The following is a 122,614-nucleotide window of genomic DNA, read 5'->3' as shown; positions in this document are numbered from 1 at the left end:
AAATTGAGGCTCCTGTAAAAAGCAGTTGGTAGATAACATGTCTTAGCCATAGGAGTTTATTTTTTCTTTTTCTTTCTTTCTTTTTTTTTAATGTAGGCTCCATGCACAGTGTGGAGCCCAACTAAGGGCTCGAACTCATGACCCTGAAATCAAGACCTGAGCCAAAATCAAGACAGATGCATGACTGACTAGGCCACCCAGGTGCCCCACTCTCTCCCATCCCTAGTCCTTCATTCTGCCTTTAAGACACCCCACCACCTCTACACAGATTGGAATGGAGCTCAGCTCTTTCCCTTACGGTCAGTAGTGTCTGAATAAAATCTGATTTCACCCCTTTAACTATGCTCAGTTATGTCTACCATTGATAATATGCTGCTCCAAGTAACCTGGGTTTCCTCACAGTATGGTGGCTGGGCTCAAAGGGTCACTGAAGAGAGAAGGAAGCGACCCCATGGCAATCAGCAGTACGTTACTGGTTCCTCAAATGCAAAAACGCCTAATACTATACCCACTTATAAATCAAAGAGCATTGTTATTAAAGTGATTCAAGTCTGAAAGAGAAAGCAACGTAAAAATAAAGGAATAAAGTTAAGACAGCTGAGGATAGTATAAACGTATCACTTAGAGTGAAGATAAATTTGCCCTTTGGGAAATAAAAGAATTACTGCTTTTAAAAAAATCCAGTGTTTATTTGAAAGGCTCACATAAAATTAAAACATAGGAAATAACGAGAAATTAGGAGCGATGTTGAAATTAGAACTTAGGCAGACAGGCCCTTGTTTGCTATTGTTCTTATTTTAGAGATAAGGACACCCAGATAATGAGTATTAATTTTGGAGATACATTGGATACTAAACCATCACAAAATGTTTTTTGGATGTGTTCTCTTCAAGACAGCTCTGCCGAATGGTTCCACCACGGGGACGTACTTAAAAACTAGCAAAGCCGCTTTTATTTTAGCTCAAGAAACTTGATTTTTTAAATATGATTTTTGACCCCCGTGGGCTTCCGGCTCGGACTACATTTCCCAGCAGGCCACGCTCGGAACTACGGGTGCCTACAAGAGGTTTCTCCACTTTGGTGGCGGCGCAGTCGCCGTGCGGACGGCGGACGGGCGGGCGCTTCGCGGTTTGAATGGCTGCGGGCTCTGGCCCTCAGCTCACCTGAGGACCGGCCGCCCAGGGGTGCGCTATGCCGTCGGGAGGCGACCAGTCGCCGCCGCCCCCGCCTCCTCCTCCGGCGGCCGCAGCCTCGGATGAGGAGGAGGAAGACGATGGGGAGGCGGAGGACGCCGCGCAGCCGGCCCGGTCGCCGGCGCCTCAGACCCAGCAGCGGTTCGAGGAGCTGTGCAGCCGCCTAAACATGGACGAGGCGGCGCGGGCCGAGGCCTGGGAGAGCTACCGCAACATGAGCGAGAGCTACACTCTGGAGGTGCGCCCGGGGGAAGAGAGGTGGGGCTTTCCGGGCCTAGTTGTCGCGCCCCACCGCGGGAATGGGGCCCCACCCCTCCGGGTCTGGCGCCCTGCAGGGACCCTCCGGGAGACCCCCGGTCTCCGGTCCCCAGCCTGCAGAGCCGTGGGACTCCTCCCTGGATACCTCGGTCCTGGAGACCTGGCTTTCGGGAAGCTTATAGCGGCCCTGCAACTGACCCTCGTCTCGCAGCTGTTCCCTTTCGAGTTCCGAGTGGGGAACACCTCTTGCCCTAAAGTGGCAGCGCGAGGCTGAGGTCGTGCTGGGGTCATGATTGCAGAAGTACAACCACCTTGTTGGCGGAATGAACAGGTGCAGTTGTTGAGGCCGTAAGGAGAAGGGGAGGGGGCTTGGCTGTGCTCCCACGGAGATCAGCCCGATTTTAGCGCCTCGGTTGCTAGGCTGCTCCTTCAGTTCTTTTCCTGCTGTGCCAAATTGCCTTTGTCCCGGCGTTGCATCCGTGGAGTAAGCGCGTCAAGTTTCGGGCTGCGTTTGTGTGTACACCGAGGCGAATCTTCCTGCGGGCAAATGAAACGGGCTTCCTGCCTTTCTGCATCTAGATACACGCCCCCCATTTGCCCCTAGGAAGTCCGGACTGGGACGACCTTGAGGACCTTTTGGTCACCCCAGACGTTACCCGGGACTCTATAGCCGCTGTGATTTCGGCCTGTCATGTCCCTTTCTTCGGACGGGGCTTGCCGAAGAGAAAACTGGCCCTTCTAGCCAGTGAGGCTCAACTCTGTAGGCACCTCCCCTTTATGGACCAATGGGAAGTGACACGGAAGTGTGGATTGTTTACCAGCTGTTTGCCTGTGTGTGGCATTAAACAGGAGGCCGTGAGATTTTCTGAAGTTGTTTTACAATTTGTGGAAAGAGCGGGGCCAATAGAATGAGGAGGCCTAAGCAAGGTATTGTTTAATTATAATAATAGGATGTTTTGTTTGCCTGTGTGTGACTCACTAGGGTTACTTTCTGTTTATTCTTGCAATAATAGAATCTTATTTCAATTCCTTCTCCCTGTAGTTACATCTACAGCGTGGAAGGAGGGGGGAAGGCTAGTAATATAGTGGCTTTAGAACTTGACAGACGTAGGTGACTTTGGACAGTTTGTTTCACCACTCCAAAACTCAATTTTGTGATATGTAAATCTGAGATATTTGTGCCTACATCAGAGTTCTGAAAGTTTATTAAGGTCATGTGTAGTTTCTGGCACAAAAGGTGGTCATGGACCCTGCTTCTGCTTGAGAGTTACAGAGCTCCTTCCTCTGCTTAGGTGATGTGGTTGTGGCTGAATAGGTCATATTCCTATTTATTTCTCAGTGGTTCTGTGGTCAGTGGTTTCAATGGCTCTTTGGTGATGGGCGTGGTGCTTCCAAATAAGCTCTTATTTTATCCTCACGGTCTTCTCTTAAATTGCATAGAACAAGTAATTATCACCGTACAGCTGAGGTATTTCACCTCAGAGGGGTTAAGTTGTATGAAGCCCGGTGTTATATGAGCAAGTGACAATTGATGGTTAGTAAATTATTTCTAAAAACACGTGTGTGATTACTCAATTTTTAAAAGACTTGGACTTCAGATTCTTAGCTCAGTTTACCCAATGAATGAACAAATAGGCATTTATCAAATATTTATCACCTCTTCTTCTTCTTTTTTTTAAAGATTTTTATTTATTTGACATACACAGAGAAGCACAAGCAGGTGGAACGCCAGGCAGAGAGAGAGGGAGAAGCAGACTTCCCACTGAGCAGGGAGCCTGATGCGGGGCTAGGGATGATGACCTTAGCGGAAGGCAGAGGCTTGACCAACTGAGCCACCCAGGTGCCCCTATCACCTCTTCTTTGCCAGATACTGTTGTAGATGGTGGGTACAGAGCAGCATACAAAACTTAAATCTCCACTGTTGTGGAGCTCGTAGTTGGGTATGCTCTAAGATAACGTAGGTTGTCAGTCTCATGGAAGTGTACGATGGAAAATAAGACTCATGAAATTTTTTAAAAATATTTTATTTGAGAGAGAGAGAGAGAGACAGAGACAGCAACAGAGATAGGGAGAGAGGGAAGGAGCCTGGAGGAGAGGGAGAAGCGGACTCCCCACTGAGCAGTGAGCCTGATGCAGGGCTCTATCCCAGGACCCTGAGATCACGACCCAAGTGGAAGCAGACACTTAACTGACTGAGCCACCCAGACTCCCCTCAATATGATGTTGAATACAGAGTATTGGTTATAGAATTTTATCTTTTGATTTCTTGTATTTTCTGGGCTTTATACTTGTAACTCATTTCATTCTCACAGCCCTGGGATAAGAAAATTGAGTCTCTGTGACTTAATTTGTCCCAGAGTGGGACACCCAGGGCATGTATGCTGAGAGAGTGAGTCAGGTAGAATTATTGCCCTTTCTGATCTTGCAAGGTACATAGCATCATTTTCACCTGTGCTATTAGTTGAGACAGTTGAAAATGAGGGAATGGAACACAGATTCCTATCTCCCAGTGTGAAAATGTTAATGTCCCAGTATAAGGAGCACATGGGATAGATAGAGCCATCATTGAAAATACAGTTTCCTGCAAACATAAAAACAGTGCCTTCCATTTAATCTAGAAAGGTTATTATATTGAAATGTTTATATAGCTCATTAGCTAAAACTCAGTTTTCTTTTATTTTTTACAGGGAAATGATCTTCACTGGTTAGCATGTGCCTTATATGTGGCTTGCAGAAAATCTGTGCCAACTGTAAGCAAAGGGACAGTTGAAGGAAACTATGTATCTTTAACTAGAATCCTGCGATGTTCAGAGCAGAGGTAACTATGTCAGAGTTTGAAAGGTAGAGTGTGACAAATATGAAAGCTCAAAAATCGTAGTGATATTAAGAATCCTCTCATCATTTCCCAGGCATTTGTACCTATAGAGTGCTGAATTTAGAAATTAGGTCGTGGTTTTCCTTTACTACATATAAGTATTTATTATATTTTTACTCTTTAGTGAAAAATATTGAAATTTTAATGTATTAGGCATTTATATGAAGAGTTTACTATTAAAGGTTATGGCTTATTGTACAGTATTGGGAGAATTCTAAATAAGGATATTGAGAAACTTTAGGATATACTCTAAATTGTAGAGGTAAATAAAATATGATATTAAACTTAAAACTACATGTACAGGATTTATATTTTAATATATGGAGTGTGTAAAGACTTCTCCGTTTCCTGTATTGGGGGATAAGCAACACTCTTACAATCAGTTCCTGAAAGGGCCAAATAATGGTTTAAAGAAGAGGCAGAAATTGCTTTTTCTATCTGTTGTATAATTGAATTGATTACATTTATCATTTGTGCCATTTGGGTGAATTTTCTTTTATGACTTACTAAAGATTGGCGGGAAAAGATTATTTGGCACTTTGTGGTGGGAGAATGCCACAGGCAAAATTTATGTACCTAATGGTTTAAAAAATCACTTACTATTAAAATAAGAAGAAATGTAATATTTAAGCTGTAGTCTATTAACCTTGAACTCCATCCCAAATTATATTTAGGCCTAAGAACAAGAGGCAGTGCATAAAGAGTTGAACCCCTGAACTGTATACCTGCATAAGTGGACTTAAATAAGGTGCAAAAGTATAATCATTACGGAGAAGAAAAGGGGAGGCAGGGCAATCCAGTTAGGATTGGAACTTTAGAAGCAAAGGTCAGATTATGGAATCATCATCATAAACCGTAGTAAATTGGCTTATCCAACATTTTAGTGCAAGTAATACAGTCCTAGGCTTTAGGTGTAGTTCCATTTCAGAAACTCAGTTTCGATCTTTAAATTTTTACCTTTGAGTTCAGATTATTTATTTTTCGCCATAATGGACTAAAATGGGTTAAAAACAAAGTATGTCAGGAGAAGGTATTTCCAATGTGTATAACTGACAGAAGATCAGCATCCAGATTTATATAAAGAGCTACTAACAAATGGTTGCATGTTTGACAAACAGCCACTAAACAAGGGGTAAAGAATGTGGTTTCCCAAAGGTCAAAACTCACATAGCTAATCGATGTATGTAAAGATGTTCAATTTCACTAGTAACCAAGGAAGTTCAAATTAAAAACAAGGTATCTGTTACTCTCATCAGATTGGGGAAATTTGAAGTCTGATAAAGCCAGCTTTGGTCATTATGTAGGGAAATGGGAACTCTGTATTGCTGGTGTACGTTGGTGAGAGTATAAATTGGCATGGCCCCTCGAATGGGAAATTTGACCAAATCTAGTGAAGTTGAAGATGCACAGTCTCCGATTCAGCAATTCTACTTCTTGGTGTCCTGAAAGAAGCTCTTACATACATGTACAAGAATGTGTCGATTACAGCATTTTGGGGTCATAATGTAAAAATAGAACTCAATTTCCATTGGTTGGGGAATGAATGCAGAAAGTCATGGTAGTTCATAGGAAGGAATATTTTTAACAGTTAAAATCAATGAGATCTACGTCTAACAGTGTTAATCTCAGAAACATTGAATGAAAAAGCAAGTTGCAGAATTCTACTTACAATATGATACTATTTATCTAAAATCTTAATGCCACACATACAAAAGATACCACTTACTGTTTATGGATACATTTAGATGCATATAGTACCTATACTAAGTAGTAAGTATAGTCACGGGGATGGGAAGGATTCAGACTAACTTTAGAATGGTGGTTATCTTTGGGCCGGCAGTGAGGGGCATGGGTTTAGGGAATAGTACAGATGGGAATTTGGCTGTTTTGGTAGATCTGATGCAAACATGGCAAAATTTCTTCAATATGTTAATGTTTGTTAAATTTGGCAGTTGAATACGTAAGTGTTGGTTACATTACTCTATTTACTATTTTTATTTCATAATTAAAAAATAAAGCCTTCTGATAATTTCAGAAAAATAGATTTAGGAAAATCAGAGAAATAAACCAATCTGTAAGAAATTAAGCTAGTCAGAGGCATGAGGTGTGATTTTATCACCGTCTTAAAGTAATATAATTTAATGAGTTAAATTTTTGATTATATTTGTGTACCCCACCTTTGTGTTAATTTTGAAAATATCTCCATTTTTTATTTTTAATATCAGCTTAATTGAATTTTTTAACAAGATGAAGAAGTGGGAAGACATGGCAAATCTACCCCCACATTTCAGAGAACGTACTGAGAGATTAGAAAGAAACTTCACTGTTTCAGCGGTAATTTTTAAGAAATACGAACCCATTTTTCAGGACATTTTTAAATATCCTCAAGAGGAGCAGCCTCGTCAACAGAGAGGAAGAAAACAGCGGTATGTTTTTATATTCGTTAGTCAGGAATATACTTTTTTTTTGATCTGTGCTTCAGTTCTGATCCCTCAGTTGGTGTCCCTCAATTTATTTTGTTAGGTTTTTGTTTTGTTTTGTTTTTGTGTTTTTGAGAGAGAGAGAGAGAGAGACAGAATGCTTGCACTGGGTGTGTGGGGAGGGGCAGAGAGGCTCTTCAGCAGGCTCCAGGCCCCGGGAGGAGGCCATCACGGGGCTCAGTCTCACAGACCATGAGACCATGAGCTAAGCGGAAATCAAGATTTGGTCGCTTAACCCACTGAGCCACCCAGACGCCCCTATTTTGCTGGTCTTAACAAAAAACAAAAAAACCCCAAATGTGATTTCATAAATAATCTTTCTTTCCAATAGTTCTCTTTTAATAATAATTTCTTGCTTCTTGATTCATGTTAGCCATGAAGAATTTGGCTTCCTTCATATTGCGAAATGCATGGAATTATTATTTCTGTAAACTTAACCTTTTCATTTAAGCACCCCAAAATGCAAAAGTCAGATCTTAGATATTTTTGCCAATTGGCCGCCTTGGATATAGAATTTGACTCCTCGATTTTCTGTTATTGGCTGTGTTGACTATTTGTATTATTTGACTTTTATGTCCAGCTTAGTGACAGATAATCCCCTCTGAACTGGCTTCTGTGTGTATTTTGAAGTTTACAGTCAATGAAGAGTAGAGAAATTAGATGGGGAAGAGTAGGGGACCTAAAATGATCATGAATTTGTGCTTTCTTTCTTTCTTTTTTTAATTTTTTTTTGGAAATTAAAAAAATGTTTTTTGAATTTGTGCTTTCTGATCATGTCTGCAAAATCTATAAGCTTACTCTGGCTCAGTGTTTTCCATCTTTCCCGATAAAGGCAATCTTGGGAAGTAAATTCTCTACCTTTATCATGAATACTTTTTCATAAAGTAGAATCGGAAATTTTTTTTAAGATTATTTATTTATTTGAGAGCGAGAAATAGTGAGCACAAGCAGGCAGAGCAGCAGGCAGAGGGAGAGAGAGAAGCAGACTCTCCGCTGAGCAGAGAACCCGATGTGGGACTCGATCCCAGGACCCTGGGATCATGACCTGAGCTGAAGGCAGCCACTTAACCGACTGAGCCACCCAGGCGCCCCTGGAAATTGTTTTTAAACTAAACTAGAAGAATGTTGACAAGACAAGTCAGGGAAAAGGAGTTGTTATACTTGAATGAATAATGTCTGCCTCTCTTTCTTTCGCTCACTCGCTCGCTCTCTCTCTTTTTTTTTTTTTTTGCTTCTCTTTCAATATAAGTTTTTTTTCCCAAATTATGAAAGGTGTTTACATAAGTAAGTGAGTAGCTTTTTTTAAAAAAAAAAAATTATTTATTTGAGAGAGAGAGGAAACAAGAGGGAGAGAAATGGAGCAGGGGCAGAGGCAGAGGGTGAGGGAGAAGCAGATTCCTTGCTGAGTGGGGAGCCCGACATGGGGCTCGATCCCCGGACCCTGAGATCATGACCTGAGCTGAAGGCAGATGCTTAACTGACTGAGCCACCCAGGTGCCCCAAGTGAATAGCTTTTAAAAATAAAAGAAACTCTGTACTTTCTTAGTTGACCCCACTGCTAAGGAAGCAGCTGGTGTAGTTTGCTTGTAGTTTTAGAGAACTATTTCCAAAGTTTAGTGCTTTGTTCTAAATCTGAGTGAGGCTGATTTCATCATTTACAGAAAGAGAGATAATATCTTCTCTCTTTGGAGTGTTGTAGAAAATGATTTTAGATTGTACTTGCTTTGATATTTAGTAGGGTATCTGTATTACCTAATTACAGTTAAGAAAATTGTAAAATAACTTAATTTTAAAAGTTTTACATTTAGATCACTCTGTAATTAGTACTTTTGGCTAATAGTAGTAACATACACCATTTACTGAGCGTTTATTATGGGGACTGTTCTAAGATTTAAATCTGTATTCAGGGGGCACCTGGGTGGCTCAGTTGGTTAAGTGACTGCCTTTAGCTCAGATCATGATCCCGGAGTGCCGGGATTGTCCCACATCGAGCTCCCAGCTCCATGGGAAGTCTGCTTCTCCCTCTGACCTTCTCCTCTCTCATGCTGTCTCTCACTCAAATAAATAAATAAAATCTTAAAAAAAAAAAAAGAAATATTAAATAAAATAAATCTGTATTCAGTGAATCCATATGACAGCCATATGAGGTTGATGTTGTTACAGGTAGAGAAACATAAGCCATTGAGAGGTTAAGTAATTTGGTCAGGGTCACACAGTAAGTATGGAGCTATTACTGAAATTAGTGGTCTGCTTGTAGAACCCATGTGCTTCATCACGACTCTGTACTACATCTCACACACACTTTGAAAATTTGTCACTGGGTATTTGTTGAGAACTTAGTGTGAAGTATGTTGTTAGATATTATATAGGACACAAGTATTTATTTATTTATTTTTGAGAGAGTGAGAGTAAGAGGGAAAGAGAATCTTAAGCAGGCTTCATGCTCAGCACAGAGCCCAGTACGGGGCTCAGTCCCATGACTCTGAGATCGTGACCTGAGCCAAAATCAAGAGTTGAATCCCTAACCAACTAAGCCACCCAGATGCCCCAGGACACAAGTCTTAAAAAAAAAAACAAACCAAAACCCTACAGCCACTGTCTTTTGAGAGCTTATAGTATAGTTGTGGAGAGGAGGCATGTAGAAATGTGAAAGACAATAGAAACGTACAACTTCTGAGCCAGAATTAAAGCACTGTACATGAGCCAGTCAGCTAAGGATCCATGGAGTAAGGAATGATGGGTAGGATTTCGATGGGTGAATTTGGAAATGTAGGTAGAGCCTTCATTGTAGGCTCCAAAGAAGGAATGCACCAAAGTGGCAAAATAAGAGGCAGTTTGGTCTAGTAGGTTGAATTCTAGGGTTCTCAAGTTAAAGATTCAGTTTTTAGAGTGGCTTGAGTTTTAAGCTAAAAAAAGTTTGGCTTTTATCTTGGTAGACATTAAAACTGAATAGTTCTCATGTGCCTGTGGTACGGAGCCACTTTTATTTTGTATTTTTTAATTTTTTAAAAGATTTTGCTTATCTTAGAACATGCACGAAAATGGGGAGGAGCAGAGTGAGAGAGAGAATCTCAAGCAGACTCTGCGCTGAGTGTGGAGCGCAATGAGGGGTTCGGTCTCCAGACCCTGAGGTCATGACCTGAGCGGAAATCAAGGGTCAGACGCTTAACAGTTGAGCCACCCAGGTGCCCCAGAGGCCACTTTTAAAAAGCAGGGCACTGAAATTTAATGTCGCTGTGGACTGGTGACTTAAGTACAGAACTCTGCCCAAGTAGAATGATTGTTCAGCAGATGACGAGACTGAGACATATGGACAGCAAGTGTGCTTTGTGAAGGACAGTGGGAGAACTAAACCCCAGTGTCCTGATTCTTCTTATTAGAGCTCCTGGTTGGAATGTGGAGACCATAGATGTTTTATCTAAACATTGCCGGGGGTTCTGACCAGGGTTAAGACGAGAACTTAAAACAGGTCCCGGGGTTCTGACCAGGGTTAAGACGAAAACTTAAAACAGGTCCGAAACTCCCTTCAACAGACAGCATTGACAAAATAGAATGGATCGTCTTAACGATAAAGAATAAAAAATTCTAGGAAGCCCAGAAGTTACATTAAATAGTCCTTTTGTGACTTAATGTAATCTGCAATGTCTTTAGGGAGGGAGGGATGGGTTTACAGTTTATCAGCTGTGATAAAGGGGGAAAAAATGGGGAAATAATCAGCATACACAGGTCCCAAAGCAGCATCAGCCTTGCTGATGTCATTAGAAGAACTGTTGTCACTCATTTTCCACCTTACCTGTCTTGACCTTGAAAACCATTCTTTTTTCTGGGATGAACTCTCCTTGGCTTTGTCCTTACCAGGATTTGGTTGGAGCAGAACTTTTGCGTGTTTTCTGTGTGAAGTGAATCTGCTCATTCCCTTTAACTGTGGGTTTCGTGTCTCACCTACTTTATAGTCACTTGTGGTGTCTTTCTCGCATGCTTCTGTTATCTCATGGCTTTTTTTTCTCCCCCAAAGGCGACAGCCCTGTACCGTGTCCGAGGTTTTCCATTTTTGTTGGGTGCTCTTTATATATGCAAAAGGTAAGACAGAGCAATATTTATCTAGATGTTAGCTTATTTAAATGTTCACATAGTACTTTTGTCAACCTGTAATGTGTATCAGGGAAAGATGCACAATGAAAAATTTCTTAAGGGTTTTAGTCTCAGATTCATTTTTGAGTATTGCTTTTTCATAAGAGATTTAAATTTCTTTATAATGTCCAAAACTTCTTTTATTAAAAGTGGAAAATCCTTTAATTTTGTTCTTATGTAACATCTTTTCTGGTCAAAACTATTCTTCTTCTGAGTTATGGACTGAAAACACATTAATGGTCTGTACTGGTATCTTCAGCTGTATTTTTCATGAGCCACATCTTATTTCTTTGAGTGTGACTGCTCATCTCAGTATGTGTAGTTCAGATTACTTTTTGCATCTTGTTCAAATAAAGACACTTGCTCAAATGCCTTTGGATACAATTTATTTCCTCCCCCTTCTCATCCCCCTTAACTTACCCAAGGTCTATATTCAGTGAAATATGTTTTTATTTTTTATTTTTTTGGTTCTCTCCATATTTCCATGTAGAAATGATTCTTAGTAATCTCAAGAAGAAAATAAGTTACATTAATTACATAGACTATGTAGAATGCCTTTGCTGTTAAGAAAACCCAATAAAATACAAAGTTATAACCAAAGAATCAGAGCTGGAAGGAATTTCATAAATGTAAGTGATTCTCATTATTAGATCAAGTAGCCCAAATAATTTACTTTTAAGGTTAGGTAACTGAGGCCCAAAAACTAGTTGCTAGGAGCAGAGCTAGGATTTGAACCCAGATCTAGCTCTTGGTTTCTTGCCAGAGGTAAAGGCCCTCAAGCAAGGATGCGTCACTCCATTGGTCTTGGGTTTGATGTGTCTGATTATAGCTGATTAAATGAGTTTTAACTAGCTAGTTAAATGAGAGCTCAGCCTTCCTCCTTGAGCTTTATGGTTGATTGAAGGTATTACCTAAGTGAAATGTCAGTCAGATAAAGACAATTATCATATGGTTTCACTCATATGTGGAATATAGGAGATAGTGTAGAGGATCATAAGGGAAGGGAGGGAAAACTGAATGGGAGGAGGTCAGAGAGGGAGAAAAACCACGAGAGATTCTTGACTCTGGGAAACAAAAGGAGGGTTGTGGAGGGATGGGTAGGTGGGAGGATGGGGCAACTGGGTGACGGGCCCTGGGGAAGGCAAGTGATGTGATGAGCACTGGGGGTTATATGCGATTGATGAATTATTGAACACAACATCTGTAACTAATGATGTTACTGTATGTTGGCTGATTGAATTTAAATAAAAGAAAAATCTTCTGCCAAAATAAGCTGCTAGTTATTCTCCTTTCCATCACATTGGCATATTTCTTTAGTGGAGATAAATGTGATAGGGTAAGTGGCACAAAATAAAGGCGTAGGAGAATATAAACTGTTCTCATAGTGGCAGTCACCCTTGCTGTCACTTTTAGTTTGCCGTGGCTGGTATTATATGTGGTATTAATATTGTCATTCGATTGTGGGCAGGTATATGTTGACTTCTGGGATTTTTATCTGTTTATGTCTCTTATGGTGCATGTGTACCTGGGAGTGAATGTGTTTGGTACTTTATAAACTATTTACAAACAATTTATTGTCCTTATTTACATTTTGGTCTCACTTGATTACCTGGGGTGGCATGTGTTTTTGTCTCTACAGTTAATTCAGTGTTTGTGTTTTATTATTAGTTCCATCTGTAATTACTTAATCTGAAGAGTCTTTGTCTCCTCACCGTCTGACACTACAATCTTTTATGATTCACCAGGAACTTTTCTAATAGAGTTGTTGAATTCGTTTTATTCAGTTCTTGATTTAGTTGTTTGGAGAGAGTTGTACTCTTCTGTAGCCACCTTTCTCTGACTTCCCTGTAGCATATGGGCAATCCCAGATGATCTCATTCCTCATACGGAAGCCAACTTTCTGCCTCTTACCTTCGTTGACTTCCTGTGGCAAGTATACACCAGTGACAAGTTTGGGCTTGTCATCATGAAGGGCTTTGTGGCTTGAAGACCAGTCGGTGCCACTTCCTGTTTTACACTCTCCAATCTCCTCATTCCTGATAAATAAGCCAACTTTGGAGTTTAAACAAGTTATCTTTATTTGAAAGATAACTTATCTTAACCAAGTGAGATCTGTGTCTAAGGTCAGGATTTGTATGTCATGTGGGACAGTCTTGGGAATTTAAGATTTTGATCTTCAGGGGCCTTTCTGTTTTTGTGTTAGAAGTTACAGTGCTGCTGGTTTGTGGTGTTTTGTTTTTTTTTTTTTTTTTTCTTTATGGCAAGTACAAACCAGTAACAAGTTTAGGCTTGTCAATGTGATGGGCTTTGTAGCTTGAAACCAGTAGGTTCCACTTCCTCTTTTACATTTGAGAAAATGAGTACACTTTAGTATGAAACATCTTTATAGTGGAACCAAGCAGGTTAGTTTGGTTTTATCAGTGCAAAACTTAACCTATTAATTATCATTTGTCTTTATGACAACAGAAAAAAAATTTTCTCTTTAATTCATTTAAGTTGATTTGTTGAATGTTTTCATCTTTACAAAAAGAGAGTTATCCTGATATGTAGAGGTAAGTGGCAATTTTCTTTGGAGGAAAGGAGAGGGAAAAAAAAGCCTGAAACAAAGCAGTGTGTGTGTGTACGTGCGTGCATGTATTTGGGCAGGCATTACATGTGAAAATGTTGAGGTTTAGAAATAATCCCTCAGATGTATGTTAGCTATTAAACTTGAATTTATGTGATATTATAAGAATGTAAAATCAGTAGGAAGCATGTGTATGCAGTGTTGAATGAGAAAAGGGATATGCTCGAAGTTATAAAAGAAGTCTGGAAAGATTTCTTAATTTCTAAGAATAAAACTGTTTACCTGACTGTAAAAACTGATTTCAGTGTTAGACTTAAGCTAGCATTACAGAAATGACATGTTTCTATAGGTTTGAGTTTTGGTTTCTTTTTTTTTTTTTTTTTTTTTGTTACCATGTATCTACATCACTCCTGAGATATTAGCTCTAGACTTCCATTGTGATCTGGTTGCATTAATTTGTACGAGTTTGTATTATTGTGTAGAAAGTATCTAAAATATTACTACTAGGACTCTGATTATAGGTTCTGGTCTTTTTTAAGTATATACATGAAAAAGTCATTTTTCAGCTGTTCCTATCTTAAGTGTTTCTACTAATCTTTTTTTTTTTTAATGAGTTTTCCTATTAGAACTGGTTTTTTCATCCCAGAAATGTTGGACCATTGTTCGTCTCCATGTATTTTTATTTTTTTTTTACTTTTTTGTTTTTGATTAGTTAAGTTTTAAATGTTACTTCCAGTATAGTTACCATATAGTGTTAATTAGGTGTACAATATCTACTAATTTTCTGGACAGAAGAGTATTTTCACACAAAGAATTTCCTACAGTTTGAGATAATTTATGAAGTTGTTTAGAATTTTCAAGAAAGAAAATGATAAAATTTGGATCAGCTACTAGGAATTTAATGCTTATTTAATGAATAGAGTGAATGAATGTTGTTTTTAGTGAACTTTTAGTTTTTATTACGCTCTTAGAAATTTATTAGACTTTAAGAGTCATATTTCAAAATGTAAATTTGCCAGAACACTTCATATAGCTCATGAGTCAACTTTGGTACAGTGTTGTATAATGTCATTTTAATTAAAGGAAGAAATTACTTTTAAAATATTATAAAGTTGATGCAAATATACTCGATAACTGTTTACATTCCTGTAGGTAATTTCCCCATGATTAGTGATGATTTGGTCAATTCTTACCATCTTCTGCTGTGTGCTTTGGACTTGGTCTATGGAAATGCCCTTCAGTGTTCCAATCGTAAAGAACTGGTGAACCCTAATTTTAAAGGTAAGATTATAAATCAGAGGTTATTGGACAACTCACATTTCTATGTTGTGTTTACTCTTGGGAGTTGTACACATATCACAGGTTTCCAGCATCAGAGAACAGAAGTGCTTTGAAAAACTCCATCATCATGGTTCTCCAGAGCACTTATAACTACTTATCACTAGGAATTGAGCTCTCTGTAAAAATATCTGTGGAAAAAGCAACTGCAAATATTACAAAGTGTAAAGTCTCACGTAACAACCTGAGAAGTTTCTGCAAAATGTACTCAACAGGAGGAAGGAATTTAAAACCCAGGGTAGCAAAGTTACATTAAAACTGATGTTGTTTTTCTACATTGCTAGGCTTTATGCCTGATACACAGTAGGAGCTTAAAATGGATTTATTGAAATACTGTTCATTTCAAATTTTTTCCTATGGAGGAGAAGTAGTAATGGTTGTAAATAAGTAAAATAAATTTTTAACTCTTAAACTAAAAGATGAATAGAAATTATTATTTTGGCAATGGAGTTAACAGGTTTTAAGACATGTATTTTCTACGAATGATTTACCATAAGAGACCAAATCATAAGTTACAGTTAATATTATAACTATTAAACAGTATTTATAGAGCTAGTATGTAATGCGTTGCTCTTTGAATAATACCATGGTAGGATTCTGAGTGATTTTCAATTTTGGGGTGGTTATAATTAGAATTTTAGGTTGTCCAACTTGCAAGGTAGATTTTTAAAGTTAATGGAGTTAGTTACCTAGTTGCTCCTGCTTTGGTACATGTAATGTTTTTCATTTAATGTTTTTTTCTCTCATTTCCTTCCTGAGTCTAGGGCAAGAATAAGTTGTAAATCAGTATATTAAATGCATCCCAGTGTAATGGAATGAAAGCATATAAACTATATATACTTTGATTAGTAATGTTTTCCAAAGTTGTATTTTTTATTTGAGTGTCAGACTTACTTGCAAAGTTATATTTTATTTTTATGTTTTTTAGATCTTACAGCAGTATACTAAAATTGTTTCTTTAGTTTTTTTTTCTTTAAGTGTCTCCAGATAAATAATTGAATAACAAATCTTTTGAGTAGTGATACACTTTACTTCTATTTCCTATTTATTTATTCTTATTTAAGTATAATTAACATACAATGTCACATCAGTTTCAAGTGTACAACATAGTGATTCGCCAATTCTATACATGACGCAGCACTCACCACGGTAAGTGTAGTCACCATCAGTCACCATACAGTGTTATTACAAACATTACTGACTGTATTCTTTATGTTGCACGTTTCATCTCCATAACTATTTATTTACTTAAGCTGCTTGATGAATAAGTTTATTATTGTCTTTATCCGAAAAATTTTCATAGAAATTGTGGTTTGGTTTATTAGCGCTCAGCAGCCTGCTCCTGAGCTCTAAGGAATCTTGCCTTCTTCTGATCTGCCTGGTCTTTCTTCTGGGCAAAAGACAGTTTGGGATGGTTCCACCTCTTCCTTCTAACTTCTTTCTTAGGCTTCTTCTATAGACTGGATTCTGTCATGTAGCAGCGAGAGCTTTCTTATACCTCTCCTCCAGCATTATCTAGAGGTTCTTTGTTCTTTTTGTATTAACAGAATTGTTCCTTGTAAGCATCTTCACCTTCTTCCGTTAGGTAACACATCTAATCTGCAGTATTCTGACCCATGACATGCTTCCGATGTACTTCTGCGTTGAATTCCTTGCTTTCCGTATCATAACCAAGGAATCATTTGGTACTGTGAGCAACAGACAAGCTTTCATCCACAGCTCCCTTGAGGGTCCCCAAAACTTTATTTCCAGTAGTAGTTCTGGCCAGCCCTGTATCCAGATAGCAAGTGAAGGCACCAGGTTGATCATCCATGCTTTCCACATTGCATTGGTTTTTAATCACTTGCGCTTGGCCTTCATAGATCTTGTCTCTGCCAAACCTGTTGAGAAGACTACAGACCAGCAGCGGGTCCATACAATCTGCGGCAGCTTACTTGTCAGGCCAGCCGTCACCATATTTTGGGAGTTCATGAGCATGAGAGCTGCACAAGCTATCATATTACCTTCTGTCTGAGCACGAGCAGTCTGATAAATGATCTCTCTGTTGGTTACATGGACTATCATTCTGTATTTATGTGTTATACTTATTTTTATTCTGAATTACCAAGCATTTCTGAGCACAGTTACCAGTTTTACCCTCTCACCTTCTAAATTTCACTTGGTATCTCTCGATGCAAGCCTTATTCTTGACAACTTTAATAAACATCATCCTACAGAACAGAGACTGGCGTCTGCAGCTCACCACAGACCAGCAGGCTCAGCAGCACTCCATGGGGGGACGACTTATTTATCTCTGAAAGTTTTTGTTTGTTTGTTTTTGTTTTTTAAAGATTTTATTTATTTATTTGACAGAGATCACAAGTAGGCAGAGAGGCAGACAGAGAGAGAGGAAAGGAAGTAGGCTCTCTGCTGGGCAGAGAGCCCGATGTGGGACTCGATTCCAGGGCCCTGGGATCATGACCTGAGCCGAAGGCAGAGGCTTTAACCCACTGAGCCACCCAGGTGCCCCTGTCTCTGGAAGTTTGTACCTCTAAATCTCTTTTATCTGTTTTGTCCATTCCCACATCCACCTCTCTTCTGGCAACCCGCAGTTTGTTTTCTGTACTTGAGAGTCTGTTTTTTGTATCTTTGTTTTGCTTTATAGATTGCACACATAAGTGTGTGTGTATGTACGTGTTTGTGTGTGTGTGAGAGAGAGAGAGAGAGAGAGAGAGAAAGGGATAGAGAGAGAGAGAATGAGATTCATCTATCAATGGACACTTGAGTAGCTTTCATACTTGGCTCTTGTAAATAATGCTGCAGTAAACGTGGGAGTCCATGCCTTTCCGAATTAGTGTTTTCATTTTCTTTGGGTAAATACCCAGTGGAATTTCTGGATCTTAGGTGTTTGTATTTCAAAATTTTGGAGGAAATTTATACTGCTTTCCCCAGTGTCTGTACCAATTTATAATCCCACCAGAAGCAGCATATCCTCACCGACACTTGTTCTTTCTCGCCTTTTTGATACCAGCCGTTCTGACTGGTATGAGGTCATTTCTCACGGTGGTTTTGGTTTGCATTTCCCTGATGATGAGTGGTATTGAGCATCTTTTCACGTGTCTGTTAGCTGTCTGGATCTCTTCTTTGGAAAAATGTTTATCGCGGTCCTCTGCCCATTTTTTAATCGGATGATTTGGCTTTTTGGTGTTGAGTTGTAGGACTTTATATATTTTAGGTATTAACCTCTTATTGGATAAATCATTTGCAGATTTCTTCTCCCATTAGCTAGGTTGACTTTTTGTTTTGTTGATGTTTCCTTTGTTGTGCAGAAGCTTTTTATTTTGGTGTTACCTTGATCCTCGATTTTTGTTTTTGTTTTTATTTCCCTTACGTAAGGAGACATATCCATAGATACATTGCCAAGGATGGTGTCGAAGAGATTACTGCCTATGTTTTCTTTTGTCTGTTTGCTACTTTTGAGGTATATTTAGAGTCAAATTAGGCCCTTATACATGGTTTCCTGTATACTTACATGCTGAGTCACATGCTGATTAGACTATGTACTTTTGTTTATTATGATTTGACTTATTGAATGCTACCTGATCTCTCTGTTCTGTGAATTTATTCATTGTAGGCCTGTCTGAAGATTTTCATGCTAAGGATTCTAAACCTTCCTCTGATCCACCTTGTGTCATTGAGAAACTCTGTTCCTTACATGATGGCCTAGTTTTGGAAGCAAAGGGAATAAAAGAACACTTCTGGAAACCCTACATTAGGAAACTTTATGAAAAAAAGGTTTGTAAGTAGTAAAGAAATAACTTGAAGATAATTTCTGGGGAAGATTTGTTTTAATATGATGACTTGAGGATCTTTTCTTTCATCATAGCTCCTTAAGGGAAAAGAAGAAAATCTTACGGGGTTTTTAGAACCTGGGAATTTTGGAGAGAGTTTGTGAGTACTTCTGTTATCACACTGTTTTAATATTTTAAATTGCATACTTAGAAAACCTCAGAGTTTACTGTTTTTATTGTTTGTACCCTGGAAATTTAGAATATGTTTTGTGGGAGAACATAGCAAATTACATCAACTGTTACTCTAAGCACATGGTTTTAAATTTATTGAAAATTGTGTGGCTGTTCTTTAAAGCTTTAATAGTTAAGCTTTTGGATCATAATTTTTGAGAGAAGTTATTTCAGAAGTATATAGGTTAAAAACCATGACATGGAAGTAGTGAGATCTTCACAGATGCTTAGAGCAGCTAGGAAGGATAACTCAGCATGTAACCAGAAACTGCACCTCCCAGGCCGACTGGCACGGGGCACCCACCCTGAAACACTGTCCACAGAATGCAGCTGCTGTACGGAGGACCGACGTGGTGTAGCAAGCTTGTGTTTCATACACCTAGGGTTTTATAATTAGCAGTAATCTGCAGTTTAGTGTTCACAAAATTAGTAGAACTTCTTAGTAAATAAAAAGAGTGTAAAAATTAAGTGGCCTAAAACGTGAACTGAAATGGCAGTTCTGTGAGTGTGTATGTTGTCTGTTTTGTTTTGTTTTTCCCCCTGTAGTAAAGCCATCAATAAGGCCTATGAGGAGTATGTTTTATCTGTTGGGAATTTAGATGAAAGGATATTTCTTGGAGAGGATGCTGAAGAGGAAATTGGGACTCTCTCCAGGTGTCTGAATTCTGGTTCAGGAACAGAGACTGCTGAAAGGGTGCAGATGAAAAACATTTTGCAGCAGCACTTCGACAAGGTGAGCTGGCCGGGACCAGGACAGCGGAAATGCAGGCGCAAACGTGCCAGATGGTCTGTTTTACGTGGGTAGTCGTGTGTGCGCGTGCGCACATGCATTGTACGTCTTCCAGTATGAAAAAGAAAATGTTTGTCATACTTACATGTAAAAGTTGTCTCTGTGTTTACTGATTAGATCTGAGAGAAAGAGCGTTAGATATAAACTTAAATGAATGTATCATGCTGATAGCTGTGGGTTTTGAAAAAATGGACCAGAAATATTAAGTCTTTACTTACTGAACACAGTAGAAATAGAAAATGTCAATTGACCTGAGTGCTGCCTTCATCTAGATGGTAGAGAAACTGAGAATCTGTTGTCTTTAGGAAAATTCTGTTAAACTGAGTTTCAGGATCATGGTGTTATTTCTTGCATCCACTTAGGGTAATGGAGACTTCAGAGTTTTCCTTCAGTTCTATGATGTTCACAGAAAATGTACGGCTTCTGACAAGTGCCTGCAGAGGTGGTGTGGGTAACTCCTAGGGGTAACCCACCTGTAAGATCAGACTTAAGACTGGTTTGCTAATCATTCAACAAGTATTCTGAAGGTATTCTACATGCCAGATAGTGTCCTGGCACTGGGGATACATCAGTGAACAAAACAGCCATGAATACCCTGTTTTATATTCTAATATGGAGAGATAGATAACCAAACAAGTAAATATATAGGACATCAGATAATGATACATGAAGAAAAGTAAAATAGAGTAGTAGTACAGCATATTGGGGAGAAGGGAGAACGGGTGGGCCTTGGGCTGCTAGAGCTAGGCCGGAAGGGAAAGACATCTCTGAGGAAGTAACGTCAATAGGGGTGTGAAGTAAGTGTAGAAGCAAGTCCTGTGAGGAGCTGGGAAGTTTGGGGAAGTTTTGGAAGCCTGGAGAACAGCAAGTGCCAAGCCTTGCAGTGGCAGCACGGTTGGCTTTTTGGAGAAACTGAAAATGGTGTGTGGTAGGTATAAAGTAAGTGAGTGCGTGGGAGTGATTAAGAAGTGAGGGGCAGGTGGACACAAGGGACAGGAGGGCTTTGGATGCTGTAGTAAGGATTTTTGTCTTTGCTCTGACTGGGAGTAAAGCCATTAGGAACGTGTTATGGAAAAGGTGACTGAATCAGTCTGACTGACATTTGTAAAGGTCTCCTGAGGAGGTGTTTTGGGGGCCCCATGGAAGTAGGGAATTAAGAGCCTGTTGCGGTAGTTGTGGTGATAGCTCGCGGTGGTTTGGCCAGAGCAGTGGTTGTGTTGGGCTGTATTGTGGAGATGGCAGCCGCAGGATTGCCTGATGGCTTGGATCCAGGGTGTGGTGTGAGAGAAAGAAGACAGTGATGACTCCAGGTGCATAAATGGTGTGAAAGCTGAAGTCCTTATGACGGCCTCTAACGTCTCCAGTGATCCAGCCCAGTTACCTCTCTGAATGCATCTCCTACCACTCTCCTCCTCACCCGCTGCACTCATGCCACATAAACCTCTGTCCTCCTTCCTCAGGTATGCCGAGCAGAGCCCAGCTCCAAGCCTGCGCTCTTGCCGTTTCCTCTTCTTAGAACATGTTTCTTTGAGATACTCATGTGGTTTACTTCCTCACTTCATTCAGATCTCTGATAGACCGACCGACTGCTGTACAGAAAAATAACCACCGACTTCCTCCCCCTTCAGCACTTCCTTCTCCTCTTACTCTGCAATTAGTGTTCCTCTCTTAAGATAAGTGGGTGGGTTGAAAGAATTGTTTGACAGTAAGTAGATAGACACAAAGTTAGGGAAAAAAAAGAATCGTTTGTTATGCATCTCCCTGCATTAGAATATAAGCTTCCCGAGGGTCTTTGGTGCCTGGCTCATAGTAGACATTCCATGAATATTTACTGTTGACTTTTATTCAGGGGGAAGAGTGAGGAGGGGGGCAGAGTCCATATTACGGTGGTATGTTAGTTTGAGATGCCTTTTTAGGTGTCCTAGCAGAGATGCTGAGTAGGCAGTTTATGTGTACAAGACTGGAGTTCACAGAAGAGGTCAGGGCTGTGTGTATACGGTCGGGAGACATCAGGATATAGGTGGCTTTTAAAGCCATGGAATGAAGAGAAGTCACCTGGCAGTGTAAGCTGATGGAGAATAAGAGGTCTAAGGCTAGAGCTCTGAGGCACTCCAAAATTTAGAAGTCTTGACTTGGAGAGGGACTGTCCTACTATTTAAAAATACCGATATTTATACCTGAGTCAAAGAAAGACTCCTATTGGTCAGAATGCACAGGCTGCCTGAAGCCAAGAACTGAACAGTGCTACAGAGAAGCCGCATGCTGACCTTGAGGACCGTGGGCTGAAGGCTGATTGTGGGAGTCCGGCCTGGTTCCCTTTGCAGAAGCACAGCTCCCTGTGAGCGGTGTGAGATGCTGCTGGCTGCTGTTGCTTTCCCGTACACGTGCAAGGTGTTTTCCCCTCCCAGTACAGCACTGGTTTGTATACAGGGAGGAAGCTGGCTCCAGGGAAAACTGGGGAGAGCAGGGAGTAGCCTTCTGAATGTAGTTAACCTACACAGATCATTTTATTGATCTAAAAAAATTACAGAATTAATTTCTTTGAAACCAAGTGGAAGTCTTGGCTCTATTCTGTTTAAATCACAGAGGAAGCATATAGATGTCTATCTGTATGGTGATTTTCTGTGCTTATCTATACTGCATTAAACTTGAGTAGTTTTGCTGGGTGAAAGTTTTGCTAGGTGTTTTTACAAGTATCTCTAGAATAAATATACTTACTACATAGGAAACATAGTTTATCCTGAATATTGAAAAAACATTCTTAAGCTATCTTAACCTTTCAGAGTTTATTAGAAAAAATAGTAAAGATGTTTCACTGGCATATGTACTCATGCTTCAATTCTCGGACATTAAGTCATATATTTTTCATGTTTATATTCAAGAATGTTGACTTAAATGTATCTCCCTGAAGGTCTGTCTCCTTTACAGGGGAAGAAAGACAGATTCCTGTAACTAAAGGTAGAGGAGGGGCAGGAAGGCTGAAGAAAGCTGCTTGTTCTGGGTCAGGCTGTTTTCCCGTCCAAGAGTGTTGTTTTGTTCCACCTCTCCAAAGTAAATTTGATGACTTAGATGGGCTTTTGTTAAATCATGGAATTCATCTGGGCCAGGTTTAATTCATAGCTTTCTTTTATCAACCTGTGAGTAGTCAGAAAAAAGTAGTAGATGGGAGCTGTGAAATTCTGTTTCTCAGGGATATTCTTAATAGGTTATTGCTGGGGCTCCTGGATGGCTCAGTTGGGTAAGCGGCTGCCTTCAGCTTAGGTCATAATCCCAGGGTTGTGGGATCGAGTCCCACATTGTGCTCCCTGCTCAGCAGAGAGCAAGCTTCTCCCTCTGCCTGCCAGTCGGCCTACTTGTACACTCTCTCAATTTGTCAAATAAATAAAATATTTTTAAAAAATCGGTTATAGGGGCGCCTGGGTGGCCTCTGCCTTCCACTCAGGTCATTATCCCTGGGTCCTGGGATCGAGTGCCACATCCTGCTCTCTGCTCAGCAGGGAGCCTGCTTCCTCCTCTCTCTCTGCCTGCTTCTCTGCCTACTTGTGATCTCTGTCAAATAAATAAATAAAATCTTTTAAAAAAATAGTTATATCGCTTATTTGTGCCTTTCGGCTTAGGTTTGAAGTAGGGATACTAGGGAACTATGCCTTATCTTAAAGGTTTAACTTTTTTTTTTTAAGGTTTTGTTTATTTATTAGTGAGAGCGAGCGAGCACCAGCAGGGGGAGAGGCAGGGGGAGAGGGAGAGGGAAAGGGAGAAGCAGACTGCCCGCTGAGCAGGAAGCCCCATGTGGAGCTTGATCCCAGGAGTCTGAGATCGTGACCTGAAGCCAAGGCAGACATTTAACTTACTGAGCCACCCAGGCACCCCTTAAAAGTTTAACTTTTAAGAGGTAAACGTCCTTGTGGGCTAAAATACAAATTGTCCTTTTACACATCTTCACACGGAGGGCGGTAGCTCCTTGTGGCATTGTTATGTTTAGATTCCAAGAATGGTGATATTTGATTCATTAAAATGTATTGATAAAGTCTGATTGGTTTAAATTCTCATTTGTGAAGTAATTGAAAGTCCTTCTGACCTAAAGTAATCTCCTTCTCCTCCCATTTAGTCTAAAGCACTTAGAATCTCCACACCACTTACCGGTGTGAGGTACGTGAAGGATAACAGCCCTTGTGTGACCCCAGTGTCTACGGCCACACACAGCTTGAGCCGTCTTCACACCATGCTAACAGGCCTCAGGAATGCACCAAGTGAGAAACTGGAACAGATTCTAAGGTTAGTTTGCACCCTTCTTTCCTTCTAAGATTTGATCGTTGACCATTTTCTATTTCAATTTTTTTTTTAATTTATTTATTTGTCAGAGAGAGAGAGAGAGAGAGAGAGGGAGAGAGAGAGAGCGCGAGCACAGGCAGAGGCAGAGGGAGAAGCAGGCTCCCCGCCAAGCAAGGAGCCCGATGTGGGACTCGATCCCAGGACACTGAGATCATGACCTGAGCCGAAGGCAGCTGCTTAACCAACTGAGCCACCCAGGCGTCCCTCTATTTCAATTTTTTAACTTTTAGTGCCTTAATTCACTCATTATTAATCATATGCCAGGTGCATGCTCAGACCCTGTTAGTCTGTGGAGGACATGGTAATATGGGATGTATGAATGGATGGTGATCATTTTCCCTCAGTATCTTAATGTGTTCCAGCTGTTACCACAGAAGACCATAGACTGGGTGACTTACAAGCAATAGTATCAAGGTGCCAAAGTGCAGTGCCTGGTGAAAACTGCTTCCTGGTCTGTTTGCTGTCCACACATGCTGTGAGGAGGCAGGGGAGCTCTCTAGGGCCTCTTCTGCAAGGACACTAGTCCCAGTGATGTGGGCTCCACTGTCATGACCTAATCATCTCCCGAAGGCCCCCTGCCAAATACCATCACATTGGAGATTAGGTTTCAACATAAGAATTTGGAGGGGGAGCACAAAAATTCAGTCCATGGCGTTCAGATTTCTCTTATGTAGTTTGGGACATGGTAACTAACAGCACTATGCACTGTAGATTAAAGCACCAGACTGCTACCAACTGTTCTATCTTAAGATTTCAGGGAAAGAGGGATCAATAGGGGTACCTGGGTGGCTCAGTGGGTTAAAGCCTCTGCCTTAGGCTCAGGTCATGATCCCGGGGTCCTGGGGTCGAGCCCTGCATCAGGCTGTCTACTCAGCCAGGAGGCTGCTTCCCTTCCTCTCTCTCTGCCTGCCTCTATGCCTACTTGTGATCTCTGTCTGTCAAATAAATAAATAACGTCTTTAAAAAAAAAAAAAAAAAAAGAGGGATCAGTAAAGATGGGAGTTGTCAAAGGACTCCATGAAGAGGATTGGACCTGAACAAATTTCTGAGGGGTGGGTCAGATTTGAAAAGATAAACCCTTATATTTATAGCTAATGTCATACCACTGTAACTTCTGTAAGCTCCATAGAATACCATTCCCCTGAAAATGACATTAACTACCTTTAGTCCTTGATCCAGCTAAGACTGGTGGGAATATCACTGAGCTTTGGTGAAAAGCATAATAGGCTGAATCTAATGACCTGTGCATACTTTTTGCAAATTTATTTGAAAAAATTACCTTCAAGGCCCCTCCTAGTTCTAAAAAGTATAGGATTTGTTGACATAGACCCTGTAGGAGCCCATTTTGTTTCTGGTGGTGTAGTGTAAGAAGGTCCAGTATACACACTTGAGTAATTTCTTTTTCACAACTGGACTTATTAAACCATGAAGTCTGCTTTATTTATAAACTTGATTGTGATTAATATCCAGTAAGCCATGTTGTATGGCCTCTTTCTAAGTCGTGTTTCTCAGACCTTGTATACTTAGAATAGAGAAGCATTTTATAAATACATTTTAGAAGACTGACTTAGTCTTTATATCTTACAGATCACTTTAGCATCCCTAACCAGGTGTAGCAGCTTCTTTAATCTTAAACACCATTAGTGGGGTTAAATATTACCAGTAAATACTAGGTAAAACCAGAGTCCTGTTTTCTGAAAGGTACCTGTGTGTGTTCATAAATAAAATTCTGCTTGTATATGATATTCAGTAGCTAACTCTAGCAGGATTATAACTGATTTTTGTTTTCTTTGTAATTTTCTAAACTTGCTAAGCCTTTATAATGAGTATGTATGTCTATGATCATGCTAAAAAAGACATAGTTGCTTCAGCACAGTCATGCTGAGCTAGCATCGGCCCCTGGAAATGGATAGGGCTGCAATCCTTGCTGTGCCCACCTCTTCCCATGACCTCTGGACCATGGACCCCCACAAAATGAGTGAGCTTCAGGTCTTTGTGAAAATGTGTAAGCAGGATCCAAGCATTCTGCACACACAGGAAATGTGCTTCCTGAAGGAGTGAGTGGAGAGCATGGAGGGTAAAATACTACCTGGTACTCATAAAACTAAATCAGAAGGAAATACCAAGAAAGAAAAAACAGGAGGTGGAGGAAAGCTTAAAGACAGAACCACCATCAAGTGAGGAAAGTGGTCTAGAAATTGACAGTGAAGGTGTAATTGAACCAGATACTGACACCCCCGAAGAAATGGGAGATGAGGGGCGCCTGGGATGCTGGTGGGTTAAAGCCTCTGCCTTTGGCTCAGGTCATGATCCCAGGGTCCTGGGATCGAGCCTAGCATGGTATTGGGCTCTCCGGTCAGTAGGGAGCCTGCTTCCCCTGCCCCTCTCTGCCTGCCTCTGCTTGCTTGTGATCTCTGTTTGTCACATAAATAAATAAAATCTTTAAAAAAAAAAAAAAAGAAATGGGAGATGACAGTGTAGGGGTGACTGGGGAAATGATAGATCAGACAAGTGATAAAGAAGTGGCTGCCATCGATGCCCTAAATGATGGTGAGCTACAGAAAGCCATTGACTTGTTCACTGATGCCATCAAGCTGAATCCTCGCTTGGCCATTTTGTATGCCAAGAGAGCTGGTGTTGTCATCAAATTACAGAACCCAAATGCTGCCATCCCAGGCTGTGACAGAGCTATTGAAATAAATCCCGATTCAGCTCAGCCTTACAAGGGGCGAGGGAAAGCACACAGACTTCTGGGCCACTGGGAAGAAGCAGCTCATGATCTTACCCTTGCTGGTGAGCTGGGTTATGATGAAGATGCTGACACATGCTGGAAGAAGTTCAACCGAGGGCCAGAAAATTGCCAAGCATCAGAGAAAGTATGAGTGAGAAAGTGTAGAATGAAAGATCAAAGAAAGAATAGAAAGGGTTAAGAAGGTTTGGGAAGAACATGAGGAACCTCGGAGGAAGCCAGATGACAACCAGGAGCCCAGACTAACTCTGTCCTAGGTGTCTTTCCCGTGGGAATGTGTGAAATGGCGGGGCAAGCCTGGATTGGAAGGGATGCCTGGGCTCAGTGACATTCTTAGTGACCCAAAGGTCCTTGCAGCCACTCAGGATCCAGAAGTTATGGTGGCCTTCTGGGGTGTGGCCTAGAACCCAGCAAATGTGGCAAATACCAGAGCAACTCAAAGGTTATGAATCTCGTCAGTAAATTGTCAAATTTGGAGGTCAAGCATAATGCCCTTCAGATAAATAAAACCCTTGCTGAAGGAAAAACAACTTAGATCACGTGATGGATGTCATAGTAATACAGGGTGCCTCTGACCTCATGGAGAGAATGTTGGGGTGCTGTGAAGAGAGTCCCTCAGCCCCATGTGCAACCCAGACATTTTGTAGTGGTTTGGCATTGGGTATTCATTCACATCATGTTTTCCTACCAGGAATTCCTACTAGGAATTTTAAACCTTAAAAATATTTAAAAATAAGTTAAAAGGGTGTGTTAGTCCCTTAAAAAAAAAAAAAGATGAAAACGTTACTCCACAGGCCCACATGATGGATAGGGCATGATGCAGATAATGCTTTTGCATCGAACATATATTGCCTTTCTAGCTTAAAAAAAAATCAGGGAAGTAAACCTCGTTTTGGAGGAAAAGATGTAGAGTGTCAGTAATGGTTTGTATGAGTCCGTAGTATAGTTTATATACCTCCTCATTCTGTTTTCTTCCAGGAGTTCCTAATGGGAGTTGTGTTGCTCTCTGGGGAAAGGATAGAAGGCGGTTTTATTTGTTACCAGTGATTGCAGATGTGTAGGGTAGATGAGGGCCAGTCAAGAAGGCTAATAACCTTAATTGCAGTGAAGGTGCAGTTCCGTATAAGAAATATTTTTTTCACTCAAAATGGTTATACCAATACTTTTGATAAGGAGGTATGGAATTTCCTAGAATAATTTGGGAAGTGTGTAGTTTTTATTTTTAAGACTTTTTTTTTTTTTAAGATTTTATTTATTTATTTGACAGACAGAGATTACAAATGGGCAGAGGCAGGGAGAGAGGGAGGAAGGGAAGCAGGCTCCCTGCCGAGCAGAGAGCCCGATGCGGGGCTCGATCCCAGGACCCTGGGATCATGACCTGAGCCGAAGGCAGAGGCTTTAACCCACTGAGCCACCCAGGCGCCCTATTTTTAAGACTTTTTAAAAAAAATTTTATTTATTTATTTGACAGAGGGAGATCACAAGTAGGCAGAGAGGCAGGCTCCCTCCCAGGACCCTGAGATCATGACCTGAGCCAAAGACAGAGGCTTTAACACACTGAGCCACCCAGGCACCCTAGTTTTTGTTCAAAGTATTTTATATTTACAGGTTAGTTAAATTACAGAGTTGTAAATAGTTTATTACTTTGTGACTGGGCTAGACCTTTAAGTTGGATAATTTCTTACTCTTCTTTTTTTAGGACATGTTCCAGAGATCCAACACAGGCCATTGCCAACAGATTGAAAGAAATGTATGAAATATATTCTCAGCATTGCCAGCCAGATGAAGATTTCAGTAGTTCTAAAGGTAAGGCTTCATACTGTCCATCTTGTTCTCATCTTTGAAGTTTAACTAGATGGAGTCCTTCCGTGGTAAGTGAATCAGAAATACGAAGAATAGATTTAGGACTTTAGATTGATGGCTACAATATGGATGTCCAACTTTTCTGTTAACCAAGTGGTTTCTGGGCCCTTCTCCATACGATAAAATGTAGACTGATATCTGGTACTTTGTTGGCAAAATCTTTAGTTTCATTTGTAGACTGGTTATTATTAGATTTAGAAGTGTAGTGATCTTCAAAATATGAAGAACAAGTTCAGAAGATACAGCTGTTCCATGCCCAGACCTGCCCTAGAAGTTGTCTGATGTCATGAAGTAGAACCAGGTATGAGTGGAATAGTAAACCAGTTACATATACCTCTTAGCATAGAGCTGCTCAGTTCAAACTTACCAAAAAAAAAAAAAAAAAAAAAAGTGTGACTCTTAATGGAATGCTATTACAGTTTTTAAGTGGAAATTTCATTTCACAGGGACACCTGGGTGGTTCAGTTGGTTAAGTGTCTGCCTTTGGCCCACGTCATGATCCCAGGGTCCTGGGACTGAGTCCCACATCAGGCTCTTTGCTCAGCAGGGAGTCTGCTGCTTCTCCTTCTCTCTCTCTCTCTCTCTGCTGCTCCCCCTGCTTGTGCTCTCTCCCTCTCTCTCACTGTCAAAAAAATAAATAAAATCTTTTTTTAAAAAATTCATTTCACAGTTTCAGAAAAATGTTAGTGTTACTGTGGTTACCATGAAGAAAATTAAGAAGTCATAGGAATGATTGGAACAGCAGCTATAGGAAGTGTATATATATGAAGTTACTGGTTGGTTTTTATTTTGTGGGCAGCGAATGGAGTAGACTCTCACTTTCTACAGTGTGTTCTTTGCATGTGACTTTTATCTTTTATTTATGCAGAAATGGCCAGCAAACATTTTCGTTTTGCAGAGATGCTTTACTATAAAGTACTAGAATCTGTTATTGAACAGGAACAGAAAAGACTGGGAGACATGGATTTATCTGTGAGTAAATCACCAGTGCATTGGTCAACATAATAAAAATGTAATTTCCTTTCAGCCCTCCTCATACAAAACCTGGACTAAACTAAACAAAGATAAAACCATAACTTTGAGGGAGTAAAACTGGCAGCTGAGGAAACTCGTGTCTTGAGTGTCTTTGCCTCTGGTCCCCCAGTTACTCTTCTCAGTGTGGCAGGCTGTGTACTAGAACTCATGGCTTGTGTGGGCAGTAAGATTCCATAGTCAAAGACTGAATCATTCAGACTGAATGTAAATTGAGTTTTTAGGGTGCATGAACTTATTAACCGGCACGCTCCCCAAACCTTGCACAGCAAGAGTAAGTTGAGCATTGACTAGATAGGACTTTAACATAAATATTCAGCCATTGCTCTTTGACTAAGAAAATTATTTTTTCCAGATTTTACTAGTTAAGAAATATAAATCGGTTTTGAAATAAGTAGTATTTACTTTTAATGACATCAATAAAAATGATTTTTAAAAACTATTTTTTAAAATAACATTTTAGAGCAAATTATAAAGCTGACCAATAATTATTCTAATTTCTTCTATTTACTTTTATTTTTGTACATGAAATTGTGGCTGTAGGAATTTAAAAAGCTGTTAAGACAAATTTTTAAATTTTGAGACACATATAGAAGGTTGTATAAAACAGCTGCAGTTTAGGGGCTGATAAGAAGTGGATACCTTTATACCCACCTCAGAAACTTATAAAACAATTTTTTATTGTAGTAAAATATACATAACATAAAATTTACCATTTTAAGCATTTTTGAGTGTACAATTCAGTGGCATTAAGTACATTCGCAGTGATGCGCAACCCTCACCACCAGCCATTTTCAGAAATTTTTCATCATCCCCAACTGAAAGTCTATGCCCATTAAGCAATGACTCCCCACTCTCACCTTCCTCGAGCCTAGTAAGCTCTACTTTCTGTCTCTACAGATTAACCTGTTCTATGTATAATACAATATTCTTTTGTGTCTCGTGTATTTCACTTGGCGTGATGTGTTCAAGGTTCATCCATGTTTTAGCATGTCAGAATTTCCTTTTCAGGGCTGAACAGTATTCAGAATATTATTCATAATCAACAATATATAATTGCTTGCCTTTTTTTGGTCAAGTTGTAGGAGTTGTTTATGTATTCTGGATATTAATCCCTTATATATGATTTACAAACATTTTCTCCCATTCTGTGGGTTGTGTCTTTATTCCATCGATAGACAAAAGGGTTTAATTTGTCCTTTGATAGACAAAAGGGTTTAATTTTGATGAAGCCCAATTTATTTTTTTCTCCTGTTGCCTGTGTTTTTGGTGTCTAAGTAACTTTTTAATTCAAAAATAGTAAATGTTTATGTACAGATTTGGAAAATTAATAACCAAGAAAAAAGGAGGGGGAAATGGAATTATGTCTCCTGAGAGAAGTATGTTCACTTGTGGCCCGTGACCATCTAGCTAGTCACCTGCTTTCCAGCTGTCTTTCTCTGACAGTGGCCTCTAACTGTAAATACCATTTTGTAACCTCTTTCCACATTATTATTCCCCAAGCAGCAGGGTGTATGTATATTTTTGTTAGAGATAAAATATTTTATCAGCTGTATTTCATAATATGTAAGGTTTTTGAAAGTTCTTACACATTCTTTTAGTATTTGTTTTGCTAAAACATGGCCTTATTTATCAAGCTAAGAAAAGTTCTATAAGAAAGTAAGCACATACTTCTCACTACCTCAGAAAATAAGACTTCCTTTGATATTTTTATTTAACTTTACTGGGTAGGAAATGTCTTTGTTAGAGTAGGCTAATGTTTTTAAATGTTAATAACTTTGTTTTATAGGGTATTCTGGAGCAAGATGCATTCCATAGATCGCTTTTGGCCTGCTGCCTTGAGGTCGTTACTTTTTCTTACAAGCCTCCTGGGAATTTTCCATTTATTACTGAAATATTTGATGTGCCACTTTATCATTTTTATAAGGTATTCTTAAAAATCTGTTACTGATGAGGAAATTGTAGATACGACCATCTTCCTATTGTTAGCTGGCTAATTCATTTTGCTACCTAAGTACATCTCTTCTCTTATTAATTATATATTTAATAGTTTTTACTCTATCTGGGGAGAAGAAATAGAAGAGTCCTAAGAACTATTTAAATTCTTCTCAAACAGTATAAAGACCAATTTATGGTAAAAGCTTTATTTGATTCTTCCTTTTATCTGCTATAGAACTTTAGGATACTTTCATTTTATTGTCTAGGAAGCCTTTCAAAAAAAGTAGCAAACAATCCAGTAGCTAATCCGATATAGCAACCTTTTAAAATTTTTTATTTTAATTAATTAAGTAGGCTTCACACTCAGTGCGGAGCCCAACTACAGGCTTGAAATCATGACCCTGAGATCAAGACCTGAGCTTAAGAGACCTGACTGAACCACTCAGGTGCCCCAACCTTTTTTTACTTTATGGAAATAACATTGAAAGTCTTTCGGAAGAAAAAAGTTCTCTTTCCCATGTTATATAGAAGTGCAGAGTGATGGCATTGATTTGGTAATTGTTTCTGTCTCAATATGGATTTAGTGTATGGGTTTATCTTAATTATAATATAGTAGTCAAAATCAATGTTTTTTAGTGGCATGGATTGAATGTTTAGAATTTTTATTTATTTATTTACTTATTGAGGTATTTATTATTTTTTTTAAGTAATCTTTACACCCAACATGGGGCTTGAACTCACAGTCCCAAGAGTAAGAGTCAAATGCTTTACCCACCTGAGCCAGGTGCCCCTAGAGTTTTTAAATGTGAAATTTTAAGAGTAATATTTTTCAGCTTAATAGAAAAGTTATCTTTATTCTTTGAAAATGTTTAAAATATGCCATTAGAAGATTTTCTATAATTCCTACATGAATTTTAAATAATTATTTATAAAGACAGTGAAGGGAAGACCAACTGTTTCAAAATAGTATTGTTATTTAGATTTGTAATTTCTGATGAATTATCTGTTTTATCTATAAATATGTAAAAAAACAAAATGTACCCATTTTGCTTCACACTTACTAAGTTTTTGGTGACAAAAATAATTATTGAAGCAGGGCATTTTTAAATTTCAGGTCATAGAAGTATTCATTAGAGCAGAAGATGGTCTTTGTAGAGAGGTGGTAAAACACCTTAATCAGATTGAAGAACAGATCTTGGATCATTTGGCATGGAAACCAGAGTCTCCACTCTGGGACAGAATTAGAGACAATGAAAACAGAATTCCTACTTGTGAAGAGGTTTGTGAAAATACCTTAACATCCCTCTATAACAAAAGTACATCAGTAACTAGTCTGTTTATATTGTTTCACTGAGAGCAGTTAAACTTGGTATCTTCGTTATGGGAAGTGGGAGGGTGGCAGTTGGGTTTAATACGGTATAGTCACCCCTGTATCTGAGAAAAAAACCATAAGTCTAGGAGTCAGAAATAATGCGTGATTGCTCTAAGGTTTCAGTGCCCGAGTAAGAATTCAGTGTTCTCTCTTAATTTTCTAGTCCAGTTTCTGTACCTTAGAATGGTTGGTATTCTGATTCTCTAACTCAGTAAAGAAGACTGTTTCATATTTAGTATTCAGCTATTAGCTTTGAATTTTTTAAGCCTGTCAGACTTTTTTTTCAACTTCAGTATGAAACTGGAGAAGACAGCTAATTTTATTTAGGTCGAGTAACTGGTGAGCAAGTTTTGTTTTGCCTTAGATTGTGGCTGTATTTCTAATGAAAATGCCTTTTCAAATAATGACACTCTGTGTATATTATTCTTTATAGGTTATGCCACCTCAGAATCTGGAAAGAGCCGATGATATTTGTATTGCTGGCTCTCCTTTGACTCCCAGAAGGGTGAGTGAAGTTCGTGCTGATACTGGAGGACTTGGAAGAAGTAAGTTTAAAGTACCAGAGGGAATATTTGGGAGCCTAATATCTGGGAATTGAAATTCTATCTAACACTACAAGTGAAGTTAATGGAGTTTATATAGAAGAAATATTTTGTGCATTATAATACCACATGGATCACTTAAAAGTAATGCTTTTGAAGAATATTTAAGAACACAGGAAGAGGCATGTATTAACAGGTGACTATAAAAAGAGAATGCTGTATATTAATGTGATTCTTGTATTTGAAGTGTGTGTTTATATATAAGCATATAGAAGAGCTGAAATGGGAAAACCGAACTATTAAGAACGATTATTATTGGATGATAGAATTCCTGGTGCTTTCTGTAAGTTTTTTTTTTTTTTTTTTTAAGATTTTATTTATTTATTTGGCAGAGAGAGACACAGCGAGAGAGGGAACACAGGCAGGGGGTGTGGGAGAGGGAGAAGCAGACTTGCCACTGAGCAGGGAGCCCCACATGGGGCTCAATCCCAGGACCCTGAGATCATGACCTGAGCAGAAGGCAGAGGCTTAACGAATGAGCCACCCAGGGGCCCCTGCTTTCTGTAAAATTTTTAAGATGAATATGTATTTCTTTTAAAATCAGAAGAGGGATACCTGGGTGGCTCAGTTAGTTGAACGTCCGACTCTTGATTTCACCTCAGGTCATGATGTTGGGGTTGTGGGATTGAGCCCCGAGTTTGGCTTCATGCTTGGCACAGAGTCTGCTTGAGTTTTTCCCCCTCTGCCCCTCCCCCTGCTCTCTCAAATAAATAAATCTTAAAAAAAAAAAAAAAAAAACTCAGGGGCACCTAGGTGGCTCAGTGGGTTAAGCCTCTGCCTTTGGCTCAGGTCATGATCTCGGATCGAGTCCCACATCAGGCTCTCTGTTCAGCGGGGAGCCTGCTTCCTCCTCTCTTTCTGCCTTCTCTCTGCCTACTTGTGATCTGTCTGTCAAATAAATAAAATCTTAAAAAAAAAAAAAAACCTCAGAACAGGGTTTTTTTTGTTATGTTAGTCACCATACAGTACTTCCATTAGTTTTTTTTTTTTCTTTTTAACAGCTGACAAGAGTCAAATTTGTCGCCATTGTGCAACAAATAGAGAAATTTTCCTGTGTTTAAATTTTGCTCTCAATGATGTCTGGTTGAATTTTCATTAGTTGACTGTAGCTATGATATGACCCCTGTAATTTTTGTTTATGAAGTATTTCAGACACTAGTTTTGAACATAAGAGCTTGGATTCGGAAGTTAGATCTGAGTTTTCTTGAGTTAAACCATTGGTTTGATGGTTTGTTTCTGTTGTTTTTTTTTTTTTTTTTACTGTAGGCATAACATCTCCAGCCACATTATATGACAGATACAGCTCCCCAGCAGCCAGCTCTACCAGAAGGCGTCTGTTCGTTGAGAACGATAGCCCCTCTGATGGAGGGACACCTGGGCGCATTCCCCCCCAACCCCTAGTCAATGCTGTCCCTGTGCAGAATGTATCTGGGGATGCTGTTTCTGTCACACCAGTTCCTGGACAGACTTTGGTCACCATGGCAACAGCCACTGTCACGGCCAACAATGGACAAACAGTGACCATTCCTGTACAAGGTAAGGAAGGCAGGTTGGATATGGAGTTCTTTCTTGGTGGCATTTATGGAAAGTCACCTGAGATTTGGCTGGAATGACAACATGAGATAAGAGTGGAGCGGGGGAAGGAGGCTGGGAGGGGAGAAATTGGAAACCCATGCCTGGTGAGGCTTTCATCATCCTTATTTTCTCCCTAACAAACTGTAGGTATTGCGAATGAAAATGGAGGGATAACATTCTTCCCAGTCCAGGTCAATGTTGGAGGGCAGGCACAAACTGTGACTGGCTCCATCCAGCCCCTGAGTGCTCAGGCCCTGGCTGGAAGTTTGAGCTCTCAACAGGTGACAGGAACAACGTTGCAAGTGCCTGGTCAGGTGGCCATTCAACAGATTTCCCCAGGTGGACACCAGCAGAAACAAGGCCCACCTTCAACTGGCAGCAGTATTAGACCAAGGAAGACCAGCTCTTTATCGCTTTTCTTCAGAAAGGTAATTTTTCATGTACCCTTGCCAGAGCAGAAGCTTGGGAAATACAAGTGTTAGGTAAACAAAATTGGAAATGTTTTTGTTTCTCTACCAGGTTTACCACTTGGCAGGTGTCCGCCTTCGGGATCTTTGTGCTAAACTCGATATTTCAGATGAACTGAGGAAAAAAATCTGGACCTGTTTTGAATTCTCCATAATTCAGTGTCCTGAACTTATGATGGACCGACATCTGGACCAGTTGTTGATGTGTGCCATTTATGTGATGGCAAAGGTAAGCACCATTTGGAATATAAAAGGAAAAAGTAAAGATGCTAGCTCAGAATACTTTTAACAGTTTTATTGAGATACAATCACTTCATTCATTCATTCATTCATTTTTAAGTAGGCCCCACACCCAGCATGGAGCCCAGCACAGGGCTTGAATTCACAACCCTGAGATCAAAACCTGAGCTGAGATCAACAGTTGGGACACTTAACCAACTGAGCCACCCAAACACCCCTTAACTCACTCACTTAAAATGTACACCTCCTTGGATTTTAGTACATTTACAGATAACGTGCAGCCATCACCACAGTTAATTTTAGAACATAGTACTCCATTGTATGAGTATGTGATATTTTGTTTATCCATCAGTTGATGGTCATCTGGGTATTTTAACTTTTCGGCTATTATGAATAATGCTTTCATGAACATTTGTGTACAGGTTTTTGTGTGGACATGTTTTCATTTCTCTTTGCTATATACCTAAGAGTGGATTGCTAGCTAGGTCATATACTGTGTTTAACCATTTGAGGAACAGCCAGACTGCTTTTCCAAAGTCCCTGCACCATTTTGTATTTCAACCATTAGTATATGAAGGTTTTCATTTTTCTACCTTTTCATCAGCACTTTTTCTTTTAAGATTTTATTTATTCATTCAACAGAGAGCACAAGCAGGGGCAGTGGCAGGGAGAGGGAGAAGCAGGCTGCCCCCCTAAGCAAGGAACCTGATGGGGCACTTGATCCCAGGACCATGGGATCATGGCCTGAGCCAAAGGCAGATACTTAATTGACTGAGCCACCCAGGAGCTCCTCTCATCAGCTCCTTTTACTATCAGACATTGTTTTCTAAAATAACTTACTAAAGTGAAATTCACATAACATAAATGAGCCATTTTTAAATGAACAATTCAGTGGCCTTCGGTACATTCCCAATTATTATACAGCTAATCTTTATCTTGTTCCAAAACATTTCCATCCCTGCAGAGTAAAACTACTTATTAAGTAGGTTATTGTTCCTCCTCCCACTGGCTCCTGGCACCCACCATTCTACTTTCTGTCTCTATGAATTTGACTGTTCCAGGTGCCTCTAGGAGTCATATAGTCTTTGTCTTTTTATGATTGGTTTATTTCAGTTAGTATAATGTCCTCAAGATTTATCCGTGTTGTAGCATGAGTTGTAATTTTGTTCCTTTGCAAGGCTGATTAAATACCACATTTTGTTTATCCATTCATACACTGATGTCCACTTGGGTGGCTGGCACTTTTTAGCTATTGTGAATAATGTACTATGAACATGAGTGTATGAATATCTCTTCAAGTTTTTAGTTTCATTCTTTTGTTTATATACTCAAAAGTGGAATTGCTGGGTCATACGGTAATTCTGTGCTTAATTGTTTGAGAAATTTGCCATATTTTTCAGAGCAGCTACACCATTTTACATTCCCACCAGCAGTGCATGAGAGTTCTAAATCCTCTACATCCTTGCCAGCTTCTTTTCTCTTTTTTATTATAGTCATCCCAGTGAGTATTGATTGATACATTCTGGTGGTTTGACATATATTTCCCGAATGACTAATGATGTTGAGTGTTTTATTGTGCTTATTGGCTGTTTTTTGAGTTTTTGCTTCTAGCCATCCCAGTCATTTGCATACTGGTCTTTTGTATATCTTCTTTGGTGAAATACTGGTTTAAATTCTTTGCCCGTTTTTTATTTGGATGGTTCGTGCTTTTTTGTGATTGAGCCGTAGTTCTTTATATGTTCTGGGTGCAGCTCTCTCGCCAGGTATTTGCAAATATTTTCTCTCTGTGTTTTTGCACTTCTTGATGTTATTGTGTTATTTGAAGCATAGTAATTTTAAATTTTTATTAAGTCCATTTATTCTTTTGTTGTTTGTACTTTTGCTCTCATATCTTAAGAATACATTGCCAAATCCAAGGTCATGAGTATTTGTTTTCTTCTAAAAGTTTTATAGTTTTAGATCTTAACATTTAGGTCTGTGATCCATTTTGAGTAGTTTTTATTCATGGAGGTAGGAGTACAACTTCATTCTTTCACAGAAGGCTATCCAGTTGTTTTTATTAGGTAGTGAGAACATGTAAGGATCAACTCTCTTAGCAACTTCCTGGTATATAATAGAGTATTGTTAACTACAGTCTCCATGCTAGATACTCAATCCCTAGAACTTACTCATAACTGGAAGTTTGACTCTTTGACCAGCATCACCCCAGTTTTCCCACCCCAACATATGCATCTTAATGTATTAAAATCAGCTTCAGATTTATACTTAATTCCAGTGAGGAAAAAGAAGTGTCCTATGTAGCTGTTTTCCTTTTAATCTTTTGAGATGTATTGTAATACGTATTACATCCATAAGTGTTATAAATCCAACAACTGCATTGTTATTTGTAATTCTATGACTTTTAAAGGAGCTGAAAGAAATATAATGTATAGCTTTTGTTTTATTAATCTTGTTTATCATTTCTGATTCTCTTCATTGGTTCCTGTGGTTTTGAGTTGTCATCTGGAGTCATTTCCTTAGCCCAATACAGCATTCCTCCTCTTCCTGTGCTGTTTTTGGCAAATATATCATATTTCTGTATGTTTCAGGCCCAATAACACATCATATATATATATATAGTTTTATACAATGGCTTTTTAAGGCAGTGAAGGAGAAATAAATATGCATTTTATGCTGTCGTTACAGTTACATAATTGTCTTTACCAGGGCTTTTTTTTTTTAATGTGTATTTGAGTTACTGGGGTCACTTGCTTAGTTTGAACTTCTGGTATTTCTTGTAAGATTGGTTGTGTAGCAGCAAATTGTTTTTATTTGTATTTATTTTCCATTTTTGAAAGATAACTTTGTTGGACACCAAATTCTTAGTTTTTTACTTTGAGCACTTTGAATATGTTGTTCCACCACCTCTTAGGTTCAGTAGTTTCTGATGAGAAGTTGCCTCTTATTTTACTGGGCTTCTGTGGATGTTGTCAAGATTTTCTCCCTTTCTTTGGCTCTCAGCATTTTTACTATGTCTGTGTATGATCTCTTCACATTTATTTTATACTTGGAATTCTTAGAGCTTCCTGGATATGTGGGTTACTATTTTTTAAATAAACGGGAAGTTTTCAGCCTTTATCATTTTTTTTTTCTGCTTCTCTCTGTGCTGAATGATGTTCACAGATCCCCTGAAGCTCTGTTAATTTTTCTTCATTTCTTTTTCTGTGTTCTTCAGGTTCCACAGTCTATCCCAAGTTGGCTAATTCTTTTTTTCTTTGCCATTTTAGATGTTTTGTCCTTTTGGTGAATTTTTCATTTGGTAACTGTACTTTTTTATTACAGATCTGTGTTCAGATACCACCCACTCCTTCTTGTTACTGAATTTTAGTATGCTTTCTTGAATAGATTGTTCATTTTGTATATGTCCTTAGGACCATTTCCAGAGACTTGAAATGGCTGTTTATATAATTTTCACCAGTTTCATTGGGGAATAGGTTCACGGAGCTCTTTAAAATATTTTGAAGTCCATTTCTCTCAGAATACTCTTATTCTTTGCCAGGTCACAAAAGAAGACAAATCCTTCCAGAATATTATGCGTTGTTATAGGACTCAGCCACAGGCCCGGAGCCAGGTAATTACATTTCTTCTCAGGGCTGAAAATAAAGCTTAAAGTCTTTGATAAATATAAAAAATTAACCACAGTTGATTCTGTGGCCTTTTCTCCAAGATAAAAGCTAAGATTCTACTTTGAGGAAGTCTTTTCTTTAATCTGACAACTTTACACCTTGATTAGTTTAAGTCCTCTTTTCTCTAAAAGATGAGGAGGTGGAGGTGAAATTTTTGATTCTTTCTTAATTTAGATAATCACAAGGGAGAATTTAGCAAGTTATTTGGTTTCTGTGTCACCTTTAGAAAATAATACTGTACATTTAACCAAGACAACATTAAAGGAAAATTTAAAACTCATTTTATCTTTAATACTATTCATTTATCTCAAGGGGTAGGTATGTAAGATCTTTGATTTAGAATAGCTTGATTTTATGGTTGGGTGCTAGTATTGCCCTTTATATTACAGTATTATAGGCCATATTTGGAATTTGAAGCCCGACAGGCCCCAGTGTAAATCCTGGCTCTGTTATTTAACAGATAAATGACCTTGGCTGCATCTGTTAACTTCCCTGAGGACAACAACTGTTACTACATGGAGCCACTATGAGAATTTAATTACATGTCAAGGTCATTTAGTCCAAGATGTGCTCAACAAATCTGTCCCTTTCTCATGGTCTCTCTAAAGGTATATAGAAGTGTTCTGATAAAAGGAAAAAGGAAAAGAAGAAATTCTGGCAGCAGTGATAGCAGAAGCCATCAGAACTCTCCAACAGAACTAAACAAAGACAGAAGTAAGTGTTTAGGGTCTTTATGAACACTAAAAAAACAAAATTAGGAGCTTTTCACTTTTTAGGCCTAAGGATTACTAAATGAAATTACAACTATATTAAAATATTGGCAAAAAATTTGTTGGAACAATAAACAAAATCCTAAATTTGGTGGCAAAGTTGTTTGTCCTTCCTCACATAGCTTCGAGGCACACTGTGCATAGCATTTTTCTCCAGGGAAATTAGAGGAGGTTTCAGGCAGGAATTTGTTGGCCTGAGTTCCAGAAAAGTCTGGCATGCCAACTGAAGCCATGCTATGGAAATACCACCACTAATGGTTGATTTGCATCACTTAATGCAGGGCACAGGTCCTAGAAAATGTGGTATAATTTATTAGAACTACTCAGTAAGCCTTCGCAGGGCAGGGGGTAAAGTTAATACTTATTAGTGTCTGTGCTTTGCTCCCTGGGATTAAGAAGAGAGTGCCCACGTGCAGCAGGTAGCTGTTCGCCTTTCTCACTGAACTTTCCTTTAAAAAACAATCTGGGGGCGCCTTGGTGGCTCAGTGGGTTAAGGCCTCGGCCTTCGGCTCAGGTCATTATCCCAGGGTCCTGGGATCGAGCCCCACATCGGGCTCTCTGCTTGGCAGGGAGCCTGCTTCCCCCTCTTTCTCTGCCTGCCTCTCTGCCTACTTGTGATCTCTGTCTGTCAAATAAATAAATAAATAAATCTTTAAAAATAAAAAATAAATAAAATAAAAAACAATCTGCACTAGCGGTCTTTCTGCTTAACACCCTCTGTTCTACCTGCTGCAGCCAGCAGAGACTCCAGTCCCGTCATGAGGTCCAACAGCACCTTGCCGGTTCCACAGCCTAGCAGTGCCCCTCCTACACCCACTCGCCTCACTGGTGCCAACAGTGACATGGAAGAGGAGGAAAGGGGAGACCTCATTCAGTTCTACAACAATATCTACATAAAGCAAATTAAAACATTTGCCATGAAGTACTCACAGGCAAACGTAGTAAGTTTGACAGGGATTATTTCATACTCTTTTCACCTGTGAGGGAGGGGAAGTAACTTACGTTGAGCTTGTCTTAGAAATCATTCTTTTGTTAAATAAAACTGAGGAAATCTCTAAGAGACATAATATGCCTAACCAACAGAATTTCTTTTTATCGTGAAGCATTAAAAAAGATGGTATTTGGATTCCCTACAAATTACTATAACACAAGAGAGAGAGTGCATGCATTCACATCGTCCCAAACTTACCAGCTACGGTAACCTTCCAAGTTACTTAACTTTCTCTCTGCCTCTTGTCTCTTCGTGTATCAAAGGGGAATAGGAGTTGACTCTAGCTTATAGGGTTGCTGTGGCGATTAAATGCCAGAATGGATTAAAAATGCTTAGAACAGTGACTAGCACAAAATAAGCACTTAAGCGTTACTTGTTCTTTAAGTGTAATTGTGGCTGCTAATGCATTACTCTTCAAAAAGCTACGGGTTTATTATACCTCACCACTCTGTCAATAAAAACTATTTTCATAAAAAAATACCTGGTTAGAAATTTTGTTACCTTTCTTAGGAATATGGATTTTATTTATTTATTTATTTTTTAAAACAGATGGATGCTCCTCCACTCTCTCCCTATCCATTTGTAAGGACAGGTTCTCCTCGCCGGATACAGCTGTCTCAAAATCATCCGGTCTACATTTCTCCACATAAAAATGAAACAGTGCTTTCTCCTCGAGAAAAGATTTTCTACTACTTCAGCAACAGTCCTTCAAAGGTGAGCCCAATATAAATCTTGGCCTTTATTAACCCCAGAATGCCTAGGATGCTGGAATTAGGGTTAATGGGAAATGCTCAGTACTCACTTCAATGATGGGAACTACCAGGGGAAAGTGACCAGTAAGTTCCAGTGGAACAAAATACAGGGGTTGGTGGGAGAACTTTAAGGCTGGAAATAGAGTAAAGGATTTAGATTTATTTTCATTCCTTTTCCTATTTGTGCATATATAGTTCACTCTGCTGTAAATCTGGAGTTTTATGGTTTTTGTACCATTTAAAATGCAAATTTTCCTTAAAAAATTTGGATTTCTAAACTGATTATGATTCTGTTTCTGGGACAGGTAGTGTCTCTGTCCTTTTGGATTCTTTGTCTAAGGAGAGAAATGGCAATTTGTACAGGGCAGTGGGACAGTCCTGTTTAGGAGAGACTGGTGTGGCAGCGTCTGCCTCCATCTGTGGTGGGGAGGGAATTCTGCATCAGGCCTTAACGGAAGAAAAGTTAGCAAGACGCTGAGGTGTGGAAGGCAGGAGGCTATCCAGGAAGCACCAGAAAAGTAAAGAAGAAAATGTCCTTGAGGCAGTAAGGCTAGATCACGGGGAATCATGTGCTGCGTTTAGGAGCACAACTTGATCCTAAAGCCCCTTATGGGATGCTTGTATGCATAAAGATTGCTTAGAAAGAAAAACAGAACAACTAAAAATCACATTATCTGTGAAGCACAAAAAGGAAAGTATGCCTGTGTTAGATACTCACCCTACAACCAACTAAATTCTGGATTAAATAAGAGTTAACTGGAAAAAATGAATACTCAGTAGTACAAGACTCTTCAAAAACAAATCAATGTCAGCAGTATCATGAAGGAGAGGTTAGATGGGGAGGGAACTAGAGAGGACACCCAAATGCAGTGCATGATCTCGCACTGCATCCTACACAGAAAAGCACAGCTTTCAAGGACATTTTTGGGACGAGTGGGAAAATGTAATGGGGACTTCAATGTTAAGTTTTATCTTTAAATTTCTGTTTAATTCCTTTGGTATTTATGATAGTACTGGATTATGTAGGAGAATATGTTTAAAGTATTCAGAGGTACAATGTCCCAGTGCGAATAACTGACTTTCAAATGGTTCAACTAAAAAGAAAATATAGAGAGAGAACACATGTGGTAAAATGTTACTGACTGATAACTGGGTGTTCAATGCACTATTCTTCCAACTTTTCTTTTAAAATAAAAAGTTGGGAAAAAACAAAGCAGCAAAGCTCTCAGAAAATGGAAACTCTTTTCCATTTTTCTGTTAGAGTAGTCATGAAGGTGTTACATACCTTTGAGTAAACTTATCCCCTGCAGAAACCTCAGTTAACCTGAATAATGAAGACATACTGATGTTTCTGAATAGGAAAACCAAGTATGTAAAGACATAGTTTCCTCCAAACACTGCATAGGTTTGATCTGATTCCAGTGATATTGCCAGTGGGATCGTGAAAGCTGGAAACATAAGTCATCAATAGCCCCTAAAGCGACTGGAAGAGATGACATAGCTCAGAGATACTGCAGGTGCAGGTCCAGACCACTACAGTGAAGGCAGTTAAATGAATTTTTTTATTTCCCAGTGCATATAAAAGTTTTGTTTATACTATACTGTTGTCTGTTAATGTGCGTTATATCTAAAAAAAGTGTTCATATCTTAATTAAAAAATATGCTAACCATTTCTCTGAGCTTTCAGTGAATCTTAATCACCAAAGATCACCCTGACAGCTATTATGAAAAACTTTGAAATCTTGAGAGAATTACCAAAATTTCATACAAAGACACAAAGCAAACCCCACTGGAAAATGTCACTGATAACACTTGCTTGATGCAGAAGCCACCACAAAACAAACAAACAAACAAAACCCCACATTATCTGTGAAGCACAATAAAGCAAAGTATGCCTGTGTTAGATATTCACCCTATAACCAAATAAATTCCATCTGGATTAAATAAAAGTTAAATGGAAAAAATGAATACTCAGTAATACAAGTCAGAATACTCAATTTAAAAGAAGGACAAAAAGGGAGAAAAAAGGAAAAAACACATGGGAAAATAGTACACAAATAGCAATTAAATGTAAGTGGTCTAAATATACCTATTGAAAGCCAGAAATTGTAAGTCTAGACACAAAAGCAAGACCCAGCCATTTACCACATATAAGTAACCCACTTTAAATATCAAGACACAGTTTAAACTAAAAGGACGATAACTCAGTAAGTGCATGTCCACACAGTGGAATATTACTTCAATAAAAAGTACAGACACATTCTGCAACATGGGTGGACCTTGAAAACAAGCTAAGTGAAAATAGCCACAAAAGGATAAGTATTATATGATACCATTTATATGAAATGTCCAGAATGGGCCAATTTATAGAAGCACAAAATGGATTAGTGATAGCCTAGGTCTGGAAGGAATGGAAGGTTTCTGTTACTGGGCACATGTGGTAATGAACTGCACAATTTAATGTTGCAGTGATTGCACAACTCTAGGAACATAATAAAAACCATGGTTTTGTACGCTTCAAATGGTTGAATTGTATGGTATGTGAACTATATCCCAATAAGGTAGTTTTTTAAAAAAAGTAAAAGGATAGAAAACGTTATATATACTCTGCTAGCAGTAATTACTGTAGCTACTCCAGCTTTCATGTCATTAATAAGAATATTACCACTGATAAAGAAGGTCATTTCCCAGTCACAGGCATAAAATCCTATGTAGAGAAAGAAATTTATAATCAAGAGATTTCAACATAATTGATAGAACAAGTAAGCAGAAAAAATCAGTAAGAATATTCAAGATGTGAACAACCAAATTGGCTAACATTTATAGAACACTCCAACAGCATCAGTTGGAACATTTACCAAGACAGACCACACTGAGGACCTTAAAACAAGTCTCAGTAAATTTTAAAGGATTCAAATAATGTGTTTTCTTTTACCACAACAGAATCAAATCAGGTATCAGTAACAGAGATACCTGGAAAACCCCCAAATTTATGCAAACTAAATTGCATACTTCTATTAGTCAAAAAAGAAAAATTAGAAAGTATTTTGAACTAAATGAAAATGAAAACTTGACATACCAAAATTTGTGGGATGCAGCAAAAGCAATGTTAAGAGAGGGAAATTTATAGCACTAATACTTACATGAGAACAGAAGAATGGTCCCAAATTAGTGACCTAAGATTTCACCCTAAACAACTAGAAAAAAGCAGGAATCTGTAAAACAGCTTAAAATACAGAAAATTAACGCCATGAAAAAACAGGGTTTTTTGAGAAGATTTTTAAAAATTGATACATCTCTGCACAGACTAATCAGGATTAATAAATGAATCAATGAGATCAGAAATTAGAGCTATCAGTACAGGCCCTACAGATACTAAGAATATATAATGAAGGTTAAACAACTTTTTGCCAATAAATGTAATAATGCAGATGAAATAGATCAATTCCTTGAAAGACGTACACTTCTAAAACATACTGAATAAGCAGTCTCAGTGACCCTGTATCAAGCAGACTGAATTTGTAATTTAAAAACATCCTCTCAGGGGCACCTGGGTGGCTCAGTGGGTTAAAGCCTCTGCCTTCGGCTCAGGTTATGATCACAGGGTCCTGGGATCGAGCCCTGCGTCGGGCTCTCTGCTCAGCAGGGAGCCTGCTTCCTCCTCTCTCTCTCTGCCTGCTTCTCTGCCTACTTGTGATCTCTGTCAAATAAATAAATAAAATCTTAAAAAAAATAAATAAATAAAAACATCCTCTCGAAGAAAACTGCAGGCCCAGATGGCTTCACTGGTAAATTCTACCAAATACTTCAAGAAGATACAGTTGACCCTTGAACAGCACGGGGCTTAGGACACCATACCCCATGCAGTCGAACATCTGTGTATAACTTACGACTCCCCCAAAACTTAACTATTAATAGCCTACTGTTGACTGGAAACCTTACTGAAAACAAAAACAGCTAACACATATTTTGTATATATAGCACATACTATAAAGTAAATGAAAATACTGAAATCATCAAAAAAAAATCCAAGTATAAGTGGACCCATTCAGGTCAAACCAGTGTTGTTCAACAGTCAACTGTAATGCCAGTTCCATCCAAACTCTTCTAAAAAAAAGTGAATCATCTCAGTAGTTGAAGAAAAAGACATTTGACAGAATGCAACATTCATGATAAATCCTCTCAGGGGACTTGCTCAATCTGATCAAGACTGCATACCAAAAACATCTGCAGCTACCATCACACTAAGAGAGAAGGCATCCAGTCTTCCACTATGAAGATCAGGAACAAGGCAAGGATATCTGCTCTCACCACTCCTGTTCAGCGTAACTGTAGGCCCTCGCATATGTAATAAGGCAAGATGAAGGCATACAGACTGAAAAGGAAGAAATAAAATTATCTCCATTCACAATGATTTTCTATACAGAAAGATGAAAATCTAAAAAATGCTGGTGGAATAAGATTAGCAAGGTTATATGACTAATATATAAAAATTAATTTATTTCTATATACTAGCAACAAGTAATGAGAAGTAAAAAATTTTCTAAAGCACCGTAACACTAAATACTTGGGAGGGGGTGCCTGACTGGCTCAGTCAGTAAGCACCCAGCTCTTGATCTCAGCTCAGGTCTTGATCTCAGGGTTTTGAGTTCAAGCCCCAAACTGGACAAACCAAAAAATAACACAACTTAGGGATAAGTTTTGACAAAAGATGTACAAGACACATATATTCTGAGATCTGTAGAACATTGGTGAAGAAACAACTGAAAGTGGAGAAATTCCATGTTCATGAATTGGATGACATTTTCACGATGTCTGTTTTCTTCCACTTGGTCTATAAATTTAATCCAATTCCTAACAAAATCCCAGCAGAATTATTTGTGCAAGTTAAACTGGTTCCAAAGTGTATATGAAAATGCAAAGGAACTAGATTAAACAATTCTGAAAAAGGTGGAAGACCCACACTGATTTCAAGACTTAACTATGAAGCTATGGTAATCAAGACAATGTGGTATTGGTAAAAGGACATACAGATTGATAGACTAGAATAAAATCCAGAAATAGACTACATATCCATGGTCAACGGATTGTCAGCCAAGGTACAAAAGTAATTTAGTTGTTCAACAGATGGTGCTGAACAACTTGATAACCATATACAAATAGTAAACTTATACCCATACTCTGCACCACATAAAAAATGAATCAAAATGGACCGTGGACCTAAGTGTAAAACTTATAAAACTTCTAGGAGAAACCATAGGGGAACAAAATGTTTGTGAACATGGTTTACGCAAAGACTTCTTAGGTAACAGAATCAAAAGCACAATCCATAAAAGACTGATAAATCAGACTTCATCAAAATTAAGAATTCCTGCTCTTTAAAAAACAAGCCGCAAACTGGGAGAAAAGTTCACAAACCTCTTATCTGATGAAGGATTTAATTCTGTAACATATAAAGGATTATCAAAATACAAAAGGAAAACCAACCAACCAGATTTAAAACTACGCAGAAGATTCAAACACGCTTCATCCATTATGTGCCTGTTAGGACGGCTAAAACCAGAAAATGACAGTGACAAATTCTGGCGATGATATGGAGCACTGGGAACTTTTATCTATTCCTGGTGAGAATTCAAAATGATACAGCATAGCTCTAATACCTGGAAAAGTTTGGCATTTTCTTACAAACATGCCCTTACAATATAACCAATAATTTCACTTCTAGGTGTTCACACAAAGTTCATACAAAAACATGTACATGAACGTTTAAAACTGTTCCTAATTGCCAAAAAGTGGGAAACAACCCACATGTCCTCCAGCTGGCCAGTGGATAAGCAGACCTGTGGTATGCCCGAGTCATGACCAACTACTTTGCCATAAAAGGGAACTAACTACTGCTACACCCGGCAACACAGATGAGCCTCAAATGCGTTGGTGCTTAAGTGAAACACCCTGGATTCGGTAGGCCACTTACTATAGGGTTTCGTTTCTGTGAGAGTCTGGAAAAGGCAAACTATAGGGACAGGGAACACATTATCAGTGCTTGCTGGCAGGGGGCCCGCGAGCTGTGTCCCTTAACTAGCAATGTGGGAATTTGGGGGGAACGAGGAAACTTCTTTATTGTGGTACTTACATGGCTGTGTTTGTCAAAACATGTACCACTATACACTTTTAAGGGTGAGTTTTACTGTAGATAAACCTTTAAAAAATGACATTTTGTGCAAAAAAAAGTTAGACTAAACATCTAAATCAGTGGCTTTCAATCTTACCTATCACCACCTGGAAAGGTTTCAAAAAATTTTTTGCAGAGAATTGGGAGTTTCTCCAATAAATAGCAAAATTAGACTGTTGAAGAAACTTGTCATCATGACTGAATAGATGATAGCTGAGATCAGAAGTACCTCGGGTCTAGAACCAATTACACCACCATAAGAAAAGGATTCTAAAATACCACACAAGGTAATTAACATGATTGGGGACCATTAGTAACATTTCTTAGGGCAGTTCGGCATATTGGTACAGTCTGTCAAGTATTAGAACATTGCTTGTAGTATTAAACAAGTGGGAGGAAATCATACATCAGTAGGGGATTAAACAATGACAGCACACAGCAGCTAAAGAGATGTGCGTCTATACTGATACGGGAAGATCTAAGATGCAGTGTTGACTGAGCAACTGTTCCAAACAACACATAAAATACGCCATTTCAGTTTTTTCTTAAGTAGGCTCCACACCCAGCAAGGAGCCAAATGTGGCACTTGAACTCATGACCCCAAGATGAAGACCTGAACTGAGATCAAGAGTTGGATGCTTAACCGACTGAGCTATCCAGGTGCCCCTGCCATTTCAATTTTTTTTTAAACCCCACTTAATAGATAATATTAACATTTCTAGTGAGTGCATTCGTAGATAGAAAGCAGAGGCTATACAGTAGCCTGATCAGTCCAGTGAATGGAAAGGAATAGTAGGTGTCCCAGGAATTCGGTGAGGACAAGAAGTCTCAGCATACTCTGTATGAGCTTTTGGGGGGCATAAGAATTTGTATTTTAAATATGTACATGCGCAAATTGTGTAAGATACTATAAATTATATATAAATTATATGTAATGTAACACATTCATGTACTATATATATGGCATAAGTGTGCTATGTATATTATATAGTTATATAGTGTATATTTCATATGATATGTATACATTATATGCACTTAACAATTTAAGGAATAGTCATGTGAATACGAGACTAGAGCTTAGGAATGCAAGAGGGTAGAAGAGAAAGGAAAGCTTCCTGAGAGTGGTTGAGATTTGAGAAGGTGCATATCCTAGTAATAAAGAATACTGGTGATTTTATTTAAAACCTCAGAAAAATTATTTTAAAATAAAGAATAAAATATGAATAAAATAGGCCTAGGATTAGCTTTGAGACAGTCTGGTGAATGGGAAATGAATGAGGGTATAGATCAAGCATGACTGGCCAAAACTGGCGCAATGGGGTGATGGCCAGGGGAGGGTTCATTACCCTCTTTTCCCTGCTTTCCTGTTTGAGAGTTCCCGTAATAAGCACAGGTGAATGTGGTGAGTATATTTTCCATAAGGAAACATGGACAGTGAAGCAGCATGTGAAAAAAAAAATGTGACCAACAAACTACCAGAAAATAACGTGGCAACTGACTTTTGGGACTTTGGAGAAACTTAGTGCTGAAGGCTTTATATATATGTCCAATCTTGCTAGCATCCTGGCAGTTTTTCCTCAATCAGGGTTCCTTACATTAACCACAGAAGACAAATTTGTCAAATTTTTCTCAATTCTCCGAAGGATGAAAAAATAACTAGTACCTTCTAGATCATACTAATAAATTACTTATAATGGATACTTTAGGGAATTAAGGTTTACTTGTCCTGTGAAATTCCAGTTTGGAACCACTGCTAAAAAATGAGTAACACTAGACTGCAAAGGGCATAATACTGTGTAAAAAGCACACTATTTTTTAAAAAAGAAAAATGGAGACATATGGAATTGACTTAGTATGGCACAGCAAGGTGATGCTCCATAACTACTGTAAAAAAACAAAATCACAGATTTGCGAATTCTTATTTTTGGAAAAGTGTACATCAGAATCACCCCTGGAGCTTGTTTAAAAATAGAAATACTCCGCCCTCCAACCCAGATAGTCATCAGTGTCAGCCAGCTGAGAAGTGAAATCGGAAAGGTATATAATTCAGTAGTTACTTTCTTTATAAAGATGTTCGAACTCTTTAACCCACTGAGCCACCCAGGCTCCCCAAGATGTTCGTACTCTTGAAGTTAAACTCTTAACTCATTTGAGGTTCTTTGACTTATCACTGAACTCTATGTATGAGCATTTTAAAGTTTTGTATGTTTTTCCCCCCACTCTAGAGACTGAGAGAAATTAACAGTATGATACGGACAGGAGAAACTCCAACCAAAAAGAGAGGGATTCTTTTGGAAGATGGAAGTGAATCACCTGCAAAAAGAATTTGCCCAGAAAATCACTCTGCCTTATTACGTCGTCTCCAAGATGTAGCTAATGACCGAGGTTCTCACTGAGGTTAGTCGGTTGTACTGAAATGGTCTTTTCACAAACTGTTCGGCAGCACCGGTTAATGCATGCTAGATTATGGGGCTCGTTTCCTAATCTTCCAGTATCCTTAGGATATCTCTACTCATCCCAGCTGCCTTTTTCCTATCACTCAGTGCTTGCCATCAAGGCTGCTTAGAATCCGAACAGGATTTTTTTTTTTAAACTCTTCAGCAATGCTTTTGCAAGTATTACAGGGAACAGAGCGTGCTCAAATATGTGTGTAAGGGTCTCTGTTGACGTGCTCTGGCAGAGGGACTGGCTGTCAGTTCATTCCTACCTGTTTTGTGGTCAGCTTCTGGCCCTCATGAAAAGCAAAACAAAAACTTAAGAGGTGTTTGTCCCAAAACGCTTGGTAGGAGTTAGGAGGATTTTGCATTCCTGAAACAGAACAAGGGAGAGAGCCCAGATTTGGAGCTCCTAGATTATCCCAAGTCTCCTGTTCCCTTTGTGTAATTCTTCCCTCTCCCTGTTAGGTGTGGTACAGTGTGGTAAGTGCTGGATTGTTTGGTGTGCAATGTGTGAGTGAACTTGTATAAGAAGTGGCACTTTAGGGCTGTAAAAAGCATGATTTTGTAATCCAGATTTTGCTGTATATTTGCGATGGCACTTTCTACAATGTGAACTTCATGGAGTACAAAACTTCCAGGCTAAACATGCAATATCATCTTTGATGCTTTTGTACTTTTTTTAAACTGTTCAAGCCCCAGTAGCCACCTTTGGGCATGTGTTTTAAATTCTCCAGTTTTTTGTTGCTAATAGGGATCAGCTGGCTAAGTAAAGATTGTAAATCAAGTTGAATTAAGGCAATATGGAAAATTATGACCTCTCCTTTAGGAGGTAGTTATCTGAAAGACACGTGTCTATTAAGGTGATAAATTTAAGATATCTTTGGGTGTGTTCCTGGCAGTTTAAAAAATAGATTGGAGAATTTAGGTTTTTATTAGTACCTAGTACCATTTATAAAAATTAGAAATGTTATTTAACAGCTATTGAATTATCTATATATACCTTTATTAATCACTATTGTTCCAGCAGTTTTAAAGTTGAATGAATAATCTTATTAGGGAGAAAATTCAATTGTAAATTGAATCAGTATAAACCAAGTTACTGGGTAACTTCATATTGCTCTGAAAGAAATATGGAACTTACACTGTTCAGTTAGAATAGTGGTGCAAAAATATTTATAAAACCTCTTAAGATACTTACTGCTACTGTAATTTTATATGAAAATAAGTGTATTTTTCAATAAAGCATTTATAAGTTAATCTTTGTTTAGTTATATTGAGAAAGGGCTATTTAGTTTCCTGCATAAATGACAAAGAACAATCATTTATTGGTTTATTTTGTTTCTACAAAACACATTAGTCATTCATCATTTAAATATCTGACTTCATTAGAAACCGTTTTAACACTTTCTCCCTCCTGCCATAAAAATACAGTAAGTAATTTCCTTTTAAAAAAAAGAAAAAACCCTCAACTATGAACAAGTGTTCTGGTTTCCTCTCACTCACCTAATGTGTACCTCAGCGATTGACAGGAGTCTGTAAAGCAGTAAGACAGCAGACTGAGGACTGAGGTTCAGATGATCTTCCACTTCCAAGTGCTCATCAGCTACGGAACCTGTTCTCTCTACCTCTCTTCTCGTCCTGACATCATATACAACTGAAACCATGGATGTCAGAGTCATGAGAGTGCCAAACTCTGCTACTCTATTAGTTTAAATGAACGTAACTTACCTTTAGCCTTATATTCAGAAAAATATTTAAGCCTCGAGGTCCCCAATAATTTGGAGTACTCAACTAGATAACCACCCTAAAGACACTTCTGACAGAAGTAATGCATTACTTAGAGAGAGGTTTCCAAAACTTGCTTTTAGAACCCACGCACACACGGACACACTGATACCAGTCCTCGTTCGCACAGTTTTACTCTTCCGGCAGTCCTTTGCCATCGGTCAGCTCTAACTAGGCCCGAGTCCGGCAGGAAAGTGCACGGTGCACCAGATTCACCAGCGCTTAAGTTGCTACTGTTTTCTCTTCTTTACTGAAAGGCTGTACTGAACCAGGCTTTACCCATGACAGGCCGGCAACATGAACACTTTTATTGTGCTGTTCTTCAGGCTTCTTCTAGGCATAATCAAAAACAGACATTAAACATAGGACTGATGGAGACGTTGGCCCTGTACAAACTCATTTCCCAAAAAGTTATTTGTACATAATGAGTAATCTCCAACGAAGACATTTCAGAAAGGAAACCGTTAACGATTTCAAAAATGGTTACGTACTCACCTTCTGAGTCAGCATCTTCTCTCTGGCTTCATCGTGTACAGAAGGATTCCATGGAGAAAAGCTTAAGGAAAATAAAAATACTTAAAAACTGCTTTGGCTTACTAAATTTGTAGAATATCCATTTATTCCCTTAACAAAACTTAACAAGGAGCAATAACCAGTTGTCGACACGTAAGTTTTAGATGTGACTCTAGACGATTCTCATAGGGTAACTATCCCTTAGAAAGCACTTACACGTGTCACGTCAGCTCATTTCAGTTTCACAACCATGCCTGAAGTATTATTATTTACAGATGACGAAAGCGTGGCAGTCAAATTAAGTCACTGCTCTGAGTCACCCAAGTCAGTAAGTGCAAAGTCCAGCCAGTCCGTCTGCAGAGGCCAGGCCTCTCACCCACTGTACCACCAGCCTTCCAGCAATACGTGTTGCCGGAGAGCTAAATCACCAATTCCTCAGGTCGCAGTAATACTTCGGATGCTCCCGAGATTAAATATCATAGTGCTAAAGGAACGCGCTATTCACACTATTCAGTTTCCCTCCTTTACCCAAATCTGAGCATTAGTGGGGGATGTGGCAGTTTAAGAGGGGCTACAGCTAAAACTGTCAGCTGAAAAGAAAAGTCTGGACATTTGAATGTGCACATGACAAGGATCCTTAGGAAATCAAAGTCACTAAATAGCTTTCTATTGGCACAATATGCCAGTTGATGTAAAGTTTTTTTTTTTTTTAAAGATTTTATTTATTTATTTGACAGAGAGACAGCAAGAGAGGGAATGCGTGCAGGGGGAGTGGGAGAAAGAGAAGCAGGCTTCCCACCAGCAGGAAGCGGAATCGAAACGGGACTTGATCCCAGGACCCTGGGACCTGAGCCAAAGGCAGACGCTTAACAACTGAGCCACCCAGGTGCCCTGAGGTAAAGCTTTCTGTTTCAGGGATACCTAAGAGGTATCAGAAAGCAAGCTGCCAACAAATTATAAAGGCTATAGGCTAACAGATGATACACTCTCCTTTTAAATTCCCATTCTAAGACCACCTGAAACATGGAAGTACAGGACGGCAAAGTGCAGTTTATCTAGATCATGGGCCACTTACCTAATTGCGTAGGGGTCTTCTATCTTAGGTTGGTCAAACAAACGAGCCGTGCACATCTTAACACTGTCCACCACTTTGCTTTTAAAAAGCTGGACATCTTTTTCATACCTGTATTAAAAGTTTAATTCAAAAAGTTACCAACGTAATCCACTTAGCTGCACTGTCAAATGTATCTAAAAGGACAAAGTAAAGTAACATACAGCACTGCAGCCTCTGGGTTTAGGGGGCTTGATGTATCAATCTTGTAGAAAACTCTCCTTGCGTACATTAAAACTTGCCAAATGTGATTATGGTTCCGCCTAAAGAGAAACACATAGGATCACTGAAGTATCACTGAAGTATCGTCCTGCTGATGTAGGTCACCAAAGTAAATCTTATTTACTAACCTCCATTTTGCGAATGCTCTCTTGACATCCAGTTCCCCTGAAGTGGGGTCGACTAGTGGGTGAAAGACGGGAATATCGAACACCAAGCGCTGTATTTAAAGAGAGACGTGTCCTTTAGTGGAAGCAAGGAGCTTACTGGATCCATACAGAGAGGTGTAAAGGGGAGCTTCAGGACAAGGCAGTCATGGTGTTTTAAGTCAAAGAGCTGCCTCAAGAGGGATACTTAACAACTTCCACCATTTTCCTGTAAAACTCAATTTTGCAACCAGGGGGTAGGCACCCTTTGCTCTGCTGTAGCACAGCACTGCCATGTGCACAGCCAGCCTCCCTCGCACACCCTGAGCAGAGAAACAAGGGACACTAAGAGCAGAGGCTGGCGCGGCAAAAGACGCAACAAGGCACAAAAATCCCCTCCAAAGACGACTGCATAGACAAAACATTTTGGGAAACTGAAATCGTAAAGTGAGCTCAGGAAAAGAACCAAGGAATCTTTCAAGCCCTTTAAGTCCTCCTCAGACCCAGCAAAGGAAGGCAGACTTGACTCCTTACTTACGGGGCAGTCACCATCCGGGTAGTTATCAGGGATGTAAACTGTAAACTTAAACACACCATCTTGATACAGTCCGTGCCGTATGAATATTACTCCAAACCACACTGTGGGGAAAAATAAAAAACAGTTAAGACCCAAGTTTGTGTCAGAGGAAGCAAATATGCTATAAATTAAGAACAAATCCTTCTTACTTAATGCAGAGCGGTAAGACGGCTGCACATAGACACCCGGCAGCTTCTGCTTCACGACCAGGGTACTAAAGCAGAAGAATAATAAAATTGTATGGATGGAAATGACACATACAGATCAAACAACCCTACATTCATTTTTCGAGACAAGCACTAGTCCCCTGACGGGCAGCCAGCAGCTAACACACAAGCCAAGTCCTCACCATCTCACCCGGCCCAGTCTCGTACCCGTGTCCCAGCTTTCCAGGTCAGGCTCACAGAGAAACACGAGCCGGAGCCAGCCCCAGACGACGAAATTCCAGCCAAGCAGGGGCACACAAAGACTCAAGTTTTCTTCCCAGAAATCAACTATCCCAAAACATCACCTTGGAAACCAACCAGTAGGTAATTCTGAACAATGCAAACTGATTTAAATTCTGGACATTAAATTTTAGGAAAAAGATGTACAATTTTTGCTTTTGTGACTATGGACAATAAATTTCACCCACACATGTTCAAAAGCCCCCTGAAGCACGATTTTAGGTAATGAGCATAAAAATTCTCCACAACTGCCATCACTTAGGTGTCATCTCAACTGTGAACACCAGTCTATGTGGCAGAGGGCCGCGTTTAGACTTGCAGCGTTCTTGGCGAAGGCAGGCGTGTGCGTGAGGCGCTCCCCACTCTGCTCTCCCTCTCAAGCAACCCCCCAACCCAGGTGCCTGTACTCTGTGGGCCCCACAGCAAGGGAAGACGAGGGCACTGACAGAGGTGGTACCGGCTCTCTGGGACCTTGTCACCGTGCACCTAAAGGCGTAAGGCTGAGACCAGACCTGGAACAGTGCTGACTTCGGGCCTTAAAACACGTTTAACCTGCCAAGCCTGGATTTTATTGAGAAACAACATGTTGAACCTTAGTTGTCTGTCTGTATTACCTACTTACCATCACACTTACTTGCGATCCTTTCCCTAAAGCTCGGCATGTCAGCACGCGCAGCTGGCAGATGTAGCTACTACGGGGAGGCCATTTGGTTTCTAATACAGACAGCAGATCTGGGCCACAATAGACGCCTGTCCGGCCCGCGGCCCAGCCTCAAACACAAGGCCTCCATTATAAAGCCAAAGGGACCACTGCCACCAAACCACACTCCGCCAGCGGCGCTGGGGCCTCAGACCCTCTGACCGGCACGACACGAGTACAGTAAGGGAACGCTTGAGGATGCTGTACCATGACACAACTGAAGAATTCCTCCTGCACACTTCGGCCCCGGGAACACGTGCTCAAACCCGAGCCTGCCGGCCCCCCGAGGTCAGCGTGACCAGCACTCTGGGCGGTGCTCCTCGCCTCCTGCTATGGACACTGCGACCTCAGTCCGACCTTCAGCTTCTGGGACTAGTGCGGTTCTCACCTGCACAGAACCTGAACCTTTGTGACTTCCTGTCACTGCCTACTGCTGCGTCTGCGGGAGTCCAGTCCCCTGTGTAATGACAGGCCCTCAAATACACGAAGGCAGCTCTGATAAGTACTTCCTACATGGTCTCTCCTCCGAGTTGGCGGTTCCAGTTCCTTCCATTGTTGGCTCCTAAGGTCTGGCTTCCTGACCTCTGCCTACTGGGAGCCTCTCCTCAGTCTGTCAGGATGCCTCTTACGAGGCGGTCACCACAGTGGAGCACAAGCTCCAGCTGGGTCTGACCCAAGAACAGATTCCTGCGTCCCACTGTCCCATTTTCCCCAACCAGCTCCTCGGGCGGGGACTTCCTCACCTCCTGTCAAGGCACACCAAAATTAAGTTACTCAGTTCCTGACCTACTTTTAAGTGCTCAGTCTCAGGGTCTTCCTCTTGCTCTCCAAAACAGACAGGAAAATGCAAACCCATGTCTGCCTTTCAGTCTTATTTACCGGATATCGGAGGGGGATGCACCTGAGCTTTAAGACTGAATGACGCAGGCATGCATGGAGTGCACCGGAATAACTTTCATTTTTCACCTTCAAAGGTCAGTCAGAATCTAACCAGACAGCTTCAGCACTTACAATTCTGCAAGAAGAGAGTATTCCAAGTAGAAGGGTCCGTAAGAAGCATGTGTGCCGTTTGTTGACTGTGCGGCTGGGGCGGGGGATGTAGGCTTAGTTATGGGCAAAGCGTTTTTGGGAATACAAGGCAGCTGTTTCTTTGGAGCAGCACGTGGAGGGCTGGTTATCACGTCCCCCGTTAATGCCTTCTCCTCACCGTCAGATCGCTGTTCGAGATGAAGTGGTGAGAACATCTGTTAGCATGAGTCTTAAATCACGAGAGTACCTGTGATACACTCTTATCCTTGACCTGAAAGCTGGAATGACTCTTTCACAAGGATGTTCTAGCATCACAATCAAGATGACTTGGACGTCCTCTGAGTAGGCAGCCCGTTAGAAAGAGAGCAAAGCTGAAGGAAGACTAAAGCAACAGGAAAAAAAAAAATTTTAAAGCTACATCTGAGAAAAACAATGTCAATATTTACAGGATGTATACAAAACAGACAAAGAAATGGTTTCTTCTGGTGACCCCAAAAAGAGGGCAAGGGGTTACTTAGCAACTAGACAACCGTAGGAGGAGAGTCCCTTGGCTCTTAGGTGCTGTAGAAGGTCAGGTGCGAAGCAGCTCAAAGCAAACAGTAGAGGTGACTGAAACTGTAGTCACGCCACCCGGCGTGAGCACCTCGAGAGCTTAGAAGCAGCGAAAGGAGCTATGCTCTCCCTTGCGCTGCTCTGATTCTGATCTTGTCCCTGATGGAGATGATCCCCATCTGGACTCTGCCCAGCACAGTCAGTCAGTCAAAGTCAAAGACAAAGGTCTACATGAGTCAGAGATGAAACCACCATCTCATGGGCACTTCCTTGGCTCAAGTAGAGCCAAAGGCTGTTTAAATTACCTGCATTAAAAATGGGTATCACGTACATAGGAAAAAAGAGGATTCCTGGTGGTGGTCTCTTAGAGGTGGAATTACAGGTTATACTCATTCTGTTTGTCTGCATTTTTAAAGTTTTCTTAAAATGTGCTGGTTTTGTGATTTAAAAATAGACCTTTTGTTTGGAGAAAATAAACCCATACCCTCAAGTCTGAGCTAACCACATTGGACTGGTCTTTCTCAAAGCTTCTCTGACTGTGGAATCTTGCAAATTAGTAGAAAGACTACTATAATAACGTGTCACAAATTTCATCCTGTGTAAATATACCCTAAAAAATAATCTTAGAATTGTGATTACCAGGATGATTTTCCATTTGAGATGATATCCCACTCTCAGAAGCTAACTTTAATCAGCAAAATAAATTATTTCTCAAAAGTAAAACCTAGGGGTGCCTGGCTGGCTTTGTTGGAAAAGCATATGACTCTTGATCTCAGGGTTGTGAATTCAGGCCCCATGTTGGGTATAGAAATTACTAAAAAAAAAAAAAAAATTAAATTAAATTAAAAAAACAAAACAAAACAAGCAAAGCCAGGTAATTTTGTTAAGATTATAGGCAACTTTAGTATGCATTATTCTTGACCCCTACTTTGACTCAAATGGGTTTCCTCGTTAAATTCATTAACTATACCTACTTTGCGGACAGAGCTTGCAGACATACTCCAGAAAGGGTTCATAACGTGGACTCCAAACAAAGAAATTTAGTGGTCTGTGTCATCAAACTTGTGTCCTCAGAAGTCGCTTTACCTAAAAATGAGATGGGAAAACGCAGAAACATACCAACACCAACAGTTAAGATTTCCAAAACAGTTAAATACTAAATTTGACACTCTAAATAAAAATTCAACATAACGTTCTAGAATATATAGTTATAAAAATTAGGGGGGAAAAAGTCTTCAGAAAGTTTCCTTCAGCAAACCTCTCCTTCTTCTGAATCCAGTTTCTTTCCCACCTTTAAATGCCTACGACAATCTTTGTAATGAACCCTTGGCCAGGATTCAGAATATTCAGTGACACAGTTCAGCTTCGGTGCCAGAACCAGAAGATGCGGATGGACTACAACAGTTGCTACTAGCATACAGAGGCATCGATTATAGGTACAGGCGGGGCAGGGAACACTGAACCCACATACACAAAAGGTCTGTCACTGTTCAGAGTTATGGGAATTAAAGAGCCAAGGGGCTGATTCGTGTTTTACAGTTGTTGTAAGTACAAAATTATTATTCCCCACAAAACTAGTAGCCAGAGACATAACAGAGAGAAGGTAGAGCAGGTAAGAGAGACAGGATAACTGGGTCCTGGCAGGATCATCCCTGAGAAATGGTTTTTTTCTGTGCTTAATGTGTGGAAACTACAGGATTAGATGCTGAAGGAATGGCCAAGCAGTACGTACAAATGCAAGAGAGGAGTGCAGAGACATTTCACAAATAAATCTCCCAGCAAAGCTTCAAGTACTGGACAAGAAAGTATGCCTCAAAGGTCACAGAGTCAGTGGGTCATTTACTAAAAATACAGAGGAAGAGGCAGAGGAAAAGCAGCAAGTCAAGCTGTAAGAAAAACTTCTCCGCTCTGATGATTTTCTCCAAGCTCAGTTATGCGGAAAGCAGAGCTCCTTCTCTGAATTCCTACTTGCACCAAATGAAAAGGCTGAAGGTTAAAAGGGTCAAAACTTAGCAACATTCTGCTAAATTCATAAGAAGCATATCATGAGAAAAACCTTTGCCAAATGTCCCCAACAGCAAAACTTTGTTTTATAACAAGCCTATGATATCCACAGGTGGGTACCAAGTGTCCATACCTCAGCAGTGCCAATTACTGCTGTTTTCCTTGCCACGACATAATGCCACCCAGTAATTAAATCAAAAGAATGAGGCTCCTGGTTCTTCCACTAACCTGTTGACTTACACCCACTATAGAGCAACTTTTTGCAGAGAGCTCTCCACAAACCTGCCTTTAAAGGTGACTAGGGCACAGAAAAGAATGGTTGGGACATCAAAACTGTGTGCGGGCATCTTCCCGTTTGGCCCAAATGAAATTGTTGGTTTTTCAGATCCAGAGTAATGTACAGCACCCTGCTATCATCTAGGATACATCTGACTTAACAGAGGATTCCCTCCCCTTGGGACGCAGTGCTCACCACCATGTAAATTTCCTGGAGTGATTCATTCACCTGTATGGTCCCTTCCAAGTCTAACATCTAAAGATTCTATGACTCTGCCTTTAAGAATCCAAACCTGCCCCCCCAGTTCCTGTTACCTTTAAGCAGGAGGTAGTTTCTACTGCTGCCTGTGTTTCCAGTAGCACCATAATCACCTGAAGATTAACTACTCGGTTTATTAGATGTCCAGTTTACCCAGACAGGGTTCAGCATTTTCCAATAGGAGTGACACAGATGGAAGGAAGCCCTAGGGCACAATTGGAGAATTTCTGCTGGTTTGGCCATACAAACCAAACAGGACGGTCTTCCTTTACGTCATACAGCTGAGAAATCAGTGTCTTGAACCTGTACAAATGATCTGAACATGGCTTGAGCCAAAACTCTGAAGGTTGCTACTTTCCTGCGTGCCACAGTCCCTAAATAGGCACTAACTTAATACATCACCCGAAAAGCCTTAAATTCCACGTTAAGAGGAGACAAGAGTACCGCACGGAGAAAGGACGAAAAACCTCGGCCCTGGCCGGGATCGCTGCGCACAGCCGGGACCGGCACCCTCGCCCAGGGCGGAAATCCATCTCCGCACACACACGGAATCCGGACAAACCTGTCCCAGCGTGATGCAAGGTGGGGGCCATGTCCCAGCTTCGCAGCTAGTTCGAGGCCGGCCCGGGCCCGCAAGCCCCTCCGGTGGGGAGCTGAGGGCCTCCAGGGCTCGAGGACGCCCCCCCACCCCCACCCCAACGAGGGCGCAGGACGGAGGCGGGGAGGGCGGGCCGTGGACCGGGCGAGTCGGTGGGGCCTGCCTCCCTTCCCCAGGCAGCGGGGCCCAGCACCCGGACAGACCCCAGCGCCGGCCCGCTGCTCGCGGCGCAGCAGGTGCCTGCAAACCCGGACAGGTGCCCGGCCCCGGCCCCGCCCCCGTGTCCCAGCGCAGCCGCCGTCGCTACGGAGTCGAGAGCTCCGGGAAGGGCGGACAAATGCCGGGCCGAGGACGCTAGCGGCCCAGGTTTAAGGATTCCACGGGCCTCCCGTCCCTCCCAGCAGTGCACCTCACCTCGGCGTTTTCAACGCAGTGCTCCCGGCAGCTGAGCACCGTCGCGGCCCCACAGCATCTCTGGCCGCAGCGCCAGCCCGGCCCCTGCCTGCTCCCCGCCCCGCCCTGCTCTCCGTGTCGGGCCCCGCCCTCTGCCCCCCGCCCCTGGGCCCGGACGCTTCCGCCCAGCCTCCCGGCGCCAAGAGGCTGCCATACCAGTCCGTCAAGGACGTTCTTCCGGGGGCGTTGGGACGACGGCACTCCACTCTGCCAATCAAATCAGCTCCGCTCGGGTGGGGCAGCACTTGACCCTCCCCTTACGTAACAGCGCCCAGAGCGAACTGTCAGTCACGGAAGTCTCGGCCCCGGGGGAGGGACGGGGAGGAAACAAACAAACACCTGAGCGTAATTGGCTACGACATCCGTCAGTCATCATAGAGGCCCGCCCACAGCTTTGTGCGTGGCCACTGCGGCCATTTAGGGAGGCTGTGACTGCGGATTTTCTGAGTCCCCGCCGTGGCAGGGCGAGGGCGGGGCCGCCTTCCCCGAGAGCGAGACCTGAGGGAGGGCTCGGCTGGCGGTGGGAGCATTCCACTCTGGGCGGGGGGTGGGGCCCGCTACGAGCCCCGAGACCCCCTCGTCTCCCCGGAGTGGTGGGCGGGGGGCCCCAGGGTGGCTGACAGGTCAAGGGAACCTACTAGAAGGTTTTATGTAACGTTGAGAAACGCGGTGTTACCGGTCACAGAATGGAGGAGCGCATGGTGGGAGCTCAGCCCTGTCAGCGCTTGGCGGTAGTGCTGCCAGAGGAGCTTGTTAAAAATGTACCGGTCAGACTGAAGCTACAGAACCCGAATCCAGGGGGGCGGTGAGCGACAGGAGTTGCATCTGCCACAAGTTCCTCTGGTGGTTCTGGTGCGCTCCGAAGTCAGGGCAACGGAGCTCCTGGTCCCTGACTCCTAAGTCTTTTGACCCCGCAAACCCTCACTCTGATCCAGAACACTTGCGCCCGTCTAACCCTTTACTGCTCAGCAGTTTGCCACGGAAGCCACTCCCGGCTGCAAGAAAAAAAAATCAAAACTCAGCCGGTCTTCCAAGGCACAGCCCGTCTTGGCCTCCTTCCCAGGTTCCCCTCTCATTTCCCACGTCCGTCTCCAGCCCCATTCCGTGATGGCTGCCCTTTTCTTAGGATGGTGCCCTTTCTCGGGGCGCCCTTCCCATCTGCACCTGACTCGGTGTCTTAAAGGTCTTCTCTGACCAGGTTGTTCCGTTTGGGGTTGCTTTTGAGATCCTGGTAAAAATAACCTCGGGTGGCAGGCAGCCAGACTCTCCTCTTGTTAATCCCCAGGGCTGGTTCCGAAACCCGACTTCCTCCACTAGCTGAAAACACTCCTGAGCCGCTTCCTTTTGTCCAGGCTGAATACACTTGGGAGTGTTGTCCTACCCTTAATATTAGCTTCAGTCAATATGAAGAGGGAGGCAAGCAGGAAATCCTTTCCTCTGGCCACAGGTGGTCTCCCTGGCACCTCTCTGGCCCAATCCCTCCCAACCTTGTTTGCAGGCTCATTATCCTCTCCCAGATTGATGTTACCCTCCACTCTCTCCTTGGCCAGCTCATTCCTTCCCCCAGGGCTCATGTATGTTACGGCAGCCCAGACCTCTCCACTGAGCTTCTGTTGCTCACGTCCAATTGCCCACAACCGCACTGGATGCCTCAGGCGAGCATCAGTAAGAATCCTTGGGGTGGCACCTGCCAGAAAACCCAGCTCACACTAGCTTACATAGCAAGGGGATTTACCTCACAAGGTAGGGCAGGCTCTGGGGGCTGGTGCCCTACGTTTCAGACAGAGGCATACCCAAAAGTGACAATGCCTAGCAAAATAAAAGGATCCTTTTCTTCCAACCTTTTCCAAAGAGCAAGAATACCTTATCCTGAAGGGGTCCAAAAGAATGCCTGCGTTCCAGTGACCAGAGAGGAGTCCCTGGGTCTCCATCCACAACTAAACCAGTCAAGAGCAAGTGGAATGAGACTGCCATGATGGGCCAGAGCTAGTCACGGTTTACTTGCCTTTTAGGGAGTAGTGACATAATCAGATTTGCATTTTGAGAAGGCCACCAGAGTAGGACACCATTTGGGAAGCCATTGCAGTCGCTGAGCAAGGGACAGCTGCACAAAGATAATGGTAGAGAAGGAGAAGGGGATGCATTGGAGAGCTATTTAAGAGGTGGAGTGGACAAGCCTGGGCCAGAGATAAGACACAGGGGATAGGGATACGAAGACAACGGATATCATGGAGGATGCCTAGACTTTTGGCCTGAGCTACAGGGTGGATGGTGAGAACATTCACCAAGATGAGTGACCGTAAGCCATGCTGTTTATGGGAGGGTGGGAAATGGGGGAGAGTTCTGTTTCCGATAGGTAATGTCAGGGGTGTTTCTATGAGTACTGTTGCTTGTGTACCTGATATCCACATCCCTCCTCTTCACTGTTGACAGGTTCTCAATGTTTATTGAGGAGTCCAACCCTTCAGTGGTTTCCCATAGCTCTTAGGACAAGACTAATGGCACGGCTGGGACAGCACCTGTCCAGCCCCATCTGCCCCAGACTGCAGTCACTTGCATCCTTTTAATTTCTAAGGTGTGATGCTCTCCCAGAGCACCCCACTGCAAAGGTGGGGGCCTTTGAACTGGTTGTCTCCTTTGCCTGGAACCTTTTTTTCTCCCCTACACAGATCTCAGCTGAAACATCACTTCCTCAGGGAGATTTTCCATTTTGGGGAGACGACTTATTAGTGTCCGTCTCCCTCACTACACGGGAAGCTCTACGAGGTCGGGACCGTGTGCTTCTCCCTTCGTGGTCTCCCCGACAGCCAATCCAATGCCTGGATGTAGTAGGTATGCAAGAAGTATTTGACAAGTGAAGGGCAGAAGCAACTAAAGTAAATTTAAAACCTGCCCCCAGCTTTGCATCAAGAAGAGTAGGTCATTTGAAAACAAGGATGATGGACTCCAAGAGAAATGAAGCCGCCTCCAGGCACCATTTCCTTAAGAGTGAAATAGATACTCTTCAACATGGTGTTGGGAACACTGGGCGGCGACAAGCAAAAGAATGAAACAGGACCACTTTCTCACATCACATACAAAAATAAACTCAAAATGGATTAAAGATCTAAATGCAAGGCCCGAAACTATAAACGTTCTAGAAGAGAGAACAGGCAGTTATTTTTCTGACATCAACTGTAGCAACATTTTTCTAGATATCTCTCCCAAGGCAAAGGAAACAAAAGCAAAAATAAGCTATTGGGATAATATCAAAATGAAAAGCTTCTGTAGAGCCAAGAAAACAATCAATCAAACTGAAAGGCAACCTGTGGAATGGGAGAAGATATCTGCAAATGACATAGCCCATGATGAACTTCTAAAACTCAACACCCAAAAGCAGATAATCCAATTTAAAAACGGCAGACGACATGAACAGACATTTCTTCAAAGAAGACATCCAGACGGCCCAACGACACATGAAAAGATGCTCAGCATCACTCGTCATCAGGGAGATGCCGCTCAGCCACAAGGAGCTACCACCTCACATCGGTCAGAATGGCTAACAGCAAGAACACAAGTAGTCACAAGTGTTGGCAAGGATGTGAGGAAAACAGAATGCTCTCGCACTGTCAATGGGAATGCAAACTGTTAAAGCCACAGTGGAAAACAGTATAGAGATTTCCTCAAAAAATTAAAAATAGACCGACCCTAAGATCCCAGTAATCATACTACTGGGTATTTCCCCAAAATAGAGAAACACAAATTCAAAGGGAACCAAGCACCCCTATCTTTATAGCAGCATTATTTACAATAGCCACGATATGGAAGCAGCCCAAGGGTCCATCAGTAGATGAATGGATGAGGGGCGTTTGCTTATTTATTTATTTACTTATTTATTGGAATGCTACTCAGCCATCAAAAAGAATGAAATCTTGCCATTTGCAACAAGAATGATGCTAGAGAGTGTTATGCTAAGTGAAATAGAGAAAGACAAATACCATATGATCTCATTCATATATGTGGAATTTTGGAGATAAGCTAAAGTGAAAATAAAGAGACAAACAGACTCTTAACTGGAGGGAGGAAACTGATGGTTACCAGAGTGGAGAAGGGTACATGGTTGGGGGGGGGGGGTCCTGGGCGAAATAGGGGATGGGGAATAAAGAGTGCACTTATCATAATAAAAAAAATAAAGTGAAAATCTTAGTAGCTGCATCTATTAACACTTCAGAATAATACTGTAAGGACCTATTTTATATTTTAGCAAGAGGCTTTCATTGAGGTTAAACAAAAACCTTCTTGTTTAACCCTTAAACTGTCCCTGCTCCCCTTCCTGCAGGGGATTCACTTAAAAACAAGTCCCGGAAACCAGCTCCAGGTAGCAAAGCCCAGATACAAAGGTGGGTCAGGCCAGGTGGAGACATCCGATCAGTAGAGGGTTGCATACTGTCTCCCTAGCTACCAAGGAGTTTGGGCCCCTGCTCTTTGGGAACCCTTTTGGCGCCAATCCTAATCAAGGTGTAATAGGCTGATTCAAATGTCTACTAGGGTAAATTGTAATTCAATTGGTCACCTGTGCGTGGCCAGGCCCAACCACATGGCCTTTGTCCTTAAAAGCTAGACTGTGAAACAGAAGGGTCGCCCTCTCTTGTAAGAGGTGCGGCCCTGAACGTTCCGTCTGATTCTTGATGCTTGGCGCGGAATAAAGCTTTGCTTGACCTTCGCTTTGTATCAGTCTCGCTCCTTTAATCATGGACCCATTATTGGGGCATAGCAATACTTAATGTTTTTTCTTATCTGCATTATAAAGCTTTGGTCTAGTGTCTTTTTATTTACGTGTAAACCAAGGAAACATGAAAACAAAACAGAAAATTAAAATATATAAGGTACTGAGGGGCGCCTGGGTGGCTCAGTCATTAACCGTCTGCTTTTGACTCAGATCATTGTCCTGGGATCGAGCCCTGCGTTAGCAGGAAGCCTGCTTCTCCCTCTCCCACCCCCCCTGCCTGTGTTCCCTCTCTTGCTGTGTCTCTGTGAAATAAAAATATTTTTAAAAAAACCAAAAAATTAAAGTATATAAAGTACCGAGAAAAACCCTACCTGAGTCTAAACCTTACCTATAGAACATTTTCAATTACTTCATTATTCTAAATTTTTAGAACATATCTGGTATTGGTATCAAAAAATAAATTATTCTTGATGTCAGACCTTTTTATTTTTAGATTTTATTTATTTGAGAAAGAGAGAGAGAATGAGAGAGAGCGATCGGTGGGAGAAGCAGACTCCCTGCTGAGAGCAGGGAGCCCGATGTAGGACTCGATCCTGGGACTCCAGGATCTTGACCTGAGCTGAAGGCAGTTGCTTAACCAACTGAGTCACCCCAGCGCCCTTGATGTCAGGGTTTTTTGTTTTTTTTTTTAAGATTTTATTTATTTATTTGACAGACAGAGATCACAAGTAGGCAGAGAGGCAGGCAGAGAGAGAGGGGGAAGCAGGCTCCCCGCTGAGCAGAGAGCCTGATGCGGGGCTCGATCCCAGGACCCTGGGATCATTACCTGAGCTGAAGGCAGAGGCTTTAACCCACTGAGCCACCCAGGTGCCCCGATGTCAAGAGTTTTTTAAAAAGATTTTATTAATTTGAGAAAGAATGCATGCAGGAGCAGGGGGAGGGAGGGAGAGGGAGGGAGAGGGAGAAGCTGGCTCCCTGCAGGGAGCCTGACATGGGGCTTGTCCTGGGATCGTGACCTGAGCCAAAGGCAGAAGCTTAACCAACTGAGCCACCCAGGCACCCCCACTGCTGTTGGACTTAATAGATACATGGGCTCTGTGAGCACTCGGGGCTCCTGCTCATGTTCTAATCAGCAAAATATTAACTGAATCTCTTCTTCCTTTGGTCCCTCGGAGGTTAATTGTACAAAGCTTTTAGGTCACTGATTTATGACTAAAGGAAGGTCTTAACAGAAGGAAGGGCTAAAATGATGTTTAGTTGAAATATACACATGCACGCATTAGCCAAGATCATTAGTTCAACCCACTTGCCCCTGACTCCTTGGAAAGGTGGGTTCCTATTACGTATGGTAGATGCGTCACTGCCTGCAATTGTTATTCAGGACACAGGAGATGTGGGGCGCCTGGGTGGCTCAGTGGGTTAAAGCCTCTGCCTTTGGCTCAGGTCATGATCTCGGGGTCCTGGGATCAAGCCCTGCATGGGGCTCTCTGCTCAGCAGAGAGCCTGCTTCCTCTTCTCGCTCTCTCTTTCTGCCTCTCTGCCTACTTGTGATCTCTGCCTGTCAAATAAATAAATTTTAAAAAATCTTAAGATATAGAAGATGATTCCATAGTTACAAACTTTCATAGGTCAGAAAAAAAATCATTAACACAGCAAAACTATGATTTTTATGGATAGTAACATTTAGTACGAGGTTATAGTAGGCATTTTTTTAAAAGTGAGTGGATTCAAGAGAGGCTATCAATAATCCTATAATCAACAATGATCCTTAGAGATGGCAGAAATCATGAGTTTTTGACAATGATTGAAGTCTGAGAAACACTGCTGTGGAGGGATGACATGGCTTTTGTCCTTTCTGCACCTTCACGGATCGTCACCATTCTTGCCATCACATCACAGTTCATGGTTTGGGGTTGTACCATATTTTGCTCCCCTGCCCTAGTCCCCAGAACTTTCTTCCCCGTTAGTTGCTGAGTGGCCGCATGGACAGATGGGCGGATGACGGCTAGGTAGATGAAGGGATGAGTTGTATAGACAGACTACAAATATTAAAATCAAAAATCAGAGTGGCTGGCGGACCACTGTGAATATTGACGCTTTAAGAAAAGGCAAGCAACCTAGGGCAGCGCGCTCACAGCGGGCTGCAGGAGAAGAGATTTCCTTTTATGATCTAGCAGCGATTTGAACATACAGAACACTGTAGACAACCACCCACTCCTCTTCACGCTTGCTGCCCAAGTCCACCGCCAGCCACAAGAACACTCTTCTCTTTGATTGGCGTTATCTTTGCAAAAACACCTCACTCTGTGGTTGCAAATCATTTGGAAAGATGATCAAGTCTTAACTTCAGCTGGAGTGGCAGATTCTGACAAAAGAGAGAATCTCAATAATGCTCAATAATGCTCAATAATTCAGGGTCTGCTGGAGGCAGGGCATTGCTCCAGACAAGATCCCTTCCTTTTTTTTTTTTTTTTTAATTTTAATTTTGTAAAATTTTAATTTTTTTTTTGACACCTTCTTTCTTACAGTTGATGAATGGTGAGTCATGAAGGACACCTTAGGGATCTCAGTGTCTGTCACCCAAAGGAAATGACATGGTCACCCATCGTCTCTTCCAACTTTTTATTACAAAAACTGTTGGTCACACCGAAACGTAGAGCTTATGACCATCCTTCTATACACTACCTCGATTCAACAGTGGTTAATGGTTGTGCTGTATTTCTTTTTCCTAAATTTTTTCCTTCTCAAATCATTTATAAATAAGTTGCAGTCATCGTGACCTTCACTCCTAAATACTTCAGCATGTCTGTCCCTAAGGGCAGACATTTCCCTATGGACAGTACCACAGTCACCCTTGAGAAAATTCTCTAAATCCCTTGCCTCGGTAGAGGCCCATACCTACTGGAACCACCCTGATTGCCACACATAATGGAGAAAAAAAAAAAAAAGGCTTATGGTTTTTATTTTTGTAAGCCAGGATCCAATCAAGTTCCACTCATTACAGTTGGTCTCTTCAATCCTATATTCTAGAAGCCTGCCGTGACACGGACTATCTGAACAGGCCAGGATGTTTCACTTTCTGGATTTCTCGTGATGTTGTGCAGCTTGGTCCTCTCTCCCTGTATTTCTAGTGAACTGTAAGGTCTGGAGACTTGATCGGAATCACCATTTCTGGCAGGGGTATTTCCAGACCGAGAAGCTTCTAGGACTGCGTTACTACTAAATTTAGCAGGATTGCATCCTAGTGATTAGGCGCGAAATATGCTCCGTGCTAACACAAGTTACTTGAATATTGGGCCCCGTCCATGGGAGTCAGTTTGAAGTTATCAGTTGGGTGTTTGGGCCATTCCTACTTACTGCTCTGAAGGCTGACTTACGGCCGATGACTCTGTTCTCACAAATACTGAGGAGTCTGGAAATCAGACTTGTTCTTATGACCACTTGGTGGGTCCCTGGCGAGGTTGAATCCCTGTGAAGAAGCAACGACGTGGTTCAGAAGACGCGAAGGTGGCGAGCTGTCAGCTCATGAAGGTTAAAGAATTTGTTTTAAGGTTTTATTTATTCATTTAACAGAGAGGGAGAGTAGAAGCAGGGAGAGCAGCAGGCAGAGTGGGAGGGAGAAGCAGGCGCTCTGATGAGCCAGGAGCCAGATGTGGGACTCGATCTCAGCACCCTGGGATCACGACCTGAGCCAAAGGCAGCTGCTTAACAAACTGAGCCACCCAGGTGCCCCAACTAGGGAAGGTTAAGTGTGGGCAAGCAGGGGACGCCTGAGGAGGGATGTTGATGCATTTCCCCCTTCAACATTTGCTGCGTCCTCCTTGGAGCCCGCCTCGGGCCTCAGGTCCCTGCTAACTGGTACACTGTGCACTCCTCTCTCTCATCCCTTAACGTGTGGAGAAGTGAAAACAAAGGCTGCCAAAGAATGGGAAAGCCAGGTGCGCAGCTCTGTCTCCAGGAGCGAGAATCCACACGGGTGGGACAGCAGAGACTGGGACTGAGGACCCCCATCGGCTCATAGCAATGCATTTTTATTTTCCCCAGTAACAGGCGGCAGTTTCTCCTGACACCGTTTACACGGGCCTTCCCTTTCAACTGACGCCAAAAAGCAAACCATTCTCTGCTCTAACTTGGCTCTAAGCCTGGGAAGGCGCTGGGTGAGTTTAAATAACCCGTGGGGAAGGGCCTGCCCTCCTCCTAGTGGACGGTCGCGCGCCCTCTGGTGGGCAGCGGGAAGAATGCATGCAGCGAAGCAGAATTAATTGACCTGTTTCTCGAATGATGACAAGTCCATTCAAAACACACACATTTCTTTAAAAAAAAAAAAAAAAAAATCCTGCATTTACGTTTGCATCCCTAAGAAAAAAATGTCCTACCTAAAACAGTTTTCTATTTCCCTTAGACAAAGTACTTACTAGTCTCAACCAGGGGAAGGTTCCCATTGGAGCCTCAAGCTCACAGAGAAGAGGAATGGATTCAAAACGGATTCCTGACCCTTTCCTCTAAGATACCTTAAATATCCTGTAGGTATCATCTCAGAAACCATTCTTCAGGGCTGTCCCGCCTAAGAAAATTCATGCCACTAGCCCCCAGAGCCTCTCCTTTGGCACCCTTGTCGTCATTGGCTTTATCCCTCTGCCCCCTACGTTCCTCCCATCAAAACTGGAACGTGGAATCCTCATTCCCTAAAACGGAAACGACTAGCCACGATTCAACCCTTCCACCCCTGCTTAGGGCTCAAAGCCCCAAAGCCTCAAAGGGTTGAATCACTAACAGTAATTTCCGGCATGGGGTGGGAGCACAGGGATGAAGTCTGTCCTCTAGGGACGGGCTGGGAAATGAGGGGACCGGGATGGGATTAGGAGGGTTTGAGGGCTGGGAGTGAGAAGAGGGTCACTGCAATTCCCTCCCCGGGGCCACTCCCCTGGAGCCACTGCCCAGTAGAAGGCCAGCCCTGAATAAACCCATGGCTAGAAGGACCAGGCTGGTAACCTGGGGGGAGAATGGAGTCACTGACTGGGTATGTGTTTAGGTCAGTGGCCCCAGGGAGGAGCGAGCACACTCCTAGTGATCCAAGTTCTGCAAGAGTCAGGCTGGTACCCGGGGGTCATGGGATCCAGCTTCACAGGACAAATATTTACTTTAATCACTCCTCCAGTCAAAGCTGCTCCGGTCGCGCCAGGCTGGTGGGATCCACAGGCTCCTTCCAGAAGGCACATTAGTCCCAGGGGATGAGCCCTCTGGGGTTAGGGGGGAAATCCTAATGACTGAGAAGTTTTGGGAGAAGACCTGCAACCCCCGAGCACCATCCATCCGTATCTTCACAACCAGTATCCCAGTGTCCCTGTTGTCTGCGATCTTTCTACCTGAAACGACACAGCAGAGGGTGCAGGGAACCTGTCTGCCACGACCTGGGGGTCCGCCTCTTTCTCCTCCCTTCTGGAAGAGCCAGAGGCACTTAACACAGCCCTTTGCACCCAGTGCAGCTCTGTAGAAATGTAGCTGATTAGAGGGTGTGTTGCTATTGGATCCTGGCCAGAACTCTCCACAGTAAAATGCAAGGTCACATTCATGGGGAGGAAGGAGAGCAAGGGACTATTCTGCACAACAGACAATCCCTAATTCATCCGTTTGCCTCTACTGCTAGGACCCTGGTCCGAGCCACCATGACCTCTGACATCTCACCGGGATGACAACATCAGGCTCTTCACTAGGCTCTGGCATCCTCCGCTTCCTCTCAGTCTGTTCTCAGCATGGTGGGTAGAGAGAGTTCATTAAGCCTCAGGTCAGGCTGTGTCACTCTACTCAAACCTTCCACTGGCTTCCCATCTCCCAGCCTAGGAGATCCCAGGTAATCTAGCCCCTGCCACCCACTCATCTGGCCCCAGCTGCCTCCCTGACTTCATCCCCCAAAATGATTCCCCTTCTTACTCCATTCCAGCCTCAATGGACTCCACTCTTCCTGGAATAGGCCAGGCGGGTGCCTGCCTCAGGGCCTTTGCACTCACTATTCCCTATATCTGGACTTCTCTGTCCTCAGATATCCATGCAGTTCACTCTCTTACTACTTCAATTTTTTCCCCCAGTCAAGAACACAGCATTCATTACATTGTGGGCTGTTATCAATGTTGATACAGGAAAAGAGATATGACTGGCTATTTTGTTCTTAAGTGGTATCAAGAGCTGTGCTGAAATCTCCCCATCTCTGCTGATACCAAATACCACAGCTACCAAAACAATCGCCAAAACACAATTATTTTTGTAATTTTGTAATTAATTTCAGATTAAAATGGCAAAATGCCTCCTTAAGACATAATTGTGCGTAACTGGACTTTTTTCAGCTCCTTGTATTGGGGAACTAGAAACTTGCACAGCAAAAGTAAAAGTTCCATGACCCCATATGGAAGGGTAGTTCTGATTTTTTTTTTTTTCAGATTTTATTTATTTGCCAGAGAGAGTACACACAAGCAGGCAGAGAGGCAGGCAGAGGCAGCGAGAGAAGCAGGCTCCCTGCCGAGCAAGGAGCCCAACGCGGGACTCGATCCCAGGACCCTGGGATCATGACCCAAGCCGAAGGCAGCGGCTTAACCCACTGAGCCACCCAGGCATCCCAGTTCTGATTTTTTTTAACGTTATATAGTTTCCTTTTTAAAAACCTACTTTACAGGGGCGCCTGGGTGGCTCAGTGGGTTAAAGCCGCTGCCTTCGGCTCAGGTCATGATCCTAGCGTCCTGGGATCGAGCCCCGCATCGGGCTCTCTGCTCAGCAGGGAGCCTGCTTCCTCCCTTCTCTCTCTGCCTGCCTCTCTGCCTACTTGTGATCTGTCAAATAAATAAATTAAAAAAAAAAAACAAAACACCTACTTTACAGGGGCACCTGGGTGGCTCAGTGGGTTGGGGCCTCTGCCTTCGGCTCAGGTCATGATCTCGGCGTCCTGGGATCGAGCCCCGCATTGGGCTCTCTGCTCAGCGGGGAGCCTGCTTCCCTTCCTCTCTCTCTCTCTGCCTGCCTCTCTGCCTGCTTGTGATCTCTGCCAAATAAAAAAAAAACAAAAACAAAAAAACCAAAAACCTACTTTACAGAGGTGCGACTGATACACGAAAAGCTGTTTTCGTGCATTCAACTTGAGTCCGAGGTAAGTATTCACCTATGAAACCATCACCAGAACCTAAGCTATAAACCGATCCTCACCTCCAGAAGTTTCCACCCACTTTTTTTTTTTAACAAGAAAATTTGACATCCACCCTCTTAGCAAAGTTTTAAGTATACAAATTTTATACTTAAAAGTAAACTGGAGGGGAGCCTGGGTGGCTCAGTGGGTTAAAGCCTCTGCCTTCGGCTCAGGTCATGATCCTAGGGTCCTGGGATTGAGCCCCACATTGGGCTCTCTGCTCAGCGGGGAGCCTGCTTCCCCCCCTCTCTCTGCCTGCTTGTGATCTCTCTGTCAAATAAATAAAATAAAATAAAATAAAATAAAAATAAACTGGATTGTCAATTAGGGGCAGGTTGCTCTTCAGCATTTCTCCAGGATTTAATCATCTTGCATAACGGACTCTTTGTAGCCTTTGACAACACCTCTCTGTTTCCCCCTCCCGCAGCCCCTGCTAACCACCATTTTACTCTCTGCTTCCGGGATTTTGACTAGTTCAGATTTCTAACACATGTGGTATCGTGTGGTAGTAGGTGTTTTTTGATGTCTGGCTCATTTCACTGGTCTTCTAGATTTATCCATATTGTCTCAAATGGCAAGATTCTGTTTTATGGCCAAATAATACTCCATTGTAGGTAAATACTACATTTTCTTCATCCTTTTTTCTACCAGTTGGTGTTTAGGTCCGTTTTGGGTCTTAGCTATTGTGAGTAATACTGCAATGAGCACGGGAGTGCAGACAGCTCTTCAAGATCCTGTGTTTAGGGGTGGCTGCACGGGCGCAGTCGGTTAAAGCACCCAGCTCTTGATTACGGCTCAGGTCATGATCTCAGGGTGGTGGGATTGAGACCCAAGTAGGGCTCCCTGCTCAGGCTGGCGTCTGCTTGTTCCTCTCTCTCTGCTCCTCCAATTATGCTCTCTCATCAAAAATAAAATCTTAGGGGCACTGGGTGGCTCAGTGGATTGGGCCTCTGCCTTTGGCTCAGGTCATGATCTCAGGGTCCTGGGATCGAGTCCTGCATCGGGCTCTCTGCTCAGCGGGGAGCCTGCTTCCCCCTCTCTGCCTGCCTCTCTGCCTACTTGTGATCTCTGTCAAATAAATAAATAAAATATTTTTTAAAAATAATGAAATCTTAAAAAAAATCCTGATTTTAATCCCTTTGGATAAATACTCAGAAATGGGAGTGCTGGATCATAGGGTAGTTCTATTTTTAATCCTTTGGGGAACCTCCCTCCGGTCTCCCACAGTGGCTGCACCAATTTACCTTCCCACCAACAGTGCGCAAGGGGTCCCTTTTCTCCACATCCTCACCGACGCTTATTTTTCGAATTGCCACCTTCAAGGTGTGAAGTTCTAGCTCATGACGGTTTTCAGTTGGATTTTCCTGATAGTGATGCGGGGAGTGCTTTCTCATATAGCTGTTGGCCGTCTGTTGTAGGTCTTCTTTGGAGAAAGGTCTGTTCGGGACCTTCGTGCATTTTTAAATTGGGTTATTTGTGTCTTTGCTGTTGAGTTGTAGGAGTTCTTAGGTGTCAGATATCGGCCTTGACCATCTATGTGGCTCACACATATTCTCTCCCGTTCCCTCGGTTCCTTCTCTACATGGCTGGTGCCTGCCTTTGCCCTGCAGAAGCTTTTTAGTTTGATGTAGTCCCACTTGTTTATTTTTGCTTTCGGTGTCTGTGCTTTTTGTGTTATATCCAGAAAATCATTGCTCAGATCAATGTCAAGGCGTTCTTTGTTCCCTCCATTTTCTCCTAGGAACTTCAGGGTTTCAGGTCCTACATTTCAGTCTTTAACCTACTTTGAATTGGTTTTTGTGTATGGTGGGAGATAAAAGTCTAATTTCCTTATTTTGCTCATGGATATCCAGTTTTCCTAATGCCGTTTATTGAGGGGGACTATCCCTTTCCCATTGGGTTTTCTTGGCGTCCTTATCAAAGATCAGCTGACTATATGCGTCCCTTGATTTCCAGACTCTCGATTCTGTTCCACAGCTTTGTAGGTTTCTACTCCAGGTGGGAGGTGCTCTGCCAGCCAGAGAGAGGGGTCTTACAGGAAACCAACCCTACCAGCATCTTGATCTTGGAGTTCCAGCCTCCAGAGCTGTGAGAAAATAAATTTCTGCTATGGATGGCACCCAGACTCTGTTACTTTGTTACGGAGCCCGAGCAAGTTAACACAGCCTGTAAATATTTGCTGACCTAATGCATGCCTTCCATGGGCCTGAAATGGTTGCTTTTGTCACAGCTGGGGATTGGTTTCATTGTTTTTCTCCTTCCCTATTAAGGTGGGTATTCACTGCACGTCCCCTCTTCCTGAAGGTGGGGCACCAACCCCCCTTTAGCCTCAATCACGGATGCCAAGAAAACAGGAAATGACAAAATGAAGGTCAAATCTCTTGATGGTCACAACCTTTCCATGGGTAAAAATGGGCCCCAACAGCTGGGCCCCAGTATCTGTCTCCCTTGATTCTTTGATCTGTCTTTGCCAACAATGTGTTAGCAGAATCTTCTCAGGTGTAGCCCCACAGATAACGTGAGTGTGGGAGCCCAGCCCCGCATGAGCCAAGGCTTGCCTCCTTGCTTCTAAAACAAGACAGGCCAAAGAACGAGTGATTAAAAATGGCCCTAGGCTGCCAGTTTGCAACCCCTGCAGAGCAGCTAAATAGAGCCCCTTTAGGCTGGATACACATTCCTGGGAGGAGTTCTGGGCAATCAATCGGCCATCAGTCTCTGTGTATTGGTGGGGGAGGACACCAAGGAAACAAAGGCCTAGGAAATATGTCCTTCCCCCCACCTTTTTTTTCTTTTTTTAAAATTTTATTTGTCAGACAGTGCACAAGCACGGGGAGCAGCAGGGAGAGGGAGAAGCAGGCTTCCCTCTCAGCAGGGAGCCTGATGCGGGACTCGATCCCAGGACCCTGAGATCATACCCTGAGCCAAAGGCAGACACTTAACCAACTGAGCCACCCAGGCTCCCCAGAAATATGTCCTCTTTTATGTGATGGATGAATAAGGCATAGATACAGCCTTTGACTCTAAAAAGCAAACAGTCTAGTCAAAGACAGTGTCTTATCAATTATGGAAATGTTGCTACTCGGCATTTACTTCACTCGTCTTCTAGATTTATCTGACAACTGCAAGAGAGGGGTCAGTGCATCAGTCCCTTCCTTGGATGGGCCCCCGCTGGGCTCCAGCAGAGGCACGAGAGGTCCCAGAGGCAGAAGGCCATGGGGGCCACATTACTAATGGGCCCTGGGCCTCTCACAGGGCTGAGCAAGCTGGGGACAGGATAGAGCGGCATCCTTCCATCACACACACACACACACACACACAAAACACCACCTCCCGTAGACCTGTCTGCCGGGCTGAGCGGCTCCCTCCAGGATCCAGCATCCACGATCTCTCTCTTTATTCCGGAGAAGGGTCCCGTTTTCTTCCCACTGAGCCCTCTGCAAACTCTCGGGCGGAGGGCCACCACCCCCGGTATTTTCCCGCAAGTCACACACACGAGAGAACAAGAACAGGAAGCGGAGGGCCTGGGCCTCAGCTGAGGCCGCCTCTGCGCTTACGCTGTGTCTGCAGTCCTGCCCCCTCCACCTGATTTGGGGGAGAAGCTCTGTGAACAATTAATTCTCTCAGGGCCAGTGGTTTCGAGAAGCTAAGGGGAGAACAGTGGCGCCTTGGTGACAAGTGAGGCCTCTTATGGCCCGTTTTTCTGGTCGGGGGGCTCACTGCTCCTCCCTCTGCTGACACAGAGCACACAGGAGATGGAGTTCAGCCCCAAACGGTGGGCGACAAAGTCCCCTCCGTGACATTGATGAGGGAGCAGGAGGCTGGCTGAGGACAAAGCAAAAGCTGGCATCTTGCACCCCCTCTCCATCCGCTCCCCTCGGTGATGTGTGTGGCATTCCTCAGGTACCCCTGACTGCCCAAATAGTTAACTCACAATCCTGCAAGACAGGAGTCTCCCTTGGTTTACAAATGTCCTAGAGATCTATGAACAAAGAAGTTACATTATCAATAGCACAATTTCCAGAGGCAAATGACTCAGTTCCTCAAGCCATAATGTTACCCTCCCCTCCATAAACAAAACTGAAGGAGGCTGGGGTAGAAGGAAGTTAAGTTTCTTCTATACCTAAATCTCACTAACAAAGATGCTTGATAGCAGGATTATAACATTCCACCAGGAATCTCCCAACCATCTTGATGTTAATGGCTTGCCAAAAGACAACATTGATCAAGCCTCTGGTATCCCTGCGCCTTGGAGGCCTCCTTTAGCATATGAAAGCTCCGTTGAAACCTCCCTTTCTCTCACCTTCCCCCAACAGCAGGGTACATAACCTGCCATCCCTCACAACCCGGGGCAGCAGCTCTTCCTGCCCACGGGTCCTGTCCCCGTGCTTTAATAAACCACCATTTTGCACCAAAGATGTCTCAAGAATTCTTTCTTGGTCATCGGCTCCGGACCTCAGCCCACCGAACCTCACCCAGGTTCTAGAACTTCATCAACATCATGCCTGGTTGGACAGCCATGGGGGCCACGTGAAGATCCTCTGGTGACCGCTCACCCTCCAGCCCCCTGCCCCATCCCGTTTTTCAAATGACAGCTGCGCAAGTCCCCTGGAACAGGAGAGGAAGAGCCAGGCTCAGACGGGTGTCCGGGGACAGACCCAGCTGAGACAGGATGGGGACGGATCAAACAGGCTCTGCCCGTGAACCGCCAGGACATTTCTGCATAATTCAGCCCCACTCGCTCCTTTGGCTGGGCGGCGGCTACAAGTTGTTAGTTCTGCCACCGCTGGGGGTTCCTCCCCGAGGGGGGCTTACCCCGGACCCCTGCACGTAGGCAAACCCATGGGCTGATCTCGCAAGGAAGCTCCCCCGTGTCCGTTTTCACCGCGGTGCGCCCACCTCCCGGGGCCCCTGAGCTTCGGGGAGCCTCCAACAGGCGGGGCTACGCTTCCCAAAATTCGCGGATGATGCCTTCTTGAGCGCGCAGCCTGTCCGCATCCTCACGCCACTGGTGTCCTTTTCCAAGACCTGCTGCTTCTACCTGCTTCTCCACCGCCACCCCCGCCCCAGTCGCCCCGGCAGCAACAGAAGGACACCTGCCGCAGCGGCCACTTGCCCAGGTGCCCCTGGCGGAGGGTCTGGGTTTCTACAACTAAAAGCCTTTCTGCACTTGAAAAGAGGGAGAATTAGCCCCAAGCCACAGGGAAGGAGATGGGGGTGTGGGGACGGGGTCCAGAAACCCGACTCAATCCCTACCCTGCCAGGATTGCCACGACCATTAGCATGCTGCGGAGATTGGCCTTGAGTTTCTCGCGCCTTCCAGCTCTCAACCGTTTCATTCTCAAGATCTCAAGTCAGAAAGGACTTGGAAGGGAAAATAGTGCCATCCTCCAATGTTGCAGAGGAAACAGAAGCCAGGGGGAGCGGTGGGAGGTTTCCAGGGCTCCAGATGCCCAGCTGCATGAGGGTCGTGTGGGAGTGCGTGTGGGCCTAAGTGTGTGACACGCGAGTGTGGTGCGTGCTTGGTCTGCATGGGAAGGGTCAGACGGCACGGGAGGTGGCGAGCGAGGCCCAGAGAGAAGGTCGCCTTCCTTTCACAGATCACCCCAGAGATTTCCTCGACTTTACAGGTGGAACTGAAGATAAATGGATTAGCCAGGTGAATAAACCTGTATTAAAAAACCTTTTGAAAAAATCAATTTGAGAGAGAAGATTTGGGAAAATAAAATATGATCAGCTGTGTCAGAGAGCTTGAATAAATCGATGCCTGCAAGTCTGGTAAACATTTTCTGATCTACGGCCCCCGCGGTAGTCTCGCCGGTGATAGTTACCTTGGTAATTGGACCATGGGATGAGGCCAGGCCAGAATGAGAGGCATTAAAAATGATGTTCCTTCAAGTGAAAATTAATTTATTTGCTGACCAACAAAGACCAAAGTAATTTCAGAATTTTAAGGACGGCGAGACATCATGAAATTGTTTACATTTTTCACCCCCTCCTTAAATTAGGCGTGGAGGCTGGGTGGAAATGAGAAAGAAACCGGCCTCTCCATCCCCACACAGGATGTTCTGAGCACAGAGGCCAGCGGCTGACCCCGAGCAGGGAGCAGGGGCCTGGGGCGGCTGGGGGCTGCGGGAGCTGGGGAAGGAGGGCCAGGCAGGACCCCACGCCCAGCTCCAGACAACCAGCATCCACGGCGCGCAAAATCAATACACCCGTGGAAAGTCAGAGGAGCTGAGCTTTTCTGCCCCGGACTTGCTCCTCACCAGAGAAGGGCAAGTTAAAGCAGCAGCTTTTGGTGCTGGAATGAGTCAGTGTCAAGAGGGAGGAAGCCCGTGTTGCAGTTGAAGCTAAGACCTAAGGCGGAGGCGGGCACCTGCGCTTTGTGAGGCTCAAAGAGGCCTGCGTGGCACCCAGAAGGATCTTCCTAATGGGGCTCAAGGGGGACCCCACTCCAGCTCGAGCCACTGGGATACAGGAGCTGCCTCTTACCAGCTTGTCAATTGTTATTCTAGAAAATGTCCTTTATTTTTTCTTATTTTTTAAAGATTTTATTTATTTATTTGACACAGAGATCACAAGTAGGCAGAGAGGCAGGCAGAGAGAGAAGGAAGCAGGCTCCATGCTGAGCAGAGAGCCCGATGCGGGACTCGATCCCAGGATGCTGGGATCATGACCTGAGCTGAAGGCAGAGGCTTTAACCCACTGAGTCACCCAGGCGCCCCTAGAAAATGCTCTTTAATGGGTAGAAAGCAGAAGGCTTTCAATAAAACGAGTCCTGAGGAGCAACGAGCTACCCTTGGCACCCATGGATCACCTGTGGGCATCTCTTTCCAATTCCCAGTTCAGTGACCTCACTGTAGTCGCTTCCTCGAGATGGGGAGTTCCCACCATTAAAATGGGCGCCGATCTGCCGTGCTGGCCCGGCTCCCCAGCTTGTGGTTGAACTTGTACCAGCACGTCACGGCCCACAGCCTTCCGTGGGCTTCCTGAACGCAATCCTCACAGACGGCAGGCTCCTTCCCTCCAGCCTGAGGCATCCCCAGCTCTCCCTGCTGCCCGCTCTGCACTGTCTCCCAAGCCTGACGTGGGCTCCTTGGATGTTCCCTGGGACGCCCTGTTCCTTCGGCTCAAAGGCTTCTTTTCCAGATCTTTGTGTGACCATCTTTTCCTGTTTCAGGCCTCAGTGGAGATGTCACCTCCCCGGGGGCTTCTGATACCTCATCCTCTTAGGTCAATGTCACAATGACCCACTGGATTTTCTTCGAGGGACTCCCTACACCCTGGAGTCCTTGCACTGCTTGCCTGGTCTGGCCTCCTGACTTAATTCGGTGTGGCTCCCTGAACTCACACATTTCCTCGGAGTCCAGCCCAGGGCCTGAACCAACCCAGGCTGCTGAACTCAATGAATGAATGAATGAATGAATGAATAGAAATGAATTATTGAATGAGTGAATCATAGACAGCCTCAAATACCACCATAGACTAGTCACCTTTTTTTGGGTTACTATTACTTCTTCATTTCTGTTCTGGAAGTAAATAACTTCAGAGACAATCCCACTTCCAATGGTAAAAACCCTTGAGGGAATAAGTTTCTCTTTCTTGCAGGTGTAGGAGGCCAAAAGAGCCTGGGCTAGCAGAAGAAGCCAAGCAAAGAAAAGGCCACCAAGTACAGACTTTGCTCATCTAAGCCTGTCATGTGGCAATTCTAGGAGCTGGGTGGAGAGCTGTGGGTAATCCTGCCTGCCGAATACGACTCCATTAAAAAAAAAAAAAAAAAAAAAAGGTCAGACGATTTGGTAACACACTATGTTGAAAAATGTACCAACACACATGCGCTCTCATCTGGGGCTCTTAGGACCTTAAACTGTTACCTCCTTTGACACCATTAAAAATCCAAATACACGTGCCCTTTGACCCAACAATTCTACATCTAAAAATTTATCCAACAGATCTGTGTTCCCACAGGTACGAAATTTCGAGTTCACAAGTTTAGTAATTGTGTTAAAGATTAGCAACAACGTAGAAGCCCCTCGGTGAGGGGTCAGTTAAGGCAATTACAGCATGTCCAGGAAATGAAATACCATAGATAAAGAATGAAGAAGTTCTCCATGTGCTACTATGGAATGTTCTTCAAGATGTACTAAATGAGCCACAGGTCGATGTTGCCATTCACGTAAAAATGGGCAAAGTGAGACAGGTGTACGCACAATACACCTATGCTAAGAACAGCTCTGGAAGGACGTACAAGGCAGTGGGGACCTAGCTGACTCTGGTTAAGGAGGCCAAGAAGTAAGAATTTTTATGGTGTTGTAAGTTTCAGTGAATTGAGAAATGCCATCTCTCCTGCCAAAAACTTAATAAACGTAAGCTACAGATTTGGCACCAGACCAGTTGAGAGAAAATTCAGTATCTCAGTTCTGTTGATGGCACCCAACTTTCCTTGCTGGAAAGATGAACTAGATGGGGAGCGACTTCTAACTCTGGGGCGTAAGGGACCTGCTGCCTTCTTTGGTTTCTGCATGTGTCTCTCGCCTCGGGCCGCAGACCTCCTCAGCTCTGCCTACATTTGCACAAGCAGGGACCTCATCCAGTCTACGCACCAAAGCCTCCCAGTCTGTGTCTCCAGACTGCACCTCCCCCCTGAGCTTCAAACTCGTGGCGTCAGCTGCTTACCCCATGTCTGTGCTCAGACGGGGTCACCTCCAATGCCACAGCATCGGCCCAAGCATGCGACCCTCCGCTGGCCTCCTGAGTTGTAATCTTAAGCCATTGCCTCCTCTCCCTCCTTCCTCCCCCCACATTTAACCTATCAACAAACCTGGGTCACCCCAACTCCAACCATAGCCCCAATCCACCCACGTGTAACCCCCTGGTCAGCTTCTACCCTGGCCTGAACTGGTGTCAAAGCCTCCCGCCTGGTCTCTCCCTGACAGCCCTGAAAACACAGTCAGCTGGAGCCTGTGAAAACCCAACTCAGAACATATCACTCCTCTGCTCCAAACTCCCAATGATTTCCCATCTCAGGATAAAACCCAAAGTCCTTGCAGTGTCCCCTGAGACCCTCTGTAATCCCTTGTCCTCGCCCTACACTCTGGCCTCATCTCCTACCAGCCTCTCCCTTGTTTGTGCTGTTCCATCTACACCAGCCTCCTTGCTCTTCCTCAAATATGCCAACCACAGGGCCTTTGCACCTGCCATTCCTTCTGCCTGGAAATTTTTTCTTCCAGACAATGATGTGGCTCACCTCACTTCCTTCAGGTCTTTACTCAAACAGCACCTCCTGGGTGAGGTCTACCTTGGCCACGCTACCTACACTTACAACCCTCCTCTTTCTACCTCCACTAACTCTCCCCCTTTTCTCCCACCCTTGCTTTACCATCTCCCTGCTCACCAAGAAACCCTGGTTTTACTTATTTATCTTGTATATTATTGGTTTCTCCCTCTTGAATGTCTGCTCCACTAGGGCAGGGATCCCCAGAACTTACAACAGTGCCTAGACCATAGTAGATGCTCAATAAGTATTTGTGGGACAAATGAATCATCCATGTGGTCGGCTCTCCAGCCAGGGGCTGGCAACCTCCTTGAGTCTGTGTTTTATTGCATAAGGACGGACTGCCCAGCAACGTTTTTTTTTTTTTAAGATTTTATTCATTTATTTGTCAGAGAGAGAGGGAGAGAGAGTGAGCAAGCACAGGCAGAGGCAGAGAGAGAAGCAGGTTCCCTGTCAAGCAAGGAGCCTGATGTGGGACTCGATCCCAGGACGCTGGGATCATGACCTGAGCCGAAGGCAGCTGCTTAACCAACTGAGCCACCCAGGCATCCCCCCAGCAACGGTTCTGATGGGCTCATGCAGCTTACCTGGAGGGTACCTTCTATACCATCTATCACCTTGACCATACTCAGTGGCCGAGGTCTGCGTATCCCTAATCCGGGAAGCTCGCTCTTTGGTGCTGCACTGGGGTTACCACAGAGCATGCGCCAGAAATCCAAATGCCCACAGATGCTTGATGGGACATGGAAATGAGGGATATGGGCCAGGCCTGGGCTGGGGTAAGGGCCAGGCCCAGCCAAAGGGGCAGGCTCTGTCCAGCCAGTGCCAGGCAATGATGTGGCTCACCACAGTTGGGTCTTTTGCTCTTTCTGGGGAAACCAGAAATCTGTTTTTTTAAAATGGGAGACCTCCTAGAAATTGCTCAGACACTGAGGGTTTAATCAAACCCATCCTAAGGGTCACTGGTTGGAGTCCTCTGCGTGGACCCTGGACCTTGCAGAAAGCTGAAGAGGGGAAGCCCTTGGGATGGGCTTTATCTGTGTTTGTAATGCTCTGGGAAAAACTGTGTTTCCTCTCCATTGTTCCCTAAGGAGGGGGAATTCCAGCAACTGAAGGATCTGCTTTACTGACTTCAGCTTTATTCTCCTCTTGTATGGCCTTCAGTGGCCTTTGCTTTGCTTAAAGAGGATATTCACAAGTTTATGTGGGCATGCTGAAGGAGGGGACATGCCACTCAAGTGCATCAGAAAGGAACAAAATGAGAGAAGACAGAGGTGGGAAGGGAGGGGGAGGAAAGGCTGGAGGGGCCGACCAAACGAGCAGGCCAAATGAGGCTTTTTATTCACCAGGAACTTGGGGCATTCCTCACGGATCCCTTCCTTGGTCTGAAAACAAAATCTTTACCCAATGTATTTGTGCCAGTGGATGTCATCTCTGGAGGGAGGAGTCTGAAGGAGGAAAGGAGTCAATGGACGTGAGTCTCTATGGCCAAAATTAGTTTTAAATATCGATCCAAAGTTGGGGGCAAAGACCTAGGGATTCCACTCATAGGGGTAGGTGCACATATACACAAAAGAATTGAAAACAGATGTTCCAGCAAAAGCTTGTACACAAGTGTTCATAGCAGCAGTCCTCACAAAATCCAAAGGTGGAAACCCATGCCCACGAGCAAATGAACAGATAAAACAAACAGGGTGCATCACTCAGCCATAGAAAGGGATGCAGGACTGACTGACACCTGCTATGACACGGATGAGCCTGGAAGACGCAATGCCAAGCAAAAGAAGCCAGCCACAGACAGACCCCGTGTTACGGGATGCCATTTCTCTAAAGTCACCAGGACAGGCAAATCTATAGAAACCAATTAGCAGTTGCTTAGGACTGAGCAGGGGCTGGGGGTGGGATGACGACGGGGCTGATAGCTAAAGGGGACGAGGTTCCTTTTGGGGATGATGAGGATGTTTTAGAACTGGCAATGGCCGCACAACTTTGAACACACCAAAATCCGTTGGACTGTACGCTTTGAACAGGAGGATGGTAGGGTTATGTGAATTACATATTATCAAGGTGATTTAAAAACGAAACGCTTGTACCACACCCTTGGCACCCTTGGAAGATTCAGGATCCTCCAGGTACCAAGACTCACCCACCAAAAACCTAGAGCCAGACGCACACTCAGGCAGGAGGAGAAGATGGACGACGGGATTGGACTGGGCAGGCCCAGGACTAGAAGCGCACCTCAAAGTAGCCACCAACAGCTCAAGAAACAGGACCTGTGAGAAGAACACCAGCCTCTTTGCGGCACCCAAATAAGAAAGGGATGGAGGAAAGGGACATTACCAGCACCCTTTCCTGCCGGGACAACCCCCTCTGCCTTCCAGTGACCACAGTGGCTCTGCCTTCCAAGAACAAGTTTATTGCATAAACTCAAGCCAGCACCCAAGACAAAGTGTGCACACTTAAGAATTAAGGTCCCCCCCCCTTTTTTAAAGAGATTTTTATTTATTTATTTGACAGAGAGAGAGATCACAAGTAGGCAGAGAGAGAGGGGAAGCAGGCTCCCCGCCAAACCGAGCACAGAGCCCGACGTGGGACTTGATCCCAAGACCCTGAGATCATGACCTGAGCCGAAGGCAGAGGCTTAACCCACTGAGCCACCCAGGCACCCTTAAGGCCCTTTTAATACTAGAGATTAAGGGGATCAACCTAAGGAGGGGGAGGAGGAGACTTGAGATCTGGGGACCAATGGCAATGCAGGGACCAAGGCCCAGGGGATGGGGGGCGCGCACAGGAGTTGGGATCTTCCTGGTTTGTTTCCAAGCACTGACACTTTGTAACAAAGGGCCCCATAAAGCCCATTGGAGCCCCTGGCTTGGCGGCAAACCTCATACGTACTGAGGAGGCAGAGAAGGGAGCTGTCCCTGGGCTCCTCGAAAAGAAAGCCCAGCTCCTTGGTGGCACATGGAGACACGATGGCGGTCCCAAGGCTACTGGGGGCAGCTGCCTCTTTCTCCCAGCCCTGGCTTGCTCTCGGGCCCCCTCCTGGCAAAGCCCCTTGCCTTTGGCCCCCTGGGCTAGACCTGGAACTCCCAGAGCCCTCACTGTCACGGCCTACAGCTCAGCGTCTTCATTTGTCATCAGCAGGACAGGCATGAGACTGACCCCAGATGGTGCCTTCACGGCTGTTTAATGAGCAGATTCACGTAAAGCACATTTGTTCCCCTTATACTGGCTGTGAGCATGGGTAGTGGGGGACGCGGTCCGCAGGTCTGCCGCTGCCCACATGGCCAGGCTTGAGCTGAGCCAGCAAGATAAAGCCTCGGAGAGACAAAACTAATGAATGTTTGTGCTCATACACGTGCACACACACAAGCCATCCTTTGTGGGAACACCAAAGCAAAGGCGCGGCCAACTTTCAAATGAACAGTGGTTCCATCCCAGCCGCACGCTGGGCACGCAGGCCCCACCTGCTTCTCCCCAGGGTTAGGCAGACCTTCCAGGGCAGGCGGCAGTGGGGCTGCGCGCCCACCTGGGGGTCCGGCCACCGCCCAGGCCGCACCCGCAGCCCATCCCACGGAGATAATCACCGGGAGCCCTTTTGATTTGCAGTGAAATCGGGGCTCCCGGCTGCACTCCCCTGTCAGGCCGGCCCTTTGAACGGGCTCACTCCATAATTTAGAGTTTGAATCTCGTTTTAAATGGCAGTTAAAAATTGTATGTGGCAGTTCACAATGAAATTTAGCTTGACAGCTTGGACATAAAACTAAAAATAAATGACTTCACATCCAAATAATAAGTAATAACAATGTTAGCCTGCATAAGAATAGCAGGGCTGGATTCAAATACAATATTAATTTTAGGAATATGAGTGACTGGGGACAGACAGAGGCAAAGAAACAAATCCTTCATATAGCGACGGTCTCCTCTTATCCCCCAGGCAACTAGCTGCCTGGAACCTCGGCGGCACGGCAATTACGCAGTGTAATGGAGCTCGCGCAAATAAGCAGAAAGATTTTATTAAACCAAATGAGCAAATCATCTGCGTATTATTGCGATTTGATTGACACTGACAAGTGTCGAGCAGACGCGGATGTGAATATGATAAAGAAGCTTGCAGAAAAGCTCTTGATAATGTTACTCTTGATAAAGTTGCCCGGCCACCCTCTCTAAGTAAATAAAGGGGAGAGGAAGAGGACGCATATTAATTCTCCTCGTTGGCAGCCTCCTGGAGGGGCGGGAAGGGGGGGGGCGCGGAAAAAAAAAAAAGTTGCAATGGGTTCAGCGTCTGGCATTTTATATGAATACCAAAATTGCATCGGTGATTCGCAGACTTTACGATAATATATTAATATTAAAACTAAAGGTCATTCCACAGAATGGTTAAGCTGCCTGAGCTTCAACCTTTATACCAATAACAGACTCTGGAAAGTGAGAAATATTTGAATACTCAAAAAAAATTTTTTTTTATTTTTTTATTTTTTTTTTATTTGGGAAGCTTGGCGGCTAACGTTAGCTCAGGTGGCCCCTCACCCACCTGCCTTCTCCGGGGACAATTACAGGGCTACCTGGAGGATGGCTGCATCTGAGACAGCTGGTGCTGCCGGGGAGGAGAGGTGATTAATTGCCACAGGCCTCGGGCCCTCCGCGCGGCTGCATTGCACTAATGACTCCCTTATGAACGGGCGTCCCGCGCCCCGACGCCGCTCCACCGAGTCAGCACAAAACTTTCCGCGGCTGCTCGGGGCGCTCGGAGCAAGCGCGCCCGCGCCAGGCGGGCTCTGTCTAGGACGATTTAAGGGGAGACCCGCCTGGAGGCAGGGGGCCGGCCGCGATGACCTCTGGAGCTCCCTCCAGGGGGTGGTTTGCTCTGATTCTGTCAGTCGGGCTGGCTGGTGGGTGGGTGGGCGCGCGGGTAGGCTCTGAAGTTCTCCCAGAAGAGAAGCTTGGAGGAGCAAAGCGGGCACTGAGAGACCTGCGGAATGGAGGGGCCGTCCAAGTTGACCCAGCGCCCAGAAAAGGGGGTTTTTCTCGTGTCCTAGGCAGGTCCGCAAGTCTGGTCTCCTCATTCAAGGTGGACGGAGAGCCTGATGGGCTCGGGGGAGCCGGGTCACGCTCGCAGGCTTCGTAAGTGCATCGGCGACCTAGCTGTTTGCGTGAAATTAACCATGCGGGGAGGATTTACACCGCGGAAATTGGCAAACACTTTACATCAGGGCTCCTCCTCCACCAACCAGTTTTTACACATGTTAGCAGCATTTCACCGGCAGACTCCCGGCAAGGTATGGGGGAAGAGAGTCTCCTTTCCACAAGCATCTGGGTTGTTGCTGTGTTTACTGGCATGACCTTATGTGGACAGGACCACAGCTTATCTAGTAAATATCCAGTCTTCACAACAGGCATTTGGTGCAAAGCAAGAGGAAGGGGGGGTGGGGAAAGGCTAAATTAAGTCCCACCTAATACAATAATTCTAACAACTTCTCTAGGCCATTTTCCTTTTTTGGGAAAAGAACTGGGGCTCAGATTTCTTAGACTCCCACCACTCCTACCAGCTCTGTCCTGAGGCAGCACCCAAGTGAACGGGGTGGGCGATGGCAGGTGTCTTGAGGGCTGGCCTCTCTCTTTGATGGTGTCCCTTGACCCCTGGCTATTACTCCCCTTGGTGACATTCTGGTGTTGGAATTAGCTATCTGGGCCCCCCTGGTCTGGTCAGCCTCATCTTTGGCAGGTAGATGCCCCTCCCACCCACAACCTTCTGGCTTAGGCAGGCCAGTCATCTTCTGTCATGGAGTCTCCATGTCCTTCCTAGATGGGGAAGGCTCCTGGTTGCACCGACACCATGATGGAAATGAATGGAAGGCCACTGTGGAAAGCCGGGCTCCTCTGCTGGACCATGTACCACCCGCTTCACTGTGCTGTGGCCTAATCCAGGTCCATGCAGAGACGGAGGATCTGTTTTCAAGGTCCTCAGGGGAGCTGGTGGAGAAATACCGCCCCAACTCCTTTTGGCCTCCTCTTTCCCTCTCCAGGCCAGAATATGGAGCAGGGAATTAGAGACACACAGACTGCTTCATCTATCTGACCTTCCCACCTTCCTCCTCCAAAATCGTCCAAGTCCGGGTCAATTTATCCACCTTAGTGTTTTTCAAACTGTGACCTACGACCATTGATTGGGGATGAAATAAAGTCAGTGCTTCCTGACCAACATTAATTAAAAAGACAGAGACAATTCTTTTTTTTGACAAAGACAATTTAAAAAGTGAGAAAATACCACATCACAAAAGGCTAAGAACTGTTCTATGAAATGTGTTTTGATTGTGTGTGTGTATGTGTGTGTATGTGTTCTGGTTAAAAATGTGAAATAAATTTTACTGTGCATCATGGAAAACATGTTTGAAAGTCATGGTCCCTGCATCCTCTTCTCTTGTCCCAGAGCAACAGGCTACACAGGTCAAGGGTGTCATGGGTATGACCTCCGTCCTGGGAGGCCCCCCAGACACTGCTGCTTCCAAGCTTGGCTCTTGATCTGCTAACCAAGGAGATAAGCCAGAAAATCCCCGCAGCACAAGCGTGGCACAAGCTTGCCACGCAAGACCGATTTTGAGCGTCAGGACTTTTTCTCTTGCACTTTTTCTTGTAAACCATTGTGACCTCTCCTTCTGCTCCAAGTAAGACTGAGGACTCCCGCCCGCTTCTCCAGAGCATTCCATTCAGAAAGGCCAAAGAGAAAAGGTGATTCTTATTGCTAAAGCTCTTTCTCCTGTTGCACGCTGATGGTCTGAGGGTGACTCGCCAAGCCTCTCTCGTCACCCTCTCTGGACCTTCTACTCACTCAGGCAGCCGCCCACAGGCAGCCACGGGGCCTGAGCCACACACGGTCTCAAGAGTTTCACAGAACTAAACCGATGTGCCTCAGAGAAGCCTCCGTCACGCACCCCGATTGCTGATGCCGACGTGAGCCATGCTCGGCTTCCATGAGCAAGTCTACATGAGATCATGAAAGAGCCAAGTGACTTGGAGTCCCTTCCACCAGGACGAGGTTGGCACAGTCCTTGTGAGGACTCGACTGTAAGCTTTAGGAGGGCGGAGAACACATCTGCTCTAGTCACAGCATGCGCTGAGTCCTAGCAGAGTCTCTGGGACATGGGGTAGGCCCTCGCTAAGATTGTGTGGGATTAGTATAGACTTAGTGGGAGAGGGGCCAATTGAAAGGCCTTCATATTTCTTTAAATTGAAGGGCCTTCCATATTTTAGAATATTTTTGTAATGGGTGGCTCAGTTGGTTACGCATCCAGCTCTTGATTTCGACTCAGGTCATGACCTCAGGGTCCTGGAATTGGCCCCATGTTGTCAAGCTGTGCTGGGTATGGAGTCTGCTTAAGATTCTCTCTCTCCCCTTCCCACCTTATCTCCCCTTCTTTTCCCTCTCTCTGTATATATATAAATTATATGTTTATAATAATGTATAATTATATATAATATATGTAATATATAAATGTATATAACTTATATGTTCATTCATATAAATTTTATGTTCGTTCATATAAATTTTATGTTCATTTATATAAATTATGTTCATTTATATAAATTATGTTCATTTATATAAATTATGTTCATTTATATAAATTATGTTCATTTATATAAATTATGTTCATTTATATAAATCATATATATAAATCATATATATATATACACTTAGTGGGTCTCAGGGTACACTATTAAATGAGGTACTCCAAACACATCACATCACTGTATTATAATAAGCAAAAAACACCTCTTGTGTGTTCTTCTATGGATTTGCTAACAGGCAGACACCTGGGATGAATGAATCTTGGAATAAAACATTTTTGATTGCTGTTCTGGAAGAGTCCATTGTAAGAGCCCATTATTTAAAATAAACATATGGTTTATAGGAGGATACACCAGAGAGTTCCAGGCTGTGTCTTTATACACATACCCCTCCCGCTAGTAAATGTGAGATACACACCCATCAATGTATCTTATGTCCTTCTGTTCCAGAATACACACAACGATAATATCCTTCCCTATTTAATTTTGAATACTGGTCGGAGGGAAAAAGAAATAAGGCTATATATTTTTTGGAATAATAGGTCTTTAAATTCTAAGAAATTTCAAGGGATAAAAATCAGTCAGATATGTCTTAAATGTTAACATAAGAACACAGGGAAATGGCAGTTAACAGAATTGGAAACCACAATTGCAGGCTATTCAATGTCTATAAGATGTATGTATACTAATCCCTGCTTTCTTTATAGCCCACTGTAACCCAAACTATTTCCAATGAAGAAAATTTTCTCAAGTTACCATTTCGAACCCTGCTTTACCATCGCCTGCACGGAGAGCAAACTTCATAACTGGACACAAGACTTAGGGAGGCCAAACCTATACTATGTTTCTAATTTTATTATTCATTTATCCCATCATTCCATCAGAAAAATAACTATTAAACAGAATATGGGCTCAGACCTTGGAAAGACAGACAAGGCCTCTCCTCTCAAGGCCTCATACTGGAATGTAGGTTCCAGTAGGAGATGAAGTAAACACGCAAAGGGTTACAGATTTACTATCTGGGCTATGAAGATGCAGAGGAGGTGTTGGAGGACACCTGCTGGGGAGAGAGGGTGAGGTTAGCTAGAGAGGTCAAGGAAGGCCCTTGAGGCAGCATGGAGAGCCTGCCATGGGAAGGCTTGTCAGGGAAGCACCTGGGCTACAGACAGAATAAGAAAGGAGTGATGGGAGCCCTAAGAGGGAGAAGTGCCCAATGACAGAGCCAAACCACACCAGGCCTGGAGGATCCCAGGGAGAAACCCATTTTATGCTAAGAGCCATTTGAAGACAAAGACCGTGTTACCTGGTAGCTTTATTCATAACTGTCAACAAATAGGGAAAAATTCAAATCCTCCATGGCTAAGGGATACATGAACTGTGGCACAACCATTTAATGCTGCACTGCTCAGCAATGAAAAGGAACAAACAGGTGGGTACATTGCTGTTGCATTATCCTACCGTGGGAGCCAGACCTCATATCTGTTAATCTGGGTAACAAATTATGCCCACACCCAGCCAGGGCGAGGACATATAGGCTAGCCCTGTGTCTGCATGGAACACTGGAAATATTGAAGAGGCAGAACAGCAATTGGAGAAGTTATGACCATGTTGTTGTCTTACTTCTAGAAAGTAAGAGAACATTCTATCATTCTCCGCAAAGGAGCCTCATTCCATGGGGCTTTGCAAAGGGGTGAAGACAGAACCATAAAACTCGCAGTACTCATTAGTCACGTTACTGGAAGCAAAATGTACTATTTTATTTGGTCAGCTGGGAACAGAGAATGTCCTGTGACATGACCTAGCCATGATATGCATGAGCTGGCACATGCCTGATATGATCTATGGCAGCAGGTCCATGGCCACAGAGTCCCATGCTGACTCCCCGAGGACACCTCTGTGACCCTAGACCCTCCAAGCTTCACAACCTCAGTGTCCCTCACCTACAGAAGTTGGGGCTGGGACCCGATCTCTCAGGCCCCTTCCATCTACAAGTTATTAGCCATTGTCCTGTGATTTCAGGACATGCCACTGCTCGCTCCCAGGCAGAGCTGGGGGCTCCCTCAACCCTTTGAGCACCTCCATGCCTACTTCCCAGGGCCACTTGTGTACCACCTTCCTGATTTCCGCCACATCTGCCAGCCACCTGCTCAACTGTTTAATCTCTTCCTTCAAATGAAAGCACTTTTTATAAACTTAAACTTAAGTATGTTTATTTTAAAAGTAAACTTTATGTCACCATGGTGGACCTAAAGAAAAGGTCCAGAATTTTCCATCAAGGGCAGGGGGATATCAGTGAGACTCATCCATTTGAAGCCAACTACAAAATAAATACAGTGAAAGCAATGTTTCCAATTTTGGGTTCAATACCATTAGGGTTGGAGACTTGGATCTACCTTTTTTTTTTTTTTTTAAAGAGCAACCAACTGAGCCATTCTCCTTGTTTTATCTGAAGGCTTCAAAGATCACTGAAAAGGGAACAACTTTGTCCTTTGCTGATCCAGGGCTTCACTCCCCCCCGCCCCAAGATTTTATTTATTTATTTGACAGACAGAGATCACAAGTAGGCAGAGAGGCAGGCAGAGAGAGAGGAAGGAGCAGGCTCCCCGCTGAGCAGAGAGCCCGATGCGATGCGGGGCTCGATCCCAGGACCCTGGGATCATGACCTGAGCTGAAGGCAGAGGCTTTAACCCACTGAGCCACCCAGGTGCTCCTGACCCAGGGCTTTTTGATGCTGTATCTGAACAGAGGGAGTTTTTTTTTTAAATTTAAAGACATGGGATTTGGGGTTTCCATTTTTTTTTTCTGTTTTAAGAAAAATTAGAGCTGAGGCTCCCTTGTAAGGGGACAAAACTGAGTAAAGAGAGGCCTTCAAAGCCTGGAGGTCCACACACAAACTCAGACAGCCACGTTCATCGTAGCCAAAAAGTGGAAACACGAATGACCACCGACTCATGACTGGCTAGATAAAAAGGTGGCATAGCCAAACCAGAGAGAACGCTTCAGCCACACAGAGGAATAAAGCGCAGATGCAGGTTACAACGGACCTGGAAAACACTGTGCTGAGTGAAAAAAGCCAGACACAAAAGGCAGCATATTCTGATTCTATTCATATGGGACATCCACAACAGCAGATTCGAGGAGACAGAAAGCAGATTAGCTGTAGCCAGGGGCTGGGAGGAGGATTGGATGGGGGAGGGGATGTCTAAAGAGCATGGGGTTTTCTTCTGAGGTGATGAGAAGGTTCTAGAATAGATGTGGTATAGGAGTGATATCACAATAAACCTCTCTCTTTTTCTCTCTCTCTCTCTCTCTCTCACACACACACACACACACACACACACACACACACAGCATGGAGGCATGTAGTTTTGTAAGCCAGCTGGGAGGGTGATGGGTGATGACCACTGACTAAGTTTGCTTGGAGCAGTGGCTGCCCGTGAGAATCACCTGCGGGGCTCCTGAAACCTCCGTTGTCAGCCACCCCCTGGACGGCTCAGGGCAGAAGCTCTGGGGGTGTGACTGGCCTTCAAGGTTTAAACATCTCCCCAGGCGATTCTCAGAGGCAGTCAAGGCTGAGAAGGCGGTTCAGAAAATTCATAAATAAAGAGGTAGACTTAGCCCACACGTAGGCCTTTGCTCATCACCAGATTGGCCCCCTTTTGCCCGGATAACTTTGTATCCGGCAAAACCTACCCCTCTTCTAAATTTTGTGTCCTTCAAAGATAAGCCAGCCACACGAGAAGCCACAAGCTCAACATCACCCGTCCTGAGGAAAACACAGATCAAAACCACAACGAGATACCACTTCACACCCAGGTCACCCCCCATCAGCCTGGGTACGATCCAAAAAGGAAAAATAAGGGTTGGTGAAGATACGGAGCAAGTGGAGTCCTTGTACGTCCCCTGTCGGGAGAAATGTAAAATGGCACAGCCAGTGTGGAAAACAGCATGGCAGCTCCTCAGAGAAATCTAGAACTACTCTAGGACCCACAGTTCCACTGCTAAGTACACGTCCAATAGAACTGAACACAGGTCTTCAAGCCAGTACATCTGTAGGTGTTCATCGCAGCTCCCGGCACTGGGGCCAAGAGGTAGCAACAACCCAGTGTCTAGCAGCGATGAATGCATAGACAAGGATGCATGTCCCCACACAGTGGAATGTCATTCAGCCTTAAAAGGCAGCAACATTCGGACCCCAGCTATGACATGGATGAACCCTGAGGCCACTATGGGAAGTGAAAAGGCAGGCACGGAAGGAAAAATACTGTAGGATTCCACATCTAGGAGATCCCTAGAAGCGACTTCCTGGAGACAGAGTGGACGAGGTTACCAAGGGCTGGGGAAGGAGCGAGGGGAGAGTTATTTCTGAGGGAGTACAGGGTTTCTGTTTGGGACGATGAAAACGTCCCACGGATGGATGGTGGGATGGTCGCACAGGATCGCCGCTGAATTGTACACGTAAAGATGGCTGAAGTGATCCGTTTGGTGTTGTAGATGTTTTACCACATTTTAAAAAATTAAGAACTGAACAACACAAACAAGCCACAGTGGCAGGCACAGAGAGAGCTTTCCCGACTTCACAGGGAACTGACTCATCAGAAGCCGCGGAGGGGAAGATCCCACAATGATGGGCCACTCACTCTAGCCGTCTGCACCTCGGGTCCCTTGTAAACAAAAGGAGGGGAGCTGGGTCGGCTCGTCTCCGGGTGGGATGCCGACCAAACGAAACACGGAAAACATAATGCACAGCCACTGGCATACAGCAAGCACTCGACACGCGGTGACACATCCTTACCCACACCCACAGGTGCGTCTACTCTGACCCATCTCTACTCAAAAGGCAAGGTGCGTTTTGGTTTGGGGGTCATGAAAATGTTCTAGAATCAGTGGTGGTGGTGGCACAACCTTGTGCGTTTACGACCACTAAATTCGCACTGGAAAATATATGGAAATTATATAGAGATGCTCAAAAGGGCAGGATGTAGGGCTTGTGACTGCCCACATGCAGACACGCAACTGGGGGGAAGGGGGCGGTACACACACTTGCCGAGTGGCAAAGTCATGACCGCTGGGGCAGAGAAAGGTCTGAGAGCTGCCATCTTGTAAGAGCCCCCATGCCATGGAATCAGTGACCAGCTGGGGCTGGGCCCCTGGGGACTTCAATCACCTGCTTTTTTAAGTTAATGAGGGACCCCAGCATGGGTCCATGAGAGGTCCTATCATCTCCAGATCCCTGTGACAACCTGCTTAGAGTCCAAGTCCACCATAGACAACGTCATACCTCTTTAGCCACCCGGGGTTGGCGGTGGGGGGTGGGGAGCTGCCAGTCCCTGCTACAGTTGGGCTGGGTGTGTGGTCATGGGAGTGGGGAGCCTCCCCCCAAAGAGGGGATAAGAACACTTAGTACCAACAAGGCAGTGACACCTGCTCCCCTAGCAGACCCCATGTAGGGCAGGGGTCCTTCTAAGGACAAAGCCAGAGATGGGGACCCACCATCTCCTGCCTGGAGCAGCCGGCACCAAAGCCTTGGGGCCAGCCCATCTGGCTCTTTAGTGCCATACTGGGTGGGAAGGGAGAAATCTGCACCTATGAGAGGCACAACCAAGGCAACTGCCCTGGGGAACTTGGCTTGGGGCGAAACAGACTCAGGTTCATGGACACCCCAGAATCCACAGTCTCCCCACCCCTTTCCGGGGTCACACTTACCGCCTGCAATGTTCACACTGCCTTTCCCCAAAGCTCTCTCCTGCAGGGCCAGAGGGCGGGAGGAAGACTGTTGGCCACTCACCACCCCACTCAGCCTCGATTTCTTCCCAGCTGACCTGGGGACTAACGACGCCGGCCTTTAAACTGTCGGCAAGAGGACGCAGGATAATGCAAATCACTAGGAGAGAGGCCAAAAGCGCTAAGCAGATGCTCAGAGTGGCACCTGCTTCCGTGGTAACAATCATGGCCAACACCTGCCTCAGCAGCGCTCTCCCGGGTGGGCGCCGGCTTGGTCAGTCCCCGCACTTAGCCACTGCTCCACGAGGCACCAGCAAGGAGTTCTCACCTGGGGACCAGCCTGGGACCTGAGAGCGTGGCCCATCTGGAGGGAGGGTGCGGAATCAAGGCTTTGTGGAGGGGGTGGCAAGAGAGGAGCTGGCAGCAAAGGGCAGGTTCTAAGATTTCTTGAAGGAAACTCGGAGACACTGGCATGCTAGTATCAGCTGAAACCATTTCCTTCTGGGGCCGTGAGCCAATTCTGGCCCGTGATGACCACGTGACAAGGTGGACTCCTAGGAGTACCCACCCCGAATCCATCACCGGTTGAGGGAGGAGCAAAGCGGATGTGCGGGGTCTCAGGAAAGAAGGAGGGAGGGAGAACCACCAACGTTTCAGGCCGGAGGATGATGGTCTCTGAGGCCCGCATACAGGAATCCAGGGGAAAATCATCCGAAATAATGAAAAGTTCAGTGTTAGGATTATTTAGGAGAAACCTCTAATATGTTTTAAGTACCTGAATAAAACGTTTGACCTTAAAAAGGTGAGCTGCGATACGTCACCGGACCCTTACAGATGACTTACCAGGTCTCATTTCCTTCTGGAAACAAGGAGAAAGGGCAAGAATGAGCTACATCTGAGGGGGCTGGCGGCTCATGGTATTTAAGTGAAAGGTTGAAGGTCAGCCAGCCAGAATGATAGCCCTGGGCCTCTGGTGCCAGCCCGGTGAACCTTTCCACACAAATTCGCAAGCCTTTTGTGGGCTAGCTGGTGGGAAAATTGTCAGAAAAAAATGACAGGGAGCGTTTCCGTTTGGGACTTACCTTCAGCTTGCTGTGTGACGCCGGCCAGCTGACTTTTCTCTGGGCCTATTTCCTCATCTGCAAAATGGGGTGAGGGAAGAGAGAAGAGGGTCCTGAGAACCCTCTTTTTCTCTGGGAATCCAGCAATGATTTGTGAACAGTTTTTCTGATTTCAAAAACAGTGTAGCCTCTCCTTCCCCTCTACAAGACCAGTGCTCTAACCCCTGAGCTATAGGGCCTCGTTCCTTCCCCTCTTCATACTGGAAAGAGAGATTCACCCATTTCCTAAGCTAAAGCAGCCCTCTTTCCTTCCCAATATCACTTTGATTTTGCTCTGAAGTCAGCTTCCTGCTTCTCTGACTCAGGACCCCAAAGTACGAGTCTTCTAATGCCAGTGTCTTGGCTATTGACGGTGTTCGCGAATTGTGTTTATAGGAATCAAAGTATGCTTTTGGCTTTAAGGTTTGAATATCTGTTCTGTTTTGTTTTGAAGAAAAATGACGGATATCAGCCCTTAGAAAAATCAGCTCACTTCGAGACCTCCATGGCATTATTGCCTTCTTTAATATTGCTGACAGTCTCTTGCAAATGTATCACAAGCTGGCATTTATTAGTGTGAGGCACAAGTAAGGGGCATGTTATTTGATTTGAATAACAGCTCGGAGCTACAGTTTGAGTCCAGAAATATATTAGTCAGAAACAATCTCATTTAATAACACAGAAACTAATAAAAGAAAAGTATTCCAACTGATTCAGAATTGAATTTATGAATATTGCTTTAGCAGGATTAATGATCAAAACCCCAACCTGTTTGTCACGTTATAACTGACTTTTCCATTTAAATGCAAAACCAGGAGTCAATGAGTCCAAAGGATTGTATATTGCTTTGAAGAAAACCAGTTCATTTTACATGTAAGCTTCCAAATTGGCAATAAACTTTAATTACAGGGTCAGATAATCAAATTATAATCAAATAGCCTCACATAAAAATCTATGTTTGAAATTAATGAGATACAAGTCTGCCACTTGGTATCAGTGCACCTCTGTAACTTACTAACAGACATTTCATTTTCATTCAAAAGTCACCTTAAGGACTTTCTCCTCAATTTCCACTGTGTCACTTAATTTGATTTAGAAAACATTTTATTCTTAGACCATACAGCCCTTCGGATTTTCATATCCGTCTCCGCATTTTCCCTCCTCTCAGTGCGGAGGAGGTCTGCTTTATAATTGACAGTGGGATTTCCAAATTGGCACCCTTGTAAACCTTTCCAACCGTGAGGTGGGTACATATCTACCCGGGTCTGGGAAGAACTTTCAGCTTGGTGCCCGGCGTCATCTGACAGAGGCATATCCACATCACGGGGCTGAGTGGCCTGGGATGCTTTGCCAGAGGAAAAAATGTGGATAGTTCACAATTACTTGAATTATTTTGAAATCGACAAATAAATTGGCAAGTGAATGGCGTGAACACTTAGACAAGACGTTCCCCGGCTTATGATGGATAGACTTATGATTTTTTGGACTCTTAGATTTTGCAAAAGTGATGTGCATTCAGCAGAAACTGTACTTGGAATTTTGAATTTGGGTCTTTTCCCCAGGCTAGCGATATGTGGTAGGATCCTCTCTTGCAAGGCTGGCAGCCCCACCATCATGAGGGTCAGCAACCGACTGATACACCTGCATCCATTCTGACTGTCACTTGCAGGGCGACCTTCAGTAACTCACATGAGATTTCCAACACATTATTATAAAATAGGCTCCGTGGGAGATGATTTTGGCCAACTGTAGGCTAGGGTAGGTGTTCTGAGTGTTTCCAAGGTAGGCTAGGCTGAGTGACGATGTTATGTAGGTGAGGTATATTACAGACATTTTCATCTTAGGATGGTTTTTGTTTTTGTTTTTTTTTAAGGTTTTAGGTATTTGACACAGAGAGAAACAGCAAAAGAGGGAACATAAGCAGGGGGAGTGGGAGAAGGAGAAGCAGGCATCCCACTGCACAGGGAGCCCGATGCGGGGCTCAATCCCAGGACCCTGGGATCATGACCTGAGCTGAAGGCAGACGCTTAACTGACTGAGCCACCCAGGTGCCCCTTTGGGATGGGTTTATCAGCATGTCACTCCATGGTAAGTTGGAAAGGTCTGTACCGCTCCAAGGTCTCATTGGATACCAACAAGCAGAACACTCAGTTGTTTAATACAGAGTTAAAACCTTCCTGTTTTATCTTTAAAAGTTTTTTCTTTGTCCGGCTCAGTGGCGGGAGCTTTTGTTTGTTTGTTTTGTCAGAGTGAAGAGTTTAGAGATTGGAATGTAAAATGGACACTCCTCTGGGGCTGGGAAAATCGTGGCCCAGAAAAAGTATGGGGAGTTGCTCAGTTGCGTTCAGGACCTTGGACCTATTGAAATGTCAACCTCAAAATACTTTCATTGTTGCTCGAAGCGAAAGGCCATCCGGTTTGGAGATGGACAGGCAGAAGGTAGGTGACCGTGTAAGTTATTTCTGTCGATGTAATTAGATCTTGGCTGTTTCTTGTCTGGCACGCTCAAGGGTCCCACTCTGAGCTACGGAAGTGTGGCGTATCCATCACTTCTGCCTCCGGTCTAGCAGTAATAAGGAGATCCTTGCTGCCTCGAGCCTTCCTGGTGGGAGCCAAAACAGATGAACTGAAGCCTGGGGGCAGTTCCATCCAACAGGGGCATGCCCTCAGTGTGAGGGTGGAGGGCGGGTGTCTGGCAGGTTCTCCCCTGGGTTACTCCTGGGGTATGTGTGAGATGTGAGATGCTCCCACATTCCGGGGTAGCTAGGACAACACCATTTCCGCGTGACCCAGAGCCTGTGCCTCACCCACACTCTCAGCATGACGCATGTGCAGCAAAGGGAAACTGACAGGATGCCAAGGTGATGAGAATATTCCATAAAAACAGAGAGGCCCCAGGCATCTGCCCACGCGGCCCTGCTCTGTGCAGCCTCGCGGGGCAGGCACCTGGGGTGGAACCAGGCATCTCGTTCTCCTAAGAGAAGTGTGAATCAGACAGAAAAGAGCAAGATCTACTTTCTCCTGCTCCTAACTCCCCTTGCCATCTCCCCTTTGGGGGGCGGGGTCTTCTTGCTCCCTAAAGACTAAACACCTGCTCTGCTACACAGATGGCACAGCTCCAGCCCATCCCCATCCCCCACCCCGAAGCCTGTGACCTTGGTTGGGCGACCCTTGTCACTGTATCCCCTTCCACGCAGAGGTGACATCAGGCCCTAACATTCTGGGGTTCTCTGCTACTTTCTTTTCCCTTTTTTGTGACTAAGGAGAGAGAGTCCATTAGGTACCCCCTAAGATCAAAGACACATCATTTAGTTTCTCCTTTTCGGCTGAAGCTGGTTATTTCTGCCTCTTCTCTTTCCAAAACTAACCCCAAATGACTGTGACTGCGCAGTCCCTGGGTAAGATCTGCTTCTCACTATCCTTCGAGTCGTTTCCTCCCCATATGAACCCAACAACTGCGGGGAGCATACGGAAGAACGTCTCAGTTCCCCAGAAAATGATCTGCACGTCTTCCCTAAGCCACGTATTGATTCCGTAGATCACACCTCACACTTGAGAGGCTCCAGGATTTTTTTTTCAAAGACCTAATGAATGTAATTGCCTCCAGAGGAGCCCAGCTCAACCTTGTAAACCCTGCAGGGTGAAGCAAAGCATCTGTGAACACAAACGGTGGATAGGATGTGGGAGAAGGAGAAATAAACCAGCGGCAACTTTAATCCTGGCCAGCGGTGAGGTATGGGTGATGAGGACTAGCATGACTCGCTCTCCCTGCATCTGCCCAGCTTGTGGTAATGCTCTGTTGGCTAAATCCTTACCAGTCCCAAGCATGTCTGGCCGCCTGTCTTCCAGAGGCATTCCAGTCTGAATCACCTACGAAGTAGAGAATGTACCAAAAACAACAAAAAACAAAAAACAAAAAACAAAAAACCCAAACCATTCCGAACGGCTCTCGCTCCCTCCCTCTGGGTCCTTGAGGCTCAGCCAAGGTCCCCTTCACACAGCCATCACCATCACGCTTACCTCCTTCTGAAGTGGCCAACACTTGGGGCTTCTCCACGTAGATGCTGGTGGTGATATGACGGAAGTTCTAGGAGATCAACCCTGGATGGCGATTTGATGTATTGTGTCGGAGGCCTCCATGGGATGTACCCTCTGACCCAGCACTCCCACAGCCAGAGATTCAACTGAAGGAATATCGTCCGTACAGAGCTTTTAGTTGTGAGAAATGGGGACTCTGGCCTGGGGTAAATTATGGTACATTTATATAAAAGGATCCTCTGAAGCCATTCAAAATTATGCAGAAGAATATGCAGTGACACGAAGAATGTTCAGGTCCTGTGGGTCGGAGAGACTGTAGAACCACTGGCAGAAAGACAAAGTTCGTTCTGGGCCATGTTGAGCTTGGTCAACTGGCAACTGGTCATCTTTGACGGATGGGATGATTAACGCCTTAGATTTACTATTCCTTTTTGTCTGGTTTTCCAAGTTTTCTGCACAAACAGTAATTGTTGTGGTCTCTTTTTTAACAGGAAAAAGCTAATTACACTTCTGAGGAAAAAAATGGAAAAGGACAAAAATCTCACCTGTATGGAACCGACTCCCAGCTTCCATTTTGTCATGAGTCAAAGGATTGCACGTCACGAGGTTTCGGAGGCCTCCTAAACTCCATCTCCGCTGGTGACCCTGGGCTTTCTCCTTGCCTTTTTTTTCTGACCCATGTGGGGGTTCCAGGCACCAGAGGAAGTAGCAGACGTTCTCTGATGAGTCAATTATGGGACATATTTGGGCTGACGGGGCACTGCGCCGATCACAAAGGCCGACGCAGGGAAGGTGGCTAATTACATGTTTATTCAGTGAATGAAAGAGAATGCGATCTTGCTATCTTAAGGGCTTTTATTTGTTCTGTTCTTAAAAAAGGGAAAAAAAAGTGGAGGAGAAAAAAAATAACAAAACCCCGTTTAATTCTGTTCATTACAAACAGTGGTTTAAAATAGAAACTCCAAACCAATTTTGGCTAAAAGCGTTTCTAGTATATTCTGAACAGCTGCTGTTGTAGACACAGCCTGAAATAAATAACTTCCAGCGTAGTTCCAAAGCCTCGTTGAATAAAGCGCACAGCTAGGGAGGGAGAGGGCCTTATTAGCATTAATTGCAAGGAGCCTGTGAAACTCAAAAAGGCCTGGCTGTGGCTCGCAGAAGACTCCAGCAACGAGCTCCTTCCTCAGGCTGTAGATGGAGCCATAACATCACTGAATGGGGCCCCAGCAGGCGCGGTCGGGGTTTCGTGCGGTCAAAGCCAGATGTTTGGAAGTTCTTTGGCTTTAGTTTCTGAGTGTGAACAACCAGGAAACTCAGACCTTCTTATTTTCTCTGAAGCCAACTGGGCTCCTAGAAGCCAAGATACTGGCTGGGTGGGTTGTGCTTTCCTGGTCCCGGCCATTTTCACGGCCTCTCACCTCCTTCTCTGACAATCTCTCTGCTCCTGGGCTGTCGTCCCAGGTCTTGTCCTGTGACAAGAAAGGCAGGAATTCATGCAGAAGGTCAGCCCTCCCTCTCAGGGGAGCCCGGCCAGCCCCACCTGGTGTCCTGGCCACAGCGAAGCTCGGGTAGGGTGGCCTCGGCGAGCTGGGAGGAGGGCGCCCCTCCTGTTCCCACGGAGAGGCCTACACTTGGCCCTCGGAGGATCCCGAAATGATCTGGCTTTAGAAGCCTCCCAGACAGGGTGCGTCCTTCGTTCTTCTTTGTCTTGTCTCTCCCGCCTTGTCTGGCATGGCTGGGGTACAGATCACCCCTTCCAGGCCCAAGGACCCTAGCGCAGGCCAAGGGAGCTGAGGCCCAGTGGGCCTGCCCTGATGCTCCTCCAGGCCCAGCTCACAGGCCCCCCTCTTTCCTGCAGGCCTCCATGCTTGCCTCCAATGGGAATTCCTCTCTCTCTCCTGGGGAAGGACTTCACAAGGGCACATACTGTATTCACCCTGGGTTCTGGCCACTTGGGTGCACGTCTGTGTATAAGAATCATTTGAAGGATGTCCTGTGTTTCCTGGTACACGGGGGCCTTTCCCATTCCCACGGGACACTCTTCCTAGGCTCCCTGTAGCAAGAGAAGGAAGGGTGTATATCAGGGACAGTGAGCTGCCAGAGTGACTTTCTATCCGTTGGGGGATGGGAAGGTCTCTGGCAAAAATGACAGCGTCAGGCAGGTGCTGGGTCTACAGGACATCCTCACTTCCCTGAGGTGAGGCGGCAGGTCCTTGGGCCCAGGGCGGGGAAGGCAGAGGGACAGTTGAAGAAGATGGGGGCACAGATGCCTCAGGGTCCTTGAGAAGTGGTTGTGCAGCCCCCCACCCCACCCTACCAACGGCCCTTGGGCCATACCTGCTCCTTCCCTGTTGCCTGACCACCAGCAGCCAGCACCTGCCTGTGTCTGGCCTCGGGGTTTCTGCAGTAGCTCTGCCCTCACACGGGCCAGGCCAGAGGGCTGGGGAACTGATTCCGGGCAGTCCTCACCTCAGGACTGGCAGAGCTGGGGCATCAGTAGCCCAGCCCCCCTGCCCTCCCATGGAGTCACTGTATGTGGTTTCCAGGGAGACTGAGCTCCGGTACCCGCTGGGTCACTGGTACCTGCTCCGGCCCCGCCTCACTCCCACCTGCCCGCTGGCTTTGGGGACCACCTCCAAAGATCCTGTCGTTTAATGAGGCCTCGGTGCCCAGACATGCCCTCCTCCCAGGGCCTGTCTCCTAAGCCCCACCCTCCCTCAAAACACTTCAGGGTAACAAGGGAGAAAGCGGATGGGGTGTGTGTGCTTTTAATTAGTGATTTGTCGAAGGAGGGAAATCACAAGGTGTTTTCATCTGACTTTGTGGCTGCCTCCCCCACTGGTGTCCCTCTTCAGCGGCCTTCCTCTCTGTTCAAGCTGCGCGAGGGCAGGGCATGGGCTGTGCTCAGCCTGTAGCCTCCCATGCACCAGTAGCTCCCACAAGGGAGGCTTGTTGAGCCCGATTCAGTCCCCCTGGCATGTGACAAGAAAGGCAGATGGCCCTCAGTTGCAGAGAGGGGTCCCCAGCTAACGGCCGGCACGGAGCACAGGGACCTCAGCCCCCAGAACTGAATTCTGCCAATGACTAGGAGGAGCCTGGAGGCAGATAAGCAGCCAGGCCAGCCGACACCTTGATTTTGGCCTTGAGAGACCCTGAGCGGAGGCACCAGGGAAACCCACCTGGAATTGTGACTAGAACTACGAGGCCATGAATTTGGGTTGTTCTCAGCCACTAATTGTGCAGTAATTCGTTACAACAGCAACAGGGAGCTGATCAGTAGGTTGTTATGGCCAGGGAGGGCCACTCCTTATGGCAACTTTGATTAATATGCTGAAATGCAATCTCTCTAGAAACGCCCTTTGGGCTTCTGTCCATCCTACAGAGCACAGGGGTCAGAAGTGGAGAGTTCCCTATCAGGATGGCTTGTTGATGAAGAAAGTTGTAAGCTCCTTCAAGCCCTAAGCGGCCAGACGTGGCTTCATATCCAGCAAGGCTTTAGGTGGCTTTAGTAGGATGCGGAGAAGAGGTGGGACAGGAGGTGACCTCTGGGAGGCCTTCGCATCATAGAGCTTGAGCACTCTTTGCTGACTTTGCTCACTTCCCTGTGGCTTTCAGCAGGGACCGCCCAGGAATGTGCCAGAACGTCTGGTTGTGTGGATGGAGAAATGTCCCATGAGCATGATCGACCATGCCCTGTCCAGTTCATCGTTTAGTCCAGTGGGATGAAGACGTACTGGGGGGTTAGTTTCAGGTTTCCTTGTGCTCCTGGGTTCCTCCTCACCTGAGCAACAGGTCCTTGGAATCTAGGACTGGAATATTGCTTTTCCTTCTCAAACTTCTCTGCTTCGACAGATTCATAAGCTAATGGTAGCTACAGCTGCGCAGTGGAGCTGTTCATTTATGTCCCGGGTTGTGGTAGGGACAAGAGGTCCCACGCTGATCCCCGCAGAGGGTAAGTAGCATCGTCCAGCCCCCAGAATGGAGAAAGTGGGAGGTGGTTTCCTGCCTTAGTCACTGAGCTCTGTGGGATCTAATTCTTGTCGTGGGTAAAAAGCCCTCCTACTTTGGCCTTGACTTTCACATCTCCCACTGGTCACCATAGAAAGACTGTAAGCTAGAGAAGCCAACAAGTATGGGTTTGGAAAACCATGTGCCCCGAGGGGTTCACTGGAGACTGACCCTGGGGCAGTGGGACGTGGACCCCAGTTTGGGCTCTACCTTGCACTCATGCCCCCCACCCCTGCCCACAACACCCTGGCCCTCCTCTCCCTCACAAGAGAAGACACCAGACCCCCTTAGATAGTGTCTGTGGTTCTTTTTGGCTTTAGAATCCTAGGATTAAAAAAAAAAGTCTGGAAGAACAGACACTAGTTGTTTACAGCTGTAGTCTCTGGTGGAAGGGAGAGGATTGCAGAAGACTAATCGTCTAGCTCCAGTGTTTTTTATAGCTTTTACATATTATGCAACAAAACATATCCATTTTTTTAGCACGATCTTATTGTTTTCTTCTCTGAAATAAATACGTCTTATTATGGAAAACTGCAAACATATATAACAGCCCAGAGTATGAGACATGAACTCCTACGTACCCATCACTCAGCTTCTACAATAATCAGCCTAGCCAGTCTTGTTTCCATATCCCTACCTACTCCCCCACCTTCTTTTTATTTTAAAGCAAATCCAAGACACGACCTCATTTGGTTCAGTAAAGCATTTCACATTTCTAATTAGAAATAAAAAGAATTACTTGACTCATTCTGAAACTAAATAACCCCATACACTCCTATCGAGCAGAATAGGCTGGAAATGATATGTAACTCAGTCTTCGAGGGATTTGGACGAAACGTTTTCCCTTCATGATTCTTGAGGATGTTTAATACAAAGGAAAGAATCTCTAACAGTGGAATTTCACATATCTGCAAGAGAGGCTGTATTTTGGGGCAAGGAATGGGAGAATATTGTCAGCTACACTACTGTCGACTCTCAGTCCTATGGGATAAATGGCTGTCTATTATCTTCCCCAGCCTTTTTTTTTTTTTTTTTTTTTTTGTACCTTATACATCAAATCCCTCAGTAAGTCCTGAAAAAATTATTTTAAAGATCTCTCGGGAGTTCAGCAGCCTCTTTCCTCTCATCAGCAAATGGGAAGTTTGGAATTCCTGTGACTATCCCATGCCATCATCCTCATCCAATTGTGCCTTATGAAATGTCCACTTGGACACACAACCCCACCTGTTACCCGCTGGGATCCCTCTTTGACTCCATTTCAGGGGTGAACTGTTCTCCTGCTTTGTTCATTTGGATTAGAGACCCCATGACGTTCGACCTGGTTCACATTTTTCCTTTTCTTTTTCAAAACAATAAAACTGTTTTGGAGGGATTCTGGACTACATTAGATGATCATTTTCAATTTTCATGCAAGACATATGGAAAGACTCACCTCCACTTACAGCTTATTCCCTGAGACTGTCTGACCCACAGCCGACACTCCAGAAGGAAAAAGCCCTTCCAGGCAGTCACATATCCCACCCCTGTCCTGCACTGACCTCAGCTCAAGTCAAAACTCACAGAAATGAGGGACTTTGATGATCCGGGCCATTGGGATTTTCAGTCCAGGGGTGTCCCCCTCCTTACTGATGCCGGGGCTCCCCAGACTCTGTGAAGCGAGGTTGGGGAGGGGATAGCACAGGTGTTTCTGTTCTTTGTTTTCTTTGGGAGAGGGAGAAAGACCAGAGGGAATAGTTCTGTTTGGCCGCGGTGCTTCCTTTTTGTCTACTCGAGTTAATGGAGAAAAGCCATAAAATGCTGTCTACCGGGCTCTTATGTTTTCCTCGCAGATACATATGTAAATTACTCCAACACAGGGAATTTCAACGGCCGAGTCAACGTTTGACCTTCAGTAAGTTTCCAGAATTGAGGTGTTTGGGTCTATTTTGCATCATTTGAAAACACGGGCCTGCACATGACAAGTTAAGCGGTGACAGAAGTAAAGACAGACAAGATCCAAAGATGGGAGTCACGGGGTGGGTGCTGGAAAACTCGGTGCCTGTGCACCAGGCTTGCGAGCCTCTTGATCTGCGGATGAGCCTAACAGCCAAAGCAACCTGCGGTAGGGGAGTTTTAAAGGACGGGTTCTCTAGGAGGAAGGAGAGACTGGCTCTGTGGCAGCAGGTCTGGCTCTCTGGCAAGGTAGGGCAAGAGGTCTACAGAGTGTGCTCAGAGGAGGAAGAGGAGGCGTAAGGCTGCCCTGGTGGGTGGGTGGGGGGCTGGGAGACAATGGGGAGGAGACATTTTGCTGTGGATATTCTGGAATCTCTCTGGGCCTTTCCCCAGAGCCCCTGATGAAGCGTGTGCTTTCTTCTCAATCGCTCTTGGTTGTTGCATGGGACACTGAAGGGTTGTGATGTTGATGGATGGGGGGCCCTGAGCAGATGCAAATAGATTTGGGTTAGAGCTGTCAGACGTTACACCCTTCAGGAAGAGGGAAGAAAGGCAAAGTGCAGCCCTGGGAGACAGGTTTCCCCTAAAAAATGAGCTATGGACTGTGGTTGGAAGACCGAGAGTGGCTCATGGCCTGGTTGCCTCTGGTTCGGCCCCCGTCCCACACCCCGGCCCAGGGATCCGCGACCGTCAGGCGTCCCCCCAGCAGTGTGTGGAAAATGGGCCCTGCAGGAAACCCCCCACTGAGCAGCTGGGGGAGCAGCTTTCCCTGCCTTGTGCAGGGAGCTGCAGAGACTCAGACGGCCGTGCCGGGCTGGGGTGCCCCGTGCAGGCAGGGAGGAGGGGGAGTTGACCATGAAGGACAAAGGCACATGTCAGCAAGTCCTACATCCCTCAGGCCGGGGGACCTGGCGGGCCAGCCGGAGTTTCCTGGCATTTGGTTCTGCAGTAGGTGAGGCCAGCTGGCTCCGGAGAATTTTGTAAAGCTTATGTCAGCCTGCGTCTTGGGGTCTTGTTTGCTGCCTGGGAGGTGATGGTGCCGGCTGGCGGAGTCCCAGCGGGTCCTCTGGGGGCCCACGTGGAGGCTCTGGACTCCGACAGGGTCTTTCGAGCCAGGAAAGGATGGGGGACAGGCAGATGGGGCTGGGGATGGAACTTGGGGTGGGTCTAACAGCCAGAGCTGGTCTCCAGGCCTCAAGCAAGTCATCCTCCCTGGAAGGAAAGAATTCCTACTGACCTAGAGGACAGATGGGGAGGGCTCCTGCTTTCCTCCTACTGTGAAGCATTCTGCAGGAACCTCGTCCTCCCTGGAGGGCTCTTCCACACGGGGTGTGAGACGAGCTTTGAAAAGGCATTCTTGACCCAGTACCTGCACAAAGACTTCTCTGGAAACAAAAAAATGCGCTAAAGCTCAAATTTTATGCAAACACTGAAGAAGGCCGTCTTCCTGCATTATTATCACGAGACATGCTCCATCCCAGGTCCAGCCTGGGTCAGGGGAAGTTTGGGGGTTTTCCTCTGAAGCCAGGAGATCTGAGTCAAGGGATGTGTGTGCCCACTTGACTCCCACTGTTGCGGCCTTCAAGGTCATTTACACTTAAAAGCCCAAAGTTGCTCCTTCTTTGGAGCAAAGGGATCTTTTCCCAGGGACTTTCCAATCCCTCCAGTGCTCCTGAGAACGGAAGCATCCAGTGCCCCGCGGAGTCAGTCCGAGAGCGTCCTCAGCCCCGTGCCTCAGGCACACTGAGATGACCAGTGGCCCTGTCCGCCTACTCCACGCCAAAAAAATAAACTCGCCACAGGCCAAGAGGTAGTAAGAGCGGCTGATGGCCATGGAGGGCTTAGCGAGTGCTGGGCACTCTTTTAAGTGCTCCGCGTGGAAGACTCATTTAGCCCCGCAGTAATGCCTCTTGGAGGTAGTACTATTTATTTATTTTAAAAGATTTTATTTATTTATTTAAGAGAGAGAGCATGAGTGGAGGGAGGGGCAAAGGGAGAGAGAGAAGTAGACTCCCTGCTGAGTGCAGAGCCACACAGGGGACTCAATCCTGGGATCCTGGGATCACTGGCTGAGCCAAAGGCAGACGCCTAAGCCACCGAGCCACCTAGAGCAAGTGCTATTTATGATGCTCACTCTTCAGAGGGCAAAATCGGCCTGGAGAGACCATGACACATGCACAGGGTCGTGTCGCCAGGGAGCAGAAGGGACTGGGATCCAAATGCTTCTCTCCCCGCCCTTACACGCTCAGGGGCTTTGGGTTTGTGCTGTGGCATCGGGAGCTGAGCACCCTCTGGGGAAGGGGTCTTGGTGAGGGGACCAGCAATACTCAGGGAGGAGGGGCTGGAATCAGAGGCTTCCCAGAAGCCCCTGGGGCTCTGGAACGGGAAACTCTGAATGAGCAGCATCACGGCTATGTGCCCGTCCTTGCTTTCCAACCGTGCTAGCACTCCCTGCCCCCTGCCCATCCCGGAAGGGAGGGATGTGGCAGCTTGGAGCATCTTTCCCCAGCATTGGCTCCACACCAGGCCCAGCACTCAGAGCTGAGAGCAGAGATGAAAGCACAGGGCCCTTAGTACAGGTGACCCAGACCTGCGCACAGGTGCCGAATCCCATGGGTGATGCTGGGAGGCGAAAAGGCTGGCGGGAAGGTGGGGGCTACTGTAGCCCACCGGCCTCTTGGCAGAGTTGCACACAGAGGGAGAACCCTTCTAGCATTTGGAGAGACCTCTTCAATGCTGACTGAGAAGGTGTCTAGCCCCTTGGGCATGCTCTCGAGGAGGAGGTTTGGACAGAGAAGAGTCCAGCCAGGCATCATGGAAAAGAGCAGGACTTTGGTGTTATCTGTGGAACCCTGAGAAGGACTTTGGGGTCCTGGAAAGAGAGGAGGAATTGAAGGGCCCCCCAGTACTGTCTTCAGTTGGCCGTTCCCTGTGAGGGTCTGAGGCAGGCACTGGCCAATGAGCTCTTGACAATGGGAGGACTAGAAACTTCCAATTTATTTATTTATTTATTGTAAGATTTTATTTGTTTATTTGAGAGAGAGAGAGAATGAGCAGGGGGAGGGGCAGAGGGAGAGGGAGAAGCAGATACCCCACCGAGGAGGGAACCTGACTCAGGGCTCGATCCCGGGACCCCAAGATTTTGGCCTGAGCCAAAGGCAGATGCTTAACTGACTGAGCCACCCATGTGCCCCTAGAAACTTCTAATTTAAAGTTGGTTTCTGCTGGCACAGTAATTACTGGTTCTAGTCACCTGCTGCTCCCCTGATCCTCTCTCCCCAAGACCCGAAGTAAGAGTGGGTCCCCTACGGTAGTGCACAGGCACCGGTAGTGCCCTTCCAGCCAGTGAGCTGTGGCAGAGGCCGGAGGTGGGCCAGGAAAACATCAGGAGAGGAATGACCACAGAGGGACAGGCTGCAGGGCCGCTGACCCGGGAACAGATTCTTAAGAAACCCTGTTTTCCTCCACCATCCTGGAAGGTGAATCTGGAAAGCGTGGGCGGGAGGATAGAGGCTGGATCCTGTTACTTCCCAGGCGAGGATCAGGTCTGGGATGGGGTCAGGTAGGTGAGAGCCACTTGCCCGAGCATCTTTGAGAGTGTGCACTCCAAGACCCAGCCATCAAGAGAAATCCTATTTTCATGCAATGCTTAAAAAACCCAAATACAAAAATCTATGATGAACAGACTCCTGCAATTTTAAATACAGACAGGATATCAGTATACGACTAATTTTAACTTTTGCCTCCGGCTCTAGTATAGCTGAGCAATGCGTTGTTCTGGAGCCTTCTTTATTTATCATGTTGGTAATTTATTCATCCTGGATTTTTCTGCATTAATTTTGATTTTTAAAATATTGCATTAAAATATGATTTCCTTTGATGACTGAGCTTTTGGCACCCCCTGAAATGTTGTGCCTGGGCGAGTGTCTCCTGGCATTGCCTGGCGGCTCCAGACATTTTATTTGGTTTTATTTAAAGGGTAACCCACGAGCCTGGGGGTTCATGGGGAAGGGCCACCACCTGGGTGATACTCACTCTTGCAGAATCCCTTTAGAGACTGGGTCAGCTTTGACACATGTCTCGCCTCCAGCCTGTTAGTGCTGACAAATGACAAAAATAAAACAATTTAGCAATGACTTGGATGTCCTTTATCCAAGAGCAGACAGTCCATTCATGTGGGGTGCACAGTGTCTCACACGCAGTAGAGCTCTCTTCCTGGGGGCTTTGGGACAATGGGAGATTTATGGAGGGGTCCGGGAGACAAGGCAGAAGCAGGGCAAGGTGGGCTAGAGGGATCCTCTTTCCCATGGGAAGGTAAGTTAGCCCGAGCTGAGCTGGAGGGCTGTGATTGGAGATGCTCCGTTTCCACGGCAAGAAGGCATTTCCCCTAAGCGCCCCTGACTTAGGTTTAGATCTGTGACGTGGGCCAGGCCACCGGGGTGGCCTCTGTTCTGTGGGTCCCGATCCACAAATGACCTTTATCAGTGCCCGGACTGCGACAAACCCATGTTCACACATCACTGCAGGCAGCAAAGCTGAGGCCTCCCTGGGCACAGATGGTGGGCACCGAGCCAGGGGACCCCCCAATCCATGAAGGAAGTGTTTGGGGAGGGGGTAGAGGCGGGTTGATTTGATTTTGTCTCAACGGGAACTTTCTTTGGATCTCTCTCCCTGACTTCACTGCACATTTCAAAACAACATTCTTTTATGAACAAGCACCAGGACATCAAATACTTCCACACCCTATGCTAGAACGGCTTCAGGCCATGTTGTTCTTTTTCTTTTAAATAGTTCCATGTAAAATCAGATGTTAACTCTCTCTGAATAAACCCAAGTGGAAAGGGTTTTTCTTTTCTTTAATAACACCAATGACAATCAGAACAGGTGGAAAGAATATGTGCCCTTAACACACAGAGCACAGTGGTTTAGAAGAAAAACACTAAGTTGTTACATATGTAACAAACAATCCTTATTTATTGATGGTGAGAAAAATGAACAACAAAGCTCAGAGGGAAAGTACTGTGGGAAATGTATTAGCAGGAAGGATGATTTATGTCTTTGAATGGGGCCCATTTCTTTCATAAACGGGTTTTGTTTTGCATCTTGGTCAACACCAGCTCTGCCCCACTTTTTCATGATTAAAGCATGTTTTGGGGGTCCATCGTTCATCGCAGCTTTTGGAAGCTCCTCTTCAGCCAACAAGCTATGAAACAGACTCAGGTTCTCCAATGCTGGACATTACAATCCCCACCTTGGCCACCCCTACACTCTCCCCATTGTACTGTGCTGGAAAGGAGTCCGTGAGAGAAAGGATCCCATAGTGGGTTGGAGGTGGAAATAGATCATTTTTGCAAGCAACGTTCTGTAGGGGGACTCAAGACCTAGGATTCTAGACCCGGTTTTTTCTCTCATTTTTTCCCTTAACATGCTGCATGAGAGCGCGGTGTCTCCGACTGACACTGAGAACGGTATGGGTGGTGGTTTTGACTACAACTCATGAAACACCTCAGAGCATTCACGTTTTTCTATCCCTCGCAAGACTGCCTCTCTCAGGTTGGCGTCGCATGGTATTTGCAAACACTTGGACTTCATACAGAGGGCTGGAAGGAACTTCAGAAGAACTCTAATTTTTTTGCTAAAGGTGATCAAATGGGGTGTTAACATGCTTCATGCTGCCAAAGGGTGAGTTAAAGTCGGAAGAGCTTTCCATGTGTAGACACGGGCCTGAAAGAGCTCCAGAAACATTTGTCATGAACCTTGTGAAACTCTGAAAATTGGATGCTAACCAGCTTGTAATAACACCTACTCTTCTCTTGGTGAATTCAGGCCAGACAAGGAACAGCCCCTACCTGCATACCCGACAGAACTCTCTCTGCGTTCACTCTCTGAGGGGGGATTTCCGTGTCCACCAGGGGACCTGGCGTAATACTGGCCCTGGGCCTTCCTCCTACATCCCAGTGATTTGTCTGACTTCTCCGACACGTTCTCTGCCACACGTTCATTGGGTGGTGGTTGTGTTTATTACTTTGTTTTTAAAGCTCTTATCTCACAAATACTGTATTTATTTTAGAAGAATGAGAAAATGCAGATAAAGAAAAAAGGAGAAATAGAGATCGCCTGTAATTCTAGAGGTAGCCAACCACTGACATTTGGGAATACACATTTCTAGACTTTTTGTATGAATACATACACACCAAAGTAGCTCTTCTTCACAGCAAAGATGGGGTCACACAGTATATATTGTTGTACTCCCTGGTATTTCACTGTTTGAGAACATGCCAATATTGGCAATGACTCTTCTCTCTGGGCTAGACTCTCATTTGAATTCCTTTCAATAAACAGAATTTTCGGGGTATCACAGCTGGGGACCCATCAAGTGCATATTCCTCTGCCCTTTATTCTCTGTCAAGGAGGATCCTAAGCTTTGCTTTTGGCCTTTTGCTAGAAGTGGGAATATTTTCAGTTTGTAAAGAGCCATAGATGTTTCCACGGTCCTGGGTCGCCCACCTGCCTATGCTCCTTTAGTGAAAACAGGGTGGTTGGCTCACCAACCACAGCCATACTCCATGAGCATGACTGGGTCAGTGATTCAAGGGGACTGGCTGGTGCAGCTTTCTCTTCTCAGTTAGGATGGGTTGACTTCTGCTACAAAAACCAACCTCCAAATTTCAGTATCATAAAAAAAAATGTTTATTTCTCATGTCCACCTTGTTCCATACATCCTCACTTTAGGACATAGACTCATAGCATATCCATATCCACTATCTTGAACATTGTCTGCTGGATTACATGTCAGAAAGAAAAAGAGTTTTTATTGGACAAATTCTCTGCCTTTGAAGTTATCACAGGTCATAGTTTACCATGTTTTGCCTTTGCAAGCCTGAATCACACACCGTCCAGGCACCAATAAAACAGTTGCTCTACAGTTGAATGTTTGACCTCTAAGCCAATGCCATATATTTTCCTTTGTGATGGTGTCACCATTTCCTAGGTACTAATTTCTGTAACAGTCAGGATAGGCTAGGTTATGCTGTGGTAATAAACAACTCCAATAATCTCACTCATACTCTACATCTATTGAAGGTTGCCTAGAGTCTATGCCATCTCTGTATTTGCATGATTGTTAAAGTCAGAACAAGAAGAGGAGGCAAAATGTACAGTCTGATAAAGTTTCTGCCACATTTCATTGACTAAAGGAAGTCATATGGCCACATCCAACCCCAAAAAGTGGACTGACAATTCTATCATACGTCTAAAATGAGGAAAGTAAGAAATATTTTATAAACAGCACTAATGATTACCTAATGTTCTGTTACCTCTGTTGGGAGCAGAATGGGTTCATGGTAATATTTGGTCATAGCTCCTCTATATTATTAATGGCAGGTTTAATGGAGAGTTTCCAGCCAGTATTTTTTCCTTCAGCCTGAAGAATTTCCTATAGGATTCTTTGTAGTGCAGGTCTGCAGGTGACATTTTCTTATCTTTTATTTATAGAAAAGGTTTTCATTTTGCCTCATTATTTTTTTTAAGGATTTTATTTATTTATTTGACAGAGAGAGACACAGCAAGAGAGGGAGAGTGGGAGAACACAAGCAGGGGGAGTGGGAGAGGGAGAAGTGGGAACCCAATGCAGGGCTCAATCCCAGGACCCTGGGATTGTGACCTGAGCCGAAGGCAGAGGCTTAATGACTGAGCCACCTAAGAACCCCATTTTGCCTCATTCTTGAAGGATATTTTTGTTGGTTATAGAATGATGGGTTGACAATTTTTTTTTCTCTCAGCATTTTAAAGTTGTGGTTACACTGTCTGCTGGCCTCCATCTTTTTCTAGTGATGAGCCAGAAGTCATCTGTGGCCTTGCCCCTTTATATGTAATATATCCTTTCTCTTTCACTACTTAATATTTTCTCTGCATTTTTGTTTCCATCGGTTTGAGTATGATATGCTTAGGTGTGCTTTACTTTCTATGTATCCTGCTTTGGTGTATTCAATATTTTTCCCATTTTCTCTCTCTCCTCTTTATTTCCCCACAGACCAGTGACCTCTGTTCGCTTTTAAAATCTTTTTTCCTTGGTGCTCCTTAGTTCTTATTGATACCTTTTTTTTTTTATTGATACCTTTAAAAAAAATTTGTTCTGTTATTATTGATACATTTTAAACTCACTAACTCTTGTTATGTATGGTCAGTTCTGCATTTTTTACTTCAGATTTTAATTTTTGGTTCTAGAATTTCCTCTTGGTCCTTTTCAACTGTTTCTATTTCACTGCTCAGATTTCCTATTCTGTTAATTTATTATAAGCATATCTTTACATTATTGAACATAGTTATACTAGCTCTTTTAAAATTCTGTTTTTCCATCCCAATATCTGGGTCTTCTTAGGCTTAATGTCCTCATTGGTTACCTTCTTTCTTGAGTGCAGATTACATTTTCCTGTGCCTTTGTATGTCTAGTAATTTTGGTTAATATCTTGCATTTTATGAATGATACCTTGTAAAGACCCTGGGTTATTTTCCTCTGAAGATTCTTGATTTTTTTTTTTTTGTTCCTCTTAATTAGCAGTTAATTCAAACTCCAAATTCTATCTCTTCTGTGGTGGGCAGCAACTGAAATCTCAGTTGCGTTATCGTAATCTTCATTGGACTGATCAAAATCTGCTCCATGAATGTGTAGGTCTGGGGCCGCTAGAGATAGAAGCAGGGTTTATACACTGAGTTTAGGCTCTCCCTCTGTGGATCTCTTCTTTTCACAATCCTCCCCACACCCTGTTTTGCAACTGCTGTAAGTCATCCTAAACTTCTCTTAATATTCATGACTCCTAAACTAAAGGTCTCTGAGTTTTGGCTACTTGTATGGTGGCTGACTAAGGCCTGCCTTCAGGCAAAGAGTTCAGTGTGTGAGTGTGAGTGTATGTGTGTGTGTGTGTGTGTGAGAGAGAGAGAGAGAGATAGAGAGAGAGAGAGAGAAAGAGATAGAGAAAAGGAGAGACAGAAAGAGAATAAGAATGAGAGAAAGAGAACATTTATTTGGTTTATGCCTGCTTTGGGACTTCCTCCAGCACATTCAGATATTTGTATTTTCATATTTTATCCAGAGGTTTTCGTTATTATTCTGCCATTCCTACAGTGTGATCCTCTTAAAAAAAAAAATGAAGAGAATTAACATAGAGTGTTATCCTGGTTTCAGATGTACAATATAATGATTAAATAATTCTATACGTTACTTAGTGCTCATGAAGATAAATGTACTCTTGATCACCTTTATCTATTTTACCCCTTCTCCACCCACCTCTCCTCTGGCAACCACCCATTTGTTCTATTTTGGGCAGCACCTGGGTGGCTCAGTGGGTTAAGCGTCTGCCTTTGGCTCAGGTCATGATCCCAGGGTCCTGGGATCAAGCCCCACATGGGGCTCTTAGCTCAGTGGGGAGCCTCCTTCTCCCTTCCCATTCCCCCTGCTTGTGTTACTTTTCTTGCTAACTCTGTCAAATAAATACATAAATTAAAAAAAAAAAAGTCTATTTTTGTTTTTGTCTCTTTGTCTGTTTTTGTTTCTTAAATTACACGTATGAGTGAAATCATATGGTATTTGTCTTTTTCTGATTGACTTCCTTCACTATGCATTATACCCTGTAAGTCCATTCATACTGTTACAAATGGCAAGATATTCTTTTCTATGGCTGAAAATTAGAATGGCTGAGTGACATTCCATTGTGTATATAAATCTTATCTTCTTTACTCATTCACCTATGGATGGAAACTTGGTTGCTTTCATCTCTTGGCTATTGTAAATAATGTTGCAATAAACATACGGATGCACATATTTTTTCAAATGAGTGTTTTCATTTTCCTTGGGTAATTATCTAGTAGTAAAATTACTGGATCATACAGTAAGTATATTTTTAATTTTTTGAGGAGCTGTTTTCCACAGTGGGTGTACTAACTTGCATTCCCACCAACACTGCACACGGGTTTCTTTTTCTTCACATCCTAATGAACACTTGTTATTTCTTGTCTTTTTGATTCTAGCCATTCTGACAGGTATAAGATGACATCTCATTGTGCTTTTGATTTGCATTTCTCTGATGATGAGTGATGTTGAGCATCTTTTCATGTGCCCATTGGCTATCTGTATGTCTTCTTTGGAAAAATGTCTATTCATGTTGTCTGCCCATTTTTTAATTGGATTTTTTGGGTGTTGAGTTGTATAAGTTCTTTATATATTTTGGATTTAACCTTCTTATTATATATAAAATTTGCAAATTTTTTTTCCCATTTAGTAGGTTGTCTTTTAGTTTTGTTGATGGTTTCCTTTGCTGTGCAAAGCTTTTTATTTTGGAATATTCCCAATAATTTAATTTGCTTTTGTTTCCTTTGCCTGAGGAGACATTTCTAGAAAAATGTTTCTGTAGCCGATGTCAAAGAAATTACTGCCTATGACTTTTTTCTAGGAGTTTTGTGGTTTCAGGTCTCATATTTAGACCTTTAATCCATTTTGAGTTTATTTTTGTATATGGTGTAAGAAAGTGGTCCAATTTCATTCTTTTGCTTATAACTATCCAGTTTTCCCACCACCATTTGTTGAAGAAATTCTTTTTTTTTTTTTTTAAGATTTTATTTATTTGACAGAGACACAGAGAGAGGGAACACAAGCCGGGGGAGTAGGAGAGGAAGAAGCAGGCTTTCTGCTGAGCAGGGAGCCCAATGTGATGTGGGACTTGCTCCCAGGATGATGACCTGAGCCGAAGGCAGACACTTAATGACTGAGACACCCAAGCACACCAGTCTTTTCCCCATTGTATATTCTTGCCTTCTTTGTTGTAAATTAATTGATCATATAAGCCTGGGTTTGTTTCTGGACTCTCTATTCTGTTCCATTGATCTATGCATCTATTTTTGTGCCAATACCATAGTGTCTTGATGACTACAGCTTTGTAGTATATCTTGAAATCTGGGATTGTAATACCTCTATCTTTGTCCTTCTTTCTGAAGATAGCTTTGGCTATTTGAGGTCTTTTGTGGTTCCACAGAAATTTTAGTATTATTTGTTCTAGCTCTGTGAAAAATGTTGCTGGTATTTTGACAGGCGTTGTATTAAATCTGTAGATTGCTTTGAGTAGTATGGACATTTTAACAATATTTTCCAATCCATCAGCATGGACTATCTTTCCATTTGTTTGTGTCATCTTCAATTTCTTTCATTAATGTTTTATAGTTTTCAGAGTATAAGTCTTTCACCTCCTTGGCTAACTTTATTCCTAAGTATTTTGTTATTTTTGGTATTTTGTTATATTTGGTATTTTTGGTACTATTGTAAATGGGATTGTTTAATTTCTTTTTCTGCTAATTTATTATTACTGTATAGAAATTCAATAGATTTTTGTATACTAATTTTGTATTCTGCAACTTTACGGAATTCATTTATGAGTTCTAGCAATTTTTTGGTACAGTCTTTAGGGTTTTCCTTATATAGTATCATGTCATCTGCAAATAGTGGAAGTTTTATTTCTTCCTTACCAATTTGGGTGTTTATTTCTTTACGCTGTCTGGTTCCTGTGGCTAGGACTTCCAGTAGTATGCTGAATAGAATGGTCAGGGTGGACATCTTGTCTTGTTCCTGATCTTAGAGAAAAAGCTCTCAGTTTTTCATTACTATGTATAATGTTAGCTGTGGGTTTTTCATACATGGCCTGTATTATGTTCATGTATGTTCCCTCTGCATCTATTTTGCTGAGAGTTCTTTAACAGGAATGAATATTGTACTTTGTCAAGTGCTTTTTCTGCATTTAGTGGGATGATCATATATGGTTCTTGTGCTTTTCCTTATTAATGTGATATATCACATTGATTGATTTGTGACCACTGAACTACCCTTGCATTCCTGAAATAAGTCCATTTGATTACAGTGAATGATTTTATAATGTATTGTTGGGTTCGGTTTGCTAATACTTTGTTGAGGATTTTGGTATCTATGTTCATCAGAGATGTTGGCCTTTAGTTTTCCTTTCTTTTCTCTCTCTTTTTTCTTTTTTTCTTTCTTTTCTTTCTTTCTTTCTTTTTTTTTTTTTGTAGTGTCTTCATCTGGTTTTGGTATCATGGTAATAGATGTAGAAGGAATGAATTGTAGAACAAATTTGGAAACTTTCCTTCCTTTTCTATTTTTTCTCTCTCTCTTTTTTTTTTTTGGTATATTTTGAGAAGCATAGGTATTGACTCCTTTAAATGTTTGGTAGAACTCACTTATGAAGCCATCTGGTCCTGGACTTTTAATTGTTGGGAGCTTTTATGGGGGGGGGAGTTTTTTAAATTGGTGTTCAATTTCAATGCTAGTATTCAGTCTGTTCAAATTTTCTTTTCTTCTTGATTCAGTTTTGGAAGATTATATGTTTCTAGGAATTTATCCATTTCTTCCAGGTTGTCCAATTTTTGACATGTAATTTTTCATGGTATTCTCTTATAATCTTTGTATTTCTGTGGTTTTCACTGTTATTTCTCCTCCTTCGTTTCTAATTTTATTTATTTGAGTCATCTCTCTTTTGTTCTTGATGAATCTGCATTAAAGTTTATCAAGTTTCTAAACCTTTTCAAAGTATAATCCTCTGTTTACCTTTTAAGACTATAAAATCTGGTAAGTGTTCACAACTCTTTTTCATTCCATTTCATAAGTATCTTCTCCACGTATCTTCTGTTACAGCCATGTCCCTTCAGAATGTCCATACTGAATCATTCAATTCTTCCCATATTGGGGAGAAATCTGTCCTTGAGAACCTCTCTGTGTGAATCACAATGGATGTTCCATCAGTTCTGGATCTTTCCTCTGTTGAAGGACAGAGTACTGCCAAGTTTGCTGGGTACTACCTCCTGGATCAGTATACATTTTTTTTTTTTTTAATGCAAGTCTCTAATCCTGCAACATCTTTCCTCTTATTTACTCAATACAAGTAACTGCTTGACTTCCAAAGTTAAGTTCTCTCTAGAATAATTGAGTCCAGCATGACAGTGGTCCTGAAACCACACCATCTGTATGTGGAAATAAAAAAAATAGAAAATGGAAATAAAAGAATCACAATTTCAAGATGCAGGTGATTTTAGAACTGTCTAGTTCAATATGCTCACATCAGGTTAAGGTAAAAGATCCAAGGAAGTTGGTTTAATTATGGACATGCTGTCGGTTACTAGCAGAACCAATCAACCTTGTTCAGCAGACTTAGCTGTCTCTCTTTTCAGATAATTTGAGGCTATATTTTTCTACTGTCACCAAAGAATCTTATATGAAAGAACTTAATATCTAAACAGCTCCAGGGCTTCAAAAAAGCAGAAATGTGAAAATGTAAGTCTCTTCTACAGTTTTTTAAAAAAAGACTGTAATTTTTTTTTAGAGCAGTTTGAGGTTCATAACAAAATTGGGTGGAAAGTACAGAGAGTACATAAATCTCTTGCCTTCCCCCAACACCCACTCCCTCATATGCACACTATTCCCCCACAATCTACATCCTATACTGGAGTGGGATGTTTGTTACAACTCGTGAACTTACACTGACATTATTATCATTCAAAGTCCATAGTTTACATTAGGGTTCACTCTTGGTGTTGGACATTCTATAGGTTTAGACAAATGTATAATAACATGTATCCACCATTATAGCACCATACGGAATACTTTCACTGCCTTAACTATCCTTTGTGTTACACCTATTCCTCCCTCCCTCCTCCTAACCCTGGCAACCACTGAGCTTTTTCATAACTCTATAGTTTTGTTCTTTGTAGAATGTCATATAACTGGACTCACACAGCACACGGTCTTTTCGGATTGGCTTCTGTTACCTAGTAATATGCATCGAAGTTTCTTTTGTGTCTTCCCATGGCTTTCATGCTGAATAATTTTCTGTTGTCTGAATGTACCACACTTTATTTACCCATCCACATATTGAAGGATATCTTTTTTGCTCCAAGTTTGGCATTTATAAATAAAGCTGCTATAAATGTCTGTATGCAGGTTTTTGTGTAGACATAAGTTTCCAACTCATTAGGGTTAATATCAAGGAGGATGGTTGCCAGATTGCTCCATAAGAATATGTTTAACTTTGTAAGAAACTGCCGAACTGTCCTGCAAAGTGGCCATATTGGGGCACCTGGGTGGCTTAGTCAGTTAAGCATTGGTCTTCGGCTCAGGTCATGATCTTCGGGTCCTGGGATCAAACCCTGCATCAGACTCCTTGCTCAGTGGGGAGCCTGTTTCTCCCTCTCTCGCTCCCCCTGCTTGTGCTCTCTCTGTCAAATAAATAGATAAATAAAAATCTTAAAACAAAAACAAAAACAAAGTGGCCATATCATTTTGCTTTTCTACCAGGAATGTTTGAGAGTGACTATTGTGCTACATTCTTGTCAAATTCTTGTCAATCTTGTCAATTCTTATCAATTTTCTAGATTTTGGCCATTCTAGAAGGTATGTAGTGGCATGTCATTGTTGTTTTAATTTTAAATTCTCTAATGACATATGTTAAGCATCTTTTCATTTGCTTATCTACCATATGTATATTTCTTTGATGAGGTGTCCAGATCCTTGGCCCATTTTTAAAATTAGGTTGTTTGTTTCTTTATGGTTGAGTTTTGAGTTCTTTTATATTTTGGACAACAGTCCTTTTTCAGACATCTCTTTTGCAAATATCTTCTCCCAGTCTTCTTATTCTCTTGACATGTCTTTTGCAGAGCAGAAGTTTCAATTTTAATGAAGTCCAGCTTCTCAATTATTTCTTTCATGGATTATGCCTTTGATTTGGGGTCACTGATTTTAATAACAAAAACAGTGACAATAACAAGCCTAACCCAAGGTGGGATGTTAATTGCCATAAACGCAATTATATGGTATTGACTAAAGCTTGATGATGATGTTTTATTTGCCATTTAAGGATTCGTCCATGCAAATCATTCCCACATGTAATATGAAAAAAATACACATTCACAATTACTTTATCAGTGTAGCTATATCAAATAAAATATCTGCAGTAGAAATAGACCAGGCTGCATATGTCAATCCTGATTTGAGATTAGCAGGCAGCAGCCACTTCCTAAGCTGTTGTTCCTGACATCTTGCATGAACTCAAAGCCAAGTATTATCAACAGAGGTGTTTTTTTTCATTCCCTGGGAAGCTAGTAATGGTGCTCCATGGAAGAATGCCTTCCTTCTCTGTTTCCAGTAGCAGAAACCACAGATGCTAATGACTATAACTCTACATTCATGTTAAACATCAGAATTTGTTAATCATGGTATAAGAGAGTTGCTATGCTATAGCAAGAAATGGCAATGATAGTAACAAGACAATCACATTGCAAGGAGCTGGACTCCAGTGAAATATGTATCAGGGAGAGCTCGGGGGAAAGATATTGGCATTCCTGGTCTAGATAGCCTGTGTGTTTATTAGCCAATGATCTCAAATGGATAGATAACTAAAGAAGAGCTCAAAGGCAACATGGGACTTCTTAAAGAGGATATTGGGGACTGACACAGAATCTCTTCCACTATATTCTCTTGGTCAATGTAGTTACAGGCATAGCGCATATCCAAGGAGGAGGAAAAATGGATCCCAGCTCCTGATGGGGGCAGTTTTGAGCCATCATTAACCCACCACCTATTATAATGACTATTTTTCCCTTGCCTATTAGTCCATGGGCGTGAGGAGCCCAAAATGATGATGCACTAACTGTGGCTTCTATGGGACTCTTACTATGTTGTCTTAGGTGAAATGGTTCCCATCTTAGGACCCAGGACCCCACTGAATCTAAAATGGCAGGGATGGGAAGCACAGATTCCACAAATTAGCAGGAGTGGTGGTGAAGGGGC

At 43.8% G+C, this 122,614-nt stretch overlaps 2 protein-coding genes and 2 pseudogenes across 13 annotated transcripts; 2 read left to right on the top strand and 2 right to left on the bottom strand.

The window, feature by feature from the left end:
* The first annotated feature begins 1,074 nt into the window (after positions 1-1,074).
* On the top strand, positions 1,075-51,847 carry RBL2 (RB transcriptional corepressor like 2). Of its 2 annotated transcripts, none has more exons than XM_080827848.1 (22): positions 1,075-1,431; positions 4,139-4,269; positions 6,552-6,752; positions 10,822-10,886; positions 14,656-14,784; positions 18,455-18,615; positions 18,707-18,771; positions 19,389-19,575; positions 23,741-23,907; positions 28,413-28,519; positions 29,445-29,548; positions 31,398-31,535; positions 32,661-32,825; positions 33,352-33,463; positions 34,787-35,056; positions 35,243-35,523; positions 35,615-35,791; positions 39,341-39,412; positions 40,076-40,181; positions 40,973-41,178; positions 41,778-41,942; positions 50,378-51,847. In XM_080827848.1, exons 1-22 carry the CDS (start codon positions 1,192-1,194, stop codon positions 50,546-50,548), a joined length of 3,420 nt encoding a protein of 1,139 aa, XP_080683974.1. In that variant the 5' UTR covers positions 1,075-1,191; the 3' UTR covers positions 50,549-51,847. The 2 variants fall into 2 exon arrangements, with proteins under 2 accessions (XP_080683974.1, XP_080683975.1); XM_080827849.1 differs by lacking the exon at positions 1,075-1,431 and adding an exon at positions 2,243-2,378.
* LOC308357887 (large ribosomal subunit protein uL18-like) lies at positions 16,163-17,050 on the bottom strand (annotated as a pseudogene). The gene has a single exon. The product of its transcript is annotated as a large ribosomal subunit protein uL18-like (transcript).
* On the top strand, positions 25,924-27,248 carry LOC308357886 (putative protein FAM10A4; annotated as a pseudogene). The gene is made up of 2 exons: positions 25,924-26,223; positions 26,441-27,248. The product of its transcript is annotated as a putative protein FAM10A4 (transcript).
* Positions 51,848-51,907: 60 nt separating the features above from the next.
* AKTIP (AKT interacting protein) lies at positions 51,908-61,352 on the bottom strand. Of its 9 annotated transcripts, none has more exons than XM_080827858.1 (11): positions 61,220-61,352; positions 60,264-60,412; positions 58,643-58,754; positions 57,099-57,498; positions 55,091-55,155; positions 54,903-55,003; positions 54,350-54,438; positions 54,164-54,262; positions 53,964-54,071; positions 52,871-52,931; positions 51,908-52,705 (listed from the first exon to the last, which is right to left on the bottom strand). In XM_080827858.1, the coding sequence occupies exons 4-11, from the start codon at positions 57,329-57,331 to the stop codon at positions 52,598-52,600; spliced, it is 864 nt and encodes a 287-aa protein (XP_080683984.1). In that variant the 5' UTR covers positions 57,332-57,498; positions 58,643-58,754; positions 60,264-60,412; positions 61,220-61,352; the 3' UTR covers positions 51,908-52,597. The 9 variants fall into 9 exon arrangements, with proteins under 9 accessions (XP_080683984.1, XP_080683980.1, XP_080683977.1 ...); XM_080827854.1 differs by having other exon boundaries at positions 57,099-57,304; XM_080827851.1 differs by having other exon boundaries at positions 51,908-52,708; positions 57,099-57,304; positions 61,220-61,333.
* Between the last annotated feature and the right edge of the window lie 61,262 nt (positions 61,353-122,614).

The sequence above is a fragment of the Martes martes genome (assembly GCF_963455335.1).
Source record: "Martes martes genome assembly, chromosome: 17".
In the NCBI taxonomy this organism is placed as follows: Eukaryota; Metazoa; Chordata; class Mammalia; order Carnivora; family Mustelidae; genus Martes; species Martes martes.
Note: the sequence above shows the minus strand (reverse complement) of the source record. Positions and strands in the feature narration are given on the sequence as shown.

What these genes read in the sequence shown, in the direction of transcription:
- RBL2 (XM_080827848.1), top strand. Translation starts at nt 1,192, where the DNA reads ATGCCGTCGGGAGGCGACCAGTCGCCGCCGCCCCCGCCTCCTCCTCCG. An exon ending in CAGAGAGGAAGAAAACAGCG is followed by an intron (nt 6,753 to 10,821) that starts GTATGTTTTTAT and finishes TCTCCCCCAAAG; the next exon opens with GCGACAGCCCTGTACCGTGT. An exon ending in GGAAACTTTATGAAAAAAAG is followed by an intron (nt 18,616 to 18,706) that starts GTTTGTAAGTAG and finishes CTTTCATCATAG; the next exon opens with CTCCTTAAGGGAAAAGAAGA.
- AKTIP (XM_080827850.1), bottom strand. Translation starts at nt 58,684, where the DNA reads ATGAACCCTTTCTGGAGTATGTCTGCAAGCTCTGTCCGCAAA. An exon ending in TACTCTCTTCTTGCAGAATT is followed by an intron (nt 55,156 to 57,098) that starts GTAAGTGCTGAA and finishes CTTCTGCTTTAG; the next exon opens with TACCCTGGTCGTGAAGCAGA. An exon ending in AGAAGATGCTGACTCAGAAG is followed by an intron (nt 52,709 to 52,870) that starts GTGAGTACGTAA and finishes GATTATGCCTAG; the next exon opens with AAGAAGCCTGAAGAACAGCA.